Raw genomic sequence first — 144,179 nt, 5'->3', positions numbered from 1 at the left:
ACAATATAGGGTCTGGGATTATAAATCCCATTTCAGTCTTTGCAGATGACACCAAGCTGTGCAGTGGAATAACGTCCTTACAGGATGTCTCCAATTTACAAGCTGACCTCAATACACTGTTTAATTGGGCAACTATGTGGCAAATGAGGTTTAATGTTGATAAATGTAAGGTTCTGCACTTGGGGGCTAAGAATATGCATGCATCATACATACTAGGGGGGGTACAACTGTGGGAATCAATGGTGGAGAAGGATCTGGGGGTTCTGGTAGATCACAAGCTTAATAATGGCATGCAATGCCAAGCTGCAGTTTCTAAAGCGAGCAAAATCCTCTCTTGTATTAAAAAGAGGTATAGACTCCAGAGAGAGAGATATCATGTTACCCCTGTACTAATCATTAGTAATACCTCATCTGGAATATGCAGTTCAATTTTGGGCACCAATTCACAAAAAGAACATTGGGGAACTGGAGAAAGTGCAGAGAAAGGCAACCAAACTGATAAGAGGCATGAAGGAGCTCAGCTATGAGAAAAGATTAGAGGAACTGAATTTATTCTCTCTTGAGAAGAGGAGATTAAGTGGGGATATGATCAACATGTATAAATGCATCAGTGGTTCATATAGTGAACTCGGTGTAGAGCTATTCATTTTGAGGTCATCACAGAGGACAAGGGGGCACTCTTTATGTCTGGAGGAAAAGAAATGTAATCTCCAAACATGGAAAGGTTTCTTCACAGTAAGAGCTGTGGAATAGACTCCCTCAAGAGTTGGTTCTGGCCAGTTCAGTGGATTGCTTTAAAAAAGTCCTGGATTGTTTCTTAGATACACAGAATATAACTGGATACTAACATTTATAGGTAAAGTTGATCCAGGGAATATCCGATTACCTCTCGAGGGATCAGGAAGGAATTTTTTTCCCTGCAGGAGGAAATTGGATAATGCTTTGCTGGCCTTTTTGTGCCTTCCTCTGGATCAACTGTGGGTATAGGATTATAACTTTTTTATTTTTTTATTTTAATCGTTGAACTGGATGAACGTTTGACTTTTTTTCAGCCAGACTATGTAACTATGATTTTATTTAATGTTACTGAAAGTGTGTGTGAAATTGCCAAAAACCCGCAGCTCCAAGTCAGGAGTAGTACATAGCCATGACAACAACAGTGAGGACAGGCTGAGGATGAAAGGTCACACACAGTGGAAAATACAACATTAAAAGTGGAAGTAAAGCCATTTTGGTATCTTGTGCTTACAGGTAGGTCTATAATAAGGCTTATCTGTAGGTAAGATTAATATCTCCTAACCGTGCACCGTTTAGGAGACATTTACTATAGAAGCGCAAGCAATGTTAGCAGCGCATGCGCACTCCGCTTTCCATGGATGGCGTGCCGTCCATTGAGAGAGTCATGACCGAAACTCCCACGCATACGCTCGAGAGTGAAGAGATCGTGGCTCGGCCAATAAGATGGCCGAAGCTCACAGACCCGCAAGGAAGAACGTGTGAAGATGGAAGCCTCGGGGAGTCGAGACAGCGCTCCACTGAAGGGCTTCATTTTCAGGTAAGTCTCTCAAAATGTGCTAGTATGCGATACATATGAGCACATTATATGCTCATAGCTTGCAGAGAGAAGATTTTAATTTTTTGGGGCAGTTCACTACTACTAATGGAAAACTGACCTTCCTGACCTCACTGATGACTGGGATGACTGCATAGGTCCCTATGTTACCAACATGATCTCTGCTGGGGATAGATTTATACAGCTCAAATTTCTGCACAGGGTCTACTACACCCCACTGAGGTTGGCAGCTATCTATCCCTTGCTTAACCCCCTCTGTATCTGCTGTCTGTCCTCTCCTGGTGTACCCAGGTTGGTAATTAGAAACATCGGGATTGATTTACTAATGGGAAACAGACTGTGCACTCTGCAAGTGCTATTGCTCCAAAGCTCAGCAAATGAGCAGAGGCTCTGCTGACTTCCCTTATCCAATCACTTGCAAGCAAAAATGCATTTTTTTTTTAATTTTCCTTGCATGTGATTGGGTACTCTTTGCAAAGTGAAGCTTTACCTCATTTACTAAGCTCAGGAGCAAAGTGCACAGTCTACTTAGCTTTAGTAAATCAACCCCATTGCTTCATCATAGTAAGGTTTACAATGTAACCCTAACATGGCACTGGGAGCTGAAGATGAAAGTGTTTAGACATGGAGAAGGCCATTCCTGGAGGACCTCAATTGATTCAGAACACTGATGACATCTAGCAGTGGAAAGGAATTATTGCAGAGCACAACTCCACCAGACTGAAGGCAAGTATTGCAGCAAAGCTACATACTATTCTTACTTTTCCTGGACTACATATTTCTTCCATTTTAAAAACTGTTAGTTAGGTTTTAAGAGGAATTTGGGTATTTTGTAATGATTGGGGAGGCAAACATATCAGTCTGTGGCTATTCCCACTAATGAGAGATGCAGATGATCTTTCCTGTTCTGCCAAGACAGAGCCCTCTGTGACAAAGGTTGTCAGAATTTCTAGGCCAGCATAAACCCTGCTCTTGGATGGAAAGATCCATCTACACCCTGCCATGGTTTCTTGCCAGTCTGTTCCCCAACCTTAAAGACTTGTATAAAATATAATTTTGGTCCAGGACAGCAACTGTTACTGAGTAAAAATTATGGTCACCTTAACACAGCACTTAAAATTCTGGTCAAAAGAATTATAGAACTATAAAAAAAACAGACAATGCCTTTCAAAATAGATTTTGTAGCTGCCAAAACCACTACTCTACTTTCAGACTGCCAGTCAAATCTTTGGTGCTTTTGCCATGCAACATATTACTGCGAAAAAAATGCACCCCAGTGGCCATTCTAGGCTTCATGCACATGGGCGCATTGGGCGCTACGTGCTTCCTTTCCCAGGATGTCTTTGTGTTGCGTACAGCTTCCTGCAGACTTGTACACTACTTGCGTCAATTGGTGAATGTGCAAAATCATAGCGTGCCAAACACAGGTGGGTTTCAGTTCAGGAATGATTAAAGAATACAGTTTAGGATTTATAAACTAGTGTAGGATAAATAAATCCAGTGGTGTTTTTTTTTTTTAGAAAACACCTAATCAGAGAGGTTAGAGGACAACGAACAAATTTGTGTTGAGAGGAATTGCTCAAATAACTGCTTTGACAAGAATGTTTTGTAGGAGACTTTGTGAGAATTACCTTGTTATTGAGAGTAATCAGAGGACAATGGCCAAATGTGAACATGGTGAGAGGAAGTGCACCAATAACCACACTTTACAAGGGGTTTGCAGCAGAACCTCTCTAAGTGCAGATTATGTCTAACTTAGAAGAGCAGGGGTTACAGCAGAAGGCCTGTTTCAGCTGGTGCCAGGGAAGATGAGACTCCTGTGGGCAATGGATCACAGAACTGCAGAAGAAAGTAACTCCTGCTGTTCTGTGACATGCATTATGAAGAGGGAAAGGATTATTATTTTTATTATACAGTATTTATATAGCGCTAAAAGGTTTGCTCAGCGCTGTACATTATAGTGGGGGACAGAACATGAGACAATACAGTACAATACAATACACGGGGGGGTTCAAGGGCCCTGCTCTTTCGAGCTTACAATCTAGGAGGGAGGGGAAAGTGGTACAGGAGGAAGTGGCTGTGAGGGATTGAGTGGTAGGAGGATTGGAGGAGATCGGCTGTTAGGTGAGGGTGGGGTAGGCTTCCCTGAAGAGATGGGTTTTCAGGGTGCGCCTAAAGGTGAGGAGGGTAGGTGAAAGTCTGATGGATTGGGGTAGTGAGTTCCAGAGGATGGGGGGGAAGTCCTGGAGAAGCCCTGCAGTCAGGCGTGGGAGGTGGAGACCAGGGAGCTAGAAAGTAGGAGGTCTTGTGAGGAGCGAAGAGTACGGGTAGGGTGGTATTTGGGTATCAGGTCGGTGAGGTAGTTTGGGGCAGCATTATGAATGGCTTTGTATGTCTCTGTTAGTAGTTTGAATTTAATGCGTTGGGCAATCGGGAGCCAGTGGGGCGAATGACAGAGGGGGGTGGCAGAAGCGGAGCGGTTGGTAAGGTGGATGAGTCTGGCCGCTGAGTTCAGGATAGACTAAAGCGGGGATAGTCTGTGATGAGGTAGGCCGGTGAGAAGGTTATGATACACAGGGTGCCATCATCCCTGAAGAATACAAAAGGGGAGTCCTCTTTTTGCTGAGACTTTACAAGCACAATTCTATTTTCTAATAAACAGTTCAAAAAAGATTTTAAAAGATGTGCAGTTTTATTTTTACAATCTTAAAAAACAGACATAAAGCTACAATACAGATTACAGTCGGTGTCATCAAAGATGGTATTTCGAATATAGAAATGGGTCAAGCATAAATCGCACTTGACACGTTTTCGAGACCAACAGCAATCTCTTCCTCAGAAGTGCTCAAGAAAGCATGACGCATGATCCCATGTGGGGTGAGAACAGCCAAAGAATTAAAAATGTATTTTTCATGAACACATCCAAGGACTCCTCATATCGCAGGAATAATAGAACAAGAAATGAAGAAAAAAAAAAAAAAGGGGGTACTTTTTTTCATTTTTAAAGCTGTTTTTTTTTCTGAAAAATTGAGGAAAAAATAAGCATGGAATGTTATTTTACAATAAAAAGTAATACTGTATATCTATGACATGCTATTCAAACTATTTAATATGGAGCCCTTAATGAAAGATTTGAGACTTTATATGTAAAGTCTACAAGGTCTCTCAGCTGAAGACAGGCTAATCCTGGAATGCAATTCAGGTAACACTGATAATGCTGTTCTAAAACAAGAGAAATATGCATTTCTGCCACTAGGGGGTAAGGCAGAGGAAAGGCTCCAGTTTAGTTTGCTTGTGGGCTCCATCTTGTAACCTCCTACAGCTGGGTGATTGTTGGGATACAGTAGATGATAGTTTCTGTCCTACTCTCAGGCCTAAATTGACAGGTAAGAGGGGAAATTTCTTTGACAAATTAGTTATCTTTTTTTGTCCTTTAAATGATTCCAATTAATATTTCCCACCACCACAGCATAATGTTTACCTAACATTTGGTCAGTAATTCTTTACTTTTCCTCCTCTCAGTTAAATGGTGAGACAAACATCTAGTGCAGGGGTCTCCAAACATTTTAAACAAAGGGCCAGTATACTATCCAAATGCGATATCTCCTGCACTCCGGGACCCAGACCGGTGGTGAGTAGATGAAATCAAACTCCAAAAAAGCAACCACTGGCATAGACAAGGTCGTGCAGCTCCAAACCAAGGCTGGGGAAGCCCGAACAGAACTGTGAAGTAGAACAACAAAAAGAAGCGCACCAACCTTGCGCATTACCTCAGTAACCAAAATTTATTTAGTAAAAGAATGGTACTCACAAACAGCGAATAAAAACAGGCATGTAAGTCCTCAAAGGGACTTTAAAGGCAAGATGCCAGTGCGAATCCCATCATGGAGGTAGCCACTCAGTACAGTTGACGCGTTTCGAAGGTCATGCCTTCTTCCTCAGAGCTGACTGGACTGAGAGTGTATGTTCCCATTTATGCCTCCAGACTGTATACTATCCTTCAGACCTTAGGGGAGCCGGATTGTGGCCAGTGGGGGTAGAAAATATCCTGTGCCCAGCATCAGTGAGAACAAACATGGCCACAGGATTTATAGTCAGAGGAGGAATAGTGCCCCATCATTGGTGTCAGTGGGAGGAATAGTGCCCCATCATTGGTGTCAGTGGGAGGAATAGTGGCCCATCATTGGTGTCAGTAGAATGAATAGTGCCCCATCATTGTTGTCAGTGGGAGGAATGGTGCTCCATCATTGACATCAGTGGGAAAAATAATGTCCCATCATTGGCGTCAGTGGAAGGAATAGTGGCTCATCGTCGGTATTAATGGAAGGAATAGTGCCCCATCATTAATGGCAGTGTGAGGGAAAGTGTCCCATCCCTGATGTCAGTAGAAGGAATAGCGCCTCAGCATTGGTATTAGTTGGAGGAATAGTGCCTTATCATCAGTGTCAGTGGGAGGAATAGTGTCCCATCATTGATGTCAGTGGGAAGAATAGTGCCCCATCATTGGTGTCAGTGGGAGGAATAGTGCCTTATCATCGGTGTCAGTGGGAGGAATAGTGCCCCATCATTGGTGTAAGTAGAAGGAATAGTGCCCCATCATTGGTGTTAGTGGGAGGAATAACATCCCAAAATTAGTGTCAGTGGGAGGAATAGTGCCCCAAGGGCCAGATAAAGACCCTTGGGCCGCAGTTTGGAGACCCCTGATCTAGAGTTTGGAAACATTTCCACAATGCAATTTCTGCTGAGATCAAAGCTGCAATTTACAAATATTGTAAGAAGAAATATTCTTTGGCATGCCAGAATACTTTATGGAATAAAATGAGGAGGGCCAGAATGAAAGTGCAAGTAGCTTTTCCCTTTAGAGTTCGTATTGCAGAAACACTCTTTCTGCTGCTTCTGGATCATCACACAGTGTTTCTTCACCAACAGCATATTCAAGTAAAAATGTGTGGCAAACCACAGCCTCCCAAAAATACACAATACCTTCACTATGGAAATAAACGACACCTTAAAATCAGGAGAACATTGATTAAGTTCTTCATAGAGCAATATATGCTTCTGGATCAGCATTGTCAATAACTGAAACTGCAAATTGGCAGGAAGCGTTTAAATTGTTTTTTTTTAGGGAAAGGGGAGTGGTTACCTGTTCTCATGTATAGTTGAAATGTTCCTAACATATACAGTCCTTCTCATTGTAATTAGAGATGAGCGAAGTATTCAAAAATTCGATTCGGCTGATTCGGCGAATTCGAGGAATAAATTTGATTCGATGCGAATATATTCGCTGCGATTTTAACTTATAAAAGGGTGTTTCTAGGCTTCAGAGAGCCTTTATATTAGTGCAGAACACTGTACCTTTAATTTAAATGCCCTTGGAGTCTGCTGGGGAAGAGAAATAATACTGTCAGTCAGTATGACATGCAGATGAGTGCCGTCGATCTTAGAATCACCGCACACTTCACCCATTTGGGCAGTCACGGGGCCAAAACCAGAGTGTGGAGCCACAGTGCGGCGGTGGAGGCAGCAGCAATGGGAGGCCATACAGCACCCTATGACAAAAATGGAACCCACCAGCAGTGTGAGGAGACCTGAAAGTGGCACATGGCAGAGTGTGGCGATGGAGACAGCAGCAATGGGAGGCCGTACAGGGACCCATGACACACTCTGGACCTGGCAGCAGCATTAGGAGGCAGTACAGGGGCCCAAGGCAGATTACGGGCCTGGCAGCAGCAATGGGAGGCCCGTAATCTGCCAGCACCCTATGACAAAATGGAACACACCAGCAGTGTGAGGAGACCTGAAAGTGGCACATGGCAGAGTGTGGCGATGGAGACAGCAGCAATGGGAGGCCGTACAGGGACCCATGAGAGACTCTGGACCTGGCAGCAGCATGAGGAGGCGGTACAGGGGCCCATGGCAGATTACGGGCCTGGCAGCAGCAATGGGAGGCCCGTAATCTGACAGCACCCTATGACAAAATGGAACCCACCAGCAGTGTGAGGAGACCTGAAAGTGGCACATGTTTGGGGCATGATTCATGGCGGATTTAGTCAGTTGTGTCAGGAACTGGTGGTTTGAAATCCAGACTAATCCACGCCTGATTCATTTTCACAAACATGAGTCTCTCCACACTTTGGGTGCACAGTCGTGTCCTCTGCGGAGTTACAATACCTCCTGCCGCACTAAACACGCGCTCCGATGCCACGCTACTGGCCGGGCATGACAGCCTTTCAAGGGCAAATTCAGCTAGTTGGGGCCAAAGGTCAAGTTTCGTTGCCCAGTAGTCAAGGGGATTGTCTACCTCGGTTAGCAGGGTTCTGTCCAAGTAGGCCCAAGCCTGTTGTTTGAGGTCCTGCTCCAGGTCCACCTGATGCTGCTGCTGCTGCTGCGGCTGGTTAGTAGTTTCCTCACTGCGCTGGTGAAGAAAGCTACTCATCATCGACTGCAGACTGAGGCAGCCGCTGCTGGTGGAGCTGCCACTGCTCCTACCACCCCACCCCTCCCCTGCTGCCATGGCAGCGGAACGCGAGCGCACAGGGCCCACAGTGTCTGAGGATGGACGTTGGCGCAGAAAGGCAGAGACCAGCTGACTATATAGGTGGTTTTTATAGTACTTTATTTTGGCCTCCCTCTCAGCAGGTGTGAAAAAGGCCACCATTTTTGAACGGTAGCGAGGGTCCAACAAGGTGGACAGCCAAAAGTCATCCCTCTGTCTGATGGTTATTATTCGGCTGTCGCTACGCAAGCAACCGAGCATGCTATGGGCCATTTGTGCCAAGGAATGCGAGGGACTCCCTGCCTCCATCTCCACAGCATACTGCCACGGTGCGTCTGGGTCCTCTGTCTCCTCCTCCTCCTCCTCTACCAGATGCTCCTGCTCCTCCACTCCTGTCCGCTGAGTGGAAAAACCACCCATTTCACTCAATAATTCCTGAGCACAAATGTCCTCCTCTTCTTCCTGTCCTGCCCCCACAGGGGTCATGTGGCGTTGAGATCTGTGCGCCACGTCTACCGCACCCTGACCAGCCATTGTTAACAGCATTTGTTCCAGGACGTGCAACAGAGGAATGACGTCGTTCATCCCATAGTCCTGCCGACTCACGAATAGCGTGGCCTCCTCAAAGGGCCTGAGCAAGCGGCAGGTGTCACGCATGAGCTGCCAATGGCTGACATCGAAGTTACACAGGGGAGTACCTTTATCCGCTTGTAACATCAGGAAATCGGTGATGGCCTTTCGCTGTTCGTAAAGGCGGTCTAACATGTGTAGGGTTGAATTCCACCTTGTTGCAACGTCGCAGATCAGGCGATGCTGTGGAATTCCGTTCTGCCGCTGCAGCTCAAGGAGGGTGTGCTTTGCGGTGTAGGAATGGCTGAAATGCATGCAAAGTTTACGTGACATTTTAAGGATGTCTTGCAGTGGGATGGTGGATTTTAGGAACCGCTTGACAACCAGATTGAACACGTGAGCCATGCATGGCGCATGGCACAACCTTTCTTGACGCAGAGCAGACACCATGTTCTTTCCGTTGTCGGTCAACATGGTTCCGATTTTCAGTTTGCGCGGAGACAGCCATCTGTCGATTTCTCTGTTCATTACACTCAGAAGTTCCTCCCCTGTGTGACTACATCTTTTGTGGACCAAGGACGTGCAAACGTGGAGGCAAAAGCGGCGTGACCTGTCCAAGTTGCTGGTGCGGCTGTGCCGGCACCACGTTCACCCAGTGGGCCATAAATGACATGTACTGTCCCTGACCGTAGTTACAGCTCCACACGTCGGCACTGCCGTGCACTTTGGCAGAGACCGACATGCTCAAAGACTGGCCCACCATCTCTTCTACATGTGAATGCAGGGCTGGCACTGCCTTTTTGGCGAAGAAATGACGGCTTGGCACTCTCCACCGCGGCGCGGCACAAGCCATCATTTCTCGGAAAGGTGCCGAGTCCACCCCTTGGAAAGGGAGGGACTGCAGCACCAGCAACTTGGACAGGAGGACGTTCAGCTTTTGCACCGTCGGGTGCGTGCTCGCAAACTGTTGTCTCTTGGAAACGGATTCCAAGAAAGACTGCTGACGGAATCCATGAAGAGGAGTAGCAGGAGAAGGAGCATCTGAACGAGCGGAAGATGCCAACGAGCGACAACTCCCCTCAGCAGAGGTGTTGGAGCCTTGACTGGCTGATAGAGGGCGATTGACGTCGGGTGACGGAGCAAGTAACGGAGCGGGTGATGGAGCGGGGGCTGGGGCAGGCAGAACCGCCGTATCTTTATCACTGTTTTCCCAGGCCACCAAATGGCGACGCTGCATATGCTGATGCAACGCTGTAGTCCCAACATGGGCCCCCTGGCCACGCTTGACTTTCTGGCCACATAGTCCACATAGTCGACATACGGCTACGTTTACTTCCTCGGGCGGCTTGACGAAAAATTGCCACACCGCCGAGTAGGAAACTTTGCCCCCGATACTCCTCATTGGCTGACTGCTACTTCCTCCGTGCACACCGGCACCACTACTGGCCGTGGTGGTAGGCTGCAGTGGAGCTGGTGCTTTACTCCGTGGCCGTTTGCCTCCACTGACACTGCTGCGACCCTGCTGCCTCCTGGGCAACCCACCGACTGTTTTGCTCGCTGCCAAGCTGCCACCCTCTTCTCCTGATGATGCGGAAGCAATAGCCTGATGACGACGAGGCTGCCAAGTGCGATCAGCCTCATCATCATCAATTAGGGTCTCCGCCTCACTACTAGCCCCCTTGGCTGCGTGTGGGTCAGGAGACAGACCTGTCTCTAGACCGGCTACCGAGCCACTCTCCTCGCCACTACTTCTTCGCCTGGCTGCTGAAGAGGCGGATGTCTCCCCCCGTTCCTGACCGCCCTCTGTTAGCTCTTCCTCACTGTACAGTGGGGCTGAGCCCACAGCATGCGATACTTCGCTTGGTGAGGGAACACCAAAGGACAGGGGCAGGTAGAGGACACGTGATTTCAGTGGGCTTGCTCCCGGGCCATGCCAACTAACGGTTGTGTCTGACGTACCCACCGACCGTTGGCTGTAGGTGTCAGAGGTGACCTGGGAAGAGGAAGACGACCGAGCCAACCAATCGATGACGGCAGGGTTGTCGGTGGAGACACGACCGCTGGATGACACCGGGAGCAATGGCCTCTGGCTGCAACTAGTGCTGCCTCGACCCCTTCCTCTGCTGCCACGTCTGCTCGCTCCTAAAACATTGCCTCCTCTGCCACTCCTCTGCATGTTGTCTGACATACTCTTTAATTAAACGATTATGTGTCCCTGAGTAACAATTCTGTGTCCCTCAGTAACACTTCTGTGTCCCTCAGTAACACTTCTGTGTCCCTCAGTAACACTTCTGTGTCCCTCAGTAACAATTCTGTGTCCCTCAGTAACAATTCTGTGTCTGTCCCTCAGTAACAATTCTGTGTCTGTCCCTCAGTAACAATTCTGTGTCTGTCCCTCAGTAACAATTCTGTGTCTGTCCCTCAGTAACAATTCTGTGTCTGTCCCTCAGTAACAATTCTGTGTCTGTCCCTCAGTAACAATTCTGTGTCTGTCCCTCAGTAACAATTCTGTGTCTGTCCCTCAGTAACAATTCTGTGTCTGTCCCTCAGTAACAATTCTGTGTCTGTCCCTCAGTAACAATTCTGTGTCTGTCCCTCAGTAACAATTCTGTGTCTGTCCCTCAGTAACAATTCTGTGTCTGTCCCTCAGTAACAATTCTGTGTCTGTCCCTCAGTAACAATTCTGTGTCTGTCCCTCAGTAACAATTCTGTGTCTGTCCCTGAGTAACAATTCTGTGTCTGTCCCTCAGTAACAATTCTGTGTCTGTCCCTCAGTAACAATTCTGTGTCTGTCCCTCAGTAACAATTCTGTGTCTGTCCCTCAGTAACAATTCTGTGTCTGTCCCTCAGTAACAATTCTGTGTCTGTCCCTCAGTAACAATTCTGTGTCTGTCCCTCAGTAACAATTCTGTGTCCCTCAGTAACAATTCTGTGTCCCTCAGTAACAATTCTGTGTCCCTCAGTAACAATTCTGTGTCCCTCAGTAACAATTCTGTGTCTGTCCATCAGTAACAATTCTGTGTCTGTCCCTCAGTAACAATTCTGTGTCCCTCAGTAACAATTCTGTGTCCCTCAGTAACAATTCTGTGTCCCTCAGTAACAATTCTGTGTCTGTCCCTCAGTAACAATTCTGTGTCTGTCCCTCAGTAACAATTCTGTGTCCCTCAGTAACAATTCTGTGTCCCTCAGTAACAATTCTGTGTCTGTCCCCCAGTAACAATTCTGTGTCTGTCCCCCAGTAACAATTCTGTGTCTGTCCCCCAGTAACAATTCTGTGTCTGTCCCTCAGTAACAATTCTGTGTCTGTCCCTCAGTAACAATTCTGTGTCTGTCCCTCAGTAACAATTCTGTGTCTGTCCCTCAGTAACAATTCTGTGTCTGTCCCTCAGTAACAATTCTGTGTCTGTCCCTCAGTAACAATTCTGTGTCTGTCCCTCAGTAACAATTCTGTGTCTGTCCCTCAGTAACAATTCTGTGTCTGTCCCTCAGTAACAATTCTGTGTCTGTCCCTCAGTAACAATTCTGTGTCTGTCCCTCAGTAACAATTCTGTGTCTGTCCCTCAGTAACAATTCTGTGTCTGTCCCTCAGTAACAATTCTGTGTCTGTCCCTGAGTAACAATTCTGTGTCTGTCCCTGAGTAACAATTCTGTGTCTGTCCCTGAGTAACAATTCTGTCTGTCCCTCAGTAACAATTCTGTGTCCCTCAGTAACAATTCAGTGTCTGTCCCTCAGTAACAATTCAGTGTCTGTCCCTCAGTAACAATTCTGTGTCTGTCCCTGAGTAACAATTCTGTGTCTGTCCCTGAGTAACAATTCAGTGTCTGTCCCTGAGTAACAATTCAGTGTCTGTCCCTGAGTAACAATTCAGTGTCTGTCCCTGAGTAACAATTCTGTGTCCCTAAGTAACGTTTCTGTGTCCCCAAGTAACGTTTCTGTGGCCCTAAGTAACGTTTCTGTGGCCCTAAGTAACGTTTCTGTGGCCCTAAGTAACGTTTCTGTGGCCCTAAGTAACGATTCTGTGGCCCTAAGTAACGTTTCTGTGGCCCTAAGTAACGTTTCTGTGGCCCTAAGTAACGTTTCTGTGGCCCTAAGTAACGATTCTGTGGCCATAAGTAACGTTTCTGTGGCCCTAAGTAACGATTCTGTGGCCCTAAGTAACGTTTCTGTGGCCCTAAGTAACGTTTCTGTGGCCCTAAGTAACGTTTTTGTGTCCCTAAGTAACGATTCTGTGGCCCTAAGTAACGTTTCTGTGGCCCTAAGTAACGTTTCTGTGTCCCTAAGTAACGTTTCTCTGGCCCTAAGTAACGTTTCTGTGTCCCTAACTCTCTCCCTCAATACAGACAGCTCTGCCTCTCTTGAATGACTGGAGGCAAATGGAGAATTCTAAAATGGCCGCCATTTATAGCTCGACCATTACACAGTGCTGGCTGGCTGGCTGCTGATTGGCTAATGCAATCACATGTCATGAATGAATGCATTATGGGTCAGCGCGCCTTGTCTGCGCGCCTTCCCAGACATCCCTGCTCCGTCGCCGCACATGTCGCCGCCATTTTAGGAAAAATTTCGAAATTTTCCTAATATTCAAAACGAATTCCACTTCGCCTACTTCGATTCGCTCATCTCTAATTGTAATAAATACATTAAAACAAATGTAAAAAGCAAGTTTAGTTTATGTTTTAGTAAGCTGTACTATTCTTTCAAGCAGAATACCTTTATATACACTGCAGTTTGTGTTCCAAATGTAACACATTTGGAACACAAATGTTACATTTGGAACACAAATGTAACATTTGTAGTTAGGGGCCATTCACAACACGGCCCCTAACTACCTCACCGACCTGATTCCCAGGTACCACCCTACCCGTACCCTTCGCTCTTCACAGGACCTCCTTCTATCTTGCTCCCTGGTCTCCTCCTCCCACGCACGACTGCAAGACTTCTCCAGGTCCTCCCCCATCCTCTGGAACTCACTACCCCAATCCATCAGACTGTCACCTTCCCTCCTCACCTTCAGGCGCTCCCTGAAAACCCACCTCTTCAGGGAAGCCTACCCCACCCTCACCTAACAGCCGCTGCCCTTCCCTCCTCCTACCACTCCATCCCCCACAGCCATTTCCTCCTGCACCTCCACCCCCTCCCTCCTAGATTGTAAGCTCGAAAGAGTAGGGCCCTCTTACCCCTTGTGTGCTGTTTGATGTTACTGTACTGTTTCATGTATTGTCCCCCCTCTATTGTACAGCGCTGAGCAAACCCTTTGGCGCTATATAAACTCGATAAATAAATAATAAATAATAATGTAACAAAATGACTTTCAATTTGTAAAACTTCTCAACACTGCTTTATTTTTAAATTTTTCAGAACATTTCCATTTTTCCAGAAAAAACAAAAAATTTTTTTCCTCATGGCTTCAAAATTTCAGGAAATTTACATCTCTAGATGGGACCAGTGTCCCTCAGTGGGCTCCATGAAAAGAATTGTATATAATGTACAAAAAAACTGGGGGGTGGGCAACATTGCAAACAAAAAAACAACAGGCTCAAGATAACAACAGACTAAGGACTGCCTGCAGCTCAAAGGATCACCTAATAGACCCTTAGCTGGAATCAGATGAGGCTGCAACGTCTACCTGGTAGAACGTAGAGAAGGTGAGAACAGAAGAACAGGTGACAGCTTTTTAAATCTGGGAAACAGTTGCTTGACGCTGAAAAGCCCAAGGACGACTCCCTAACCTAGTACAGTGCGCCTCGATAGGAAAGGGTGGAACGCATTCCCAGAGCCCATAAACATAAGTGGTGCTCTGCCTGAGCCATCATCTCATCTAAGATGGTGAAAATGAGAAGCTGCTGCACCCTTAGGGCTAATTCACACTATGTGTGTTGATGGATGGTTTACTGCACTGTAACAGGTTTGTCACCACAGGAACACACACGGTTTCCTATGCGCCCCATTCAAACTGCAATGCAGCACATCCTGTTGCTGTACAAGGTCATGAATGAAGTGTACGTTTTGTAAACTTTACAAAGTTTGTGCAAAACAAAAAAAGGGAGCCATGTCATGCGCTGAATGGCACAACACACTGCCATCTACCACAGCCGGCAATGGAGAGCTGCCAGGGCCATCATACTTCCTCTAGAGCAAGGGTCTCAAATGCAATCTCACATCAGCAATATAGTTACCCCCAAAGGGATGCTTGTACCTGTTAAGACTAGATGTTCAGAGCCCCCTCCCTCCCTTCTTACAAACGGATGTCAAGAGCCCCCACCCTTCTTACAATCGGATGTCAAGAGCCCCCACCCTTCTTACATCGGATGTCAAGAGCCCCCACCCTTCTTACATCGGATGTCAAGAGCCCCCACCCTTCTTACATCGGATGTCAAGAGCCCCCACCCATCTTACATCAAATGTCAAGAGCCCCCACCCATCTTACATCAAATGTCAAGAGCCCCCACCCATCTTACATCGGATGTCAAAAGCCCCCACTCTTCCTACATCGGATGTCAAGAGCCCCCACCCTTCTTACATCAGATGTCAAGAGCCCCCACCCTTCTTACATCAGATGTCAAGAGCCCCCACCCTTCTTACATCGACTGTTGAGCCCCCATCCTTCTTACATCAGATGTCAAGAGCCCCCACCCTTCTTTACATCAAAATGCACCCCCCCATTTTATCTTGTGCTGCTGCTGGGAAGAAGCTGGGGGCAGAACTGGGAAGCAGAAAGTTGTAGGACCAGAGGAGTACTGGAGTCAGCTGCCGGAGTCTGCCGAATGCTGACACCAGGGAAGGCAGACAGGAGGGGGTGCTGCGGCTGAACAGAGAGGCACAGGATCTGTAGGAGGAGTTCTGTCCTCCTCTTTGCCGCCAATTGCCAATGCGCATGCGCGAGCGGAACAAGCCAGGAGGAGGGATGTTACGTAACCCTGCTCTCCGGGCGCAACGCTGTGCACGCGTGTGGATAAAACAAGCCAGGAGGAGAGATGCAACGTCACCAGTTCTCCGGGCACAATACAAACATTACACAGCCGCCAAAAATCCTCAAATGTCATGATATAAAAACAAGAAACCGCTGAAGCGGTTTAAGAGTGTGTATAAATCAGAGTCCCAAGGGGTATACATAGTGTAAAAACGATTGGTCAAAACATATTATTGCCAAATCACAAAAAACGGCATCCATTGTTCTGGAGACCAATTATCAGCTGCAAATATAAAAGTATTTGTCATGGACTATAAAGTATCAGTCCATATTTTAAAACAAATTAAAACATAAAAATGCATCCAATTATGCATATAATTAAAACATTTTAAAGGGGATTTTTTTGGCGACTGGATATATGTATAAATATAAAAAATAAAAATAGCATTATCAAAATATAAAATCAGAAATAGCTACCAATATATCAATATTATAAAATAGTATAAAAAATAAATGTATATACAGTATAATTAAACATAGCAGATTTAAAAATTTGATCTAAAATGAAGTGATTTAGAAAAACATAGGCTATATAAAATGATGCATGTGGCAAGGCATGACATAAAAAAATCAAAATAAAAGAATATAAAAGAAGTATATAGGATAAGACCAAAATATAGAGGGTAATGGTCAACTATTGTCGATAAAACAATTTCTATCTAAATCAATGTTGAGGCCGTATGGAAACAAGGATTTTAATTCAATAATCCAATGTGTTTCCAATTGTGATACAGCCCTCCTTTTGTGACCCCCTCTCCATTGTGGTTTAATGAGATCAATTCCTGAAATTTCAAGAAGGTAGGGTCTCTACCATGATAGTCTCGAAAGTGTTTGGAGAGCGAATGTTCTTTATATCCTTTTCTGATATTGTAATAATGCTCTCTGAGTCTATCTCTAACTCTCCTGGTAGTTCTAGCTACATACTATTTGTTACAAGGACATTCCAGTAGATACACTACATGAGTACTATTGCACGTAATAAGTGGGTTGATCTTATAGGTCTTACCCGTAATATTCGATTTAAAATATAACTTTTTTCTTCAGAGAACTGTTATATTGACAGGCTAGACACCTATTAAATGGAAAGAAACCATTCAATCCGAATGATGATGAAAGGTTACTCGGCGGGTCCACCACGTTAGGTGCCAGTGTATTCCTCAGAGAGGGAGCCTTACGGAAAGTAATTTCTGGGCGTTCGGGTAAAACTTTACCTAGAATTGGATCATTCTTGGATTGCCGAGTTTTTTTTGATAATTTTTGCTACATCTTTATATTGGGTAGAAAAATTAGTAATGAATGGACAGACCCGTTCAGACCTAATTTTCTTCTCAGACGTGAGTAAATTAATTCCATTTAAGGCTCCAACCTCTTCAATAGTATTGTTGAGAGAATTTAGGCTATAGCCTTTTTTCAAAAACCTAGTTTTAAGGATACCTGCTTGATGGCGATAGTCAGTTACATTAGAACAATTCCTCCGTAATCTAAGGAATTGTCCCTTCGGAATATTATTTAGCCACACCGGATGGTGGCAACTCTCTATGGGCAAGAAACTGTTCCTATCAGTGCTTTTAAAGTAAGTTTTGGTATTATTAGCACCATCATTAATTAAAACCAGGTCAAAAAAGTTGATCTCTTTAAAATCATACTGAAAAGATAATTTAATATTAAGATCATTAACATTAAGAGTAGTAAAAAAGTTTAATAATGAAAATTCATCACCTTGCCATAAAAGAAAAATGTCATCTATGTACTGGTGGTAAAATATAAGGGAGGGCCAGTCTCGAGAATATATGAGGTCCTCCTCCCACCTTGACATAAATAAATTAGCCAAGCTGGGAGCGAATTTAGCTCCCATCGCAAAACCGGTAATCTGAAGATAAAAGGCGTGGTCAAACCAGTAGTTGCGATGAATGGTAAAAATTAAGCAATTCTAAAATCAACATCTTTTGTTGCTGAGGTATATCAATAGCCATGTCAAGATAAAATTTCACTGCCTCCATGCCGTCCTCATGTTTTATATTACTATAAAGGGCATAAACATCTGCCGTTACCAGATATGTCTTATTAGTAGTCTTAAAGTCTTTCAGGTCAGTAAGTATTTGTTTTGTATCTCTTAAATATGCAGGTGTTGAAATGACCAGTGGTTGTAAGAAAGTCGATATATTCTCCGATGCGAGAACAAAGCGAACCAATGCCACTAATAATTCGTCCCCTGGGAGGACAGACAGGATCCTTATGGATCTTGGGGAGGCAGTATAAGACCGGCAATCTTGGAGCTGCTGGACACAAAAAGGCCTTTTCTTTTTTTATTTAGCAACCCTTCATCAAATCCTTTTTTAATCATTTTTTTTAGTTCTTTTTTATATGGGATTAGGTTTTTTTTTTTAAAGTGGTTTGTACGTATCTGTATCATCTAAAATTTTATGGACCTGAATCATATAGTCCTTTTTGTCCATAAACACAACCCCTTCTCCTTTGTCCGCAGGGCGGATAACCAGGTCTTTATTAGACAAAAGTGATTTGATGCCTTTATTAATCAGATGTTGATTATTCCAATTTCTAACTGTTATCTTCTCTAAATCATTTAAACCATATTTTTAAAAATATTGATATGTGAATGTACAGGGGGATTGAACAGTGAAGCGGTCTTTAAATTGGAGACTTTGATACCTCCATTAGTACCATTACTCAAATCGCGTGTAAGAGGAGTGTTGAGAAAATATCTCTTAAGGGCTAATTTACGAGTGTACTTATGTACATCGATATACATATGGAATTTATCAAGTTTTTTTATTTGGAGCAAATTTTAATCCTTTGTTCAATAAATTTAATTCGTTATCAGTAAGAGATGCCTTACTACGATTAAAGATCCCATTCTTATCTAGAGCCTTCTCTTTTTGGGGTCCATTAATCCTTCCCCCCCCCCCTCATTTTCCTCTATACGGGTGCTTCACTTCCTTGCTGAACCTACCCCTAAAAAATTATTCTGTTGGGGGCCTGATAAATCCGACATATAGTCAGGATTGGGATTAGAATTTGATTGTCTGTAATAACCTCCTCTATTATTATAGTAATTATTCTTAGTGCCTTTATCATGTCCATATTGTTGTTGTGAGAAGATCTTCCTGACTGGTGATGGAAGTCATTAGTCCCTTGGTTTGAAAATTTACGGTAGGTACGATAAGGTCTGTTATTACTCCTCCTGGTTTTATTAGGAAAATGAGAATGATTAGGGTAATAATCTTAATCATTCCTAGGGTTTTTCCATGAGACCCTCCTAGGTCTAAAATTACTTGGTCTCTCAGAGAAATTGTTATTAGATCTCATGTTAAACCCCCTATCTGAATTGGGACGATATGCAATTGGGCGTGTTCTCATATCACGTATTCCCACATCAGTGTCTTCGTTATCATAAAAACTTTCAAATCTGTGGTGATGTTAAACCCATAAGTATCCTCTCTAGATATGTTGGCAAGTCGCTTGGAGCGTGGTGTTCCCCTAATTGGGGTATTCCAACCTTTGGATGTACCCGATTGTCCATAATTGTCATTTTTATTTATGGAAGTTGGGTGTAAATTTGAAATGTCATTACTGTTAATTTTCTTTGAAATTTGCCATTTAAAGACCTAATTTTCTTTATAGTCCCTAAGGTCTCTAGCATATTTCCTCCTTTTCTTATTTTTCTGTTCCTTCTCAGTTTTGTCCAGAAGGTTTTTCAACCTATCTGATTCGTTTTTGTATGCATCTTTATCCATGTAAGGGGTGTGTTTTTCCCGAGTTTTGTTAATCTCATTATTTAAATGAATTAATTTCTTCTTCCTAAGAATTAGGAATTTAAGCAAATCTAAACCCATGTTATTAAAATACAGATACCACTCTGCTTCACTATTTATATCCTCATTCTCAGGTGGTATGTCCCACCTCAAGGACCTGGGCACCATACCCTCCTTCACATACTTTTTGAGGAAGGAAATATCCCAAAGGGTCCTTTTTTCAGATCTGGCATGATTAGATAAGTGCAGAAAGATACCATGAAGGTTATTAACTTCCTCATCTTGTACAAAGACATCCTCTGTTATAAAAGACCTCTTGATTCTAAGTTCAAATACATCCATTACAACTTGAGTGGTAATAATAAATGCAGCTCAGCAAAAGAGGTAGAAAAGTACAATAAAATGTATGGGTAATTGCGAGCGCAAGTGTAAAATAAGCAGCTAGCATAAAAAGGTTAAACCTTTACACCTCTAAAATGTAAATAAATATATGCAGCGCTAAAAGTGATAAGAACATATAAAACAAATCATATATTGTAGTGAGTGCTACTGAGGCCCATATTTAGTGGTGAGGTGACATTACGTCTAATGATGACGTATCAAAATACAAGAAGATATAATAATGTGATAGGAGTGAAATAGTTCGTTCAGATCAATCTATTGCAGGTCCAGGAGAGATAATAATCTGTGTTCCATGACGGTGAACTTCAGTGACGAGGACCAGTAAACTTATGCACTTACCAAAAGCGCATTAATATTGCGCATATATGCGATATATCCTGTAGGGGGTCATCCGGATCTGGGCAGGGGCTGCGGGGTCATCAAGCATAACATGGACACTCAGGATGGTACTGCTATCACACGGGTCCTACTCTGCTCATATCACCTCCAAAAACAGCTCCAAGACAAACGCCAGTGATGGTTCCAGATGTAGGGGTTTCCATCTTTAGGGGGATGTGGTTTGGGTAAAATAAAGATGGCCGCTGGCCTTCCCCGTGGCCGTGTGCGGCATGACGTCACTCTGGTAGGCTCCTCCCTGACGCGTTTCGTGCACCAGCAGATTCTCAAAGGGATGAACCTACCCAGAGGACGCCAGAACTTAAATAGCCACGAGTGCGCGTCATCACGGGCCAATGAGCATGTGCGAGTGGAACAAGCCAGGAGGAGGGACGCTACGTAACCCTGCTTTCCGGGCGCAATGCTGTGCGCGTGCGTGGATAGAACAAGCCGTGAGGAGCGACGCTACATCACCAGTTCTCTGGGCGCAATACAAACATTATACAGCCACCAAAAATCCTCAAATGTCATGATATAAAAACAAGAAACCGCTGAAGCGGTTTAAGAGTTGGTATACATCAGAGTCCCAAAGGGTATACATAGTATAAAAACGATTGGTCAAAACATAGTCCAGAACACAATCTATGGGGATAATAGACCATTAGCCACCATATTACTGAAGACCAGCAGTGTTATAATAACTGACCTATATTATTGCCAAATCACAAAAAACGGCATCCATTGTTCTGGAGAGCAATTATGAGCTGCAAACTGAAGTATTTGTCATGGACTAAAAAGTATCAGTTCATATTTTAAAACAAATTAAAACATAAAAATGCATCTAATTATGCATATAATTAAAAGTAGCGCTCACTACAATATATGATTTGTTTTATATGTTCTTATTATCAATTTTAGCGCTGCATATATTATATTATATTTTACGCTCCTGTTGTGAGCTTTTTGGGAGTGCCAAATCTTTAGCTATTTCAATGGGATCCAAGACTCTTCAGGGTGTTTCCAGTTCATCTCACAGGATCATTCAAATAGCATGTGTAGCAGAAAAAGTCTTTGGCGTTTTAAGAAGTCTAAAAGGCCCAAAGCTCCATTCACACTTGAGCGTAGCATTTTTTTTTTAGCGTTTTTCGTGCATTTCTTCATGCATATTTTACCGCTAGCATTTTTAGCCATTTTTGAGCTTTGGCGTTTTTTTTTTTAATTAGCCAATAGAGAAAAATATCATCTGTTGCATAATTTGTTGGTAGGTTTTTCTGCTTCAGCTTTTCTACCAGATTTTATTTCTATTATTATTAATTTATTATTTTTTATTGTTAGTAGGGTGATAAGAAATGAATGTTAAATACACAAGTAAATAAAAATAATCATAAATACTACGTAATAATAAATAATTAACCCCTAACTTTAACCCCCTAACCCTTAAAAAGATATAACAATTATATTATTATTAATAATAAAAAAAATTAACACCTAAACCCAAACAAAAAAAATCGTTAATAAATGAATATAAAATACACAAATAAAAATCATAAATACTTGTAATAATAAATTCATAATTAACCCATAACCATAACCCCTAACACCTAAAAAAGTTATAAAATATTAATAATGTATTTTTGTTCGGCTGTTTATTAATAATTTATTTTAAAGTTAGGGGTTATTATTTATAATTTTTTATTTAAATGAAAAATAAATACACATTTATTCATATATTACTATTTTTTTAAAAACACATTTTCATTTGAGCAGAAAGTCGCACAAAACAAGCATTAAAACACGCAAAAACACACCAATCGCGCATTTCTATTTTTTTCTATGAGAATAAAAATATGCCAAAAATATACAAATCTGCCCAATTTGAGCTGCAAAAGTAACTCCTTTTTGAGCTTCTGGTATTCTGCTTCTGGCAACTTGGAGTGGAGATGTCAACCATCTCCATAGAGTAATACTGATATTTTTTCCCTCCTGAGCATTTTGGAGGTTTGAGCTACAAAACACTCAGGAGTGAATGGGAGCTAAGACCTGGAACAACAGAATGATACACCAGATGCAGGGTAATATGCTCTACATCAGTAAGATTTGAAACTCTGTAAATCTGACTCATTGGCTAGAGCCTGCACTGACTCAGAAACTACAGAGATGGGACTGTTGGGACCCTGTACTGACTGCCATTTTCAAGGCTGTGGATCTTTTCAGATTCTTTTCCATCTTTATAAAGTTCCTTTACCTTGTTACAGATCTTTTATATAGTCTGGTGGAAAAAACAAACAAAATAAATAAATAAATAAATAAAACACGAGTCCATCTAGTTCAACCAATAAAAAGGAAAATAAATTGTACACAATCCTATACCCACAGTTGAAAAAAAGAGCAGCAAAGCATGATCCAAAAAAATCCCTTCCAATTCCCCCAAGAGGCAATCGGATATTCCCTGGATCAATTTTACCTATAAATGTTCGTATCCAGTTATATTCTGCGTATCTAAGAAAGAATCCAGGCCTTTTTTAAAGCAATCCACTGAGCTGGCCAGAACCAACTCTTGAGGGAGTCTATTCCACATTTTCACAGCTCTCACTGTGAAGAAACCTTTCCGTATTAGAAGATTAAATCTCTTTTCCTCCAGACATAAAGAGTGCCCCCTTGTCCTCTGTGATGACCCTAAAATGAATAACGCTACACCAAGTTCACTATATAGACCAGCTATTTATTATACATGTTGATCATATCCCCCCTAATCTCTTCTCAAGAGAATACATTCAGTTCCTCTAATCTTTCCTCATAGCTGATCTCCTCCATGCCTCTTATCAGTTTGGTTGCCCTTCTCTGCACTTCCTCCAGTTCCCCAATATTATTTTTTTTGCCCAAAACTGAACTGCATATTCCAGATGAGGTCTTACTAATGATTTGTACCGGGGTAATATGATATCTCTCTCTGGAGTCTATACCTCTTTTAATACAAGAGAGGATTTTGCTCACTTTAGAAACCGCAGCTTGGCATTGCATGCCATTATTAAGCTTGTGATCTACCAGAACCCCCAGATCCTTCTCCACCATTGATTCCCCCAGTTGTACCCCCCCCCCCTAGTATGTATGATGCATGCATATTCTTAGCCCCAAATGCATCATCTTACATTTATCAACATTAAACCTCATTTGCCACATAGTTGCCCAATTAAACAGTGCATTGAGGTCGGCTTGTAAGTTGGAGACATTCTGTAAGGACGTTATTCCACTGCACAGCTTGGTGTCATCTGCAAAGACTGAAATGGGATTTGTAATCCCAGACCCCATATTGTTTATAAATATATTAAAAAGTAAGGGTCCCAACACTGAACCTTGGGGTACACCACTGATGACCCCAGACCATTCAGAGTATGAATCATTAACCACTACTCTCCAAATACCATCCTTTAGCCAGTTTTCTATCCATTTACATATGGATTTTTCCAAGTCTGTGGACATTACCTTATACGTTAGCCTTGTGTGGGGAACTCTTACCAAATCCAAGTATGCCACAGCCACTCCTTTGTGTATGTTTTTGCTTACCTCCTAATAAAAAGAAATCAGATTTGACAACTTCTGTCTTTCATGAATCTATGCTGTCTGTTGCTTGACATAAGCTACACATGTAGGAAATTAGCCTTTACAGTGATGTTAAAGGCAATTTAAAAAAAAATAAAATGTCAGACTTAACTGCTCTGTGTAGTGGCTTTGCATACAGCAGCCCCGATCCTCCTCTTCTCAGGTCCCCTGACGGTACTCCTGGCCCCTCCCTTCTGCCCCCACAGCAAACCACTTGCTATGGGGCACCCAAGCAGGCCCACTCCCGAGCCGCTGATCTACAGTTGCAAGAAAAAGTATGTGAACCCCTTGGGATTACGTGGAGTTTTGCATGAATTGGGCATAAAATGTGAAGTTTGCAAAAGAGCACCTGGATGTTCCACAGCACTACTGGCAAAATATACTGTGGACAGATGAAACCAAGATTGAGTTGTTTGGGAAGAACACACAACACTATGTGTGGAGAAAAAAAGGCACAGCACACCAACATCAAAACCTCATCCCCACTGTAAAACATGGTGGAGGGAGCATCATGGTTTGGGGCTGCTTTGCTGCCTCAGGGCCTGGACGGATTGTTGTCATTGATGGGAAAATGAATTCCAGAGTTTATCAAGACCTTTTGCAGGAAAACGTACGACCATCTGTCCGCCAACTGAAGCTCCGCAGAGGATGGGTGATGCAACAGGACAATGACCCAAAGCATACAAGTAATTCAACAAAACAATGGCTGCAACAGCACAGAATACGCCTTCTGGAGTGGCCCAGTCAAACCCGATTGAAATGCTGTGGCATGACCTTAAGAGAGCGATTCACACCAGACATCCCAAGAATATTGCTACACTGAAACAGTTTTGTGAAGAGGAGTGGTCCAAAATTACTCCAGATCGTTGTGCAGGTCTGATCTGCAACTACAGGAAACGTTTGGTTGAGGTTATTGCTGCCAAAGGAGGGTCAACCAGTTATTAAGTCCAAAGGTTCACATACTATTTCCTCCCTGCACTGTGAATGTTCACATTATGTGCAATTAAACCATGGCAACATCTAATGTTTGTGTAGTATTATGTTCAGCAGACTGTGTTCTTCTATTGTTGTGACTTAGATGACGTTCAGAGTACATTTTATGCCCAATTCATGCAAAACTCCACATAATCCCAAGGGGTTCACAAACTTTTTCTTGCAACTGTATATATCCACACAGAGCCACAGATCACCGCCCCCCCCTCTCCTCATTTGCTCACTAGCTGTGACTGAATGTCTCAGCCAATGAGGTGGGAAAGTACCCAGAGAACCGAGGCTCTCATGCACATTGCTGGATCACGATGGGGCTGCTATACACAAGGTTTTTTACCTTCATGCATGAAGGCTAAAAACCTTGTAAGCCTTTACAACCACTTTAATGTGAATTTTAGTCTGTCTGTCCCAAAGCCAAACATTCCAGGGTATGTAAACTTTTGATCAGGGTCATTTAGGTGACTTCTGTAATTACGATTTAAAAAAAAAAGAGCCAAACAACTATGTGATAATAAATAGCTTCCGCTTTACGAATGGCACCAAACTACATCTGAGCACTACAAACCAAAAATGCCATTTTTATTATTCAAAAACTCTCCCATTCATTCATGTCTCCATGCTTTAATTTGCTGAGAAATTGCCTTGAAAAACATCCCCTAGCATTTCAGGGCATGGCCATCTTGAGTAAGGGCAGATGATTAATGTAGCATGTATTCCTTGAATCCATCTGCCCTTAGCTCAGGCAGACAGGACAGTGTTCTTATTTGAAAAAATCCCTTCTGAAGGCTCCTGTGATGTATGACATCATTTGCCTAGGCATGCAATCCAGGAAATAACTGGAGAAATGTAAAAATAAATGCAAAACAAATATAATATACTTCCCTATCTATTTACTAATGCTAACAATATAAGGATAATAAATAGTAAATGTTGATTGAGAGTAAAGATCCACTTTAAATAAAAGCCAGGTTTTTTTTGGCACGATCAATATCAATACCATAATTTCACAAGTTAGAATATGCAAACTTTTGAGCACAGCTTATATATATATATATATATATATATATATATATATATATATATATATATATAGCTAGCAACTAGTGCCAGAAGCTGCCTTGTTATCGGTATCTTGTACAGCAGAGCTCAGAATAAGAGAAGCAGCATAAATATTAGTTGTGCGTTAGTGATCATGTACTAACAAAGGACATGCTGATAGCATAATCTGTCACACGGCTTCTTTTTCCAGTCACAAGCGGGGAGAGGCACAAGACCTGTATATGTTACTGACCTGCAGCAGAGAAAAATTAGATATTGAGACCCGCCAGACAGGACTTTTCTGCTTCTGTCTTTCCTGGCCTGAGATTTGCAAACCTTTGGCAGGTAAAACTGGCCATAAAACTATACAATAGGATTGTACAATCTCCCTTAGATTTATAAAAACTATGTAATATGGAGGACAAACCTAAATAATCCATTTAATGTGTATCAAATCGGACAGGCCCTTGCACTACATTAAGGATGGCAGATCTAAAGGAAATATTAACATATATAGTGTGAGGTCAGTCTAAACTGTATTTCATCTGTGTATTTAGCCATATGTCTGGGGTTCAGCAGTATGTCTATGCTCCAGGTTTGTGGTAGATTAATGTGGGGAAGGTTTCTTTAGACCCGTATATTCAACGGAGCATCCCATGCATGCCATGCGAGAGCCATACTCTGCCAGGAGAGAAATGAAATCTGCACACGCCACCTACTGGTAAGACACAGAACAGAACACAAGTTTATAGGAAGAAAAACCCAACTCACGAGTCTTGTTAATAAATATTTTTCTGCAGGAATGAAATAAAAAATATACAGGGCAGTTATCCAAATTTCTCCCAGCTATGTACAGAAGGGGCATCAGGAATTTCAACATCTGCTATGGTGATCTGGCATAGATTTAAAAAAAGGCAGCCCTTTACAAAAGAGCATGGTCCAGAGGTAATGAGCATCAATGATCCCAGTGCTTGCCAGGTTTACACAGAATGCTTCCAGAAACGTTGACACAAGAAATGAATGAGAAGAGGTCTCTGGCAATTATGAGGTTAACTGATGTTAGGCAGCAAGGGCAGGTCCGCCATTCAAGTAAACAATGTGTTAAGAGTGGATAATTCCTGGTCAATGAGTGAGAGATTGGTCTATTAGCTTCAGAGCTCCCCCCACCAGGTGAAGGCTCCCAGTGATGAGGATCTGGATGTGGGCAGCTTCTCTTAGTAGTATGGCACCAGAGCTAGCCACTGGGTGGTGGTGGAGCAAGTTGTTGTCCAGGCAAGGGAAGTCAGGGTCCCGCCCCTGAGTGGCCCACTGCAGGGCATGGGAAATACAGGGGAACACTAGTGAATTACAGTTTAAGAGTCTATCTGAAGAAGGGGCGAGGAGCAAGGGAGAACTGCGGGGGCTGTCCTTAATCAGGGTGTCAACAGGCAGCGGGGAGGCCCAGGGATCAGAACAGCTTCTCTCCTCCATTAACATGTTCCACTTCTTCTGGTTCTCTAGACATCGGGTCAGAACATTCTCCAGCGTCACATTGTAATTCTGCTGATCTGTGAAAAAAAAATAAAAATGCTGTTTTCTTTTACTGTAGCAGCAACAGGATGTTAGGTGGTAAGAGTAAGTTGCATATGCACAAATATGTAATAGCAACAGGAGAAAAGTGCAAAGCAAGATCTTGCACCTGATTTTAGTATTCTCCCTTCAGTTTTATTCTGTACCCTCTTTTTTTCAGCTCCAAACATTACTGCAAGTGATACCTAACTCTACCAGGCAACATGCACTGCTAAAACCCAGAGAGAGCACTGGCATTGTGAAGACTTTAAATGCAATGTGCTAGGAGCCTTCAGTTTAAGTAGTTCTGCCTCCTTTCCATTCCTCTCTTGTAGCCTATATTCCACAGCATGCTGGCTAGCTGACATTTCAAGAGTCATGCCCTTTCCTCACGGTCATCCTCCAGCATGCGTCTTCTTCTAAACAAGCCAATCAAGGGCAACCAAAGCACCACTACATATAAAGTTACCCATCTCTCCACAGTATGATATCTTTAATCTGGTTTTAAAATACATTTCAACATAAGAGGATTTCTGTACTCACCATAGCTACTGCTAACAGGCTTGAAAAATAAAGGGGATTGCCTACAACTCGAGACACAATCGGAAAGGCCAAAGCCTAAATGCGACAAAGGATGAAGCTAAACCTTCTGCCTGATAGGGAAACCTACCAACAAGACTAAAAAGAAGATGTAGAGAATTAACCTGATATCCCAAAACAAAGAAAAAAAAAAAGGTCACCAACCAGAACAAGGGTGGAATTCAACAAGGACAGGCGTAACGAACCTTGGATCAACCAAGAAGCTCGTCAATGTGAACTCACCATAGTTATATAGTTAGTCTGGCTGAGAAAAGACAAATGTTCATCCAGTTCAATTAAAAAAAAAAGTTATAATCCTATACCCACAGTTGATCCAGAGGAAGGCAAAGAAAACCAGCAACGCATGATCCAATTTGCTCCTGCAGGGGGAAAAAATTCCTTCCTGATCCCCCGAGAGGCAAATCAGATATTCCCTGGATCAACTAATCACCAATAAGGGTGAAACTAATTCCCGTTAGGGAAAACAAAACCCTCAACCTGAAAAGACAAGGAAAAGAATCAAGCTCTTAATAGGAACAGGCACCAGACAGTGAACGTAGAAAAATGTCCTTGTGAAAGGAAGCCCAGATGGTCAAAGCAGGAAGGTCTAAGCCTCAACGTCAAGAAACAAGGAACTCTGTACCTAGAGAAATTGTCAGGGCCGACAACAGCTTCATCAAGGTGAGAATTACCAGAGAAAACCCGTAATACTGACTTGAAACAACAACCTGCAAAAGGGAGCGAAGTGACCCCAGCGTACAACCAGAGATGCCAGGATATGATCCCATGAAGTAAACATTATCAAAAGAGATGGGATGTACATGAAGCACCCTAACAAGGGAAGGCAGGAGATGGAAGAAAAGGTGAGACAGATAACCCTGGCTGTTCACGCTAGACACACACTCACCAGTACACAGGAGACACCACTGGGGGTGAGAGAAAATAGGGATCCTGATAAAAGATAAAAAAAAAAAAACAAGTCTGCCTATCCTTGACCTTAAAGAGTCACAGGACTAAGAATGCTCCTGACTCTCCAGATCCAATGAATCAGCAGCCTCTATGGAACAAGTGACAGGAATCTTATCAGGATAACAAGAGTATATTCACCCAAGTGAATCCAAAACAGGGAAAAGGACTGAGAAAATTTTCACAAGTATGAAGCAGCCAAGGAATTTGGGCCTAACTCCAGGTGGACAAGTCCCAAAAAGTCATTAGGGCATTCCCTGTTCCTGTCAGAGGATACTTGAATCAGAAGACTAGTCTGTGTCTGCAGACAGCCCAGGGTAACACAGGGCCCTCACTTGACATTTACCTGCAACGCAGTGTTTGAGATGCACCTTGGTGAGTGACCCTCATCTCCATTTCCAGAATCCAACAGCTGATATGAATGGGATCAGAGCAGCCAAAACTAAATCCCATGGTACCAATCAGCTCACGAATCAAACAACCTCTCCTGATGCAGAAGGACTCCTGTTTCTTCTCGCTGAACACACACCAGTACCTAAATGATGTCCAGCAAGGTATCCCACAATGTAGAAGGAACCACCTCTTTTGGAAGTAGAAAATGTTGTCCCAGAGACCATAATTCACCCATGAGAGGAATACCCTGCTCTGGAGATGGGGAAAGAAGTTCTTAACAGCTGCCTAATGGGGAAGCTGAGCAATCAGGACAGTAGCTACCTCTTACAGGCACACATCCATGCTAAAGTCTTCTCTACAGGCTTGGTAGGTTTCTTGCCATCAGTCTTGCAGGCTGCTAGAGAACAAGCATTTGAAGGTGTGGGTGTGCCTACCCACAAAAGGGGTCCCATTGTGGTGGTAGAGAGACCTCTTGAGACATGTACCCCGTTCTGCCACAGTCTAACAGACGAAAGTCACAGCCAGGACAAAGAGAAGAGCAGGGCCCACCAACAAAAACTGGGTGTTGAGGTATTCTAAAAATAAATAAATAAAATCTGGTCCTCCTGGCTATCATCTCCTTCATTAGCCTGCTCTTCCACCTCTTCTCAAGATTATTCAATTAAACAGTCTAATCTGTTACACCAACTGCTGGTGAGAACTGCTCATGTCCATTGTCAGGCCTGTATTTCTGTACTCTTTGGGTCACCTTCAAATCTTACTTGTTATGCTAAGTACTTCATAACTTTCTGCACATTTTATTGCACACTGTGATACGTAGGTGTTCCTGTGATATCTCTGAACATTTCTGATCAATACAAGGGATGGAATGCCACCTTGACTTTATGCTGTACACTAGAAAGATACAGGTGCTCTTAGTTTTACAGCAATGTACAATACATTTTCCAGGCCTCCACTCTCACCTACCTGGAAGGCCCTCTATGCCCAATTTACAGAGTGACAAAGTGCCAAAGCAACAAGACAACATAAAATTCCTAGAGCTATTTGACCTTCATCTAAGTGGGGGGAACATTTCTCAACTACCATGTTAAAGCATTTGATCCGTTACACAGGAAAGTCTATAGTTTTGCCAAGCGTCTGATCCACTTCCTAACTGTCGGACCAGACAAAGCGTAGCCGTTTCCTGTTCCAAAATAACCTCACCATGCACCGGCAACTCTGGAATGTCCATTAAATACCTGGTTGAAATTAAAGGGAAACCTCTCTTTAGTATATCTGTTAGGAGTAAGTGTGATGCAAATCATTTTATTTGTATGTTACCAATTCAAAAGGGTTTTGGTTACATAGTTTATGAGGGTGAAAAAAAAAAAAGAAAAAGAAAAAAAGACACCAGGTCCACCCAAATCAACTTGTGTGTGTGTGTGGTTGAGTGATTTTTATTCTCCAACATTTCCTAAGCCCTGTGTATTCTGCTTCCCAAGGAAGACATCTAAAAGTTACTTAAAGTTGTCAACACTCTCAGCTAGTGCCGCTTCCTGGGGGAGGGAGTTCCACATTTTACGGCTTTAACCACTTCAAGTCCGGACACTTTTACCCCCTTCCTGTCCAGGCCAATTTTCAGCTTTCAGTGCCATCACACTTTGAATGACAATTGCGTGGTCGTGCAACACTGTACCCATATTAATTTTTTTACTTTTTTTGAGACAGATAAAACTTTATTTTGGTGGTATTTATTCATCACTGGGATTTTTTTTTTTTTTGCTATATAAATGAAAAAGTCCGTTTTGAAAAAAAAAGTGTTTTTCTTATAAAATTTTGTAAATAAATAATTTCTTCATAAATCTTGGCCAAAATTTATTCAGTTTTCTTTTTAGTAAAAAGAAAGAAAAAAAAACCCATATTAGTTTATAACCACAATTTATAATTTTTCAAAATTAGTTTTTTACATTGTTATTTTATTTTTTTATATTATTTATGGGGTTTTTTTTAACATACCGTCACCATAGAGACACTGTACTACCTGTGGGGGGTGATGAATTAGTTTAACACCAAAAATTTTAATTTTTTATATTTATTTTTTTTTTACATACTGTCATCCTAGCAGTACAGTGTCACCATAGTGACACTGTACTATTTGTGAGGGGTGATGAAGATTTTTTTTTTTTTTTTTTACACGGATTGCTTTTACACCCATAAAAGCTATAAAAGCAATCATTTCTTCTTCTCTCTGGCTGCATTTTTGCAGCCATTGAGAAATACTGTGAGAGCTGTGATTGGTCACAGCTTGTCACATGGTACAAGGCTGTTGTGAATAGCTTTGTACCATGTGACCTCTGTTACCAGTCACAGATTTCACTAGTAGTAAGCAATGATGTCAGCAAGTGACATCTTGCTTACTACTATTCATGTGATCACTGATTGGCCAATCAGTAATCACATGATCGGGACCATCAGTGTTCCAGATCCAGAGGACACAGCGGGCACCGGATTGTGGTGCACGTGCCCCTAGGTAGCGTGCACAGGTAGGGAATGCGGGAGGGACGTTTATAAATGGCCACCTGCTCCTGCACTGCTCCCGTCCGGCCATTTATGTACATGGGCTGGAAGGGAAGTGGTTAACCCCTTTACGCCGGCCGCGCACAAATGTGCGGCCTCCCGGCGTCTGGGCCTAGACGCCGAGCGGCCGCACATTTGTGTTCATGTAAGAAAAAACATATGTGCTGAGATGTACTCACGGAAAGGTCCCGGTCTGCTCTTTCGATCGGGACCTTTCCCGATCACGTGATGAGTCACGGCGATCACAATCTCTAAACCACACCCCACCCGCCCCGCCTCCCGGCATCTGAAACTCTTAAAGGGCCAGCGGGAAGGGGTTAAATGGGCTATGTACATTGCAGCACTTTTTGCATAAAGAAGTTTTTGAAGTTAAAAAGAGAAATATCCTAAGCAAAATGTTTTTTTAAGGGGCACTGAGTGAGATACTGGGGAAGCATGACCAATAAATGCCGCACTGGCTGGTAAAACTGCTTGTTCACAAAGGACTATTTAAATTTATGTTAAGATGTGTTAATATTCATGAAGGTAAAAAAAAAAAAAAAAATCACCTTTATTTCCTTACCCATGCAAAAGCTAAATCTAATTTTCTGCTAGGAAAAACATGGTGCTTCCAGACAACTTTTGAGGCAGAGTGAAGAACACTCACCTGCAATCCCCACTCCGGACATCTCACTGATGTTAGGACAGAAGACAGCATAGTCAAAATGGCAGGGCTGCAAAATAAGACACAGATTAATTGTAAATCTAAGTTCACACCTATGCGTTTTCCGTTGTGTTTTGCAGAAACACACAGCAGCCCATTTAACATGATTTCCTATGGGATAGGTTCACATCTCCACGTTTTCACCCAGTGTGTTTTTTGGAAAGGGTCAGGGACTTTTTTTTTTTTTTTTTTAAAACCAAAACATTACGTTTTTGGTTCTATAGACTTCAATGGAGACAGAAAAGCATGTAGTATGGTTTTGATGCTTTTTGATGTGTTTTGCATTTTAATCTACCCAGCAACAAGTTGGAAAAAAAAAAAAAAAAAAAAAACGCAAAACGCATCAAAAACTGCATGTGCAAAAACACAACACATCACAAAAAGCACTGCAGATCCGGATCAAAAAAGCAAACTGCATAGGTGTGAACCTAGCCTAAAGAACATCCATTTTGCTGAGCTGTTCTTACTCATGCCAATCTGGTTCTCTGACTGTATCTAAACCACTAGATTTTTAAAAAATCTCTTCCCTCTTACTGGTTGGGCACCATTTTAAAACCTAATAAATAATTCTCATAAAGGTTGCTGCTATACATATCATCTTCCCTATATTTCAGCCTTATGACAATGGACAAAAAAGTAGATATGACGCTACGGTTACTCATTTTTGGGAAATCATTTAGGAAGAAATTCAAGAACTCCTGCCTGGAATAGTATGCATTAAACTCACCTGAAGAAGTTTTAACAATGCGGCTGTGTCCCTCTCACCCGTGGCATTAAAAAGCATGACCCGGACCACAGACCCCCTGCAATGACAGTGCACCAACATTACAACACACAGCCCTGTCATCATTAAAGTCGACCCACTTCTTACAAAGTCCTTGACATTTTAAGTTATAGAAAGAATAGTCACTTCCACACAAATCTGGTAATTGTATGTATGCAAAAAAACAAATTAGTTTTGGACTGAGGGTGCAAGGGTTAGATCCTCTGATCAGGTTTATAGTGGTCTGTGTCCTCAGCACATATTTTTTATCCTATTTGCCCATATGACTTCTTACAGGTACAACAATTAATGGGAAATCAAATTTTTATAGTTGTCACTAGAAATGCTAACATTCTTAACCCTTTTGTTGCCAGGTCTATACATTGTAAGAATGTAGAGGGTTTTTTTTGTTAATATGCATTGGGAAGTGTGTATATATCTGACAATCCAACTCCTGCCTGTCAGATGGAATCCTTCTGGTGGCTGCGCCACCACCCTATTGCTTCAACACAACTTCGGTAACATGAGCCCCCGCCATGAATCCTAGGATTGGCATAGTGGGTGCCATTGGGTAGAGGGGAGGAAGCAGAGCGGACACACATGTGCTCTGCTCCCCTTCTCGTTGCTGACCCCCACATATACGCACGTAGGAACATAAATGCGCACGTCAGGGAAGCCAATGCAATGTCGTTTGCAATACACGTTATATATCGCCATGCACATTATTACATTACATTACATTACATTGAGTTTATATAGCGCCAAAGGGTTTGCTCAGCGCTGTACAATAGAGGGGGGGACAGTACATGAAACATTACAGCAGCTACAAACAGCACACGAGGGGTAAGAGGGCCCTACTCTTTCGAGCTTACAATCTGGGAGGGAGGGGGTAGTGGTACAGGAGGAAGTGGCTGTGGGGGATGGAGTGGTAGGAGGAATGAAGGAGAGCAGCAGTTAGGTGAGGGTGGGGTAGGCTTCCCTGAAGAGGTGGGTTTTCAGGGAGCGCCTGAAGGTGAGAAGGGAAGGTGACAGTCTGATGGATTGGGGTAGTGAGTTCCAGAGGATGGGGGAGGACCTGGAGAAGTCTTGCAGACGTGCGTGTGAGGAGGAGACCAGGGAGCAAGATAGAAGGAGGTCCTGTGAAGAGCGAAGGGTACGGGTAGGGTGGTACTTGGGAATCAGGTCGGTGAGGTAGTTAGGGGCAGTGTTGTGAATGGCTTTGTAGGTCAGAGTGAGTAGTTTGAATTTGATGCGTTGGGCGATAGGGAGCCAGTGGAGGGAGAGGCAGAGGGGGGTGGCAGAGGTGGAGCGGCTGGTGAGGTGGATGAGTCTGGCAGCTGAGTTCAGGATGGTCTGAAGCGGGGAGAGTTTGCACTGGGGTAGGCCGGTGAGGAGGGAGTTGCAGTAGTCAAGGCGTGAGATAATCAGGGAGTGCACAAGTAGTTTAGCGGTGTCTGGGGTAAGGAAGATGCACGCCGAAGTGAGAGCAAAATGGCGGCCGCGATAATCGTAAGCGCCATTTTCAAACATAAATAGGAGCTACAGGACGTCTTACACTGCAAGCCCAGCACCCTATGATGATGCGCATAGCACGAAACGCGTCAGCGGGGCAGCAGTTACTGGACAGCTAGCCACCGCTGGTGGCCATCCTGAATTTTATATGGTCAGTTTTTTCCTTATTACGTATTTATTTGCCTGTATACACCCATTTGATGAATAAATCCTCTACGGTATCACACTATGTGGTGTCCCTTATTGGGCTCTCTTCACTGATAGCCTCCATCCGCAGAACCTGCTTTTTAAAGGGACCCCTGATGGTGGTACGTTTGAAGGTCTTCTGAGCACCCTGCCCTAGACGTGATCAGAAGGTGTACAGGATCCTGGCCCTATTTGGAAGCAGATATACCTGAGCTATACCTGATGAGACAGGCTATCTCAAATGCGTGTATTTACGCACTTCTGGTGAGTGCGCAATTCATTCATTTATCACTCGTCATCTGCCACTCCGGATCAGTTCCCCACGCACTTACATTAGGATCTCATCGGATCCCCACGAGATATATATATATATATATATATATATATATATATATATATATTTTTTTTTTTTTTTTTTTTTTTCTCTCCTCTATGGGACATTATTCTCATTGATTTGTTCACTTATATTCATAGCATATTTGTTATGCTATATTTTAGATTATATATTATGCTGCACTTATTACTTATATACAATATTATTAACATCAGACTTCCTCTAACTCTCAACTGATGACCTATAGGTGGCTTTAACGTGTTACCTATGGAAAATATAGGGTACTGACGTTTGCCGCCATTTAATGAGCGCTTGCAAATTTAGGTTTTGACATGTTGGGTAACCGTATTTGGTGCAACCTCTTTTATATTTTACAAAAAAACAAATGGGTAATAAACTGTGATTGTGTGCCCTAAATTTAAAGTTAGTGTATTTTTTACTAAAATTTTGAGTTTCCTAGACCTTTGCGGTAATATTTTTCTAGGATGCCTGCTTTCAGAAAATATACAAATGTTCTTGGGGTTTTATGAAATCCTCATGCCTAAAATTATTTGTTATAACGTGTGCAAAAACAGCTCCGACAGTGAAAGGGTTAAAAGTCAGAACATAGGCAAGTGCCAACCACCACCCCATGTCAATACTCCAGCATTTGCATGGGATGTTTGGAGAAGGTTGGGGGTGTGCTGTAAAGAGCATAAGGGCATTTATTAAAATAAAAATATGATCATGCCAAAGCTGGATTTTTAAAGGTGCAGGCTGTGGGCCAGCTATATTGATCTTGGCTTCTCTTATGGGTCACTGACTTAAAACACGCATGTACAGTCAGGTCCATAAATATTGGGACATCGACACAATTCTAACATTTTTGGCTCTATACACCACCACAATGGATTTGAAATGAAACGAACAAGATGTGCTTTACCTGCAGACTGTCAGCTTTAATTTGAGGGTATTTACATCCAAATCAGATGAACGGTGTAGGAATTTCAACAGTTTGCATATGTGCCTCCCACTTGTTAAGGGACCAAAAGTAATGGGACAATTGGCTTCTCAGCTGTTCCATGGCCAGGTGTGTGTTATTCCCTCATCCCAATTACAATGAGCAGATAACAGGTCCAGAGTTCATTTCAAGTGTGCTATTTGCATTTGGAATCTGTTGCTGTCAACTCTCAAGATGAGATCCAAAGAGCTGTCACTATCAGTGAAGCAAGCCATCATTAGGCTGAAAAAACAAAACAAACCCATCAGAGAGATAGCAAAAACATTAGGCGTGGCCAAAACAACTGTCTGGAACATTCTTAAAAAGAAGGAACGCACCGGTGAGCTCAGCAACACCAAAAGACCCGGAAGACCACGGAAAACAACTGTGGTGGATGACCAAAGAATTCTTTCCCTGGTGAAGAAAACACCCTTCACAACAGTTGGCCAGATCAAGAACACTCTCCAGGAGGTAGGTGTATGTGTGTCAAAGTCAACAATCAAGAGAAGACTTCACCAGAGTGAATACAGAGGGTTCACCACAAGATGTAAACCATTGGTGAGCCTCAAAAACAGGAAGGCCAGATTAGAATTTGCCAAACGACATCTAAAAAAGCCTTCACAGTTCTGGAACAACATCCTATGGACAGATGAGACCGAGATCAACTTGTACCAGAGTGATGGGAAGAGAAGAGTATGGAGAAGGAAAGGAACTCCTCATGATCCTAAGCATACCACCTCATCAGTGAAGCATGGTGGTGGTAGTGTCATGGCGTGGGCATGTATGGCTGCCAATGGAACTGGTTCTCTTGTATTTATTGATGATGTGACTGCTGACAAAAGCAGCAGGATGAATTCTGAAGTGTTTCGGGCAATATTATCTGCTCATATTCAGCCAAATACTTCACAACTCATTGGACGCCTCTTCACAGTGCAGATGGACAATGACCCAAAGCATACTGCAAAAGCAACCAAAGAGTTTTTTAAGGGAAAGAAGTGGAATGTTATGCAATGGCCAAGTCAATCACCTGACCTGAATCCGATTGAGCATGCATTTCACTTGCTGAAGACAAAACTGAAGGGAAAATGCCCCAAGAACAAGCAGGAACTGAAGACAGTTGCAGTAGAGGCCTGGCAGAGCATCACCAGGGATGAAACCCAGCGTCTGGTGATGTCTATGTGTTCCAGACTTCAGGCTGTAATTGACTGCAAAGGATTTGCAACCAAGTATTAAAAAGTGAAAGTTTGATTTATGATTATTATTCTGTCCCATTACTTTTGGTCCCTTAACAAGTGGGAGGCACATATGCAAACTGTTGTAATTCCTACACCGTTCACCTGACTTGGATGTAAATACCCTCAAATTAAAGCTGACAGTCTGCAGTTAAAGCACATCTTGTTCGTTTCATTTCAAATCGGGGGATGATCTGATGGAGGTGGGGATGATCTGATGGGGCTGCGGGGGATGATCTGATGGAGGTGGCTCAAGTACAGTTCTTAGGTGGAGGTGGGGTAGGCTCCCCTGAATAAGACTACGTTCACATCTGTGCGGGTGGTGCCGCTGTGGATCCTCACAAAATTCCGTGCAGCCGCACCACCCGCACAGAGAAATGCAGACCCGAAGGCGGGTGCCATTCGTTCTAATAGCACGCCACCTGCACTAGAAAACGCAACCGTACTTTGAAGCAAGGTTCCCGTTTGGGCTGCGTTTTCGGAAGAAGTGCAGGGACTGCCCTGCGTGTCACGGGGCACAGGAGTCCATTCAAATGAATGGGCTCTCATTCATTCATCCCCCCCTCCCCAAACGTGGCCTGCATGAACACATGTGTGTACCGTGGCTAAGTGAGTTTTCAATGATTGTCTAAAGGCTGACAGGGTGGGGGCTGACCGGACATACTGCAGTAGGGAGTTCCAGAGGATGGGAGAGGCTCTGGAGAAGAAGGCGAGCGTGGAAGGAGGTGACGAGGGAGCTAGAGAGCAAGATGTCCTGGGAGGAGTGGAGTGGGTGATTTGGGCATTATCTGCGAATGAGGTTGGCGATATAGCTAGGGGCAGTGTTGTGGATGGCTTTGTATGCTGTGGTTAGCATTTTGAATTTTATACGTTGGGTTGAGAGCTACAATTCTGAGACATACTTGGTCAATTTTCAAGATTACTACTTATGCAAGTAAGGCTTTATACTATTAGTTTTCACATTTACCTGTGAAACAGCCTGATAACATAAGAGAACAAGCCTGAGCTACTGCCATGATCAGGCAGGAATGTGCACCGATGATACTGGAATTCGGTGTGATTTGTATGTTTCTAATACACTTACGCTCCAGCTTTCTCCTCATTGAGCGCCACGTCTTGGAACCATCTGACGCAGGCCTTAACACTGCTGTTTGTGTGAGCACCATCAATGTAATAAGATATAGGACCGCGCTGCAGCACCTGCGTTCGCCCCAACCATAATGTGTCCTGTAAACCTACAAAACAACAAAAACACCATTTTAAACACGAGCAGCAATAACTGTGCGGCAAGATAGCTAAAAGTAAATACATTGGAAAAACACTATTCTGAATGCTGACACTGCCCCCTGGTGGCCACTGGGCATTATTACCAATTCTAATGTGTGAATACACAAGAGGGAAGATTCAAAACCTTTTATGGTTTAACTACTTCCCTTCCACCTATAGCAGACATAGTGCTACAGGGCGGCAGGGGTGCGCAAAATCACGCATATATACAAACATGATTTTGCAGTTCCATCCCACCATTTGTGGCCTTGGCTGTCAATCACCAGGTCCCAGCCAGTGATTACGGGCCGGCACCCAGTGACCGAGTATCTATGACGGTGGAAGAGACCTGTATGTAAACAACACAGATCTCTCCCCTGTCCGCTCCTGCACACTGCTTTGTATGTCTCTGCATAGCAGAGCCACACAAAGCAGTGTGCTCACAGTGAAACACAGACACAACCCAGGTAGTAAAACAGAACAGTTAACCCTTTGATCGTCCAACATGTTAACTCCTTCCTGCCCAGTGCCATTAGTACAGTGTCAGTGCTTTTTATTAGCACTGATCACTGCATTGGTGTCACTGGGGATGTCAGTGACACCAAATCAATTCCCCCCAATGTCAGAATGCCCATCGCAGTCCTGCTATAAGTCGCAGATCACCGCCATTACTATTAAAAAAAAATATATATATATTTAAAATTCTAATATCTATACCACCAGTTGTAAAAGCTTTAACTTTCACGTAAACCAATTAATTTACACGTATTGGGATTTTTTTTTTTTTAGCAAAGACATATCACAGAATACATTTTGGCCTAAATTTATGACAAAATTAGACTTTTTACATTATTTTTACTGGACGTGTTTAACAGCAAAAAGTCAAATATTGTTTTCTCCTCAAAATGGTCGGTCTTTCTTTGTTTATAGCACAAAAAATTAAAAACTGCACAGGTGATCAAATACCACTGAAAGAAAGCTCTATTTGTGGGGGGGAAAAAAAGGACGTAAATTTCATTGGGTGCAGCGTTGCATGACCGCACAATTGTCAGTTAAAAGTAACGCAGTGCCGTATCGCGAAAAATGGCCTGGTCAGGAAGGGGGTAAATCCTCTGGAGGGCAAGTGGTTAAGCATGATTAGCAATGGATTTTTCAGGTAGTACACCCACAAGTCCATCTTTGAGTTTTAAACTGATAACTTCCTTCATCCCTGAATGATGATGAACCTGTTTATGACTTTAAGTGGAACTCGTGTTCCATTATTGCATACTGTGAGCAGCCAGGCTTTTTATTGCAGAAGAGACATGCAATGTCTGTTCTACAATAAAGTACATCTATCTACCTGCTTGTTCACAACGATCCTAATACTGTAAACTGAGCTGTCTATACGTAGCTCCACTTACAGAGGCTGGCTGATCCCTGTGTGCCAGAATGACCAGCTCCTACACATGTGCAGGAGTAACGTCATCCAGCGCCGGCCAATGAAGATGGCCGAAACCCGGCATACAGGAGAAGATGCTGCTAAGGGACTGTTGGAGTATTAAGCCTGTAGTTCCTCTTTAATGTCGCTTAAAGTACATTTTTTTTTGGCTAAGTCTCCACAAGTTTCTCTTCCTTCAGGCTTGGGCAAATGAAGAGCAAATGCACAATGAGAGGCTTTCACCTGGTTAGTCTTTGGCTGTCCCGTTTAACAGAACGTGCACAAATTACGGAAATCAAATCTTCATTCCATAGATTAACTTTCAGCAGAAAAACATTTTTTTTAAATTTTTTGAATAAAAAAAAAAAATTACTGGTATATACACCTTGTCCTCTCATTGCAAGGATACCAAAATATAAACAGCTGAGAATGAATAAATAAAAGTGACAAGGAGGTAGACTTGAGAAAAGCCATCAATGTTTATTTTTCATCCACTAAGGGTCTCAGGATGTCCAACTTTCAGGTTCTACTGCAGCCTACAGGAAGATTGGACACCAAGAAACAAAAAAACAAAAAAAAGAAAAATATCATAGGCCAGCCCAGGATAACCCCTCCCATTACCAGCTTTTTGCTAGTGTCCTAGGAGGATGGACATCTTGGCTACAGCAGTGCAGTGTTAGTATACGTAGTAATTAAGAACTTTACTACCGCTTTAAAGCTAAATTTTTTTACTAGAATTTTTTCTTACGTTTTTTTTCCCTTTAATCTGCTTTAGTTTACTTTTCTGGTAAAAGCAGTTGCAGAGCACATTTCAGGCCTTGAGCCATGGAAATTGCTTTAGTGCTTGCCATGTTTCTACACAGCGATTGAGTATGCCGGTTGGGCAGAGTACTGAGAGCTACCTCCATTATTTGGGTCACTGGGCACCTATAATCCCTATTCCCTCCAGTATTGCCATGGAACGAATTAGTATTGTGGGCTGAGCACTGACATCATCCACTTGCAGCCAGGGCTGGATCTAGTCTATTAGATCTGGGGGTACATATATCAACACAACAGTAATGGTGTTATCATCCCATCTTTAAGTCAGTTCTACTCTTTTAGGCCCCTACAGGGTGGTAGGGCCTTTTCTATTGTGAGGTATTTACCACCTTCATGCAAGACTTTATGGCTCAAATTACCAGTTATTTGCCAACTCTGATAGCAGAGGCGACAAATTGATCTCATGCCTTTTCTAGCAGATTCTACATCTGATTTGCCATTGGCTTTAGCAGCTTCAAAGCCATTGGTTGCAGGAACTGTCTAATTCTGAATTACTATAGACTTTGCCTGATGGGCTTGTCATTGACAAGTCAGATTCTGTCATAAACCCCCCCCCCCCATTCCCTACCAATTAAGAGAGACTGTTTCAGCTTTTGATGCAGTGGGCACTACTCTAAAATAAGAAGATTGCTTCTACCAAAAACGGTTTCCAGTCAAGAGTCATTTAAAACTCCTCAAACCATAAAAACAACTGTTTGCACCCACTTTTCCAACTATTTCTCCAAGGACATCAGAAAAATCCTGGCAATGCATCTGCTCCACCTAAATTGACTTTGTATCTGCTTAGTGATGATTTTGTGCAGAAGTGGGCAACTTCCACTGTGGTTCCGACAGTATACTGCCTTAACAGGGCACTTACCATTTCAGGAGAAGATGCACCTGTATATAGAACCCAAGCTCTTTTCTGATATGTACACCCTGCTCTTCATCAGATTTTAGCTGTGACCCGGTATGAATGTAAGGGATTTTTAATTACCTCTGTTATTCTTATTCTGTTATAATTGCCCCATTACCTGTGGCAGAACGTTTCTCAGTGTTTTATTCCAACCTGTCCACAGTTTCCAAGCCCACAAAGTGGCATTCTCCCTACTCAGGATCTCAAAGCTCCAAATATCTTTATTCAAATCCAAAAATTCTGTATGGAGGCTACCAAAAAGGTCATCTACTCCCTTCGCCAGGAGTTTGTGGACTGAGTTAGTGGATTTCAAAAATGCTTTCTTACATGTCCTCATTTTTCAGTCACAATTGCTCTGCTTTTCCATGGGGCCCTCCCATTACCAGTTTGTGTCCCTGCCCTTCAGCATTATTGCGGGATACTTAGACACCCACCTATTGGGGGAACCGTTGGTGTGGAATCTTTCGGACAACGTGACATTAACAAAATCTTACAGCTATGCTGATGGATCCTGAATATTCATAAACCATCTTTGGAACCATCTTATTGCTTCAAGTATCTTGGTCTAGTCATGGACACAACTTGGGCCAGTATTCATTTCACAGAAGTGACTTCAGATGCTCTAATATTTTTTTTTCTTTCTTTCGAGACCGCATCATTTGCAGTTTCACTCCAGACCTCTACCAAACATCACCAAAGTTCCAGGTTGTCCTTGGCCCAGTGGCTTAGGAATCTGGCTCTAAAATCCAGGAAATCTTTCCTTCCTATCCTTTGGAGAAACCTCACAATGGAAGCAAGCTTGTCGGACTGGGGAGGATTCCTGTGCACCTTATCAGTGCAGGTGGTCATTTAAATTCTGTCTCTCAATCTGGAAATCTATTTCTCCATGTGGAAGAATTTGAATTAGATGACCTTCCAGTACGATGTTGGATTGTGGCAGTCAACATTATGGCAGTGCCATACATCAATCATCAAGGAGGAACCACAAGTTTCGCCATAGCAAAAGGTAGACTTTCCTGGTCCTGTCCTAGGCAAAACTTCACCTTACAGCCTTGCCAGCCAAGTACATTCCAGGCACAGATAAATGGCAGGCAGACTCCCTCAGCCAATAGCACCTGGACCTAGTGCAGTGATCCCTAACCCTGGAAGTGTTCCAGGATCTCTGTTGCAGATAGGGAAGGTGCCAGATGGGATCATGATGAAGGGCATTACTCAAGTCGCGCTGCATCAGACTGGCTCAGGACGTTGTATGCCGACCTGGTCAGTCTCCTAGCACTTTGTGGGCTTTACCGATTGCCAGAATCTTTTGTCCCAAGGACAAATTTGCCATCCTACTTCAAGATCGCTTGCTTTAATGGGTGTTGAAGTCCTGGTTCTGAGGGACAAGGGATTAGAGTCTGATTCCCACAATACTTGCAGCTAGAAAAACTGCTTCTCGCAAGGCCTACCATTGGCCACAGACATACAGTATCTCACAGAAGTGAGTACATCACTCACACTTTTGTAACTATTTTATTATATCTTTTCATGTGACAATAATGAAGAAATGACATTTTGCTACAATGTAAAGTAGTGAGTGTACAGCTTGGATAACAGTGTAAATTTGCTGTCCCCTCCAAATAACAACACACAGCCATTAATGTGTAAACTGCTGGCAACAAAAGTGAGTACAGTACACCTCTAAGTGACAATGTCCAAATTGGACCCAATTAGCCATTTTCCCTCCACGGTGTCATGTGACGTGTTAGTGGTACAAGATTTCAGGTGTCAATGAGGAGCAGGTGTGTTAAATTTGGTGTTAATCGATCTCACTCTCTCATACTGGTCACTTGAAGTTCAACATGGCACCTCATGGCAAACAACTCTCCGAGGATCTGAAAAAAAGAATTGTTGCTCTACATAAAGATGGCCTAGGCTATAAGACCCTCAAACTGAGCTGCAGCACGGTGGCCAAGACCACACAGTGGTTTAACAGGACAGGTTCCACTCAGAACAGGCCTCGCCATGGTTGACCAAAGAAGTTGAGTGCACATGCTCAGCGTTCTATCCAGAGGTTGTCTTTGGGAAATAGACGTATGAGTGCTGCCAGCATTGCTGCAGAGGTTGAAGTGGTGGGGGGGTCAGCCTGTTTGTGCTCAGACCATATGCCGCACACTACATCCAATTGGTCTGCATTGCTGTCGTCCCAGAATGAAGCCTCTTCTAAAGATGATGCACAAGAAAGTCCGCAAACAGTTTGCTGAAGACAAGCAGACTAAAGACATTGATTACTGGAACCATGTCCTGTGGTCTGATGAGACCAAGATAAACTTATTTGGTTCAGATGGAGTCAGGCGTGTGTAGCAGCAACCAGGTGAGGAGTACAAAGACAAGTGCGTCTTGTCTACAATCAAGCATGGTGTGGGAGTGTCATGGTCTGGGGCTGCATGAGTGCTGCTGGCGCTGGGGAGCTACAGTTCATTGAGGGAACCATGAATGCCAATATGTATTGTGACATACTGAAGCAGAGCATGATCCCCTCCCTTCAGAGACTGGGCCGCAGGGCAGTATTCCAACATAACGACCCCAAACACATCTCCAAGACCACCACTGCCTTGTTAAAGAAGCGGAGGGTAAAGGTGATGGACTGGCCAAGCATGTCTCCAGACCTAAACCCTATTGAACATCTATGAGGCATCCTCAAAACGAAAAGGTGGAGAAGCGCCAGGTCTCGAATAACCACCAGCTCCGTGATGTCGTCATGGAGGAGTGAACTCCATGCCCAGGAGGGTTAAGGCCCTGGAAGGTGCTGGAAAATAATGGTGGCCACACAAAATATTGACACTTCGGGCCCAATTTTGACATTGTCACTTAGGGGTGTACTCACTTTTGTTGCCAGCGGTTTAGACATTAATGGCTGTGTGTTGAGTTATTTGGAGGGGACAGCAAATTTACATGTTATACAAGCTGTACACTCACTACGTCACATTGTAGCAAAGTGTCATTTCTTCAGTGTTGTCACATGAAAAGATAGAATAAAATGGTTACAAAAATGTGAGGGGTGGACTCACTTCTGAGATACTGTAAATACATAGCAGAGTCATGGTTGCTCATTATGTTATCTTACATGTCTTACCTTTAACCATTGGAAGACTAGGACGGAAAGCGGATGCCAAGGAAAGTGGCCACTTTACTAAAGGAAGCATCTGATTGGGAAGTTTTGGGTCTCCAAACCCTAAAAGAAACATTATACAAAATGGTTTTATATCAGTCAGGGCTTAACCCCTTCGCTACCTGACCACTTTTTTTTTTCTATACAAGTTAAAATATGCATTTTTGGCCCGAATAATATTAATACCTAAATCATTTTATATTTACGGAAAGCAGGGAACCTGTAAAATAAAAAGGTAGTTGCACATTTTTTTATGTCACGATAGTTGAAAGGTTTCTCAAAGCTATACTTTCAGTACAGTAAAATTTATTTTAGTGCACACACACTCAAAATAATCCATTTTCTTGTAAACTTTAAAAAATAAGTTTGAGTTGGGTAAATAAATGCCAATTGTGTCAGATCTGTGAGCACATGCAAAGCAGCAACACAGAGTGATACTCTTACATAGCCAACACTTTAAACATTTCTATAGCTCATCAGGGTTAATGGTAAATTATGGCCCTAGAGTTATTCCTCACAGTCAGACATGGTGATACTTAATATGTTGCAAATCGGCATTTACCAGGATAGATGTGCTCTAGGTGCATTTTTCACTTGCCAGTATTGCTATCAAAAGGGGGCTTATCAGCATTAGTACAGGTGGCAGGTCCTCTTTTCAGAGACATCAGGGGTCTATTAGACCTAAAATGTCTCTCCTGCACTTTTAAAGGCCAACTCCCATATTTATAGTGCAACATGTAGCCAAACAAACCCCCCTTCCTGACAGTGTGTGGGGATTCCATTCCCCTGCTGCAGCTGTCAGATTTAGAATCAGGAAATCTGGACACAGGGATACCTGTGCTGGGATGAGTTATACCAACATGGAGAATTCCTTCCTTTTTTGAGCCAGTGTCCATTTACCTGATAGTGGTAGGATAATCAAAGTAGAAATGAAGTGCCCTGTCATGTAGATTAGGAAACACCGCTTTTTAAATAACTTAGGGAGAAATTTTACTCATAATGACAATTATTAAATAATTTTTTTAAGAACCTATAATCAATACATTCTTTGCCCCTCTGGATCAATGTGAAGTACTCATTGTTTGCTGCACATTTTAATGCATTTACCTTTGCATCCCCTTTGCTGGAGCCACATCTGTGCCAACTGTAGAGCCAGGGATGCATTTGATTTCTGATGATCTCCAGCCAGACCCAGATGAAGAGACTTCCCCTCCTCCTCATATTCAGCCATGTCTGGACACATGTATAAAGGACACTGGAAGAAAAACAGCATTAGGAGGCAACTGTGCAAATCCGGCCAAATCAGAATTTACAGAACAAGAACTTACTCCAATCTCCTGTGCTCTACCAATCAGCACCTGAAGAGGACTGGCAGGCTGAGGGACAGTAAACGCTGGAACACCAGGCTGAAAGACACAACGAACCAGGTTACAAAAGAGTTCCTGTCTTAAAAAAAAAAAAAAAAATTTCTCTATAAAATTTGGAAGACATAAAAACTAGAGGAGAAACTCTCTCCCCTTTAGGCCCCTTTCACACAGACGGTCCGATTGGGTCCACATGTCAGTTTTTCAGGCAGACCTGATCAGACCATTCATAGTCCGTTTCCATCCGATGCCCCATAGAAAACAGCGGGCTGTGTCTGCCCGCTCTAAAGCACCAGAGCGGACACAGACCTGTCATCCACATGCTCAGCAGGGATCAGCGGAGAGATCCTCCACCGAACAAGCGGATCCGCCCCGTCTGAAAGGGGCCTTAACCAGCATGTCTCTAAAGATAAGTACTGAGAAGTTACTCGCAAACAAAAAACACAAGCTTTTTTTTTTTTTTTTTTAAAAGACTATTTTAAGTGACACTAAATGGTATCCTTAAGCTGGCCATAGATGGATCAAAATTCAACCGATTCAGCAGGGATCAACCAAATTTCAATCCATCTGTGGCGGTTCCCTTTCTTGTGAAGTCGATTTAATGTTCGACGTCTCACAAACAAGCTTGTTGGAAAAGTTAGCCAATTGGCTGCAGTGCTGATCAGTGTATTCTGACAATGGAGTACTGCTGTCAGAACACAACATCATCATCATCATCAACAACACAAGAACATCAAGGATTCTCCCATCCACTTCGCTTTTAGGGGTAGGAAAATCCATTCTTTTTCTGATCTGTGGGCTAATTTAAAAAAAAAAAAAAAAAAAGTAAAAAATGTTAGGCCAGCTCTAATCCCTCAAAATATTTCACACACATCCACTACTTAATGGCCCTGTAATCTATTTTTCATGAAATCACTTCTTATTGCGTTTCTCTGCCTCCTTGTAATACCCTTCCATGAGCACCCAAATGTATCCTCTTCCCCCTCGCTTGTTTGTATGAGGTCTGTCTGATGCTGCTCTTTTGATACTCAATCACAGGCTGTGAAGCAGCTTATCTGTATTGCAGTACTGCAGTAGAGAAGAATCAGGCCACCAACCTAGATGTGCTGTATGGCAGAAATACAAATATTTTCACAAGCCAGTTTTCATATATGTATTTCATCCATTTCCCTTCAGCTGCAAGTGGACATATTAACTTCACACTTTGAATAAGCTTCCATTCATTGTCTTTTTCTGATAACACTAGATGCCTGGCTGTGATTGACTTAAGCACTTTTGAGAAATAAACCTGAGCAAGCATGCAGTAAAGGTGCAGAATTCATTATTTTGATCAAATTTTGAAATACCCTGCTTCACAGGCATCAAGGCAAACTGCATCCTTTTCAGCTTTGTGTATAACCAAAACGGTAATATAAGTGAAGGTACAGGATGAACCAAACAAAGCACACTGCGAAGAGCATATAAAGCAACTGTTAAGTGATAAAATTGGAATAAAAAGGTACTTACAAAGTGATGATCTATCAGGGCACATAACTAGATAAGACAACTATCAGACTGGGACACAATTACAAGAGCAGAAATATCGCTTGACAAATCCAGCAGAAGGAGAGATGGGATGCAGTGGTAAATTACATGTTACAGGGCCCTGCCCCTTCATCAGGACGTTGAAGCATTATCAGTGGAGGTACTTTGCACACAGACTGTCAGCTTGGTCCCCACTCAGTGACTATCAATCTGAATAAGTTGTGGCATTTCACTCTCTGTCTCCTTGGCATCTATTTCAGCACATTTACCATTGCATCATCCCCCTCCCTCTACTGGATTATGTGTAGAGATTCCTTGCGCTTGTAACTTTGACCCGAAATCTGATAAGAGTTGTATTGCCTGGTTATATGCCCTGATCTAGCTGTCACTTTGCAAGTGCATTTTTATGCCAATGTTATTTACTAAAAATTATTTATCTGCACTATTCGGTGCACTTTGTTTTCTTTATCATTATTGCTATACTTGTACCAACTCAGCAGCAGAATTAAAGACAAAGCATCAGCATACATTCTCAAAAAGGAGAGATCAGCCTTGCAGCCAGGAAAAAGGAAAAAGAAAGAAAAGCCCTTTCTTTTTTGCTCCTGAACCACATCACTCTACTCTCTCCTCCTGTGAGCAAATGCATCAGAAAGAACTACACCCAACTGGCTGCTGTACAGGAGAGTACAGTAGACCTCTACATGTGGAGAAAAACAACCAAATATATATCAATTCCCAAACCTTAAATATGCCCCCTTTTTGCCAGGCAATTTTCTCAATAGTGTCTCCCAGGATGGCTGTGTGGTCAATACCAAGAGAGGAAATTCCACAAACAATGGGTTTCCTAGAGGAAAGAAAAATGAGGAAAATTTAAATATTGAAATTTATAGTTGTTTGGGTAAAGTAAAATTCTGGCTTATATCACGTCGTAGTTATCAAAACAGACAGAATCCATGACATGCCAGCTCAAGCTACCCATTCACTGCTGGCTGAGGAAAGCCAAAGGAGATAACTAATTCATGCTAAATGAAGACATGAAACCTTAAGCTGGCCATAGATGGATGAATGAATCTCGGCTGGTTTAGCAGGGACCAACCAAGATTCGATCCATCCATCTATGGGCAGGCTGGCAGTACCCAAGTGGAATGGATCGACTAGGTACAACCAGCCTGTCGGATTTTTTTCATGCAATTAATGCCAGTGGCCATAGCTGCTAGCACTCATGTTTTACCGGCCCAGGAAGGCTCCCTGCCTGTAGAGCACAATAGCACTGCGGGACGGATTCTGAATTTCTATTGACTGAATGTGTTGGAGAAATCGAGCCATGGTGGAAGGAAAAAAAAAAAACTGCATGATCTATGGCCTGCTTTATGCTTGCAAAAATTACACTTTGATCTTTTAACCATCAAGGAGCTAAAAAGAGAACTAGAAGTCATTAGCCAAAGTGAAAGCCCCTTAAGTTTAAGGTCCAAACAGTTGTGCAGCAGTAGAAGTAGTGACATCAGAGTGATTAGGAGGAAGGTTTTCAGTTCACATATGCTTTGTCACCCAACCCGCACTGAAAATACAAACAGCAGGTAAAATAAGTATTGAGCCCCTCCAATCACCTGACTTGAATCCAATAGAAAATCTATGGAAAGAAATAAAGATCAGAGTTCATAGCAGAGGCCCATGGAACCTTCAAGATTTGAAAACTGTGTGGAAGAATGAGCCAAAATCAAACCTGAGCAATGCATGCGACTAGTTTCTCCATACTGGAGGCGTCCCGAAGCTGTCCAACAAACCAACAAAGAATTTAGTATGAAGTATTAAATAAATTTCAATTAACGTGTTCAATACTTTTTCGCTGTGTCATTCCATTTTATTAAGTGTTCTTGCATGGCAAGACCACTTACTGTTATCTCACATATATATTCTTATTATTATAGCCAAATTTACCACCCTAACTCCTCCCACAGTTTTTACACTACATAGACAGTAATATACCGAAACGTGCGGATTGTTCCCGGTTGGTGTGCTATTACTTTGTGGAACGTTTTGCCGAATGGTTCACGAAATATCGTCTTTTTTTGGTGAAATTGGTCCCATAGGAATGAATGGCGGAATGTTCAAAACTAGGGTGGGAGCTGACAAAAGCTAGAGTGTGAGCTGAAAAATCAGGACATGATTTCTAAACTGCCATCACTCCCTCATTTTCAAGCCCACCTACACAAATCTCATATGAAAACGTTCAGCTATCCCTGCTGCCACTAAAAATGTCCATGGCTAAGCCATAGTCCTGATAGTTTTCACAATATGACCATTTGTTTGCAACTCACGCCGCCCATTGACATTCATTGAAACTCTACTCTAGCCACCTCAAATTTGAAGGACAATTTCTAAACTGCGACTGCCTTCATTTTTAATATTTCAGAGATATACTATGCATCAAAATGCAGGTCTGGGTCTTGTGATTCTCACAATATAAAGCTCTTCGCTGTAGAATTTATAGTTTTTAAAACTACGACCATTTGAAGACACCAGTGAAGTGAGCAATTTGGAGCAGTTTGTTTTTAACCGCTCTTCTCTGCCCTATTTGAAATCTAATTTTGAATTCGTGACAGTTTGGCCGGCTTCTGGTTAAAGGTTTGGAAATAAGTTTTCTACAGTAGAGAGTATTTGAGGTGATAATGCTGCTAATGTTTTTATAAATGTATGTTTTAATGGAACTGTGAAGCACTTGCAATTAAATGTGCTATATACAGTCAGGTCCATAAATATTGGGACATCTACACAATTCTAACATTTTTGGCTCTATACACCACCACAATGGATTTGAAATGAAACGAACAAGATGTGCTTTAACTGCAGACTGTCAGCTTTAATTTGAGGGTATTTACATCCAAATCAGGTGAACGGTGTAGGAATTACAACAGTTTGCATATGTGCCTCCCACTTGTTAAGGGACCAAAAGTAATGGGACAATTGGCTTCTCAGCTGTTCCATGGCCAGGTGTGTGTTATTCCCTCATTATCCCAATTACAATGAGCAGATAAAAGGTCCAGAGTTCATTTCAAGTGTGCTATTTGCATTTGGAATCTGTTGCTGTCAACTCTCAAGATGAGATCCAAAGAGCTGTCACTATCAGTGAAGCAAGCCATCATTAGGCTGAAAAAACAAAACAAACCCATCAGAGAGATAGCAAAAACATTAGGCGTGGCCAAAACAACTGTCTGGAACATTCTTAAAAAGAAGGAACGCACCGGTGAGCTCAGCAACACCAAAAGACCCGGAAGACCACGAAAAACAACTGTGGTGGATGACCAAAGAATTCTTTCCCTGGTGAAGAAAACACCCTTCACAACAGTTGGCCAGATCAAGAACACTCTCCGGGAGGTAGGTGTATGTGTGTCAAAGTCAACAATCAAGAGAAGACTTCACCAGAGTGAATACAGAGGGTTCACCACAAGATGTAAACCATTGGTGAGCCTCAAAAAAAAAAAAAAAAAAAAGGAAGGCCAGATTAGAGTTTGCCAAACGACATCTAAAAAAGCCTTCACAGTTCTGGAACAACATCCTATGGACAGATGAGACCAAGATCAACTTGTCCCTTAGCAAGTGGGAGGCACATATGCAAACTATTGTAATTCCTACACCGTTCACCTGATTTGGATGTAAATACCCTCAAATTAAAGCTGACAGTCTGCAGTTAAAGCACATCTTATTCTTTTCATTTCAAATCCAATGTGGTGGTGTATAGAGCCAAAAATGTTAGAATTGTGTTGATGTCCCAATATTTATGGACCTGACTGTAAATAATTAAAAGTTGAAATGCAGTTCTCACTTTATCAAGCTTGCCATGTGCACTTTTTAAACTTTGATCAATCAATTGGTTTAGTGTAATGTTTACTATCTTTACTCAGTCCAAACAGTTACTCTGCCCAGTCCAACTTTTTCACAGTTACTCCAGCCACTCTGACCACACAACAGTTACTCAAGCCACTCCACCCAGTTACTCCGCCCACTCCAGTTGTAGACTACTGGTGGATGCAAGAACACTTCACACAATTTCCCCAGAAATTGTAGCTTTTCTAGTTATACTTAACTTCATTTCTGAACTTAATTGTTTCCTTTGTATGTATGGACTGCATGGGTTGTTACCATCATGTGGTAAAATTTCCCTGTCAATAGCACCTTTAGAAATATATTTATTAAGAAAAATGGGGATGTGTTCAATACTTATTTTACCCATTGTATGATGTCTGAGAGGGATAAAGAGTAATACAAGGTTTAAATCTCTAAAAGAAAATACTGCCCCAGTCTCCCTTCAATGCTGCACATTCGGTCATGGGATTTCTGTTGGAAGTTCTGAAATCCTTCAGAAGAGATCATCAACCTATTGCCTGTTCTTCTCGTCATATGACAAGCATTGGCAAAACTTTAAGTGTCGGCAAGGATAATTATTTTTCAGCTTTTTAGGCCTCATTCTCATTTTACTTGCTTGCCCCATGCAGGTTCGGGTTTTGTTGGCAAGGGGATGCGCAGGTATTCCATACATCACTGTGTCAGCAGTCCCAGATGTCTATTGGGACAAACAGCTACAAGGACACAGTCACAGTGTCCCTGTGAGATGTCCATGAGCATGCATAACCCTGACCACACCCAAAGAGAGTTGAGACACAGATGTCATATTGGGACACAGCAGCTGTGTCTGCGCAGTCGCATGTCCCAAAAGACATCTATGGGGATGCATGCCCTGCACAGGGCTTGCAAGTAATTTCCTCGAGTGAATGGGGCCTTACTCTCCATTATTTCCTCCAAGATTGCCAATAGAGATTTATATAAAACATTTGAGTATAAGTCAGGGTTTTTCAGCACAGATAATCCATTTATGTCATTGAAGTGGTTTCAAAATGTTACAGGACTATTGTTTATCAATAATCCATTTTCAGTGAATGCTGTACCCATAGTTAAATTAGGACTAAAGGCAAAATTAAAAATGACATCTGATGCAGTCTGCCACCAACAAAGCGGTCTGTTTTTGAGTCCCCCTGTGACTGCTATTATTTTTCAACTTCAATTAAAGTGCAGCAAAAGTTAGAGGGTTGAGACAACCCATTTAGGATAAACAAGAGTGCTTACAATGGTCAGCTTTTATTCATTTAGCCAAAACCTTCTTTAAATAGAATACAAAACCTGTTGCTGTAACGGCTTAAAAAGGCATTTGCTGAAGTATGGCTTTAACCACTTCCAGTCCGGACACTTTTACCACCTTCCTGACCAGGGCAATTTTCAGCGCCATCACACTTTGAATGACTACTGTGCGGTCATGCAACACTGTACCCATATGAATTTACCATTTTTTTGAGACAGATAAAACTTTATTTTGGTGGTATTTATTCACCGCTGGGATTTTTATTTTTTTTGCTATGTAAATGAAAATGTCCAAAAAAATTTTAAAAAAGTGTTTTTCTTATAAAATGTTGCAAATAAATAATAGTTCATCATAAATCTTGGCCAAAATTTATTCCGTTATCTTTTTAGTAAATAAAAAAAAAAAGCCAAAATTAGTTTATAACCAAAAATTATAATTTTTAAACATTTTTTTTTCATATTATTTATTTTATTTTTTTTTACATACTGTCACCTTAGCAGTACAGTGTCACCATGGTGACACTGTACTACTTTTGGGTGGTGATGATTTTTTTTTTTTTTTTTTTTTTACACTGATTGCTTTTACACCCAAATAGGATGCAAAAGCAATCATTTCTCTCTGTCTGCATTCTTGCAGCCATTGAGAACTACTGAGTGAGCTGTGATTGGTCATAGCTTGTCACATGGTACAAGGCTGTTGTGAATAGCCTTGTATCATGTGACCTCTGATCACTCACAGATTTCACACGTAGTAAGCAATGATGTCAGAAGTGACATCTTGCTTACTACTTTGCATGTGATCACTGATTGGCCAATCAGTGATCACATGATCAAGACCTCGTACAGAGGTCCTGTCCGACGATCGGTGTTTCACTGTGTCTGGAGGACACAGCGGGCACCGTATCGAGGTGCTGCGCACTCCCGGGGAGCGTGTACAAGCGGGCCATTTGACCCTGCAGTGCCACTGTCCAGCCGTTTATATACAACAGCCAGTCGGGAAGTGGTTAAATCTGTTTATCACGTAGGTAAAGTGCATCTAAATCTACTTGTCCATCTTACTACTACCCTCTGCAGACAGTACTGCTGTCCACGGGTAACTATGTTGCTCCTCCACAGATAGAAGAGTTACCCTAAGACAGGAAGTGTTTCACTGGCCAGATGACCAGGTGAAAAAAAAAAAAAAAAAAAAAAAAAAAAAAACAGAAAATGAATGCAGCCACCACATCCAAGCATTAGCCAACTGCATCAGATTCCTTTTTGTTTATGGGTTTAGATGCACTTTAAGGCTCCATGCACACTAGCATTTTCTTAAGCTCCTAGAAGCATATCTTTTTCTGCTCCTAGAAGCTAAAATAGTGTTCTCCTATGTGTCCATGCACACTACTTTAAGCTATTAGCATTTTTTGAGCTTCTGCATCTAGGAGCTGAAAAAAAAATGTCTTTGTAGAGTTTTTTGAAGCATTTTTCCAGCATTTTTCCCTCTACAATGCAGTTTTTTAAGCTCCTAGAAGCTGTTATTAGCATTTTTCCTGCTGCTAGAAGCTAAACCGTGTTATCCTATGTGTCCATGCACACTACTTAAGGCTATTAACTTTTTTTCTGCTCCTAGACACTGAACCTAAAAAGCACAAATATGCATGCATCATACATACTAGGGAGAGTACAACTGGGGGAATCAATGGTGGGGAAGGATCTGGGGGTTCTGGTAGATCACAAGCTTAATAATGGCATGTAATGCCAAGCTGCGGTTTCTAAAGCGACCAAATCCTCTCTTGTATAAAAGAGGTATAGACTCGAGAGAGAGAGAGAGAGAGAGAGAGAGAGAGAGAGAGAGAGAGAGAGAGATATTACCCCTGTACTAATCATAAGTAAGACCTCATCTGGAATATGCAGTTCAGTTTTGGGCACTAATTCACAAAAAGAACATTGGGGAACTGGAGAAAGTACAGAGAAGGGCAACCAAACTGATACGAGGCATGGAGGAGCTCAGCTATGAGGAAAGATTAGAGGAACTGAATTTATTCTCTCTTGAGAAGAGGAGATTAAGGGGAGATATGATCAACATGTATAAATACAACAGTGGTTCATATAGTGAACTCGGTGTAGAGCTATTCACCCTGAGGTCATCACAGAGTACAAGGGGGCACTCTTTACATCTGGAGGAAAAGAAATTTAATTTCCAAACACGGAAAGGTTTCTTCACAGTGAGAGCTGTGAAAATGTGGAATGGACTCCCTCAAGAGTTGGTTCTGGCCAGCTCAGTTGATTGCTTTAAAAAAGTCCTGGATTGTTTCCTAAATACACAGAATACAACTGGATACTAACATTTATAGGTAAAGATGATCCAGGGAATATCCGATTGCCTCTCAGGGGATCAGGAAGGAATGTTTTTCCCCTGCAGGAGCAAATTGGATCATGCTTTGCTGGGGTTTTTTGCCCTTTTTTTTTTGTTAATGATTGAACTGGATGGACTTTTGTCTTTTTTCAGCCAGACTATGTAATTAAAAGCATGCATGAAGTGGCCAAATGTGTGGATGTCTACTGTCATAACCCATCACCTCTCCTATTGAGAAGAAATAGAGGTGATCCTGCATACTTTGTAATATCTGTGGACTTAATGCATGAAGTGTCAGTAAATGTTACTTACCGGATAATATTTGTGCAGTCATATGCTCCACCAATTCCCACCTCCAGCACAGCCAGATCTACCTGTGATATAGAAGGGGGGAAAAAAAAAGCAGCTCAGGAGAAGGTTGCAGGCTCACAATGATTTGCATCTCTGTAAGTTTAATTTACAAACCTTCTCCTGAAGGAACACATGGAATGCCATAATGGTCAGGAAGCGGAAGTAAGCGGGCATGGAGCAGTAGTCATCAGTCTGGAGGGGAAGAAGATTCTGATATGGTTACTGTTCTGTACAGGAAGGTCATACTGAATCATGGTCTTAGAGGTAAAGTAGAATGGCTTGTGGTTCATATTATTTACAGGTATTGTTGTTTATAAACTGATGGTTTAGTTTGTGCTCTTTAATAAATTCTTATGCTATCTTTAGTTCACAAAACATTTAAACTTCAGGCAGACATCATAAACCATAGAGGCTCACTTTGAAGATTTTTTTTTTTTTTTTAGCTTTTCCTTCAATAACTTTCCTTTAAAAAAGTATATAAATAAGCATTTTAAATGAACCCAGTCTCTGTGACGAAACAAATCTGCAGATCAGGAAAATCAAAGTACTAAAGCCAGCAGTTCAGCATAATAGCCAGTAAATTAGCATTTTCTAAAGATCGTAAACAATTGTAGGGTTGAAGGAAATCTGTAACCTGCAGAATGGGGAGCCTGCCTTTGCTGAAGTCCCCCAATGCAAATGCCAATTGCCTGATATTCACACGGATACAATATTTTCTGAGTTGCTGGATAAAGAACAAGTATGCAGAGTTCTGGCTTTACTCTGACTTTCTAATCTACATGCTTGTCCCAGGTCAGTAACTCAGAAAATACTGAACCCACAGAAAGCCAGGCAGCCATTATTCTTAGAAGAAGCTGAACCATGCCTGCCCTGTATTTTTCTAGCACACCTTCTTGCCGACTTATACATTGCAGTCAGAATCTAGAGAGCACCTGGCAGGGCCGCTGGAAGTGGATTTTCTGGGGTCTGCTTTATTTCACTTCCAGTTCTCCACTGCTGCAAAACACCTGGCAGGGTTTTTGGGAGTATTTATTTAAACTGGATCTGTGATCTTTTGCTCTCTCTATCTTTTTATCTTTAATCACATCTAAACTTTTAAAGCCAGTTTCAGGCCTCATGTACACTGGACATTATAAAACCGCCAGTAGCGTTACCTGTAGAATGCTATGTTAAAAACATGAGTTTTGTCACGTTTTTTACATTAGCGTTGTTAGTGTTTTTCAGCATTTGCATTCTTTTTTTGCAATACTATACTCCCACAAAACCTTGAGGCTCAAAAATGCTCAAACGCCATATAGCAGCGTTTTTCGGTGTTAGAGCGTTTTTGCAAAACTCCTCTGACACCTTCCTGCCAGGCTTATAGCAGAGGTGAGACGCTTCTCCTGATAGGACGTCATATGACATCCTGTCAGAAGGTGCCGCACGATCTGTCACCAGATCACTACACAGGCCCCTTGCCAGTGTCACATGACCAATCACAGCTGATCACATGAGAATTGTACACAATAGATGGCTTCCTTTCATGCCATCCATTGTATACAAGTGTGTTGTTAGCTGGGATTTGTCAAAACAGTCACATGGTACAGACAGGGCCAATCACAGCCCATCTGTATCATGTGATGAGCTTTGCCCAATCACAGCTATATCACAACAAAAGACTGAATGAATCAGCTTCATTCAGTAACAATGGTTGCAAATATCAATGAAATACAGCAATGTGTAAAAAAAAAAAAACCGGTAACACTGTATTGCTCTGGTCACAGTGTGTTAACCACTTGACCTCCAGAGGATTTACCCCCCTTAATGACCAGGCCTCTTTTTGCTACTCGGCGCTGCACTAATTCAACTGATAATTGCGCGGTCATGCAATGCTGCACCCACACGAAATTTACGTCCTTTTTTTCACACAAATAGAGCTTTCTTTCGGTGGCATTTGATCCCCTCTGCGCTTTTTATTTTTCACGCTATAAACAAAAAAAGGCCAAAAATTTTGAAGAAAAACAATATTTTTTACTTTCAGGTATAAAAAATATATAGTAAACTCAAAGTTGGTTATAAATTTAGGCCAAAATGTATTCTGCTACATGTTTTTGGTAAAAAAAAAATCCCAATAAGTCTATATTGATTGCTTTGTGTGAAAGTTATAGCGTCTACAAACTATGGTATAGATACTGCAATTTACGCCATTTTTTTGCTATACAGCGCTGCGCTAGTTTAACGGACAATTGCGCGGTCATGCAATACAGTACATAAATTAAATTTACATCCTTTTTTTTCCCCACAAATTGAGCTTTCTTTCGATGGTATTTGATCGCCTGTGCGGTTTTTATTTTTTGCGCTATAAAAAAAAAGGCTGACAATTTTGAGGAAAAAAAAAACAATATTTTGGACTTTTTGCTATAAAACATGTCCAGTAAAAAAAAATTTAAAAATCAAATTTAGTCATAAATTTCTGCCAAAATGCATTCTGCGACATGTCTTTGCTAAAAAAAAAAACAAAAAAAAAAACCCAATACGTGTAAATTAATTGGTTTACGTGAAAGTTATAGCGTTTACAAATGGCGGGAAAGATACTGGGATTTTTAGGTTTTTTTTATACTAATTATGGCGGCGATCAGTGAGTTATGGCGAGACTACGGCGGACATTCTGACATTGGGGGGTACTGACTTGGGGTCACTGACATTCCCAGTGACACCAATACAGTGATCAGTGCAAAAAAAAAAAAAAAACACTGACACTGTAATAATGGCACAGGGGAGGAAGGGGTTAAGTTTATTTTGCAGGGAAGGGTTATCTGTGTGAGGGGGAGTGTTTTACTAGGAGGCGGGGGTGTGTACTGGATGGCGACAGGCTGATCGGGAGAGAGAAACTCTTCTGTGCCGATCAGCTTGTCCTCGAGCTGTCAGGGAAGTGACAGAAAGCACAGCTACTGCAGCTGTGCTCTCTGTCACTGATTGCCACCGATCGCCGGGAGATAGCCGGTAAGGACCGGCTGTGACCCGGCGACTGACATCTGCGGCTGTGATCGGCTGGACAGGTAGGGCGGCGGCGCGTCCCCTACCTGTTTACAAAACACACGTTTTAAAAGTGGTTTTGCCTGCCCCTGCCGCCGTATTTATACAGTGGCTGGGTGGCATGTGGTTAAAGGAAAAAAAAAATAAAAAATATAATAAATGAAGTTTAACAAAAAATTACAACTTAAAAAAAACTCACTCTTACTAAAAACCTTGGACTGTCCATTTTCCAAAAATGGGTCATTTGGGGGGTATTTGTACTAATCCTGGCATTTTCGGGCTTCAAGAAATGAGATTGCCCGTCAGAACATTAATTGATCGATGGTCAGATATATATACACCATGGTTTGTGGACTCTAACTTTCCTACAGACTAAATAATATAAACCAATTTGGGGTATTTTCACCAAAGAAATGTAGCAGAGTACATTTTGACCTACATTTATGACTTAAGGTTATTTGCAAAATTTTATAACAGAAACGAAGAAAACGCAGTTATTTACCTGTTACCTGTATTTTCAGGAATCTTCCAGGACAGCTTCACAATGAGAGATAGGCTCCTCCCAGGAAACACCTGATCCACTTTTTTCCTATAAGTAGCCTCTCTCAGTAGGGGGCCCTCAGTACAGGAATATGACCGAAGGCCTAGGATAAAGCATTAAGATAACAGTAGGAAAAATATATGTCCAGTTCATTGAAAGACAGAATTTCAGAGTATATAGCTCTACAGTAATTGGGAGGGAGCTACGCTGTCCTGGAAGATTCCTGGAAATGCAGTTAACAGGTAAATAACTGCGTTTTCCCGGGTCATCTTCCAGGACAGCTTCACAATGAGAGGATTGAATAGGAATATGTACGTTAGGGCGGGGCTGCTGCTTGCAGGACCTTCCTGCCAAACACCTGGTCCTTTTTGGCAATCAGGTCCAACAGGCAGTGCCTGGTAGAGGTGCTCAAGCTGGACCATGTTGCAGCCCTGCAGATCTGTCCGGGAAAGGCGCCAGCTGTCTGCCCAGGTAGCTGCGGTGGCCCTAGTCGAGTGCGCTTTCAAGCCAGATGGTGGAGTGACATGGTTTTGAACACCTCTGAGATGGCTTCTCTTATCCATCTTGCGATGGTGCCTTTGGAGGCATTGTATCCCTTCCTTGCTCCTTGGAATAAGATGAAGAAGCTGGATGAGCGTCTCCATGCTTTGGTGCGCTCGATGTATGCGATTAGGCATCTTTTTACGTCAATTTTGTTGTAGCCTCTTTCTTCGGTGTTGCTCGGGTTCCCACAGAAGGATGGTATTATGATTTCTTGTGATCTATGGAAGTGTGATGCGACCTTTGATAGGAATGCCAGGTCCGTATGGAGGATAATCCTATCCAACAGGATTGTGCAGTAAGGCTCTATTACTGACAGAGTTTGCAGTTCGGTGACTCTGGGGGCAGAGACTAGGGCTATCAAAAGGGTGGTCTTGAAGGTCAAATGCCTGAGAGACCATTCCTCCAAGGGTACGAAGGGTTTCTGTTGGAAACTTTTTAAGACTGTACCCAGATCCCAGAGGGGGTATTTTGGCATGGGTGGTATTGTCCATGGGTCCCTTAGGTTCAGTTTTTTCAGGAAGGATAACCATGACCTTTTGAGCCAGAATGGAGTGATCAGGATGATTCTGGCCTGGGACGACTATCTTCTGTACCACTCTTGGTAGTAGTCTGAATGGTGGAAAAGCGTAAAGGAGGTCCCCCTCCCATGGCTGGGCCAGTGCATCTGTCCCCACACTCTGGGGGTCCCTTTGAAGGAAGAAGTATTTTCCTAGTTTTGCATTTCTTTGGCTGGCGAAGAGGTCTATGGAGGGAGTGCCTCATTTGCTACAGATTTGGGCAAACCCTGTGTGGCTGAGGCACCATTCTGACTGATTTCCGCTCGGCTTAGCTGGTCCGCAAGCATATTTAGGTCTCCCTTCAGATGGACCCCCGTGATTGATTTCTGGTTTCTTTCTGCCCAGCTCAAGAGGGTTTCCGCCAGTCCCATCAGTTTTGGGGACCTCGTGCCTCCTTGCCTGTTCAAGTATGCAACGGCCGTCATGTTGACGGACAGGATCTGAATCTCTTTTCCTTCTATTTTCTCCTGGAAGGTCGTAAGTGCTCTGCAAATTGCCAATACTTCCCTGAAGTTTGATGATCTTTTTGCGGTTTCCGAGTCACACTTGCCCTGGGTCAGACAACCCTCCATGTGTGCGCCCCACCCCCGCATACTTTGCGTCAGTGGTGATTTTTGATGGATTGGATTGTTTCCATTTCCTCCTGGCTTCCAGCGTGTGAATGTTTTCCCACCACTCCAATGACTCTCTCACTTTCTGCGTGAGGTGGATGCTGGAATCTAGAGGCACTTATCTGCCGTCCTAGAGGGAGAGGATGTGATTCTGAATCGTTCTGGAGTATAGTTGTGCCCATTGTGCCCCCGGTATGGCTGCTGTCATGTGGCCGACGAGCTTCATGGCGCTTCTGATTGTGCAAGTTGCCGTCCCCTGGAGGGTCCTTGAGTCTTGTTGTAGTTTGAGTGCTTTTTCTGGAGTCAGGTATAAGCAAGCATTCGTGGAATCCAGAATATATCCAAAATATGGGATTCTGTTGGAAGGGACTAACTGCGATTTCTAAGTATTTATTAGCCACCGTAGGTTTTCCTAGAAGGATATTGCATGCTCCACGTGGCATTTCAGAGCACTTTCAGTGTCTGCGAACAAGAGTACATCGTCAAGGCTTGCAGAGGTTCCGCTAGGATTTTCGTAAATATCCTTGGTGCTGAAGATAGACCGAAAGGGAGTGCACTGAATTGGAACAAGATCATTGTTCTTGTCCTTTAGCGTGAACCTTAGAAACATCCTCGACTCCTCTCTTATCGGGATGTTAAGGTATGCATCATTTAGGCCTATTGATGCCATGAATACCCCAGGCGGAAGGATTTCTTTCGTCATGTAGATCGTCTTCATACGGAGTTTTTTGGGTTTTACGAACTCGTTCACTTTCTTTTGGTTGAGCAACATTCTGTATTTCCCAGACGTCTTCCTTCTTAGAAAAAAATGGGAGTAGAATCCTCTTCCCATCACTTCCTCCTCCAACTGACTGACCACGTTCTGTTGGAGCGTTTCTTCCAGGAGGTTCACGAGTGCATCTGCCTTACCCTCCTCCCTTAGCAGTAGAGTCGGGAAAAACCTGTGAGGGGGGAGTTGTGAAAATTCTATCCAGTAGCCATTTTAAATGGTATCTAAGATGAATGGGCAGCCATTGCATGTGGAAGTGTCCCTTCACCAGGCTCCAGCAGTCACTTGGACTGAGTTTTTGCCTTGTCCTGGTTGGGGTTGAAAGGAAGCCACCCTTCTCCCTTCCTCTTTGAGCCTCAGCCCTTCTTCTGTCCCTGAAACCTGGCCTCTGTCGTTGCGTTCTGCCTGTTAGAGCAAAAAATGTGTCCCGTTTGCCTGCTGGGGACTGGAAATCCCTTCCTTTTGTCGGCCGACCTCTCTAGGACCAAAGTTAGTTCAGGCCCAAAGAGGAGTTTTCCCTCGAAGGAGGCGATGTCCCCCTGCCAGGATTTTGGCCAGATGGCTCTTCGGGCTGAGTTTATGAGCGAAGTCGATCTTGCTGTATATTTGATGGTCTTAGCCGATGCTTCTGTGATGAAGGCCACTGCTTTTTCTAAGACCGGTAGTAATTTAAGGATTTCCTCAGCCAGTGTACTTGTATAAGGTGAGAGCGGAGCTGCCCTAGCCATACATCTAGGGTTCTGGAAACGCAGGTTGTTGCTATTGCTGATTTAAAGTTTACTGCAGATGCTTCCCACGCTCTTAAGAAATGTGTCTGCCTTGCGGTCCATTGGGTATTTTAGGGAACCTCCGTCTTCAAAGGATAGATCTTTGGATTTCAAGATCTTCGAAAGGGGGGCATCAGGTTTCGGGCAGGATTCCCATATGGACGCATCTTCCTCCTTAAACGGAAAATGCCTTTGAAAGATTTTTAGGAAAGAAAGCTTTCCTTTCCGGCTCTTCCCATTCCCTTTTTATGGTAGACCATAGGGTGGAGTAGAGCGGGAACATGCGGCCGCTTCTCTTTTGTAGTCCTGCATATAGCTGGTCGTGCAGAGAGAGAGATCCGATTGTTCCTCTTCTAAATCCAGAGTATCGTAGATTACCTGCAAGAGGCCTTCTGTATCTTCTACTAGAAAAAGGAACCTTTGCGATCTGTGATCCTGGTCTTCCGTCTCACCTTCCTCAGTCGGAAGTGCCAGAAGGCTCCTCTTCTCGAACCACAACGGCACCCGGGTCCTGTTTCCTTTTCTTATCCGGCGGGGGAATGCCTGAAGTGCCGGGTTGAGGTTCGTCCGGGACTGGTTCCTACATCTGTTTCGTAAAGTTTTGAAAGGTTTTAGACATCTCCTGCATCATATTTTGTAGAAAATCTTTAAAGAGGGATCCCAACTCTTTCTTGATCAGCTTAAGCCGAGGGCCCTGGGGGACTTCCCTAATGTGCACCCACTGGCACCTGAAATCCCCGAGGTGATGGAGAGAGAAGAGGGACCCCGTACCCCCTTGGGCCCCCCAACCCCCGAGACCCCAGGCTAGGAAGAACATAAGAGGCGGGGGGGGGTTGGTGGGGTTTGCATAGCAGCCAACAGGCTCCTACTTTGCTGCTGGCCTCCCCCAGCTCGGACAGATCTGCCTCCATTCTGCCACCCCACAAGGCCCCTGCCTTGCTGAGAAAAAGAGGAAGGGGGGCCCCAGCCAGGAGGCCTCTGTACCCCGCCAGACAGCAAAAGAAAAAAACAAAAAAACAAAAAACAAACGGGATTAGCGTCCGGGGCTTGTTCCTGGCTGGAGAAAGCACTAATACTGAGGGCCCCCTACGGAGAGAGGATAATTATAGGCAAAAAGTGGCTCGGGTGTTTCCTGGGAGGAGCCTCTCATTGTGAAGCTGTCCTGGAAGGTGACCAGGGAAAAACGCATTTTTTTTTTCAAAAGTTTCAGGTTCTTTTGTTTATTTAGCAAAAAAGCTCAGTGGTGATTACATACCACCAAAAGAAAGCTCTATTTGTATGAAAAAAAATATTAAAAATGTTTGTACAGTGTGCATGACCACACAATTGTCATTCAAAGCGCGACAACACTCAAAGCTGAAAATTGGCCTGGGCAGGAAGGTGATAAAAGTGCCCGTTACTGAAATGGTTAAAGGTAGTAGTTCTGGTTTTTTTTTTTCAGCCTGAAAATGCCCCTGCCAAAAAATGCTGATAAAAGCCTATGTGTGCATGGACACATAGAATAACATGCAGGGGAGTTTACTGACTGTAGAAAAAAAAAAAAAAAAAGGAAAAAAAAAGCGCCTGACGCTCAAAACAACAGCTGTAAAAATGCCCAGTGTGCATAAATGCTTTATGTGACTGGTGATTACGGGAAACTTCTTTGTGCTTTAGAATGTGCAACACAGCAAGAAGCCTGCAGAGGATGTCTTTTGGGAATAGCTTTCCAAAATTATAAACAGGGGTTCCCAGATTACTGAAAAAGAGTGATAGAAAGAAGCAATAGAGAAATGCCTGGGAGTTAAAAAAAAAAAAAAAAAAAAAACAAACAAAAAAAAAAAAAAAAGCTGAAGCACTGACCAGATACTCTGTGCTCCCTGAATGTACATTTTGATCAGAGTGTACCTCATGAGCTTCTTATGTATGCTAAGACCCAAATATAGATAAATATCTTACCACGTTGCAGCATAATTGTACTCTTGCAAATCGGCAGGGGCACAAAACTTCCTAGTCTTTCATTCAGACATCCCACACAAATGGAAATCATACTTTAGGTCAGCTCAGGTCATGGTAGGAGTGCCATGGCCAATAGCCAGGCAAAAGTCTTTTCCCATAATATACAATTCACTTTCAAAGGAATTCCACATTACGCACAATTCTTTCCCATGTGACTTCTTAAGTTCATTAAGTAATCACCACTTGTGTAGCAGCTGAGTTTTAAAATTACACACAGCTTTATTGCTGCTCCTCAGTACAGTTTTTGTCATTGGAAGTTTTTTCTTCTGCATGTAAAGTAACCCAGTCACACTACAAAGCTATCCTTGCAAAAGATATAAAAAATATTTACCTATCCCCCTGCCTAAGCTTTTGAATGCTTCTGTACTCAAGAATATTCTTCTGAACTCTGAGAAACCCACACTTCCATGGCTGTCTATATCCCTATAGTGGTTTCTCCCACCAACTTCCACATCGCAATGTGCTGTACTGATGCAGGGGTCAGTAGGATAAACCGTCAAGTATTTTAGGGTGTGTGCCATAAGCCCTAGAGCCTCAAGTGGATAAATTCAAGCACAGCAATTTTTCTGAAACATTCAGCTTCCTGTGAACCTTTCTACAGACGCACTCAGACTAGGAGAAGGAGAGATGCCAGAGTTAAGCTTTAGCAACATCCTGCAACCTTAAGACTCACCTTGGACTCTTCCAGACGATTGTAAATTTGCCAGAAATATTTGCTAAACAGTTCCTTGCTTATTGGCTGCCCATTGATCCGGATCCTCTCTCTCACTTGTACCAGGTGGGGAGAGCTGCAATCGGGATTCAAAACAGCAAAGATTACATTTTTCACATGCAAAGTCTACAATTACTTAGACAAAGACCATAAAGGATGTAAAAGTCATTAGGGGTAGTGGAAAGCAGGCTACAAGACCCACTTGTATAATATATCTGCAGTACAGAAACGTCAGGTCTTCAGGTTTGCTGTGTAAATATCTGGACAGGATGCACAAACACATACCCTGGCAAAGTAAAACAGCTCTCATATTTCATCCATCAATCTGGATGTTTGCCAGGGATTCAGCTTTAAAGCCAGCTTAAATAAGAGTCACAACAATGCAATGGGGAGATTTACTAAAACTGGAGAACGCAAAATCTGCTGCAGCCGTGCATGGTAGGCAATCAGCTTTTAACTTCAGCTTGTTAAATCAAGTTTGACAAAACCCAGAAGCAGATAGGTTTCTGGACGAAAAACAAGGTACCCGCACCCCCCCCCCCCCCCCCCCTAAAAAGATTGCCAAGCGAGAAAGAGGAGGGGGGGGGAGCAGACCTTAAAGCAGAACTTCCCCATTTGGGTGGAGTTCCGCTTTAAGGGGACATTTACATGCTTTTATACTGCAGTGCAGCGGATTAGTGCACAGCCACACGCAAGTGTAATTTCAAGTTTTTTAGGGTTTTTTTTAAAGCGAACTAAATTGCATCTGAGCGCTAGAAGCCAAAACCGCTATTTGAGTCATCAACCACTTCAGCTCCGGAAGATTTACCCCCCTTCCTGACCAGGCCATTTTTTGCGATACGTTGCTGCATTACTTTAACTGACAATTGTGCAGTCATGCAACGCTGTACCCAAATGAAATTTATGTCTTTTTCCCACAAATAGAGCTTTCTTTTGGTGGTATTTGATCACCTCTGCATTTTTTTACTTTTTGCATTACAAACTAAAAATGTCAACTTTGAGGGAAAAAATTTTTTCTCTACAATAAAACATAGCCAATACATTTTTTTTTTAATTATTTTTTTTTTGTAAAATTTAAACCAAAAATGTATTCTGCTACATATTTTTTGGTAAAAAAAAAAAAATCCTAATAAGCGTTTACTAATTTGTTTGCGCAAAAAGTTAGTGTCTAATATATATATATATATATATATATATACACATACACACATACATACATATACATACATATACACACACACACACACACACACACATACATTACACACATACACACACACTGGAAACTTATTTATTTATTCTTTTTTATACTAGTAATGGTGGCAATCAGCAACTTATAGTATGACTGTGATATTACAGCGGACATTTTTACTCTGACACTTTGTGGGAACTAGTGATACAGTGATCAGTGCTAAAAACATACATCGATTACTGTACCTGGTTGGGAAGGGGTTAACATCTAGGATGATCACAGGGTGAAGTGTGTGCCTAGCTATGTGTTTGTACACTAGGTGGTGCTGGAACAAGAGGAAGTGATGGATGTTTCCAGTTTACAAGTAGCTTTCTGGTGAATGCACATCCATAGAAGGTGGTGGATTCCCATGTTGGATCATGAGCACTCTCAAGCATCCCAGATGGTATTGCTGCACCTTGTAGTTCCACGAACACCGGGCATTGCTGTGATCTGTAGTGCCACAGACTATGTATATCACCATTATTGCTAAATATGAACACATATCACTTGGTACTTCTGTGACCTGCAGTGCCACAGACTATCCACTATTTATATTCAGAATTTTAGAGTTTTTTTTATGATTCTATGTGATCTGAGACGTTTTAATTGATTTATTTCACTGGAATTTTGTATGAACACTTCTATTCACATAAGCAATTTATGATTGCATTTGTCACTTATGCTGTAGTGCTGCACTTACATTTGAATTAATTCCTGTGTCCTGTTGAATTAAGATGAGGCACATCCATTGTTATTTATTAGAAAATGTACAAAGGGAAAGGTAAGATGCAACGAGAAGCAAAATTTAAAAAAGGTGGGTTATTGCACTGACTTTCCTTCTACTTTTTGACACAGGAAACCTATCTATCCACTTTGCTACCATGCACTTCCTAACATCCAGAACAACAGGAGGTATAGTTAGGACAAGGCATTACCCATACATTGCTACTCTTAACCCTAGGTTCACATATGTGCGGGTGGTGCCGCTGCGGATCCGCACGAAAACCTGTGCAGCTGCACCACCTGCACAGAAAAAATGCGGACCCGTGGGCGGGGGCCATTAGTTCTAATGGCACGCCGCCTGCACTGGAAAACGCAACCGTACTGGGAACAGAGGTTCCTATGCGGGCTGCATTTTCCAAAGAAGCGCAGGGACTTCTTCCCTGCGTGTCATGGGCATGGGAGTCCTTTCAAATGAATGGGTTCTCGTGTCCGTGGAAAACGCGGCCCGCACGGCCGCATATATGTGAACCAGGGGTAAAGGGACAGAAGACACATAATGGCAGGGAAAATCAAGCACAGGTTGTAGTCTGTACCATCAGCCAAGAACTTTGAACTAATCAGTTTTCCACATTAGCTCTCATTTGACAGGAACTCAGCAATTAGCCTGTCTGTCATGTGAAGGGATAACTTCTCCACTGGCCTCCCTGGGCTACAAAACACATGCATAACAAATCTGCGTAGTTAGTTGTTGGTCACCCATAGCTCAACTGACAAGTTCTCGTCATTCCCCTCACACATGCAAAACCTCCATCAAACTGATAGTTACCTATAAAATCCAGTCTTTAGGCCACAGTTCCGCAGAATCTGCTCGGTGAAGGCACATGTGGACCCCTGAAAACACAAAACACAAAGATCAGCCATTGGCCACACAAGCAATAATAGCAATATATAGAAAAAACTATTTCACAAAAAAATTCATACTCCTGTTAACATTTCTGCATAAAGTTAAGAGTAACATTTCTGTCATTTTGTATATTTCGGTCTGTGACCACACTGAAAAGATGCAGCAAACACATACTGCCATTTTGTTGGTTATCCAGCATCTTGGTATCAGATGGTTGTTTGCGCTTTCCCCGCTGTGAATGGCCACAAAGTCTGGTATGTCTAGCCCTATAGCTTAACATCATACAAAATGCAGCGGTTGTTTGGAATTGACCACATAGTTTATTGTATATTACAGTGGACTCAACCATAAACCATGGCATGGTGAGTGATCTTCTTATGCATATGTTATTACGTTTTGTGCAGCTGGTCATCTCAGACTTTGGTGGGCTACAATGATGGACTAATGTCATTTCACCATAGACACCAGTGGTTTTGTTAGCAGCACATAGTCCTTTTGGGCTTTGTATTTACAATGGCTAGAGGGTTTTTAGAGCTGTGGTAGAGACTTCTTTTGCTGCCTACCTTCTGAAAATGCTAGCTGCCTGCCTATCTCAGAACAGGTACTTGCAATCAGCAACTATATTCAGAATGCCCTCGGAATCTCCTGACTTGACCTTGGTCAGCAAGTCAAAGTACCGAAGCCAAGGGGTCCATCAAGAATCCAGGGAACTAGAAATTCTTCATAGAGGGCAACCTCCACACCTCTCATGTCAAAATTAATTTAAACATTTTGGAGCAGAATCTGAGGAAGGGCAGCTTAGCTGGTCCCTATATGTGTGCTGCGGAGGAATTTCCCAACATTCTTCATAAAGATGGAAAAAAAATGAAAGCATTTTCCTTGCAGCGTACATCACCATTACTACTGGGTTCTAAATTGAACATTAACACTAAAAGAGTTCTAAAACTATGTCATCTATCAAGGTGTGTAATGCTGGAGAATAGTTCAAGATGTTTATCATTCTCTCATATCATGTGTTCAGTGGCAAAGAACACTGAACTATAAAGCTTGTCAACACAAACTGGAGGAAAGGAGACTCATATGCAAGCTTTAATGTTTAACCTTTGCTATAACAATTATGGCTGGAAATGTATTGCTATGGGGAACACATGCAAATGATTTCTCCCTTTGCAGCTGCAGTCTGAGGTGAAAAGATCCAAAGAAAAATATGTACCAACTCGTACAGTTTAACCTCTTCGCGCCGGCCAGCCCTCTAAGAGTTTCAGAAGCCGGGAGGGGTTTTAGGGTCATGTGACTGACGTGATTCGCCATTACATGATCTGAAAAGGTCCCGATCAAAAGGGGAGATTGGGACCTTTCTGTGAGTCACGGACATACGTGCTGGGAGCGCGCAGGGCGCACGCTCAGCACAAATGTATTTTCTAATTGCATGCAAATATGCAGCCGCTTGGCGTCAAAGCCCAGAAGCCGAGAGGCAGCATATTTGCGTGTGCTCGGCGTCAAGGGGTTAAAGTTGTTCTAAAGGCCAAAGGTTTTTACCTTCATGCATTCTGTGCATGAAGGTAAAAAACCTATGCGTAGCTTCCCCCCCCCCAGACCCCCTTATACTTACCGATCTCGATCCAGTGATTTGCACTAGAGAGCATCGGTCCAGTTTTCTCTAATCTAATTGGCTCAGAAACAGAAGTGGGAGCCATTGGTTCCCGCTGCTGTCAATCACAGCTAGTGAGGAGGGAACGGGGGCAGGGCTGAGCCGACCCACGCTCTGTGTGTCTACAGACAGATAGAAGAACAGGGTTCGGGAGCAAGCACACATGAATGCCCCCACAGCAAACAGGTTGCTACGGGGCACTCAGAAGGGTAAGGAGCCAGGAGGGCAGTAGGGGAACTGGGAAGAAGATGATTGGGGCTGCTCTCTGCAAAATAATTGCATGGAGCAAGCAAGTAAAACTTGTTTGTGATTTAAAAAAAATAAAAAATACCTTTAGTATCACTTTATTTGGGTAAGTTAAGTTTTACAAAAACACTCCCCTACCCCACCCACTTACCCTCCTCTTAAGATTAAATGTAGTGACAAACTTTAGATGACAGCAACCCTCCATTCTCATCGCACAAACAGCCTTGACAATTTGGACAGGCTCTTTTTTCTAGGGCCTGGCTGGAACAAGGTGTCCAGGGCACAGCTGTAGCCCCATAGGCTGCAAAGTATGCCTGCCAGGAGCAAGTTGAACCATTAACAGGGAATGAAGGGAGGCATACCTGCCTTTAACATCTGTAAATACATGCAAGATTTTAATGAGAACAAGGGAGGGTAAGATGAATAGATTTTTTTAACACTACACATAACTTTGTATATAATTATATTTTAAAAGGTATTTTAATTTGGGATGGTGTGGGAAATAGTTAAAACCTCAGTCTGCATCTCTTGTGGGCATACACTTGCCATTTTGACTTAATTTCACTGGAATTCTTAAACAAACCCACTGCATGCACACACTGTAGCCATCATGTCACATTTCGCCAACAGTGACACGTCATAAACAGATGTCACCCTTTAACTCGGGGGGTCAGCAACCAGTAGATCACGGCCAGGTAACTGGTAAATCGTGGTCTGGGCTTGCTGACCCGCCATCCCAGAGCAGCAAACAGAATGCAATGCAGAGGGACTACTTGTAAAGTTAGAGCTGAATTAGGGAGCAAGAGCTGCCTAAGCCTATGCCTCCTCAGTAGTGCTGGCTCCTGTCCCATGCAGAGTGATACCAACTGCACTCCACCTCTTATCTCGGCTAGCGACTTTCAGAATGATGGCAGCAGCAGGAAAGAAGAGATTTTCAGATCAGTGTGCAGCAATACACTGGGTATAATAGCATAGGGCTGCTTTCACACTGATGTGCTGCGGTCTACCCATACCACGGGTGCAGTGCACTGTACCTACAGCTTTCCTGCGGGTTTGCTGCACTTAGCCATAGACTTCTATTATATCCTGCAGGTGTGGTGCACTTTCTGAAAGTGCACCAAAACTTGTGAACGTAGGAGTTTTGGCGAACTTGCAGAAAGCGCACCACACCTGCAGGATATAATAGAAGCCTATGGCAAAGCACCGTTAACCCAGGAAAGTCGCAGATGTACTGTGCTGCACCTTTGGTTCATGTAAACCACAGCACATCAGAATGAAAGCAACCTTATATGGGGCTCAGCACAGTAAAGGTTCATTTGCATTTGGGGGGGGGGGGGGTGTAAAACCCCATAGTTAAGACATGTTTTTATCAACCCTGACCCAACCACACCCCATTTAGCTGCAGTGGCCAGGGGTGTACACATCGCAGCTGGAGTTATACGCTCCCTCATTGTTGGTGGGTGTAGCACCTGGCAAGCATGACCCATACAAGTGAATAAGGCCGCTCTGCAAGTGCCCTGCAACCTTGTGCAGTACAGCAAACAAGGGGTTAAGCAGGCAGCGTTATGTTGCTTTCTCACCACATGCTTTAACCCCTTGGACACCGCAGAAGCATGCAGTCGTGGGGCGCTTGCAGAGTGGCCCCATTTACTTGAATGGGTTGCAATTGGCAGGCAGTAGCACGTACCAAAAGCAACAGAAGGTCTAATTCCTGCTGTGGCATGTGTACACCTTTGGTTGCTGCCCCAGCAGTTACGGGGGGGGGGGGGGGGGGTAAGGATTTTGGACGGTAAAACTGCAACTCAACCGCAGGTTGTGTGTTTGACTGCTAGTAAGAAGCGATATTGCCTCCTCATCACCCAATTTAAACCAATGATTGCCATGCACTGCACATGAAAGCAATGTTGTAGTACAGCAATTAGTGGTTTTAATCAGGTGTGAGAAGTCGACACTGTGCCTGGTGATCTTTGACTTCTCCCATGTTGTTCCGGTAGAGATCCACCTCTTTAAGGTTGCCTACCCCTGCTGTAAATAGGCTGCCAGTTGTTTACTGCAGTCAGAGCACAAAACTGAGTGTGCTTTTCCAAAATAAGGCCGCTGGGAGATTTCATGTGTTCAGCAACAGCGAGGCTCTGACAATGAACTGAACGTTACATAACTTATCCTCTGAATTCTGTTCTCCTCCTCTGCAACTCACCTTGCCCTTTGTTCCAGTCACATGAATTATATTTAGCTGATCCAAGTCTTCCACCTGAACACACAAAACAAAACAAACAGTCAGTACGAGAGATCAGAACATAATAGTGTTAGCTGCTAGGACTGTGCACAAAGATTACATATAGAAATCCTCTGCAACATCTTATAAAGCAGATCTGGGAAAACCCTGCAAGCTACATGGTCAATGTGTATATATAAGTAGGGTTTGGCCACTTGTGTTCCCCTTCTCTGCAGCTGATAAAAGCACTTTCCCCTGGCTGTCCAAGATTGCCTTGGGGCTCGTGATTTCACACTAGTTCCTGTAGTCACGGTCATTGTTCAACCCCAATTATTACAGAATGTGTTCAACTAGAAAAGCAGACATCTATATTTACAGGACAGAGGCCTGAAGGATTCCTTCTGCTAGGCTGGGATCAAACAATGCAACCCTTTTGTGTGAAATGATCACTTTCAAACAAATCACTGGACCGTTCGGGGAAGAATGGTGTCAGACAACTTGACAATCAAAATTACATTTTCATTCTTTAACTGCCACTTTTCAGCACAGGACTCAAAGTGATTGGCTGTTTTTCTCTTCATTAGAATAAATTATGTTTTATGAGCGCAATCACAAAAGGCAGAGGCATGAACAGCGTGCAAGAGTTTGTTTCTCGTGCAGTGTGAAGCTGTGTACAGGCAGCCTGTGTTCGTGAATTTAGGCGCAATGGCTGCATGGTCTCAACTGTACATCTGAGTATGACAAGAGTGCAGGGAAAGGCTCACGGCCCAAACACACATGGCTTGTCAAGCCCAGATATGCCCCAAAAGCTGGGAGACCTGAAAGAATTACAGCTGAACTGCAGGCAGATATAAAAGACATAAATGAATGCAACACTGCATTTGTTGCTATATCATTCTGCATTTACTAATATATCATTAAAGAATATCCAAAAGGCAAAAACTTGCCCCCCCCCCCCCCCTTCCTCATTTTGGACAGAGTAGAGAATGTTAAAATTAAGTCATTTTTTTGTTTGCAAACTGTGTCCCCATTAGAGAGATTTCCCTTTACTACCTGTCCTGTATACTAAACAGGAATTGAGCAGATATCTTTCCAATGTGAAGAAAATCCCCTCTTACATGACTGCCACTGGAAAATTTTCCCTCTCTTCCTGTCCTGGCGGCAACTCAAAATGTAAGCTCAATCTACGTCCCGGTGACATCGGTCATCAGGACTAATGAACAAATCTCCCTAATGAAGATACAGAGAGCAATAAACACCTGACAGTGGTTCTAACTCCTCAGGACTCTTCCTTTTGTTATCCTTTATATATAAACCTTTTTTTGCCACTAGTGCAGGAACCTAAATTTGACTGAGGGCCAGTTCACACTATAGAAACGCAGTCCAGATGCGTTCCGGATGAGTTTCTGCATGTGTGTTTTTGATGCATTCCAGTGCGTTTGACACGTTCCAGTTCATTGCCCCCCCCCCCCCTTCTTCCATTTAGCTAGGGACGTGTGTTCCAGCACATGTTTGATGCGTTTTACTGCTTATCAGTACAGTTCTGTGCAGGAAAAATGCAGCTTGTTCTACTTTTTGTTTTGAAACCACAACACACTGGAACTGCAAGCACTGATGTGACCTTATGACATTGCATCCAAAACACACAGAAAGTAGGTTATATGGTTGTCAGAGAAAAGGCACACTGAAACACATGTAGTATAAACTGGGCCTAAATCAGTCTATCAATCCCTGTACTGCAGAGCCCTGGCTGAGAGAGGTTGGCAAGCCAATTAGTTGCACTGTAGTGCTGATATGATAAGAAAAAAAAAAAAAATGATAAAAGCTGGTAAGAGTGACTACGAGGTAAATCTGTGGGTCTGCTGCTTCTCCACTATAAAATCACAAGCTGGAGGAAGGACAAGACCTCTAAGTGTAAACTAACTACAGTGGAGAAAAAAAATTAGGTCTCCTCCTGCCTTGCCGGACAGAGCTCTGTGACTTGTGTAAATCTCAAGACTATATAGACAAAAAAATTAAACACTTTGGCACCTAAAACAGTTCTCATACTGCAAATATTTCTGTATTCTGTACCAATGTGGTGCCAATATTTAAAAAGAGGTCAAAATCTTTACCAAGTAATTATAGACCTGTTAGTTTAACTTCTATAGTTTGGAAGATACTGGAGAGTTTAACTACCTGCCGACCGCAGATAGCCGAATGACAGCTGCACTGCGGCCGGCCAGTTCTGAGTGGACGTCATATGACGTCCTCCCAGAACGCGCTCTCCTGCGCGCCCCAGGGGGCGCGCACCCGGCGATCTCCGTGATCGCTGTGTCCTACGGACACAGCTGATCACGTGATGTGGTAAAAGGCCAATCACAGCGGCCTTTTACCACCTGATCAGCGGTGTCCAATGACACGCTGATCAGAGGGAAATGCAAGTGCCGGTTCTCGGCTGCACTTTCCTCACGCTGTCAGATCGTGAGGAAAGTACTGCCGAGAACCGGCAGTTGTCAGAGCGGGGATCGGCACCGATCATCAGGGCACTTATGATCAGTGCCCTGATGATTGGTGCCCAGCAGTGCCACCTGCAAGTTCCGCCCACCTGTGCCCAGCAGTGCGCCCACTAGCTTCACCCACCTGGTCCCAGCAGTGCACCCACCTGTGCCCAGCAGTGCACCCACCTGTGCCACTCTGCAGTGTTACACACCTGTGCCCAGAAGTGCCACCTACCTGTGCCCAGCAGTGCCACCCACCTGTGCCCACCCACCTGTGACCACCTGTGCCCACCCACCAGTGCTGCCCACCAGTGCAGCCCTGCAGTGCTGCCAGTCAGTGCCACCAGTCAGTGCCCAGGGGTTGTGCCAGTCAGTGCCGCCAGTCAGTGCCCAGCAGTGATGCCAGTCAGTGCCGTCTATCAGTACCCATCATCAGTGTCACCTATCAGTGCCACCTATCAGTGCTGCATATTAGTGCCGCCTATCCGTGCCACCTCATTAGTACTGCCTATCAGTGCCCTTTAGTGCTGCCTATCAGTGCCGCCTATCAGTGCCCATCAGTGCTGCCTCATTAACGCACATCAGTGAAGGAGAAAAAATGCCTGTTTGAAAAATTTTATAATAGAAACAAAGAAACATTTTTTTTTTCAAATTTTTTGCACTTTTTTATTTATAGCACAAAAAGTAAAGCGCCCAGTGGCGATTAAATACCACCAAAAGAAAGCTCCATTTGTGAGAAAAAAATGATCAAAATTTCATATGGGTACAATGTTGCATGACCGCGCAAATGTCAATCAAAGTGCGGCAGCGCTGAAAGCTGAAAATTGGCCTGGTAAATAAGGGGGTATAAGTGCCTGGTAGGCAAGTGGTTAATAAAAGACCACACAGATGAGTTCTTGCTGGAAAAAAAATATTTTAAGCAACAGACAGCATGGATTCATGAAAGACAGAAATTGTCAAACAAATCTGATTTCTTTTTATGAGGAGGTGAGCAAAACCTTGGACAGAGGGGTGGCGGTGGACGTGGTATACTGGGACAGAGGGGTGGCGGTGGACATGGTATATTTGGATTTTGCAAAAGTGTTTGACACAGTTCCCCACACACGGCTAATGTGTAATGCAAAGTCTACAGACTTGGAAAAATCTGTATGTAAATAGATAGAAAACTTGCTAAAAGATCGTATTCAGAGAGTAGTGGTTAATGATTCACACTCTGAATGGTCTAGGGTCATCAGTGGTGTACCCCAAGGTTCAGTGTTGGGACCCTTACTTAATATATTTATAAACGATATACGGTCTGAGATTATAAATCCCATTTCAGTCTTTGCAGATGACACCAAGCTGTGCAGTGGAATAACGTCCTTACAGGATGTCTCCAATTTACAAGCTGACCTCAATGCTCTGTTTAATTGGGCAACTATGTGGCAAATGAGGTTTAATGTTAATAAATGTAAGGTGATGCACTTGGGGGCTAAGAATATGCATGCATCATACATACTAGGGGGAGTACAACTGGGGGAATCAATGGTGGAGAAGGATCTGGGGGTTCTGGTAGATCACAAGCTTAATAATGGCATGCAATGCCAAGCTGCCACTTCTAAAGTGAGCAAAATCATCTCTTGTATTAAAAGAGGTATAGACTCCAGAGAGAGAGATATCATATTACCCCGGTACAAATCATTAGTAACACCTCATCTGGAATATGCAGTTCAGTTTTGAGCACCAATTCACAAAAAGAACATTGGGGAACTGGAGAAAGTACAGAGAAGGGCAACCAAACTGATACGAGGCATGGAGGAGCTCAGCTATGAGGAAAAATTAGAGGAACTGAACTTATTCTCTCAAAATGAGAAGATTAAGGGGGGATATGATCAACATGTATAAATACATCAGTGGTTCATATAGTGAACTTGGTGTAGCGTTATTCACCCTGAGATCATCACAGAGGACAAGAGGGCACTCTTTACATCTGGAGGAAAAGAAATTTAATCTCCAAGCACAGAAAGGTTTCTTCACAGTAAGAGCTGTGAAAATGTCAAATAGACTCCCTCAAGAGTTGGTTCTGGCCAGCTCAGTGGATTGCTTTAAAAAAGTCCTGGATTCTTAGATACACAGAATATAACTGGATACTAACATTTATAGGTAAAGTTGATCCAGGGAATATCCGATTGCCTCTCGGGGGATCAGGAAGGAATTTTTTTCCCAGCAGAAGCAAACTGGATCATGCTTTGCTGGGGGTTTTATTTGCCTTCCTCTAGATCAGTGGTTCTCAACCTTTCTAATGCCGCGACCCCTTAATACAGTTCCTCATGTTGTGGTGACCCCCAACCATAAAATTATTTTCGTTGCTACTTCATAACTGTAATTTTGCAGTGGGGGGAGGTATAGTGCCCCATCGTTGGTGTCAGTGGGGGGGGAGGTATAGTGCCCCATCGTTGGTGTCAGTGGGGGGGGAGGTATAGTGCCCCATCGTTGGTGTCAGTGGGGGGGGAGGTATAGTGCCCCATCGTTGGTGTCAGTGGGGGGGGAGGTATAGTGCCCCATCGTTGGTGTCAGTGGGGGGGGAGGTATAGTGCCCCATCGTTGGTGTCAGTGGGGGGGGAGGTATAGTGCCCCATCGTTGGTGTCAGTGGGGGGGGAGGTATAGTGCCCCATCGTTGGTGTCAGTGGGGGGGGAGGTATAGTGCCCCATCGTTGGTGTCAGTGGGGGGGGAGGTATAGTGCCCCATCGTTGGTGTCAGTGGGGGGGGAGGTATAGTGCCCCATCGTTGGTGTCAGTGGGGGGGGAGGTATAGTGCCCCATCGTTGGTGTCAGTGGGGGGGGAGGTATAGTGCCCCATCGTTGGTGTCAGTGGGGGGGGAGGTATAGTGCCCCATCGTTGGTGTCAGTGGGGGGGGAGGTATAGTGCCCCATCGTTGGTGTCAGTGGGGGGGGAGGTATAGTGCCCCATCGTTGGTGTCAGTGGGGGGGGAGGTATAGTGCCCCATCGTTGGTGTCAGTGGGGGGGGAGGTATAGTGCCCCATCGTTGGTGTCAGTGGGGGGGGAGGTATAGTGCCCCATCGTTGGTGTCAGTGGGGGGGGAGGTATAGTGCCCCATCGTTGGTGTCAGTGGGGGGGAGGTATAGTGCCCCATCGTTGGTGTCAGTGGGGGGGAGGTATAGTGCCCCATCGTTGGTGTCAGTGGGGGGGAGGTATAGTGCCCCATCGTTGGTGTCAGTGGGGGGGAGGTATAGTGCCCCATCGTTGGTGTCAGTGGGGGGGAGGTATAGTGCCCCATCGTTGGTGTCAGTGGGGGGGAGGTATAGTGCCCCATCGTTGGTGTCAGTGGGGGGGAGGTATAGTGCCCCATCGTTGGTGTCAGTGGGGGGGAGGTATAGTGCCCCATCGTTGGTGTCAGTGGGGGGGAGGTATAGTGCCCCATCGTTGGTGTCAGTGGGGGGGAGGTATAGTGCCCCATCGTTGGTGTCAGTGGGGGGGAGGTATAGTGCCCCATCGTTGGTGTCAGTGGGGGGGAGGTATAGTGCCCCATCGTTGGTGTCAGTGGGGGGGAGGTATAGTGCCCCATCGTTGGTGTCAGTGGGGGGGAGGTATAGTGCCCCATCGTTGGTGTCAGTGGGGGGGAGGTATAGTGCCCCATCGTTGGTGTCAGTGGGGGGGAGGTATAGTGCCCCATCGTTGGTGTCAGTGGGGGGGAGGTATAGTGCCCCATCGTTGGTGTCAGTGGGGGGGAGGTATAGTGCCCCATCGTTGGTGTCAGTGGGGGGGAGGTATAGTGCCCCATCGTTGGTGTCAGTGGGGGGGAGGTATAGTGCCCCATCGTTGGTGTCAGTGGGGGGGAGGTATAGTGCCCCATCGTTGGTGTCAGTGGGGGGGAGGTATAGTGCCCCATCGTTGGTGTCAGTGGGGGGGAGGTATAGTGCCCCATCGTTGGTGTCAGTGGGGGGGAGGTATAGTGCCCCATCGTTGGTGTCAGTGGGGGGGAGGTATAGTGCCCCATCGTTGGTGTCAGTGGGGGGGAGGTATAGTGCCCCATCGTTGGTGTCAGTGGGGGGGAGGTATAGTGCCCCATCGTTGGTGTCAGTGGGGGGGAGGTATAGTGCCCCATCGTTGGTGTCAGTGGGGGGGAGGTATAGTGCCCCATCGTTGGTGTCAGTGGGGGGGAGGTATAGTGCCCCATCGTTGGTGTCAGTGGGGGGGAGGTATAGTGCCCCATCGTTGGTGTCAGTGGGGGGGAGGTATAGTGCCCCATCGTTGGTGTCAGTGGGGGGGAGGTATAGTGCCCCATCGTTGGTGTCAGTGGGGGGGAGGTATAGTGCCCCATCGTTGGTGTCAGTGGGGGGGAGGTATAGTGCCCCATCGTTGGTGTCAGTGGGGGGGAGGTATAGTGCCCCATCGTTGGTGTCAGTGGGGGGGAGGTATAGTGCCCCATCGTTGGTGTCAGTGGGGGGGAGGTATAGTGCCCCATCGTTGGTGTCAGTGGGGGGGAGGTATAGTGCCCCATCGTTGGTGTCAGTGGGGGGGAGGTATAGTGCCCCATCGTTGGTGTCAGTGGGGGGGAGGTATAGTGCCCCATCGTTGGTGTCAGTGGGGGGAGGTATAGTGCCCCATCGTTGGTGTCAGTGGGGGGGAGGTATAGTGCCCCATCGTTGGTGTCAGTGGGGGGGAGGTATAGTGCCCCATCGTTGGTGTCAGTGGGGGAGGTATAGTGCCCCATCGTTGGTGTCAGTGGGGGGAGGTATAGTGCCCCATCGTTGGTGTCAGTGGGGGGAGGTATAGTGCCCCATCGTTGGTGTCAGTGGGGGGAGGTATAGTGCCCCATCGTTGGTGTCAGTGGGGGGAGGTATAGTGCCCCATCGTTGGTGTCAGTGGGGGGAGGTATAGTGCCCCATCGTTGGTGTCAGTGGGGGGAGGTATAGTGCCCCCTTCCTTGGTGTCAGTGGGGGGAGGTATAGTGCCCCATCGTTGGTGTCAGTGGGGGGAGGTATAGTGCCCCATCGTTGGTGTCAGTGGGGGGAGGTATAGTGCCCCATCGTTGGTGTCAGTGGGGGGAGGTATAGTGCCCCATCGTTGGTGTCAGTGGGGGGAGGTATAGTGCCCCATCGTTGGTGTCAGTGGGGGGAGGAATAGTGCCCCATCGTTGGTGTCAGTGGGGGGAGGAAAAGTGCCCCATCGTTGGTGTCAGTGGGGGGAGGAATAGTGCCCCATCGTTGGTGTCAGTGGGGGGAGGAATAGTGCCCCATCATTGGTATTAGTGACACCAATGATTGGGCACTATTCCTCCCACTGACACCAATGATACTTACCTTGCTGACCCCTGCTCCAGCCTGGGCTCGCTCGCTCCCTCCCTCTCCCATGGTACAGACACTTACCGGTCAGATGTCTTCCTTCTCCGGCCGCTCTCCTCCTCTTCACTCGCTCGATCTTCGCGGTGCCACTCGGCTCCTCCTTTCCAAGCTCCACCTCCTCGCCGGTGATTGGCCGCCTGTGTGCCTCTCCTGAGCTACAGTTCCGGCGGCCAATCACCGACGAGGAAGGATTGATCCCGGGGGTGTGTCCAGATGACAGGGACGGCATGTCATCCCGCCCACACCTGGAGACGGATCAAGGAGCGGTGTCTCGGTTCCTAAGGCCATCGGAAATATGTGTTTTCCGATGGTCTTAGGCGACCCCTGGGAAAGTGTCGTTCGAATGTTAATAATAACTCAAAAACAGTTTGCAAAACACAGTAAGATTGACTGAATCAAATCGCTTCTGGGAAAAAAAAAAGATCCAACACCTTGTGCAGTGTGCGATTTAAGACATACAAAATGAATGGCTAAAATCGCACCGCAAAAGAATTGCATGTGATCTGAACAAGAATGCAGTGCTATTCCTGTCCAAATCACATGCGTTTTCCCGCACCCAATCAATGTGAACGGGCCTTTAAGGTGTTTCTTTGCAGGCAGCCCTTAAGTTTTCATTCTAGCAATAGTAGAGTCACTTTAAGGCTCGGTTCACACTGATGCGATGCAGCAAAGGCACAGGAATCTCTGTGTTCATACAAACTGCTACGGGTGTCAATTAAAAGTTAACGACAATGCAAAACAGGTCACATAACTCAGTGCATTTGCCTAAATGGGATTGCATAGGTATGACCACCCATGTTATCCGATTCCAGTGCAGAAAAGAAGAAAAAGAAAATGTGCCTGTATCTTTTTTTTTTTCTTTCTTTAGAGGATGCAGTGTGACTTGAACCATACAAAAATGATTGGCTCAAACTGTACGGCACAGAACTGCACGAGATTTACACAGGCTGCTTAGCTGTGTCTGCAGCTTGTTTTAGGATAAGCTATTTGGCAGAAAAACTAATAATCGCTATTAAGTCACTTCCAACTTTCTCACTCCTAATAGTTAGCTTTGAAGAACTGTGAGTAATCTACAATCCCAGCACATTGTGGAGTTCCTTGGGAGAACATGTACACAGCACAAAACATATCACCTTCATTCAGATCCATGTGATGTTACTTACTGTCAGTCCGCTTCTCTCCAAGAAGCCCTTCATAGCAGCAAGCTGAATCTGAGGATCACTCCTCTGCCTCTTCACCTGGTCCAGGTAACTGGCATTGGTCTGCAGCGTGTTCAGTGTACGGATCGCATCCTGAGCAAAAGAAGAACACAATTAGAGTCAAAAACTGGGAACTACCTGTGGTGACATCTGGTGTGGTGCATCTTGAAGCAAAATGGGTCTGAACCTCAGTTCTCCCGTTCTTCATCAGCTCTCCTGCCAATCAGCATTGTGCCATAGTGCACTGGACACAGATTGTAGTTGGTCAGGTCCCAGATTACTTAAAGTGGAATTCAAGCCTAAAACCTACTATTCTTAAAAATGCTCCCTCCCCCCACCTGTCTTGCTTACCCAGTGTAACAGCTTCTGGAAATCAAAGCCATTGGCAAGCGCTCACAAATGTGAATTAAATGTCTGGACCAGACTGAAAATAGCTAAGTAAACAGATTTTGTATTTTTTTTTTCTTTTTGTGGAAAAAGGGACATAAATTTCATTTGGGTGCAGTGTTGCATGACTGCGCAATTGTCAGTTAAAGTAAAGCAGCACTGTATCGCAAAAAATGGCCTGGTCAGGAAGGGGGGGAAATCCTCTGGAGGGCGAGTGATTAACCACTACACATTTATGGATAGCAGAGTGGCAGGCAGTTGCTCTACTCATCATTAGGACAGCTGAAGACACAAACAAGGTGTACCAAGCTAGTCCAAAAGGCCTGTACCATGTGGCTGAGAATATGTAGCGGCACACACACACTGAACTGGTTGGTCCTGTGTCTTTATTCAACCTCTATGAATGGGAAATGGATCAGCAGTGTCCTCCTGTGTATGAGCTGGATGCGCTGTAGCCAGTGCACTGTTACCAAGCTTTAGATATCAGACCTTTAATACATCACATCTCCTCATTGCCAAAAATACCACGAGACCACCTTGGGGTGTCTACTTTCCAAAAAGGGGTCATTGTGGGGGTTTTCATTCTGTCCTGACAATTTTGTTTTATAACAAAGTAAGGGAAACCGGTTTTAATTTAAAATTTTTGGTATCTTCCTTTTTCAAGTAAAAAAATAAAATGAACGTTATTGATTTAGTTAAAGTAATACAGACGTTATTAAAAGGAGAACAGCAGCTAAAGCTCTGCAGTCCTGTGACCAGTTTTCAGCCCACAGCAGGCTGAAGCCCACTGTTGGTGATGTCACTCAACCGATCTAGGCTGGGGAAAGATCCCGACTTTAAGATCGAGATCCACCCCAGAGTCTGGAGCAGCACCTGGCTTGGCCTCCACTGAGCGTGAGGGGGATGGGGGGACAGCAGACAGCGGTGACCGACAGTCACCACTCTCTGCTCAGAGCGGCTGTGAGAACTCAGGGCAGTCATGTGATCTCCGAGTTCTCACATTTAAAGCCGGCGGGGGACAGATGCAGCATCCACCTAGGTAAGTATAAGGGGTTAAAAAAAAAAAAGTCTACACTTCTCTTTTAAATACCAAAAGAAAGCTCAGTCTAAAAAAAAATAAAAAGTTATCTTTAATACATTTTGGTACAGTAGTGCACAAACTATTACAGCACTGAAAACTGAAAGGGAGTCAAAAGGAGGTTAAGTTAACTGGTTATCTATTCTAGTTTCATCTGCAACTCAATAAAACACCATCCTGTTCTGCTCTACAGTCACCAAAGTATATCTGAGTATAGACATATAATCATTGGAGAGCAGGCTGAGTTGCCAGCACAGCTATAGAACTGACCATGCTGTGCCCTTCTGCCTAGTGTAGTCAGTTTTTAAAAGGAAGGTAGAGGGACTGGCAGGAACACCAGGGATGTCACACAAAGGAAGCAATACAAGGAACAGGATATTTTTTAAACAAGTACATGGAACAGCAGGCACATATCAGGAATATGAAATGTTGGGGTGACATTCTTTAATGCTGGATTTCACTCTGGTGTTTTCTAATAAAATAATAATTGCAGACATAGCTGGAAGGGGCTACACCAAATACTGGAAAATGTGTTGGCAGCTCAGAACATATCCACATACAGTTGATAAATTATTACAGAAGCAACACAGAAGGCAAGAATACAAATCCCAGCCATGATAAAAGACAATGAGCCACCAGCGTCTGCCCTCTGGGGGGTGTCTGACAAATCTGGAGGCCCAAGTGTTTGTAGCAGAAAGACGACCAAAGTAGCCTGGCTACAAATCCACAAAGATATGAGATACAGAGCCTGTTCTTACAGACCTGTCACTAGATACACCGTGTCCTGCGTTGGGTCCAATAAATAGTGTACCTTATACTCCGCTCTGTGAACTGAAGTGACTCTGGTAAATCCTTACACAACATGCCTGGCATGGTATAAATATTGGAAGACTTCCAGCATCAACACAAGAACCATCAGCAGGGCGATTCCTTAACCTCTTGCCGACCGCGCATAGCCGAATGACGGCTTCACCGCGGCCAGCCAGTTCTGAGTGGACGTCATATGACGTCCTCCCAGAACGCGCTCTCCTGTCCTACGGACACAGCTGATCACGTGATGTGGTGAAAGGCCGATCCCACCGGCCTTTTACCACGTGATCAGCGGTGTCCAATGACACGCTGATCACAGGGAAATGCAAGTGCCGGTTCTCGGCTGCACTTTCCTCACGCTGTCAGATCGTGATGAAAGTACTGCCGAGAACCGGCAGTTGTCAGAGCGGGGATCGGCACCGATCATCAGGGCACTGATGATCAGTGCCCTGATGATCGGTGCCCAGCAGTGACACCCGCAAGTTCCGCCCAGCAGTGCGCCCACTAGCCCCGCCCACCCGTTCCCAGCAGTGCCCCCACCTGTGCCCAGCAGTGCACCCACCTGTGCCACTCTGCAGTGCCACCTACCTGTGCCCAGAAGTGCCACCTACATGTGCCCAGCAGTGCCACCCACCTGTGCTCACCCACCTGTGCCCACCAGTGCCACCCACCTGTGCCCACCAGTGCCACCCACCTGTGCCCACCCACCAGTGCTGCCCACCAGTGCCACCCACCAGTGCAGCCCAGCAGTGCTGCCAGTCAGTGCCACCAGTCAGTGCCCAGGGGTTGTGCCAGCCAGTGCCGCCAGTCAGTGCCCAGAAGTGATGCCAGTCAGTGCCGTCTATCAGTACCCATCATCAGTGTCACCTATCAGTGCCGCCTATCAGTGCTGCATATCAGTGCTGCATATCAGTGCCGCCTATCCGTGACCTCTAATTAGTGCTGTCTATCAGTGCCGCCTATCCGTGCCACCTCATTAGTACTGCCTATCAGTGCCCTTTAGTGCTGCCTATCAGTGCCCATCAGTGCCGCCTATCAGTGCCCATCAGTGCCACCTCATCAACGCAAATCAGTGAAGGAGAAAAAATACCTGTTTGAAAAATTTTATAAAAGAAACAAATAAACTTTTTTTTTTTTTTCCAAATTTTTTGCACTTTTTTTAATTTATAGCGCAAAAAGTAAAGCGCCCAGTGGCGATTAAATACCACCAAAAGAAAGCTCTGTTTGTGAGAAAAAAATGATCAAAATTTCATATGGGTACAATGTTGCATGACCGCGCAATTGTCAATCAAAGTGCGGCAGCGCTGAAAGCTGAAAATTGGCCTGGTAAGGAAGGGGGTATAAGTGCCTGGTAGGCAAGTGGTTAAGAGTGCACGGAAAAATAATAGGTGTCTGAAAGGGGAGCCATGTTTCTGTGCAAAGGAAGAATGAAGGCAGAATTTCCCAGACTGCTAAGAACAACTCATTAAATGTGCCAATAAAAAAAAAAATCCCATAAAAATCAACCAGAGCACTTAAAGGGTCAGTCCACTAAAATGGGCTAGTTTTTAATATAGTCCAAGCTGGCGAGAGGAGCCAGCCCCTGGCTTCTTGTGTGTCTGGCATTATACAACCGAGTCCTCCCTACCACAATTCCCAAATCTTCCCCTGCCCACCCGGGAGTTCCAGGTGTTCTTTCCCACCGTTGTGTGGCCCAGCTCTTATGGCTTTTGGTTTCTTCATAATAAATAAAAATTCCAGAAAGAAGACCAGAACTTCTAATCCTAACCGCAGGTATGCAGAGGTGGGAACCCAACAAGGACATCTCACCAATAAAGTGTCTGACAAAAGAGCCTGCCGGATGATTTTTCCATTAACTCCTAAAAACGGAGATATCACGTTTGGGTGGGCCATTCCAAAACAGTGCAAGTCTTATTCAGCTGCATTTGAGTGGCTTTTCTGCCCCCCAGCTGCGGGCTGGAGGAGGGAGCGTGAGGCCCGGCGGCCGGTAGAGGGAGCGCGAGGCCCGGGGGCCGGTAGAGGGAGCGCGAGGCCCGGGGGCCGGTAGAGGGAGCGCGAGGCCCGGGGGCCGGAAGAGGGAGCGCGAGGCCCGGGGGCCGGAAGAGGGAGCGCGAGGCCCGGGGGCCGGAAGAGGGAGCGCGAGGCCCGGGGGCCGGAAGAGGGAGCGCGAGGCCCGGGGGCCGGAAGAGGGAGCGCGAGGCCCGGGGGCCGGAAGAGGGAGCGCGAGGCCCGGGGGCCGGAAGAGGGAGCGCGAGGCCCGGGGGCCGGAAGAGGGAGCGCGAGGCCCGGGGGCCGGAAGAGGGAGCGCGAGGCCCGGGGGCTGCGGGCCAGAAGAGGAAGAGAGTGAGGCCCGGAGGCTGCAGGCCGGAAGAGGAAGCGTGAAGCCAGGAGCTGCAGGCCGGAAGAGGAAGCGTGAAGCCAGGAGCTGCAGGCCGGAAGAGGAAGCGTGAAGCCAGGAGCTGCAGGCCGGAAGAGGAAGCGTGAAGCCAGGAGCTGCAGGCCGGAAGAGGAAGCGTGAAGCCAGGAGCTGCAGGCCGGAAGAGGAAGCGTGAAGCCAGGAGCTGCAGGCCGGAAGCTGTCATGGTTTGTTTATACAGCATGAAGTGTGTGAAACAACAGCAGCAAAACCAAATATTTTGGCAAATAGGTGAATTACAACATATTTAGCTGTTTGGCAGGAGCTTACCCAAATAAAAACATTATGTTCAGGCCTGGCTGCTGGCTGACAGCGCATTGGGGGAGGTGAGTATTAGTCGGGGGGGGGGGGGGGGGTAGACTTAATTTGCCTACTGGCTGCGAAGTAATAGTCTCTTTAAATTCCAACCATTGATACTCACCTTCCCTGCTGATCTGTCAGAACCAGACGTGAACACTGTCATACGAGAACATCAACTAGTGTAAGCTCTGACAGCAGCCGACATAGAGCTTACACATGGTTAGGACATCAGAGGATCAGAGGAGCACAGCAGTGGGATGAGTGGAGGAAGAGTGTGCTTAAGGCAGCTTCTAGATTATGCAATTTTCTTTCCATCCACCATGGGTGAAAGGAAAGAAAGGTTGCTTGTTTCCTCCATCAAAACATTCAGTGTTGATGGAGGGTATTGTGTTCTGTCGGCAGGGAGCCTTCCCGATTGGAAGAACACAATGCTTACTGCTAGTGGCTACAACAGTAACTACATGTAAAAATCCAACAGGCTGGTTTGTACCCAAGTTGATAGATGGGTAGACTTGGCTATAACCAGCTGAACTGGCTGAGATTCGATCCATCTATGGCTGGCTTATATGTGTTGGGCTTTAAAGAGACTTTCCCTTTCCGGAGGTCTCTGATATCAGCCATCACCTATGTACACGTTTCCTGGGAGTCCCACTCTACATTTCAGCACACATATGAGAATACGTGTGAAAGGGTAATTATAGGACTTATCTAACCACACGTGATCCTTCTACAAACATGAGGACACAGCATAGTAAAAGTCTACAAGCCAAAGATAAATATATCACCCGCAGCCCTCCCCCTCCACGGAGATCGATTACCTGCACCTGATGAGCTCTGGAGGGATTTCATGTACAGTGCTGGACAAAAAGCCGTCCATGGCCGACAACAGTCAGCCGGATATGAAAGATCAAAAACAAAGGCTGTGTGTCCTCAGACCCCAGCAAGACCAACTGAAAAAACAACCCACTCAGTGAATGGGAACAAGCAGACAGGGTGGAAGCTCTCACACTTCACTGGCTGCATGCTTGTTCCACTTCAATGACTCACTAAAGTGCAAAGTCAAGACTACAACGGCAGCCCTTGAACCTTTACCTTCCACAAGTGACACTTCTCTCCTCCTGGATTCACTCTGAGGATTTTTTTTCATGGCTTTTTATTCTCATTGACTCACATGGAGAAATGTACAAGTGCAGGTTATATTAAATGGCACATCCCACCTGTCCGGAAAAACAAACCAGACAGGCTATTTGTGAACAATTCAATGGACCGGTCAACTTGTGTACAACCAGCCAGTCCATAGATGGATCCGGTCCCTGCTGAACTGGATGGATTTCGATCCATGTATGGCCTGCACAAGGGAAGTAGGTGTGGGGCAGAGGACTACAGCAGATCCTAGAATGTGTGAAGTCCCTGTTTGTCTGGGTAGTTTTAGGTAAGTGATGCCACAGAGCCGCCCGTTTCCGTCATCCGCCACGGCACACAGCCGCCCGTTTCCGTCATCCGCCACGGCACACAGCCGCCCGTTTCCGTCATCCGCCACGGCACACAGCCGCCCGTTTCCGTCATCCGCCACGGCACACAGCCGCCCGTTTCCGTCATCCGCCACGGCACACAGCCGCCCGTTTCCGTCATCCGCCACGGCACACAGCCGCCCGTTTCCGTCATCCGCCACGGCACACAGCCGCCCGTTTCCGCCATCCGTCACGGCACAGAGCTGCCCGTTTCCGTCATCCGTCACGGCACAGAGCCGCCCGTTTCCGTCCATTTCCGTCATCCGCCACGGCACAGAGCCGCCCATTTCCGTCATCCGCCACGGCACAGCATTCACCATCTGATATTTATCAATGTGGAGGGGGGGACATGCATGTAGAACCCCCCCTGCATGAACTATTGTCATGACACAAGGGATGATGAAGATGACTAGCAGGGGGCAGGTAGGTGACCAGTCATTACACGAGCTCAGATCCCATCAGTCATTGGCCTGATGTTACACACCCAGCCCAGCATTCCAGAACCTTCCACACTGTAAACTGGGAATAGACTAAGTATAGGTTGAACCCCAATCTGATTTTTCCACTCTATCGCCTATGAGGGAAATTTCCTTTCATTTCCTCCCTCAGTGACAACGGGAAGTGTGTGGCTATCTATGGTTCGTACACACAAGTGGCCAGGGTATGGTAAAACCAGGCAGCAGAGCTGCGGGTTTACTGACCCTCGACCACCTGTCTGAACACACTCAGGGATGTACACACACAACAGCAAAAATTAAACAGCTTGTCGCATGTGGTGAGTATTTTGCCAACTAAATACAAGTCTATGGGGCTGCCTCTAACTGCCCTACAACTATGTGCAATGCATGTGATTGCAATGGTGGTCTGGCATCTACAGGGTTACAGAGACATCACAACCATCACCTAGACGCCTGCAACAAGTTCTCCACCACAAGTCACTCTTCAGAGGAGTGGCAAGGACTGCTGCACAGGAACAAACCCTTAAAGTGGACCTCCAACCCCAATGCTGTCCATGTTTGAGGTGTCACTGAAGTGGTTGTAAAGGCTCAAGGTTTTCTTTTTACCTTAACCACTTCCTGTCCGGACACTTTTACCCCCTCCAGGCCAATTTTCAGCTTTCAGTGCTATCACACTTTGAATGACAATTGCACGGTCATGCAACACTGTGCCCATATTAATTTAGCTTTTTTTTTTTTTAGACAGATAAAGCTTTATTTTGGTGGTATTTATTCACCACTGGGAGTTTTTTTTTGTTTGCTATAATTTTGAAAAAAAAAGTGTTTTTCTTATAATATTTTGCAATAAATATTTCATCATAAATCTTGGCCAAAATTTATTCAGTTATATTTTTAGTAAAAAAAACCCAAAAAATTAGTTTATAACCAAAAATTATAATTAAAAAAAAAATCACTTTTTTTATATTATTTATGTTTTTGTTTTTTTATTACATACTGTCACCCAAGCAGTACAGTGTCACCATGGTGACACTGTGCTACTTGTGGGGGGTGATGAAGATTTTTTTTACACCGATTGCTTTTACAGCCTTTATGGGTGTAAAAGCAATAATTTCTCCTTCCCTCTGGCTGCATTCTTGCAGCCATTGAGAACTACTGCGTGAGCTGTGATTGGTCACAGCTTGTCACATGGTACAAGGCTGGTGTGAATAGCCTTGTACCATGTGACCGCTGTGATCATTCACAGATTTCACACTTAGTAAACAATGATATCAGAAAGTGACACATTGCTTACTACTCTGCATGCGATCACTAATTGGCCAATCAGTGATCACATGATCGGGACCTCGCAGAGAGGTCGCGTACGACGATCGGTGTTCCACTGTGTCCGGAGGACACAGCGGGCACCGGATCACGGTGCTGCTTGCTCCCAGTGAGCATGCACAGTCCAAAATGGCAGGCACCGTTTATGAACGGCAACCTGCCCCTGGACTACCAAACCTCAGACATCAAATATGAACAAAGCATATCCCTTTATAGTGTGTACTTGTCTCAATCCAGAGCACAAAGTGTCATTTCTGCCTGCTGCTTTGTTCCTCTGCTATCATCATGAGCCACTTCTGATGAGTGTTCCTGACATCAAGAGAAAAAATGGTGACAGGGGAGGGCACAGTCTGTGATTGACTGCCTCAGCTCTGTTCCTGTGTGAAGGGGATGTGTCCCTTCCTTCCAACCAGCTCTCCTCATTGATGTAACAAATTCTCCCTGACCCCTGCTTTTCAGAGTTGAGAGATCATGTGTAAATTCTGCATTTTGACCCCCAGCCCTTCTCACCAACTTGTGACCGAAGGACTAGCCATTCTAAAACCACACTGTCACATGCGTAACAATGCCACACCCAGCTGCACCCTCCACAAAGATTTTCCAGCTAATGGACCACAATCTATGTGCCGCAGCCTGGGAGCGATTGTTACTAGGTCAGGTTAATTACGCAATTAACCCTTCACACTGCCGCCACCACCACCTTTTTTACAGAAAAAGAGGAAACTCACCAATCTTAGCAGTAACACTATGATGTTTGAATAAACGTCTGTATACACACTGTCACCGCAGGAAGATGTATGCAGAAGTTTAAAACACACAGTAGCGCTCTTCTGAGACAGGGATTCTTAGTTTGCATTAAAGAGCTTTGGAAACAGTTAAACACTTTTCAGAAAATAGGATTTATTACTAAAAAGGTCAAAATGGTGCTATAAAATATATATATATATATATATATATATATATATATACACATATATACAGTCAGGTCCATAAATATTGGGACATTGACACAATTCTAACATTTTTGGCTCTATACACCACCACAATGGATTTGAAATAAAACGAACAAGATGTCCTTTAACTGCAGGCTGTCAGCTTTAATTTGAGGGTATTTACATCCAAATCAGGTGAACGGTGTAGGAATTATAACAGTTTGCATATGTGCCTCCCACTTGTTAAGGAACCAAAAGTAATGGGACAATTGGCTTCTCAGCTGTTCCATGGCCAGGTGTGTGTTATTCCCTCTTTATCCCAATTACAATGAGCAGATAAAAGGTCCAGAGTTAATTTCAAGTGTGGTATTTGCATTTGGAATCTGTTGCTGTCAACTCTCAAGATGAGATCCAAAAAGCTGTCACTATCAGTGAAGCAAGCCATCATTAGGCTGAAAAAACAAAACAAACCCATCAGAGAGATAGCAAAAACATTAGGCGTGGCCAAAACAACTGTTTGGAACATTCTTAAAAAGAAGGAACGCACTGGTGAGCTCAGCAACACCAAAAGACCCCGGAAGACCACGGAAAACAACTGTGGTGGATGACCGAAGAATTCTTTCCCTGGTGAAGAAAACACCCTTCACAACAGTTGGCCAGATCAAGAACACTCTCCAGGAGGTAGGTGTATGTGTGTCAAAGTCAACAATCAAGAGAAGACTTCACCAGAGTGAATACAGAGGGTTCACTACAAGATGTAAAGCATTGGTGAGCCTCAAAAACAGGAAGGCCAGATTAGAGTTTGCCAAACGACATCTAAAAAAGCCTTCACAGTTCTGGAACAACATCCTATGGACAGATGAGACCGAGATCAACTTGTACCAGAGTGATGGGAAGAGAAGAGTATGGAGAAGGAAAGGAACTGCTGATGATCCTAAGCATACCACCTCATCAGTGAAGCATGGTGGTGGTAGTGTCATGGCGTGGGCATGTATGGCTGCCAATGGAACTGGTTCTCTTGTATTTATTGGTGATGTGACTGCTGACAAAAGCAGCAGGATGAATTGTGAAGTGTTTCGGGCAATATTATCTGCTCATATTCAGCCAAATGCTTCAGAACTCATTGGACGCCGCTTCACAGTGCAGATGGACAATGACCCAAAGCATACTGCAAAAGCAACCAAAGAGTTTTTTAAGGGAAAGTGGAATGTTCTGCAATGGCCAAGTCAATCACCTGACCTGAATCCGATTGAGCATGCATTTCACTTGCTGAAGACAAAACTGAAGGGAAAATTCCCCAAGAACAAGCAGGAACTGAAGACAGTTGCAGTAGAGGCCTGGCAGAGCATCACCAGGGATGAAACCCAGCGTCTGGTGATGTCTATGCGTTCCAGACTTCAGGCTGTAATTGACTGCAAAGGATTTGCAACCAAGTATTAAAAAGTGAAAGTTTGATTTATGATTATTATTCTGTCCCATTACTTTTGGTCCCTTAACAAGTGGGAGGCACATATGCAAACTGTTGTAATTCCTACACCGTTCACCTGATTTGGATGTAAATACCCTCAAATTAAAGCTGACATTCTGCAGTTAAAGCACATCTTGTTCATTTCATTTCATATCCATTGTGGTGGTGTATAGAGCCAAAAATGTTAGAATTGTGTCGATGTCCCAATATTTATGGACCTGACTGTATATCTATATATACATACAGAGAGCAATACCACAACAGGGAGATAACAGAAAGAAGTTTAGAGAGGTAGATTCTTGCCAAAAGTCCTGGGTTATGCAGATCAAGTGTCCTGAACAAAAGGATACCATTTCTCCCAAGTTGGTTCCTTATGTTAAAAAGGGAGAATCTCTCATCTTACCTCTCTCCAGGCATGACAGCTTTTTGTAGGGTCCCAGCAGGGGGGGGGGGGGGGTGTCTCTGAAGCCAAGGGCCAATCGCCTCATGTGGGGAGGGGGTGTAGGCGGAGACCCCGGCTAGGACCAAACTCCCTCCCAAGTTTTACCATGGTCAATAACCTTCCTTAGGTACATGTAGCATCCTATCCACTGGTTGGACGTTCAGAATATCATTCTGCATATTATCCTAATACCAGATATGACATATCCGCTTGGGACGGTTAAGGAGACATCCTGATGAAGCTACGAGGGGCGTGGCGTAACACGTAGACGTGACATAGCAACGTGGTGACGCACTTCGGCGCCATCTTAGTGCACCAGAGGATTATCAGTACACCCATTTGGGATGACATCCAAACGCTTTGTATTTTCTGCCCAAACGTGATGTTCACTTGGCGGTTTTATATATTTAATAAACAAGTCATACAGGTTTACACCATGGAGGATTTTCTGTGTTCTCATTCCATGGCTTCATGAATGTATATGTGTATACTGGTACTGGCTCGTGGAGGATAAGTGGAAGGTGGAGGCGATATTGTAGGAACCTGTGGTGTATTCTCTAGGCTGGAGAGAGTTGTGAAGTAACCATTAGCCTGGAGAGAGCAAGCAGGATCCGGGGTGATCCGCAAGGCATTTTGGCCCCTGGGGGCTGCAGGGGGAAGGTGAGTAGACACGCTAGCCATTTTGGATTCTCACCCATCACCTACACTGGCGAAAGGAACATGTTTTGATTAGTGTTTGTGGTGTGCCTAACACTACGTTTATGGACAATATCATCATGCATTTGTGTGCCTTGTACACTGTTTTTTATTGATATATTGCACTTTAAATATCACGCACTTATATCCCTTTATAGGGAATCACTAATTGCCACGATATTGTCACTATCATTTATCTATTTTAGCACATTATGTATATATGATATCTGTTTGGCACATAGAGCCATATTTGTTCATGCTATACCTGGTATATGTATGTAGCGCTACACCATTTATAACAATAAGGAGATATCGCTTTCTGCTCTCGGGTAGACGTAATCTAGGGGTGTAAGGTATCAGGTGACTCGCATTAAACTGACCTGAGTATATGTTTTATTTTACTGTAGGTATTTCCTGCGAGAAGGTATGAAAGTGTATGAAAAAGTGGTTTCCAAATGAGATGAATGTTTTACTACTATTCTGGAATGCTTTCAAGTCCAGTGACTGGCGGGTTTATAGCTTTACGAGCAGCACAGAGCAAGAGTCGGACAGACACCATGGCATCAGCTAATTGGGTTTACAACCATGAAGTGTATCCAGCTGTGCCCGATGCACTCCTGAACTCAGCACACACCAGATCACCTGCCATTCAAAAGAAAGGGAGGGGGGACTGATTTGGAGTGAGAATGACACAAGATGGAGGATCTTTAGCAAAATGGATGTTCGCGTCCATATTTGTACATACAATTGCTACACCAATGATGTGCCTGCTGAGAGCAGCATCTCCCTCCTCTCAAAGCAGATTGTCTGTGTCTATAGATGCAGGCAGCATGGCTCAGGAGTGAGCACATACACGAGTGCCACCATAGGAAGTGGCTTGGCACATATTAAAGAAGTGGAGCCAGCAATGCCAGTGGGGGACTTCAGAAGAGAAGGATTGGGACTGCTCTGTGCAAAACCATTACACAGAGCAGGTAAGTATAAACATGTTTGTTATTTAAATAAAAAATTGAAGTGTTACTAAACCCACAACAGTAAAAATCAGTCTATGTGCAGTAAAGCATGCTCACTGTGGAACCTCAGGGGTTAATTATCTGCATTGTGTAAAAAGGCTGTTTGATCCTGACCTATCTGATCCTCCCCTTCTCACACAGTTCCCAATCCATCTGCTGATAGAACAGAGCCTCGGGTGCACTCTGCACAAGCTCAGTTTGGTGTGTATTGAGGTTTTTTTTTTCCTTCTTCAGAGAGTGCATGTTATCAGCACAGGGCCAATCAGCACTGTCCAGACAGAGGGTCAGGGGTCCTGCAGCCTCATAGGAGAGAATGAAAACTCCTCCTACAAGCTTTAACCAGTGCTCTGCTGGACACTGACAGAAGTCAAAAGAATGCTCTGACTGCTGATGAGAAAAAGGTATTTAGCAGTTAATGTGTTCTTACTACTATGTAAAATTAATTTGGTCGCAGCGCTGCATGACTGTGCAATTGTAACGGTATCGCAAAAAAGCGGCCTGGTCAGGAAGGGGGGGGGCAATCCTCTGGAGGGCACCTGGTTACGGAATATTGGCACTGGAAGTGTGATGTGTTTCTGCAGAACATGAAGGTGTGAATGGGGCTGAATGGGCTTCCCTACAGGTGACAAAAACGCACCAAAGTCTCTCCTGCAGCTTGGCTGTCAGGGATCCTCGCACATCTTTGTACTGCGGGTTTTGTCACACCTCTGCTAGACACGCATGGGGCATCATGATGAAATAACAGCACTGCAAGCACAATGTGCGTTTTGCTGTATTTTCAAGAACATTTTTTGCATGCATTCCTGGACCTCAAAGGTGTGAAGGAGTCGGAATGGGCTGTCCTATGCGTAAAAAACGCAACAACGTAGCGGCCTGCATCTTATTGTGGTGGTGAGCCTTGCATAACCGCTAGCCGTGTTTAAGAATGAATGGAACCGCACACATGATGTGCGTTTTGGCGCATTCCTGGAAGGAGGAGGAGCCTCATGCCGGAGGTGTGTTACTGGCCAGATCACCAGGGGAAATCAGAGGGGGAAAGAAAAGTAATGCAGCCACCACAGCTAAGGGTTATAAGCTGCAAGATACGATATTTATGGTTTTAATAGCACTGTAAGTCACCGGTCAGACCGCTGCGATTTAAAATTGAGCAATTTGTGTGCGATTTCAGCACGATTTCTGAAGACTTTATTACTACTTGTGAAGGTTTTCAACAATTTCTTGCGATTTCCATTATATTCTATGTGAAATTGCAACAAACTGCAGAAAAAGTCATGCAAGAACTACTTTAGAAATCACGCAGCAGCAAATCACACGTGTTACCACACTGACATTCATTAGATGTGACTTTAGGTGCGATTTCAATTCCCAAACCGCACCGGTATGACTCAGCACTTAGGCTTAGTTCACACTGGATGCGATTTAAAATTGTGCGTTTTGTTTGAGTTTTCTGAAGATTTGTTTGCAACTTGTGAAGATTTCCCAACGATTTCTTACGTTTTCCATTTCGATTTCTATTGTAGTCTATGTATGTGAAATCGCAACAAACTGCAAAAAAAGTAATGCAAGAACTACTTTTGAAATCACACTACAGCAAATCACACGTGTTAAGACAAGGACATTCACATTCATTAGATCCGGTTTCATTTACAATTTCAAATCCCAAATCGCTTAGCCCCCAGTCACATCGGGCGCGATTTGGCGTACGGTTTGCATGCCAGGTGACTTGCAAATCGTATGCCAAGTCGCACCCTATTGTCCGCTATTAGAGTGGTCATACCGGTTCTGACTTGGTCGGAGCCGCACTGATTTCTAAAGTAGTACATGCTCTACTCTTGGTGTGATTTGCATAGACATCTGTATCAGATGTCTTGCAAACCGCACCTGAAATCGGCAAGTCACCCGACTTTGAAATCGCGCGACTTCACTGTAAGTCGCACAATTTCAAAATCGGCTTTGATGTGACCGGGGGATAAATCACTGGTCACTGCGAGTTAAAATTGAGTAATTTGTTCGCGATTTCTGAAGACTTTAGTGCCCGGCCACACCACTCCGATTTAAAAATCACACAATTTGCAATTTCAGTGCGCTTTCCGAAGACTTTGTGACTTAAGATTTTCAACAATTTTTTGCAATTTGCAGTGCGATTTCAACTATATTCTATGAATGTGAAATCACAATAAACTGCATAAACAGCCATGCAAGAACTACTATAGAAATCACACGATAAGACACTGACATTCACATTTATTAGATGTGCTTTCACGTGTGAATTCAATTCCCAAATTGCACTGATATGACCGGGCACTCACGCCCCGCCATGACCGGGCACTCACGCCCCGGTCACACCAAACCCGACTGAAATTGTGCGACTTCACTGTAAGTTGCACGATTTCAACATAGTGTTTGATGTGACCGGGGTGGCGAAGTCGCACAGTCTCAGTCGGGTGCGATGTGACCGGGGTGGCGAAGTCGCACAGTCTCAGTCGGGTGCGATGTGACCGGGGTGGCGAAGTCGCACACTCTCAGTCGGGTGCGATGTGACCGGGGTGGCGAAGTCGCACACTCTCAGTCGGGTGCGATGTGACCGGGGTGGCGAAGTCGCACACTCTCAGTCGGGTGCGATGTGACCGGGGTGGCGAAGTCGCACACTCTCAGTCGGGTGCGATGTGACCGGGGTGGCGAAGTCGCACACTCTCAGTCGGGTGCGATGTGACCGGGGTGGCGAAGTCGCACACTCTCAGTCGGGTGCGATGTGACCGGGGTGGCGAAGTCGCACACTCTCAGTCGGGTGCGATGTGACCGGGGTGGCGAAGTCGCACACTCTCAGTCGGGTGCGATGTGACCGGGGTGGCGAAGTCGCACACTCGCAGTCGGGTGCGATGTGACCGGGGTGGCGAAGTCGCACACTCGCAGTCGGGTGCGATGTGACCGGGGTGGCGAAGTCGCACACTCTCAGTCGGGTGCGATGTGACCGGGGTGGCGAAGTCGCACAGTCTCAGTCGGGTGCGATGTGACCGGGGTGGCGAAGTCGCACAGTCTCAGTCGGGTGCGATGTGACCGGGGTGGCGAAGTCGCACAGTCTCAGTCGGGTGCGATGTGACCGGGGTGGCGAAGTCGCACACTCTCAGTCGGGTGCGATGTGACCGGGGTGGCGAAGTCGCACACTCTCAGTCGGGTGCGATGTGACCGGGGTGGCGAAGTCGCACACTCTCAGTCTGCAGATGTTTATACAAGTCGCACCTGAAGTAGATATCAGTGTGGCTCCCACCAAGTCCAAATCGCACCGATAATATGATCGCTGTAATGGCAGACAATAGGGTGAGACTTGGCACTGCATCCAGGGTTACCCGGAGCGAAGATAGCAGCACGTGTGCAATTCTGCAACCACCACCTCAGCCAGGTGCCCCCCAGGAAGACTGTCCTCTCTTCCACAGACACGTGTGGGGTGAAGAAGAAACCCTCTTGACCCCCCTATACATGTTCCCTCTACACAGGACACGTGCTCACAGCTCAGGCCGCCCTGAGGCATGCTGGGACTTGTAGTCCTCAGCAGCACAGCCACGTTTCAGTCTCCCGTCTCTCAGCCCGGAATATGGTGCAGTGAGTGCCCCCCGCAACCCCGCTCACCTGGTACTCCATCCTGACGGCGGGGACGGCCTGCACGCTGAATCCTCGGTACAGACACGAGCCACACTCGTAAGGCAGCAGCCGGAGCAGCGCGTGGAAAGGCCGGTACCGTAGAGCCATGCTAGGGACACCAAACACGCCCCCCTGACCCCGCCACGACCCAGAAAGCGGCGTGTCACCGGCGCCATCTTGTGTGTGGCAGGAATATGACAGCCGGCGAACCTGGGCGACAGCAACGGGACACGCCCACTGCGGAGCCAGGGCAAAGGCGCGGGGCTGGGGCACTCAAAGTGTTCCTAAACCCAAGACCCGCGTCCGCTATAGCAGCTCTCCCTGGACCCTGCATTCACTATACCCGCTCTCGCCGGACTCCGCGTCCACTATAGCCGGTCTCCCCCCGGACCCCGCATTCACTATATCCGGTCTCCCCGGACCCTGCATTCACTATAGCTGGTCTCCCCGGACCCTGCATTCACTATATCTGGTCTCCCCGGACCCTGCATTCACTATACCCGCTCTCCCCGGACCCTGCATTCACTATACCCGCTCTCCCCGGACCCTGCATTCACTATACCCGCTCTCCCCGGACCCTGCATTCACTATACCCGCTCTCCCCGGACTCCGCGTCCACTATAGCCGGTCTCCCCGGACCCCGCATTCACTATATCCGGTCTCCCCGGACCCTGCATTCACTATACCCGCTCTCCCCGGACTCCGCGTCCACTATAGCCGGTCTCCCCGGACTCCGCATTCACTATATCCGGTCTCCCCGGACCCTGCATTCACTATAGCCGGTCTCCCCGGACTCCGCATTCACTATATCCGGTCTCCCCGGACCCTGCATTCACTATAGCCGGTCTCCCCGGACTCCGCGTCCACTATAGCCGGTCTCCCCGGACCCCGCGTTCACTATAGCCGGTCTCCCCGGACTCCGCGTCCACTATAGCCGGTCTCCCCGGACCCCGCATTCACTATAGCCGGTCTCCCCGGACCCCGCATTCACTGTACCCGCTCTCCCCGGACCCCGCGTTCACTATGTCTGGTCTCCCACTGTATACAGAACATGGAAGTGTAATTGTAAATATAAACTGCTAAATACCTTTTCTCATCAGCAGTTAGAGCAGTCTTGTGACTTCTATCAGTGTCCAGCAGAACACTGGTTAAAGCTTGTAGGAGGAGTTTTCATTCTACTCTAGGAGGATGCAGGACCCCTGACCTCTGTCTGGACAGTGCTGATTGGCCCTGTGCTGATCACATGCATTCTCCCAAGAAAAGAAAAAAAAAGTCTAGCAATACACATATAGTGATCTATTGCTGATTGATTGCACCCCAGTCCAGCTGCTGCCCACCGCAGCAAGTCCCTGCTATGGTGATCTGTTGCTGGCTGAGTGCACCCCAGTCCAGCTGCTGTCCACCGTAGCAAGTCCCTGCTATGGTGATCTATTGCTGGCCAAGTGCACTCCAAGTCCAGCCACTGCCCACCGCAGCAGGTCCCTGCTCTGGTGATCTATTGCTGGCTGATTGCACCCCAGAGATCTGTAATACAGACAACCACCAGTAGCTCAGTCTGTCTCCTCCACCCCCTCACCTCTCCTGGTAGAACAACCAGAAATCTTGTCCCTCTGGATGCCCACATTCTCTCTGCAGCCAGCAGGTAGTAATAACCGGACCCTCCTCCGGACTCCCGGCAGTGACATCCTCTGCACTCTCCATGTGATTGGTGCAGTGACCCCGGGCAGAACGAACTCTCAGACCCTGGCTAATACTATTTTTTGGAACATGAAATCCTAGTGGAAGGACATTTCATCTGCCACGTCTCTGGGTTTCATAATTAATTGCCTTTTATTTAAATTCAATCCTTGTTTGTTTTTACCCTTAGCTGCATCTCAGTGTTGCTGATCTCCTGTAGACTTTTTGCAGCCACTTGCTGAGGACATGCATGTCATTTCTCAGGGCGGGTTTCCTGATGGTGACAACAGTGGATCATGTTTGAAAAAAAGTGTCTTGGAACAGCTGCTTGTCTCCATCAGGGTGACAATGCAGGAGCACACCTGAGAGACCAGGACACAGCGTTGTCACCACAGCTTTCTTTCTCAGAGAATAGGTGCAGGTACATTTGAGTCACCCCTTGTCTCTGCCCCCAATCCACCTCCAAGCACCATCCCGTGGTTCCACTCCAGCAACAATAGATCCTCTGAGCAACAATATATCCCCCAGCAACAAAAGATCCTCCCTCACAACAAAATTCACCCCAGTAACAACAATAGATCCACCCCAACAACAATAGAACACTGCCAGCAACAATAGATCTCTCAGCAGCCAGCAACAATAGATTCCCCTAGCAACAATAGAACCCCACCAGCAACAATAGATCTCTCAGCAGCCAGCAACAATAGACCCCCCTAGCAACAATAGATCCCCCTGTAACAAGAGATCCTTCCTCACAACAACATTCACCACAGTAACACAATAGATCCACCCCAACAACAATAGAGCACCACCAGCAACAATAGATCTCTCAGCAGCCAGTAACAATAGATTCCCCTAGCAACAATATGCCCCCTGCAACAAGAGATCCTCCCTCACAACAAAATTCACCCCAGTAACAACAATAGACCCACCCCAACAACAATAGAACCCCACCAGCAACAATAGATCTCTCAGTAGCCAGCAACACTAGATCACCCTAGCAATAATAGATCCCCCAGCAACAAGAGATCCTCCCTCACACCAACATTCAACCCAGTAACAACAATAGATCCGCCCCAACAATATAACCCCCACCAGCAACAATAGATCTCTCAGCAGCCAACAACAATAGACCCCCTAGCAACAATATTTCCCCCAGCAACAAGAGATCCTATCTCACAACAAAATTCACCCCAGTAACAACAATAGACCCACCCAACAACAGTAGAACCCCACTTGCAACAATAGATTTCTCTGCAGCCAGCAACAATAGACCCTCCAGCAGGCAATAACAATAGACCACTCCCTCAACAGTAGATCCCTCCCAGCAATAATTGACCCCACGGCAACAATAGACCTCCCCAGCAACATTAGACCCTCCGGCACACCCCATCACATATATTCAGTGCTGGAGGTTCCCCTGCATTTGTGCTATAATAAAGCCCTGGTTGTCACCCTATAGCAGGAAGTGTCTCAACATGGACCTTCATAATAAATCAGCGGTATTATTTGAATGCAAGCTGCAGATTTGGGAATATTGTGCTAGGTGTGTGATCCTGAACTGACATCTGCTTTCTTCCTGAGCTCCATGTCTAGCAATATGCTGTATGTACAGGACACGGACTTCTACGAAGAGACGTGGGAGGATCGGTGGTATCCTGGGAAAGGGGGTCTGTTTCTACAGACAGAAGGCACCATGCTCTATCAGCCAAGGACATGCTGTATGTCAGAGAAATGTGCAAATATTAGCCCGGGGTTAATGTGTGACCTTGACATTTACACTACCTGTATGATGGAGGATTCTTTACATTATATTAAAAATTAACGAACCCAAGAGAAGGCAGTGCATTCAGTAACAAGTATGTGTTTGTTTGACCTGAAGAAGATGTGCAAACTAGGGGTGAACCATAGTCAAGGCTTTACGTCTGTTTTCTGATTATTGGTACTACTTAGTGACATGATTAAAGCCTATCTAGAACAAAAAATATCACGTATTGCAGCTTACTAGTCCCTTGGTGGCTGCATTCGTATTCTAAAAGGTTGAGAACATTTTCAGCAAGTGTAGAAAATGTCTAATCTTGCCAAAAATGCTTCATGTCCCCTGCCATGTTTTCTTGTGAACAAAGGTGTAAAACCCGCAGCTATCTACAGAAGACTTCAAACACAGTGCAGTGATGAGACGCTCAGCTGCAGTAAGACATCTGAATGGTGTAAATGTTTCAAAGATGGCCGTACGTCCATCAGTGACCATCCCAGCCATGGTGGTTCTCAGCCCACAGCAGTCATTCCTCTGAACAATCAGCGTGTGGAACACCTGATCCTGGATAAAAAAGGGATGCTAGTGTGTTACTACATGCAGTAGTATGTGGCAAGTATTACTGATAGGTGGCACACATGTTGGGGGCCAATCTAGAGACCGTTGATCAAGATGGCAGACAACAGTGTTAATGCGTGTATGGAACAGCGTGTGGTGATGACGTGTCTTGTGAACGAAGGCGTAAAACCGGCGGATATCTACAGAAGACTTCAAGCATGGTACAATGATGAGACGATCAGCCACAGTAAGACATGTGATTGGTGTAAATGTTTCAAAGATGGCCGTATGTCCATCAGTGACCATCCCAGCCATGGTGGTTCCCAGCCCACAGCAGTCATTCCTCTGAACATTCACCGTGTGGAACACCTGATCCTGGATAAAAAAAAGAGTTAAAAAAGGATGATAGTATGTTACTACATGCAGTAGTAAGTGGCAAGTATGTCCTATTACTGATAGGCAGAGCACATGTTGGGGGCCAGTCCAGAGACCGTTGATCAAGATGGCAGACAACAGTGTTAATGCATGCATGGAACAGCGTGTGGTGATGACGTTTCATGTGAACGAAGGCGTAAAACCCGCAGATATCTACAGAAGACTTCGAACATGGTACAACGATGAAACGCTCAGCCGCAGTAAGACGTGAATGGTGTAAATGTTTCAAAGATGGCTGTACGTCCATCAGTGACTATCCCAGCCATGTTGGTTCCCAGCCCACAGCAGTCATTCCTCTGAACAATCAGCATTTGGAACACCTGATCCTGGATAAAAAAAGGATGCTAGTGTGTTACTACATGCAGTAGTATGTGGCAAGTATTACTGATAGGTGGCGCACATGTTGGGGGCCAATCCAGAGACCGTTGATCAAGATGGCAGACAACAGTGTTAATGTGTGCATGGAACTGCGTGTGGGGATGACGTGTCTTGTGAACGAAGGCGTAAAACCCGCAGATATCTACAGAAGACTTCAAGCATGGTACAACGATGAAACGCTCAGCCACAGTAAGACATGTGAATGGTGTAAATGTTTCAAAGATGGCCGTACGTCCATCAGTGACCATCCCAGCCATGGTGGTTCCCAGCCCACAGCAGTCATTCCTCTGAACATTCACCGTGTGGAACACCTGATCCTGGATAAAAAAAAGAGTTAAAAAAGGATGCTAGTGTGTTACTACATGCAGTAGCAAGTGGCAAGTATGTCCTATTACTGATAGGCAGAGCACATGTTGGGGGCCAGTCCAGAGACTGTTGATCAAGATGTCAGACAACAGTGTTAATGCGTGCATGGAACAGCGTGTGGTGATGACGTTTCTTGTGAACGAAGGCGTAAAACCCGCAAATATCTACAGAAGACTGCAAGCATGGTACAACGATGAAATGCTCAGCCACAGTAAGACATGTGAATGGTGTAAATGTTTCAAAGATGGACGTACGTCCATCAGTGACCATCCCAGCCATGGTGGTTCCCAGCCCACAGCAGTCATTCCTCTGAACGTTCACCACGTGGAACACCTGATCCTGGATAATCAACGCATAACCTGTCGTGAAATTGCACAAGAGACAAATTTCAGCACTCATGACGAAGTGAAACAGGCTGTCCTAGGATGATTCAGGCTTACTGAGAAATCTGCTGAAGCTTTCCAGGCATTTGGTAAATGTGTGTAAATGTAGCAGGGGAGTATGTCGAAAAATAAATGCAGTTTCCACTCCTTGAAAGTTGTTCTATTATTATATAAACTCAAAAGTCCCGATTTGACTTGAATGCCCCTCTTACTCATGCATCCAGTCAATCCAACATTGTCCTGATGCAGTCCACCACAGTACGCCTAGTTCCGCCATTTTTTCTACTTAGGGAGCCACCGTTTCTTTTAGTTTTTGCAGCCAGTTCCCTGACGATGCACATGTGCCACATTATATCATCAGGGGGATGACTGCAAGAACTACCAAGAGACAGCACCCCCCTAATGATGTACAGCAGCACAAGCACTGTAGAGTACCCTACCCCAGATCTCCTGGGATGAACAACACCAGGAGGCTATGGGCCTCACTTGGGACATCATTGTCACTAAGGCAAGAATCCCAGGAGTGGCAGGAAGGGACAAGAAACAAAGGTATTGAAAAATAAATAGGAGTGCAGTGAAGAAAGGTGGTTGGGGAAGGTGAGGGTCTGCTTTAATGAAAACCTTTGTTTGCAATACTATATTGGTGACTGGGTCACGTTAAAGCCCATTGGACACTTACCACCAAAAACCACCGAACAAAAAATCCCCTTTATTTTGTCCTTCTTATTATCTCCAATGGGTTTACCAAAGTGGGGACATTTTGCTAGTCTTGTTTTTTTGCCAAATATTTTTCCCCTGCTAGAGTTATTCACCCTGGGGTCATCACAGAGGACAAGGGGGCACTCTTTACGTCTGGAGGAAAAGAAATGTATTCTCCAAATAAAGAAAGGTTTCTTTCCGTAACACTACATTTTGCCACAAGCTACCCATTTTATTCATTTTTTACATGTTATTTTACTTCGTAAACTGCTCTCAGCTAATGATGGGCCAAAGGTTGGCTGGATGTGAGTCAAATCTCTCGTACCAGTGACAGTAGGAAGTCAACAAGAGCCAACTGCCAATCAGGATCAGTCATGCTGGGGGTGTGTGAATGCTTTGATAAGGCAGACGAGCTGTAAACATTTACAACCGGGACAAAAAAACATTTCCTGATTATCTTTAACCAACCAATTCCAGACATTTGTTTTCATTCTGTGCCAAGAAAAAAAAACACCTTAAATAACATAAAGGGGGCTTCTACTGCTTTTAAACACTTTAAATCGGGTTTGAATTCTCATTTTAAATAGTATTTTTGTTAAATCTACTTTAAAATAAACAGTTTATAAAACTATGAAATGTATACAGAGTATCATAAAAAACAAAAACCAGAGGTTACCTTAAATGAAGAAAGAATGCCAAAACAAGCTGTAGATCCAAAGATGCAGGCGGCTGACATTATATATAGATCATAGGTTTACCTTAAAAAAGGTAAGCCTGGCCCTTCCCCCAATCCACCTCCAGAGACTCTGTACTAGGCTGCATTCACACCTAGCAGAAGAGTAGTACCTAGAGTATTCCTTATGGTTTTCAAGTGTTTTTTTCTTTCAGGCGTATCACGTGCATTATTCAGGCATGGGCATAGTGGGCAGCACAGTGGCTAAATGGTTATCACTTCCACCTGGCAGTACTAGGGTCGTTGGTTCAAATCCTAGCCATGGCACCGCCTGCCTGGAGTTTGCATGTTCTCCCTGTGCCTGCGTGGGTTTCCTCTTGGTACTCCAGTTTCCTCACACATTCCAAAGACATGCTTGTAGGTTAATTGGCTCCTGTCTAAATTGGCCCTAGTATATGTATGTATGAATGTGAGTTAGGGACCTTAGAATGTATGCCCCTTGAGGGTTAGGGACTGATGTGAATGTACAATATATATGTAAAGTGCTGAGTAAATTGATGGCATTATATAAGTACCTGTAATAAATTCAGGCATTTTTGCATGTTTCAAGCTTCAGGAGTTTGTTTCCTGGACAGGGAAAGGGGAGGAGAGCAGTTCTATAGGAGGAGAAGAATAAATGCAAAAACGTACATATCACGTCTTTACAGATGCTACCATTAAAGTTTATTCGACCAAAAACCAAAAAAAGTATGTACTTTTTGAAAGCAGAGCAAATGAGCGCAGGAGAGTGAACAGGAACAATTGGAAAGAATAGGATTCTGCATAGTCAAGTGTAGTAAGGCGTAGTTGGGCATAGTAAAGTGTAGTCAGGCGTAGTTGGGCATATTAAAGTGTAGTCTGGCGTAGTTGGGCATATTAAAGTGTAGTCTGGCGTAGTTGGGCATAGTAAAGTGTAGTCAGGCGTAGTTATTATTATTATTATTATTATTATACAGTATTTATAAAGCGCCAATAGTTCACTCAGCACTGTACATTACAAAGGGGGACAGAACATGTGACAGAACAATACCAATACAATGCAAAACATGAGGGGATCGAGGGCCCTGCTCTTTCGAGCTTACAATCTAGAAGTTGGGCATATTAAAGTGTAGTCAGGCGTAGTTGGGCATAGTAAAGTGTAGTCTGGCGTAGTGGGGCATATTAAAGTGTAGTCAGGCGTAGTTGGGCATAGTAAAGTGTAGTCAGGCGTAGTTGGGCATATTAAAGTGTAGTCTGGCGTAGTTGGGCATAGTAAAGTGTAGTCTGGCGTAGTTGGGCATAGTAAAGTGTAGTCAGGCGTAGTTGGGCATATTAAAGTGTAGTCAGGCGTAGTTGGGCATATTAAAGTGTAGTCAGGCGTAGTTGGGCATAGTAAAGTGTAGTAAGGCGTAGTTGGGCATAGTAAAGTGTAGTCAGGCGTAGTTGGGCATAGTAAAATGTAGTCAGGCGTAGTTGGGCATAGTAAAGTGTAGTAAGGCGTAGTTGGGCATAGTAAAGTGTAGTAAGGCGTAGTTGGGCATAGTAAAGTGTAGTCAGGCGTAGTTGGGCATAGTAAAGTGTAGTCAGGCGTAGTTGGGCATAGAAAAAGTTTAGTCAGGGGTAGTTGGGCATAGTAAAGTGTAGTCAGGTGTAGTTGGGCATAGTAAAGTGTAGTAAGGTGTAGTTGGGCATAGTAAAGTGCAGTAAGGCGTAGTTGGGCATAGTAAAGTGTAGTCAGGTGTAGTTGGGCATATTAAAGTGCAGTCAGGTGTAGTTGGGCATAGTAAAGTGTAGTCAGGTGTAGTTAGGCATAGTAAAGTGTAGTCAGGTATAGTTGGGCATAGTAAAGTGTAGTCAGGTGTAGTTGGGCATAGTAAAGTGTAGTAAGGTGTAGTTGGGCATAGTAAAGTGTAGTAAGGTGTAGTTGGGTATAGTAAAGTGTAGTTGGGCATAGTAAAGTGTAGTAAGGCGTAGTTGGGAATAGTAAATGTAGTAAGGCGTAGTTGGGCATAGTAAAGTGTAGTCAGGTGTAGTTGGGCATAGTAAAGTGTAGTAAGGCGTAGTTGAGCATAGTAAAGTGTAGTCAGGTGTAGTTGGGCATAGTAAGGCGTAGTTGGGCATAGTAAAGTTTAGTAAGGCGTAGTTGGGCATAGTAAAGTGTAGTCAGGTGTAGTTGGGCATAGTAAAGTGTAGTAAGGCGTAGCTGGGCATAGTAAAGTGAAGTCAGGTGTAGTTGGGCATAGTAAGGCGTAGTTGGGCATAGTAAAGTGTAGTCAGGTGTAGTTGGGCATAGTAAAGTGTAGTCAGGTGTAGTTGGGCATAGTAAAGCGTAGTTGGGCATAGTAAAGTGTAGTAAGGCATAGTTGGGCATAGTAAGGCGGCGTAGTTGGGCATAGTAAAGTTTAGTCAGGTGTAGTTTGGCATAGTAAAGTGTAGTAAGGCATAGTTGGGCATAGTAAAGTGTAGTCAGGTGTAGTTGGGCATAGTAAAGTTTAGTCAGGTGTAGTTGGGCATAGTAAAGTGTAGTAAGGCATAGTTGGGCATAGTAAAGTGTAGTTAGGTGTAGTTGGGCATAGTAAAGTGCAGTAAGGCGTAGTTGGGCATAGTAAAGTGTAGTCAGGTGTAGTAAACAAGCAGAAAAACACTCAAGCATAAACGTTGGATTGTTTTGACGTGTTTTTTATTTTTTGCTTAAACTTAACTTTAAAACAAGAGTTTACTTACCACTGTAGCTGCAGGCACTGTGAAGCAATCTATCCTTGGCATTCACATCAATTCAGTAAATTTACTGAATTATTATTCTAGGCAGCTTAGTCCCCCTTCCAAGCAGTGACTCGGCAGCCTTCCATACTACAGTATAATGTCATTGCAGAGCAGAAGCTCTAAGAGGGCAAGAGGAAGAGTAGAATGGACTGAACTTCGAAGAGAAAAAAAATAGACAACTTCATTGCCTCTGCTGTGAACTTTGAGAATGAAATTCTCCACAATGGCTGCAGCTACAGAGGTCAACGAGGGCTTGTTGTAAAGCTCATCAACTGCTTGTTAAACGCTTCCTGACCGCCTTATAGCAGACGTACTGCTACAGGGTGGCAGGGATGTGCAAAATCATAGATATATATATACATATATACTGTATCTATGATTTTGTTTTCCCGGGTAGGGGGCACGCATGCACTCCTTACCCGTGCCACTATTGGCTCCTTGGCATGTCAATTCTCTGACAGGGGTGAGGTCTGTATGTGAACAACACAGGTCTCTCCCCTGTCAGCACGAACAGGCTGCTTTGTATTGCAATGCACAGCAGAACAATACAAAGCAGCTTGTTTCCCTAGTAAAACACACACAGCACACTGTTAATCCTTTGATTGCCCCAGATATTAACCCCTTCCTGCTCAATGTCATTAGCACAGTGTCAGTGCTTTCTATCAGCACTGATCACTGTACTGGTGTCACTGGGGATGTCAGTGGTAGTTAGCCAGTTCCCCCCCTGTGTCAGAATGCCGGCCGCAGTCCCGCTATAAGTCACTGTTTGCCGCCATTACTAGTAAAAATAAATACAAATTCCAGTATCCATACCGCCATTTGTAAATGCTATAACTTTCACATAAACCAATAAATTTACACGTATTGGGATTTTTTTTAGCAAAAACATGTAGCAGAATACATTTTGGCCGAAATTGATGAAGAAATGTTATTTTTGAAATTTTTTCTGGATATGTTTTATAACAAAAAGTAAAAAATGTTTGTTTTTTTTTTCAAAATTGTCGATCTGTTTTTGTTTATAGTGCAAAAAATAACGCACAGGTGATCAAATACCACTGAAAGCTCCATTTGTGAGGGAAAAAGGGCATAAATTTAATTTATGCACAATGTTGCATGACCGCGCAATTTTAAGTTAAAGTAACGCAGTGCCGTGTCACAAAAAACGACCTGGTCAGAAAGGGGGGTAAGTGGTTCATTCTTACACATCAATTGCCTTTGCACAGCTTCACTTTAGTATGCTTAGTTTCAGCCTGGGTTCACACTGATGCGGTGCAGAATTCACAGCGTTTTCTGTGCGAATTCCGCACAAAATCAGAATCACACCCCGTTCATGCGAACCACTGTGGGTGTGCATGTTAAGTTAACAACACCCCAAAATCGTCGCGCAAAACACGATGCAATATGCAGAATCGGATCCCATAGGTGTGAACACCCATGCAATCCGATTCTAGCGCGGACCAAAAAAAGGGTCTTGCACCTTTTTGGTGTGAATGCGGTGCGATTGGAGCCATACAAAATGCACCACACACAATTCGCATGTGATTTCCAGAGGAATGCGGTGCGGTTTCTGTACGAATCACTTGCGACATACTGCACCGCATGAGTGTAAACCCAGCCTAAATGTTTAATATATGGTTATATTGTTCAGTTTTTTGTTGTTTTTAGGTGCTTTTCTGTGATGAGTTTAGTACATAAACACCTAACCTGTGACTCGGCACAACATAAAAATACAAAACCAGGTAGATAAAAAGTGCAGCATGCCTTAGCTTTAAAATCAGAGACGCCCCCAAAATAATAATGCTAATAACATTTGCATGGACAACATTAGGGTAATTAGACATGCATAGCATTCATAGTTTCCATCCTTCTTTTAGTAAACATAAAAAAAGAAACCTGAAATTGAAGATGGCATACATTGATTGGGCCTCGCCGAGTGCTACGCATACCCTGTTAATATAGTTAAAGTGGTTGTAAAGGCTCAAGGTTTTTTACCTTCATACATTCAATGAATGAAAGTAAAAAACCTACAGTGTGCAACAGTGCCCCCAGCCCCCTAATACTTACCTGAGCCCAATCGAGATCCAGCGATGTGCATGACAGCCTCGGCTGTCCTGGGTCTCTGCCTCCTCATTGGCAGAGACAGCAAACGGGAGCCGTTGTCATTCACAGCCAGTTAGCCAATGAGAAGAGAGAGGGGCGGTGTCAAGCCGTGGCTCCATGTGTGAATGGACACATGGAGCAGCGCGTGCCCCATAGCAAGCTGCTATGGGGGCACCCGACAGAAAGGAGGAGTCAGGAGAGCCTGCGGGGGACCCGAGAAGAGGAGGATTCAGGCTGCTCTGTGCAAAACCACTGCACACAGAAGGTACGTATAGACATGTTTGTTATTTTACAAAAAAAAAAAATAAACCTTTAGAATCACTCTAACTCTACTTATGTAGTTGTTTCTTGTTTCTGATGCAGTTCAGATTTTATCACCCGTTCACAAAAATGATATGGGAGAACTGGAGAAAGTGCAGAGAAGGGCAACCAAACTGATAAGAGGCATGGAGGAGCTCAGCTATGAGGAAAGATTAGAGGAACTGAATATATTCTCTCTTGAGGAGATTAAGGGGGGATATGATCAACATGTACAGTGCTATGAAAAATTATTTGCCCCCTTTTAATAAAATGTTTTATTTTTTTTGCATATTTGTCCCACTTAATGATTCAGATCATCAAACTAATTTTAATATTACACAAAGATAACCCGAATAAATACAAAATGCAATTTTAAATGATGATTCATTTATTAAGGGAAAAAAATCTGTCCAAACCTGCCTGGCCCTATGTGAAAGAGTTATGCCCCCCCCCCCCCACCACCACCACCACCTTTGCTAAATCATGAATGAACTGTGATTAATCACATTTTTAGGAAAGTTGAGTTACATTTCACTTGCCACACCCAAGCATGATTACTGCTAGATCTGTTGAATCAAGAAGTCACTTTAATAGAAGTTGTCTGACAAAGTGAAGCACACTAAAATATCTAAAAAAAAGCAACATATCATGCCTTGATCTAAAGAAATTCGAGAACAGATGAGAAACAATAGTAATTGGTATGTATCTGTTTAGAAAGGGTTACAAAGCCATTTCTAAGGCTTTGAGACTCCAACGAACCACAGAGAGAGCCTATATCCACAAACGAAAACTTGGAACAGTGGTGAGCCTTCCCAGGAGTGGTGAGCCTTCCCAGGAGTGGTGAGCCTTCCCAGGAGTGGTGAGCCTTCCCAGGAGTGGCCAGGCTACCCAACTTACTCCAAACTTACTCCAAGAGCACAATGACTCATCCAGGAGGTCATAAAAGAACCCTGAACAACATCTAAAGAACAGCAGGCCTCACTTGCCTCAGTTAAGGTCAGTGCTCATGTGTCACGTACCTGATTGGGGAGCCTGACGTGGAGAGGAGGCGTCCTCTTACTACTCCCGCTCGGAGCCCCTGATGGTGGGAACAGAGGGCGCAGAGCCAGGAGTGGCACGAGTGCCGGGTGGGTCTGGAGCTGGTGGCTGGCAGGTGAAGAACCAGGAGATCCGGATGCAGGGCAGGTGCGGATGCAGGAACGTAGGTACAGCAGCAGGCAGGTATGGCAGTAACCAGGATGCAGGCCAGGTGAAGGACCGTGGGTGCCGCAGCAGGTAAGTATGGCAGCAATCAGGAAACAGGCCAGGTGCAGATACAGGTAAGTAGGTGCAGCAGAGTTAGACAAGCCGGGTCAGGATCAAACGAGCAAATCAAGTACAAGGGAGCAGGCAAGCGGATAGTCAGGGATAAGCCTAGGTCGGTGCAGGCTGAGTTCTTTCTTAGTCAGGGTCAGATCAGATACAGGCAACAGAATCAGGTTATGGATTGCAGAACCTTATAGACCAGAAGGCATTGACTAAACTGTATTGGAGGTTTAAATAGCCTGCCCTGTGGTGACGTGTACGCTAATGCACATGCGCGCACTCGCACCGCCGTGGCCAGCACCGTACGGCAGCACGGAGGAGGGATCCCTGACATCATGATTCAACAATAAGAAACAGAGAGACAGGGAAAAAATGGCCACTGCTGACCAGAAAGAACATAAAGGCTCGCCTCACGTTTGCCAACAACCATCTTGGACTGATAAGACAAAGGTTGAACTTTATAGAAGGTGTGCGTCCCATTACATCTGGAAAAAAACTAACACAGCATTTCATAAAAAGAACATCATACCAACAGTCAAACATGGTGGTGGTAGTGTGATAGTCTGGGGCTTTGCAGCTTCAGGACCTGGACGACCCACCATAATTGATGGAACTATGAATTCTGCGCTCTACCAGTAAATCCTGAAGGAGAATGTCCAGACATCAGTTTGTGACCTCAAGCTCAAGTGCATTTGGGTTATGCAGCAGGACAATGATCCAAAACACAACAGCAAGTCCACCACTGAATGGCTCAAAAAACAAAATGAAGGTTTTGGAGTGACCTAGTCAAAGTCCAGACTTAAATCCGATTGACCTGCTGTGGCATGACCTTATACAGACTATGAAAACCTGCAATGTGGCTGAATTAAAGCAATTTTGCAAAGAAGAGTGGGACAAAATTTCTCCACAGTGATGTGAAAGACTCATTGCCAGTTATCTCAAATGCTTGATTGCAGTTGTGGCTGCCAAGGGCCTGGCAGGTTTGGACAGCTTTTTTCCCTTAATAAATGAAATCATCATTTAGAAACTGCATTTTGTATTTAATTGGGTTACCTTTGTGTAATTGTAAAATTTGCTTCATGATGTGAACCATTTAAGTGTGACAAGTATGCAAACTAAATCAGGAAGGGGCAAATACTTTTTCACAGCACTATATAAATACATAAGTGGTCCATATAGTGAACTCTGTGTAGAGTTATTTACTTTAAGGACATCAGAGAGGACAAGGGGGCACTCTTTATGTCTGGAGGAAAAGAGTTTGCATCTCTAAGTACGGAAAGGCTTCTTTATAGTAAGAGCTGTGAAAAAGTGGAATAGACTACCTCAAGAGCTGGTTCTGGCCAGCTCAGTAATTTTTTTTTTTTAAAAGTGTTGGACACATTCCTAAATGCACAAAATATAACTGGATATTAACAATATGAACAAGTAACAACACCAGAGACTGTTGGTCAATGGAATGTCCAGTTGCTTTCTGGGGGATCAGGAAGGGGCAATTTGGACCACGCTGGAATCAGACCTATCGCTTTATGGGGTTTTGTTGCCTTCCTCTAGGTCAACTGTAGGTATAGTGTTCTGTATATGGAGATTTTCTACTTATTTTTAATTTTTATTTTGGTTGAACTAGATGAATTTGTGTCTTTTTTCATTATCAAAAGATTTTATTGAAAAAATAAGACAAGGGCATTTAGTATGAGCGAGCGTAAGAGCTCTGGATGCAGTCATACTGCATTAGTGCATAGTACAAATGAGCTTATAACATTGAAATGGTCATCATAAACATAAATATAAACAAATCATACGCAATCAAGGTGCCTGAGGTGCAAAAAGCCAAGAATCAGCTATGGACAGGCTGATTGTACCCAATTTGATTATTGTATGAATTGGGTACAACCAGCCTGTCAGATTTTTCATGTTATTTTTGCCAGCTTCTATAGCGGCTAGCAATAATGGCTATGTTCTTCTTGCAGAGACAGCTCTCCACGCCTTACCCACAGGAAGAACACAATAGCTCTGTGGGAGGGATTCCCCCATCAACACAGTCAGTGTGAGTGTGTCAGCGTCAGGAAATCGAGCGTTTTTCTTTCCTGCCACCCATGGTGGCAGGAAAGAGAATTGCATTATCTATGGCCTGCCTAACTCTGACTATCTTGTTACAATGGCATCTGAACATTGTTGGATATATTAGGAAGCAAGTAAACTTGTTCTCCCTGAAGCTGATGTGTTGAAAACAGAAAAAATGGGTATCACAGTTTGTTGTGTAAGTTGCTTCGTTGCAGACTAGTTAGGATGCTCATGTTGACCTGTGTCCACAACCAAAAGTGCCTACAATTGGCATGTGACCATTAGAACTAGACTAGAAGAAGGTGACCTGGTCTGATGAATCACGTATTCGGTGCGTGTGGAAAGAGAAGGCATCAGGATGCAGTATAGGAAGAAAGCAAGCCAACAGAGGCAGTGTGATGCTTTAGGCAATGTTCTGCTGGAAATTCTTGGGTCCTGCTATTCATATGGAGGTTATTTGACACTTTCCACCTACTTAAACATTGTTGCTGATCAAGTACACCCCATTATGAAAACGGTATTCCATGATGGTAGAGGCCTCTTTTAGCAGGATAATGTGCCCTGCTAACTGCAAAAATGGTTCAAGAATAGTTTGAGGAACACGACAAAGGGTTAAAGGTGTTAACTTGGCCTCCAAATTCCCCAGATCTTAATCCATCAAGCATCTGTGGGATGTGCTGGAAAACCAAATCCAATCCATGAAGGCTCAACCTCACAACTAAGAGGACTTAAAGGATCTGCTACAGACGTGTTGGTACTACAGCATACCTGCAGAGGTCTAATGGTGTCTATGCCTTGATGGGTCAGAACTGTTTTGGTGGAGGGGCCTGAACATGGCGCCAGGAGGCTGCTGACAGCGGGAGCTCCTAACACTGAAAAACTGCTAAAGCTGGACCCCCAAGAATCTACCTGAGACCCTACCTACCTTACCCTGCTGGCGGCTCTGGCTGGGCTCTGTGGTGTGCTCGAGTGGGTGCAGAGACTATGCGGCGGCCGATGGTGGCGGTGAGCCCAGGAGAAGGATCGGGCTGCTGCAGACCAGGGCTCAGATCCTAGAGCTCCATAGGGATCGGCGCTAGCTGACAGAGGCTGTCCCTGGAGCGCAGTGGAGCGCTGAAAAAAGCGGAAGGCAGAGTAGCTAGAGGGGACCCCAGAAGGGAATGTTCATATGGGGCTGTGCCAATCTAATGGCTGGATGCCCTAATGGTCTGGGAGGAAGGAGCGCACACTGGAGACTCTGGACCTGGAGACAACTGAAGCTGAGGACACCCTGCGTACCCGCCCAGACCCCACTCAGGAGACCCTGCACACCAGGATTTGAGATCCAATTCGGGACAGAGGAGCATACAGAGACGGGACAACCCAGAACCCTAGGCTGGGAGGGTGATAGTGAGTTTCCGTGGACAACGGTTGGAGAACTAAGTTATTACTGTCTCTGTTGCTAGTAAATGTATACCTGAGTGGTGAGCTGAGCGGTTAGAAGACCAAGGAGTGGGGGGATCCCAGAGGCCAAGTGCTATTGCATCTAAATGTGAAAGTGTCCCAAAGTTATATTGGTCTGCAAAAGCTATTGGAGAAGAACAAGTAGGAGGAACTTTTTCTAGGTGTAATAATAATGTTTTTGATCATTGAGTAGAAATTAGCAGCTAAGCCTAGTCAATATGAAGAACAGACCCGCCAAAAGTGGGGGTATAAAAACCCCGCAACCTAATACAAACACCAGCAAAATAAAGAAATATATGCCATTACAAGAAAAAAGTCCAGAGACACAACGGATGAAAAGACAACAGGAAGGAAGTAGAAAATATGACGGGGAGCAGTCCAAATTGTCAATCGGAACACGGGAAGTGAATGAGAACAATGAATCTATAAACGTGGATAGCATAAAAGATCAAAGAGGCCTCAGAACAATAGAGAGGAATATCACAGATGCCTACAAAGATAGAGATGGCGGAAATGTTTGAAAAATTGGAACTTTCAATGAAAAATGAAATGGCGGTGATTCATAAGGATCTTGGACGAATGTTAACAAGAGTAGAAGAAATAGAGGAGAAAATGGAGACACAAGCCCAGCAGATAACTAACTTGGAGATGCAGTTGGAGGAGATGCGAACAGAACAGAAGAAGCTCTCATTTAAATCTGAAGACCAGGAAAATAGAGAGAGAAGAAATAATCTAAGGGTTAGGGCCTGCCAGAAAATTCGCATGAAGAGGACCTCTGGGAAAAAATAAAGAATGTTCAACCAAATGATAGGTAGACTAGCCACAGATCCTCTGAAGATTGAGAGAATACATAGGTAAAGACATCCACCAGGAGTAACAGCAGACATCCCTAGAGACGTGATTGTTAGATTCCACCATTAAGAGGACAGAGAAAGGATATGGAAAAAATTGCGGGAGATCCCAGAAATAAAATTTGGAGAAACGAAATTGCAACTTTTTGCAGACATTGCATTGGAGCCAGAAGAAGATTGTTGAAATCCTTATTGGATCAGATGAGGGAGAAAAGAATTCGATATAATTGGGGATTTCATTTTCATTTATTATATAATTGGGCTTGTCTGATTGGGTGGAAAGATGGCAAATCAGTGAGGCTAAGATTCCCAGAAGAACTTAGTGACTTTTGTGAAAAATTAGAATTGCGGAATGTGGACATTGTAGGGTGGTCAGAGGGGTCTAATGAAAGTGAAAGGGTAAAGTCGAAAAAAGAGAGCTGTGGGGGCGGGTGGAGAGGAGGAGGTGCTTAATACTGGCCCCTCCCTCATACCTGGTGGATGGATTCCCCCCCCATTGTGTTTTTTTGTTTTTTTTTCCCTGGGTTTGATGTGGAGGAGAAACTGGTGGATCCAGAGGGCCGGTTTTTATGTCTAAGAGGGAAAATGCACGGTCAAAACTTTACATTGGCTAATATTTATTGCCTGAATCAAAATCCAGAAGTATTTTTATATGGAGTGTTGGGAAAAATTATGGACTTTACAAGGGGAAGTCTGGTCTTGGCAGGAGATTTAAATTTTTGTCTTGATCCAGGGATGGATGCGTCTTCAAATGTGCAGAGAGGAGGAGGTAAAAAATTAAGAATGTTGAAAAGGAGGTTACATCAAAGTCAGTTAATAGATACAGGGTGAAACATCCCAGAGAAAGAGATTATACCTTCTTCTCTCTAGCGCATAGATCGTGTTCACAGTTGGATTATATAATGGTAGAGCATAGACAACTGGATTTATTGGTTAAATCCAATATAGAGGTTATGTCTATCTCGGACCATGCTCCTGTCACGGCGAGACTAGAAGTAGGAGAAGTAGAAGAATGGAACAAAAGGGCCATCTGGAGATTAAATGAGACTCTTATACAGGACCCTGACGTGGAGAGAAGGTTAAGGGAGGAAATAGAGCAATTTTTTCTGTTAAATGAAACTGTGAAAGTCTCTGTCGCTACTATTTGGGAGGCACATAAGGCATACATCAGGGGAATTTTGATAGCCACAGGGACCAAAAAAAAAAAAAGAAAGACCACGAGAGAAAAATAAAGGAGGTGACAGAGGAATGTATAGATTAGAATAGGCACATAAAAAGAGACAGGATACAGAGGTATATTCGAAGATTATACTTAAAAGAGAAGAGCTAAAAGATCTTTTGGAACAGGAATCAAGGAAGATTTTTAATAGGGTTTCAAAGGAAAGATATCAGTGGGGGAATAGGCCAGGAAAATACCAGATGAAAAGACTTAAGGAAAAGAAATCGAAGAACTATATTGAAAGAATTAAAGATGAAAAAGGAAAACTGGTACACTCCACCACTGATATCGCTAAAATGTTCCAAACATATTATAGCAGGCTGTATGATGTGAATTCTAAGAACCAGAAAGTTACAGAGGAAGCAAAGGGGGAAAAGGCAGGATTATTTAAAGGCCTGCCAAAAATACCCGAATAAAAATTAGTATCTCTAGAACAAGCAATCTCCCAGGAGGAAATTAATATGGCCCTGAAGAATACAGCTGGAGGGAAGAGCCCAGGAGCTGATGGGTATACGGTGGGGTATTATAAGAATTGTAAAGAATTATTGGTCCCTAAACTTTGCACATATATGAATGCCTTAGGAGAGGGACTGGGAACAAGAGAAGAGTCGCTGTAAGCGAATATAACAATTATTCTAAAAGGAGGAAAGGATAGTTTATTTATCTTATTTTTTTATTTATTTCAGGTACTTACAGCATATAGAGCTGTCAATTTACGCAGCACTTTTACATATATATTGTACATTCACATCAGTCCCTAACCCTCAAGGGGCGTACAATCTAAGGTCCCTAACTTACATTCATACATATACATACTAGGGCCAATTTAGACAGGAGCCAGTTAACCTACCAGGATGTCTTTGGAGTGTGGAAGGAAACCGGAGTAACTGGAGGAAACCCACATAGGCACAGGGAGAACATGCAAATCCAGGTAGGAGGTGCCGTGGTTAGGATTCAAACCAACGACCCTAGTACTGCCAGGTGGAACTACAAACCATTTAGCCACTGTGCTGCCCCGCACTGAGCCTCACAATGCGCAAGCTATAGACCTATATCATTACTAAATACAGACACAAAACTGTTTGCGCAAGTGCTAGCTAATAGGTTAAAAGAGCTGATGCCGGAATGGATACCGTCATGTATTTGGGTAGTGAGCCTGACGTGAAGAGGCAGACCTCTCGTACAACCCCAGCTCGGGAACTGCTGAGAGTGGGACAGCGGTCGCAGGAGCTCAGTGGGGTAAGAGGGCCTGGGATCTGTCCAGTGAGAGCGGTTGGATCCGTGCAGGATGGATGGATGCGGGTGCACCGTGTAGCGAGAAGCAAAGTCAGACAAGCCGGGTTTAGTATTGGAGGAGACGGATCAGACATAAACAGCAGGCAGGAGAGTAGTCGGGTCACAGGCCAGGTTCAGCAGCAGGAGGTCAATCAATCAGGAGCAGGCAGAAGAGTAATCCAAAGACAGGCCAGTGGTCAGAGCAGGAGACGATCAAGCAGTAGTCAGGAACAGGCTGGATTCGGCAACAGAATCACAGAAGTCAGGAAACACAAGCAGGGGAAAAGACCATACGGCAACTAGATAACCGGAGCAGCCAGTTTAAACAGCCCCCTTGGCGCCAGCATTAGTGACAGGCGCGCACCCGTGTGTGCAAGTGCGCATGCGCGGGCGCAAGCGCAGCCGCGCGCTCTGTCCAGGCGCCCGCACATCTGTTTGTCTTGCCAGAATCCTGCGCATGCGCATATTCGTGCGCCGTGGCGCTCTTCTTGTACCATTGGCAGGCCTTTCCTGACAGATACACTTAGACCAAGTGGGTTTTGTTCCAGGTAGAGAAGGGAGGGATAATGGTCCAAGAAAATTGATCCCTATACAAAAGGCAAAGAGAGAAAAGCTACCGACAATGATATTGTCGATCGATGCCGAAAAATATTTTCACAGGGTAGACTGGGGGTTCATGATAAATACCCTAGAGGCCTTAGGAATAGGGACTAAAATGTTAAGGTGGATAAAGGAGCTTTATAACAGTCAATCAGCGGCGGTTAAGGTAGATGGGTCCCTTTCAGGGTTTTTAAAATGTACAGTTGTACTAGACAGGGATGTCCATTATCCCCGTTGTTATTTGTTATATCCCTGGAACCCCTGTTGGCGACGGTAAGAAAGGGTGTAGACATTAGAGGAATTAAAATAGGAGAGATAGATCATAAAGTAGTGGCATATGCAGATGACATGCTGTTTTATATTGTGAACCCTGGATTAACATTGCCCAATTTAATGGGATGGCTAAAACGGTATGGAGAGCTCTCAAATCTGAAAATAAACCCCTCAAAATCAGAGATCTTGAATATTAATGTTCCAAAGAAAGAGATACAGATCCTGCAAAAAGACTTCCCATTCACATGGAGGGAGAAGGAATTAGGTTATCTAGGAATAAAGCTAACCCCTTCTATAAAGAACATATACCAGGTAAATTATATTTCATTAATAAATGAAATATAGAATGAATTGAGAAGACTCTCAAGGGGCAGGGTCTCTTGGATTTGGTGTATAAATTTGGTTAAGATGGTGATAGTCCCAAAAATCTTGTATAAATTCCATATTCTCCCAGTCCATATTCCAGGATCCTTTTTGGGATAATAAAAAAACTAATACTTCCATATATATGGGCTAATGAGAGTTAGGTATGACGTTCTGTGTAATAATAAAGAGAAAGAGGGACTAAATCTGCCCAATATTAGGAATTATTATATCGTGGAGATACTGTCACGAGTTGTAGATTGGACACATAATTCACAGCGGATAAATTGGGTTAAAATAGAAGGTATTTTAAGTAATACATGATTAGAGAAGATTATTTGGATACCAAGAAGGTTAGGTATTATGGATGAGATAAGTAGCACATTGACACAGGAGGTATTAAAAGTATGGGATGGAATGCACAAGCAAATGGGTTGGAAGTATAATTCACTGTTGATGCCCCTGGTGGGCACTGAGTTTTTTCCACCAGGGAAAGACAACATTTCGGAAAATGGTTTAAAGAAGTAGATGCACGTTTAAGGGATATAGTAGTTAATTGGAAGCTGCGCACTTTTCAGGATTTCAAGAGTAAAAAAGAGTTATTTGATGTATTAGATGAACTGAGATATTGTCAATTAAGACATTATTTTTCAAAGTTGCCACAACCACTGAGGGTAAAAGAGGACATGCTCCCATTTGAAAAATGCTGGGTTGTGATATAGCTCCGAAACATGTTACTTCAAGGATATATAAAATTCTAATTGAATTGAAGGAGGTGGGTCCTCCGTCATTCTTATAGAAATGGGAAAGGAAACTGGGAACAAAAATGAATGAACAACATAAAAATAAAATGTTTAAATTAACACATGAGGTGATGAACATGAACACAGTTGAAAATTAATTATAAATGTTTCACGAGATGGTATCTGACATCAAGTGTTGCACATAGACAACGAGTAGAAATCTCACCGCTATGTTGGAGGGGATGTGGATTTAAGGGAACAATGGCACATATATGGTGGGATTGTCCAAAAATACAGGGGTTTTGGCAAGATGAAATCCAATTTATACAAGAGATATTGGGGACCACAGAACGATCTGTGGGTGTGTCTATTTTACAGGTCAGATATATCAGTGAAAGAGTCTAAAAATAGTGCATTATACCATCTAATTAGCGCGGCTAAGAGACTTATTCCCAAATTCTGGCAGGTACAGGAGCCTCCAACAATGAGGGACTGGATAGACTTGGTTGAATATATAAATAAGATGGAGGAGTTATATCATAAAGATGAAGATAAAATGGGAAAATTTAGAAAGGAATGGGGTAGATGGCATGACTTTAAGGCATCTAAAAAATATATGGAAGTAGTGGGAGTCCCAGGTGGTTGGAGGCAGGAGAATTGAATGGAACGTCTGGAGAGCTGTAGCAATAGGAAAAGGGAAAAGAAAGGTTGGAGAGAAAGAAAAAATGGAAAGAAGAGGAAGCATAGGGAAAGATGATCAATGAGAAGGAATATGGACATGGACTGGAATGATGGAAAGAGAAAGGAAGAGTTATATGGACTGGAGTAGGTTGAGGGGTGGTTGGATGAGGATGGGGGGGGGGAGGGGTTGAAAAATTCAGATGAAATGTTTGTATTTTGAATGAATATGATAAATTGTTGAGTTTTGTAATGAAAAATGTAGTAAAAGATATAATAATTAAAAAAAAGAACTGTTTTGGTGGCAAAAGGAGGACCTAATCAATATTAGGTGGGTGGTCATAGAGTTATGGCTGGTTGGTGTATATATTTCATTTGTAAGAAAAATGTTCCAAGAAAATTTGGAGGCTGCCATTATTAAAGCCTAAGTGAAGCCAAAATCAGTAGAGTGGAGTGGAACAGTGCAGTTGGCAGCAAACTGTCTTGCATCATAGAGCCGGAAAAGGAGGGGGCATTGCATGAGCAGCGCTGGAGGGAGTGGGATTCTAATGAACAAAGCAGACGTGCACCAAGGGAGTGGGGTTCTAATGAAAAGAGCAGAGAGGTGCACCGAGGGAGTGGGGTTCTAATGAAGAGAGCAGAGAGGTGCACAGAGGGAGTGGGGTTTTAATGAAGAGAGCAGAGAGGTGCACCGAGGAAGTGGGGTTCTAATGAAGAGAGCAGAGAGATGCACCGAGGGAGTGGGGTTTTAATGAAGAGAGCAGAGAGGTGCACCGAGGGAGTGGGGTTCTAATGAAGAGAGCAGAGAGATGCACCGAGGGAGTGGGGTTCTACTGAAGAGAGCAGAGAGATGCACCGAAAGAGTGGGGTTTTAATGAAGAGAGCAGAGAGGTGCTCCGAGGGAGTGGGGTTCTAATGAAGAGAGCAGAGAGATGCACAGAGGGAGTGGGGTTTTAATGAAGAGAGCAGAGAGGTGCACAGAGGGAGTGGGGTTTTAATGAAGAGAGCAGAGAGGTGCACCGAGGAAGTGGGGTTCTAATGAAGAGAGCAGAGAGATGCACCGAGGGAGTGGGGTTTTAATGAAGAGAGCAGAGAGGTGCACCGAGGGAGTGGGGTTCTAATGAAGAGAGCAGAGAGATGCACCGAGGGAGTGGGGTTCTACTGAAGAGAGCAGAGAGATGCACCGAAAGAGTGGGGTTTTAATGAAGAGAGCAGAGAGGTGCTCCGAGGGAGTGGGGTTCTAATGAAGAGAGCAGAGAGATGCACAGAGGGAGTGGGGTTTTAATGAAGAGAGCAGAGAGGTGCACCGAGGGAGTGGGGTTCTAATGAAGAGAGCAGAGAGATGCACCGAGGGAGTGGGGTTCTAATGAAAAGAGCAGAGAGGTGCACCGAGGAAGTGGGGTTCTAATGAAGAGAGCAGAGAGGTGCACCGAGGGAGTGGCGTTCCAATGAAGAAAGCAGAGAGGAGCACCAAGGGAGTGGGACTCTAATGTAGAGAGCAGAGGGGTGCACCAAGGGAGTGGGGTTCTAATGAGAGCAGAGGGTTGCACCAAGGGAGTGGTGTTCTAATGAAGAGAGCAGAGGGGTGCACCAAGGGCGTGGGGTTCTAATGAAGAGAGCAGAGAGGTGCACCAAGGGAGTGGGACTCTAATGAAGAGAGCAGAGGGGTGCACCAAGAGAGTTGGGTTCTAATGAAGAGAGCAGAGAGGTGCACCGAGGGAGTGGCGTTTTAATGAAAAGAGCAGAGAGGTGCACAGAGGGAGTGGCGTTCTAATGAAGAGAGCAGAGAGGTGCACAGAGGGAGTGGGGTTCTAATGAAGAGAGCAGAGAGGTGATTGTGTGCCTGACCCCACCACACCCACCCCAGTAGTATTGACAGGAAATGACCCATTTATCTTTTAAATAATTATGATCATAATGTTGTACTAATAACAAAACATTTTCCATGTGTATAACATTTTTACATATAATTTTTTTTTAATTACAATAACAGCACCAATAGTTAGCAAATGGCAGTCTGCCAAGTCCCCCTGGTGGAGAACACCAATAAAATGCTTTTAAAATGAAGCCATGAATGAGAACCACATTACCATCAAACCAGTGCGCAGTCTATCAGTGTGATCATCTGCTATCTACTGGCCTGCAGGAAGGGAAGGGATGTGGGTGTTAGGAATGCCAAGGAAGACATCTTTCCAACACCCTGTCTCTCTTCCCGTCCTTTCCTTTGCATTCACTTTACCTGCAATCAGCCGCTCCCTAGAAGGCCTGAGAATACTGACGCTGACTTTAGGAATGCCAGTTGCTGGAACGGTTTAACCGGGTTTTTCAAGCAACCCACTTCTTGACTTTTTTGTCATTGGAGTTGCATTAATTCTTAAAGTGTATCTAAATACAAAAACAAAAATTCATATAATGCAACTTACCAGTCCTTACATGTGGTGGCTGCATTTGTTTTCTTTTCACAGCTTTTTTTTCACCTGGTTAGCTGGCTAGTAACAAATGTCCTGTCTTAAGGTGAGTACAACACCATTTGTATTAAGGTGAGTACACTCATTTCTCTGCTCTGTCTAGGGAGGAACAACATACCCAACCTTGGACAGCAACATGGTCAACCTGTGGAGAGGACAGTAATAAATAAAGGGACAGTTTATTCTTCTTCACATTTTAGGGCAGACAATGTACTCGCTTCAGTGGGAGTAAACCTTGCCCTGTTGTTGGTGTCAGTGGGAGGAATAGTGCCCCATTGTTTTTGTCAGTGGGAGAAAACGTGCCCCATCGTTGGTGTCAGTGAGAGGAATAGTGCCCCATGGTTGGTGTCAATGGGAGAAATAGTGTCTATTGTCGGTGTCAGTGGGAGATAACGTGCCCCATTGTTGCTGTCAGTGAAAGGAATAGTGCCCCATCATTGATGTCATTGGGAGGAATAATGCCCCATCGTTGATGTCAGAGATATCAGTAATAGTGCCCCATGTTTGGTGTCAATGGGAGAAATAGTGCCATTGTTGGTGTCAGTGCTATCAGGAATAGTGCCCCATCATTGATGTCAATGGGAGGAATTGTTCCCAATCATTGGTGTCAGTGCTATCAGGAATAGTGCCCCATCACTGATGTCAATGGGATGAATAGTGCCTATAGTTGATGTCAAAGGGAGGAATAGTGGTACGTCGTTGGTATCAGTGGGAGGAATAGTGCCTATTGTTGGTGTCCATGGGAGGAATAGTGCTACGTCGTTGGTATCAGTGAGAGGAATAGTGCCCGATTGTTGCTGTTAATGGGAGGAATAATGCCCCATTATTGGTGTCAGTGCAATCAGGAATACTGCCCCATGGTTGGTGTCAATGGGAGGAATAGTGCCTATTGTTGGTGTCAGTGGGAGGAAAAGTGGTACATCATTGGTATCAGTGGGAGGAATAGTGATTATTGTTGGTGTCAATGGGAGGAATAGTGCTACGTCGTTGGTATCAGTGAGAGGAATAGTGTCCGATTGTTGGTGTTAATGGGAGGAATAATGCCCCATCACTGGTGTCAGTGCAATCAGGAATACTGCCCCATGGTTGGTGTCAATGGGAGGAACAGTGCCTATTGTTGGTGTCAGTGGGAGGAAAAGTGGTACATCATTGGTATCAGTGAGAGGAATAGTACCTCATTGTAGGTGTCAATAGAAGGAATAGTGCTTTATTGTTGATATCAGTGGGAGGAATAGTGCCCCATTATTGATGTCAGTGGGAGGAATAGTGCCCCATCATTGGTGTCAGTGGTATCAGGAATAGTGCCCCATCATTGGTGTCAGTGGGAGGAATAGTGCCTATTGTTGGTGTCAATGGGAGGAATAATGCTCCATTATTGGCGTCAGTGGGAAGAATAGTGGTACATCATTGGTATCAGTGGGAGGAATAGTGCCCCATCATTGGTGTCAGTGGGAGGAATAATGGTACATCATTGGTATCAGTGGGAAGTATAGTGCCCCATCATTGGTGTCAGTGGGAGGAATAGTGCCCCAACATTGGTGTCAGTGGGAGGAATAGTGCCCCATCATTGGTGTCAGTGGGAGGAATAGTGGTACATCATTGGTATCAGTGGGAGGAATAGTGCCCCATCATTGGTGTCAGTGGGAGGAATAATGCCCCAACATTCGTGTCAGTGGAATAGTGGTACATCATTTGTATCAGTGGGAGGAATAGTAGTACATCATTGGTATCAGTGGGAGGAATAGTGGGAGGAATAGTGTCCCAATGTTGGTGTCAGTGGGAGGGATAGTGCCCCATCATCAGTGTCAGTGGGAGAGATAGTGCCCCAATGTTGGTGTCAGTGGGAGGAATAGTGCCCCATCATTGGTGTCAGTGGGAGGAGTAGTGCCCCAATGTCGGTGTCAGTGGGAGGGATAGTGCCCCATCATCTGTGTCAGTGGGAGGAGTAGTGACCCAATGTCGATGTCAGTGGGAGGGATAGTGCTACAGAAAATATAAGCAGAAACACATAGCAACAAATGATGTAACAGATGATAGTTTTCCCTATTGGATGGTACAAAAGTACCAAAGCTCCAAAATGTTGCTGTACAAAGACGCACATACAAACACATGACAAAACACCCAGAAAAAACTTCCAAAAACTTGGTGTGAATGCAGCCTCCGAGTCAAAGTGGAAGTCTTAGTAAATCTAGGAAGGCTATTTACTGGAACAGTGCATTCTGTCACAATCTGCAGCATGAAAGGCCACCGGTGAGCTCTTCAGAAGTTCCTGCTAATGAAAACGTGGCTTGCCTTAGCCGGCACAGACTTGTCTGTGGTGACAACACAGCTCACACCATGAAAACCAGATTTGGAGCAATGGTTTCCCAACATGTTCTGACACATCGGACCATTTTCAAGTTGTACTTTTATGTGTAATATGTGAATAGAAGAAATGTTAACATGTCCCAGGCCCCTTTCACACTGATCTGCTGCGGTTTCACCTCCTGATCTAATGGAAGTCTATGGAAAAGTGCAAAAACCACGCATACACTGCGCTGCACCCACACTGCGAGGAAACCGCAGCATGCCTTAGTTCATGGGTGCTAAACCTGTGGCCCTCCAGCTGTTGTGGAACTACAAGTCCCATCATGACGCTGCCTTTGGGAGTCAGTAACTGTCTTTGGCTTGCAATGCCTCATGGGAATTGTAGTTCCAGCACAGCTGGAGGGCCACGGGTTGAGCACCCATGTCTTAGTTGTAATTCTTGGATACCTTTAAAGTCCATTGATCAAAAGTTCTTTTTAGGTTTCCCAACTTTATCCAATCATTATACTGTTCAGTGAAATATTGAAGTGTAGACAGGAGCTCTAAAATGTTACAGTTCCTACTAAAAGGGACTAGGGAAGAAATCTACCAATGAGGACAATTGTTTAGGTCAGTGGTCTCCAAACTGCGGCCCTGGGGGCAAGATGTGGCCCTTTGGCTACCTCTGTCTGGCCCTTGGGACACTATTCCATCCACAACTGACACCAATGATGGGCTGCTATTCCTCCCACTGACACCAATGATGGGGCACTATTCCTCCCACTGATACCAATGATGGGCTGCTATTCCTCCCACTGACACCAATGATGGGGCACTATTCTTCCTACAGACACCAATCATGGGGTACCATTCCTCCCCCAGACAACAATCATGGGGTAATATTACTCACCTCACACTGACACCAATGATGGGGCTCCATTCCACCCACAGACACCAATGATGGGGCTCCATTCCACCCACAGACAGCAATGATGGGGCACTATTTCACCCACTGAAACCAATGATGGGGCTCCATTCCTCCCACTGACACCAATGATGGGGCTCCATTCCTCCCACTGACACCAATGATGGGGCTCCATTCCACCCACAGACACCAATGATGGGGCTCCATTCCTCCCACTGACACCAATGATGGGGCTCCATTCCACCCACAGACACCAATGATGGGGCACTATTCCTCCCACTGACACCAAAGATGGGGCACCAGCCCTCCCACTGATACAAAGATGGGGCATCATTCCTCCCACTAACACCAATGATGGAGCACAATTCCTCCCAAAGACACCAATGACGGGGTGCTATTCCTCCCACGGACACCAATGATGGGGCTCCATACCTCCCACAGACACCAATGATGGGGTTCTATTCCTCCCACTGACACCATTGATGGGACTCCATTCTTCCCACAGACATCAATGATGGGGCACCATTCCTCCCACTGACATCAATGATGGAGCGCCATTTCTCCTACAGACACCAATGACGGGGTGCTATTCCACCCACCTAAACAAATGAAGGGGCACTGTTTACTTCCACTGATAGTGGGGCATTTTCTACCCCCACTGGCCATTCAGGCCCCCATAGAGTCTGAAGGACAGTAAACTGGCCCTTTGTTTACAAAGTTTGGAGACCCCTGGTTTAGGTGATAGCTGTCAGAGGTGGGATTTCCCCTCACTTTATGGAGATGTCACTCACTTCCTATTGTGTCCACAGGACAGGAAGGGAAAATGTTATTCATGGGGACATGAACCTGACAGAGGTTTAATATGTCCACACTCTATCCAAGACTATTAAAAAAAAAGTTTTGTCTGGGGTACCCCCTTTCAGAGATGTGAGCCAATAACAGGTAATAGATCCCAGCTAATATCAACTCCTTATCAAGATTTTGGACTTGGAATTATTTATGGTAATATTCACTGGTCTGATTTGGAGATCATGCAGATGTTCCGTGAGCCAGTGCAATTTTATTCTTAGGAAAGCCCCACCAATTCTACCATTCAGTGGAATAGTAAAGTCAACCGGCTAAGACATGAAAACAAATGACAGTTAAGAGGTGAAATCTACCTTACCTCCATTACCCTGGTTATATGAGCCCAAGAAGACTACAGATCACACGGATGGCCCTGAACCCTCCAGTAATAAGAGAGCCCTGGCTGAATGCCTAGAAAGATCTCAACAATAGGACTCAGCAGGTAGGAAATAACCAGAGTACCCAAACCTCCATTTACCAATCTTACTGTTCAAATCTTCATTCTGATGTTTGCAGCGCCATCTAATGGGTTATAGTGAAACTGCATACGACAAGGGTCCCCTTCACCATAGTGTTCTGAACTAGTCTGGTCTCTTTGCCTATTATCAGATGAACAGTGCCTTGAAAAAGTATTCATACCCCTTGAATTTTCCACATTTTGTCATGTTACAACCAAAAACGTAAATTTATTTTATTGGGATTTTATGTGATAGACCAACACAAAGTGGCACATAATTGTGAAGTGGAAGGAAAATGATAAATGGTTTTCAAAATTTTTTACAAATAAATATCTGAAAAGTGTGGCATTTGTATTCAGCCCCCTTTACTCGGATACCCCTAAATAAAATCTAGTGGAACTGATTGCCTTCAGAAGTCCTCCTGTGTGTAATTTAATCTCAGTATAAATACAGCTGTTCTGTTAAGCCCTCAGAGGTTTGTAAAAGAATATTAGTGAACAAACAGCATCATGAAGGCCAAGGAACAAACCAAACAGGTCAGGGATAACGTTGTGGAGAGTACAGTGGCTAAATGTTTAGCACTTCCGCCTGGCAGTACTAGGTTCGTTGGTTCAAATCCCAACCACGGCACCACCTGCCTGGAGTTTGCATGTTCTCCCTGTGCTTGCATGGGTTTCCTCCAGGTACTCTGTTTCCTCCCACCCTCCAAAGACATGCTGGTAGGTGAATTGGCTCCTGTCTAAATTGGCCTTAGTATGTGTATGTATGAATGTGAGTTAGGGACCTTAGATTCTACGCTCCTTGAGGGTTAGGGACTGATGTGAATGTACTATATATGTGTAAATCGATGGCGCTATATAAGTACCTAAAATAAATATGTTTAAAGCAGGGTTAGGTTATAAAAAAAATATATCCCAAGCTTTGAACATCTCACAGAGCACTGTTCATTCCATAATCCGAAAATGGAAAGAGTATGGCACAACTGCAAACCTACCAAGACATGGCCGTCCACCTAAACTGACAGGCCGGGCAAGGAGAGCATTAATCAGAGAAGCAGCCAAGAGGACCATGGTAAGTCTGGAGGAGCTGCAGAGATTCACAGCTCAGGTGGGAGAATCTGTCCACAGGACAACTATTAGTTGTGCACTCCACAAATCTGGCCTTTATGGAAAAGTGGCAAGGAAAAAGCCATTGTTGGAAGAAAGCCATAAGAAGTCCCATTTGCAGTTTGCAACAAGTCATGTGGGGGACACAGCAAACATGTGGAAGAAGGTGCTCTGGTCAGATGAGACCAAAATTGAACTTGTTGACCTAAAAGCAAAATGCCATGTGTGGTGGAAAACGAACACTGCACATCACCCTGAACACACCATCCCAACTGTGAAACATGGTGGTGGCAGTATCATGTTGTGGGAATGCCCTTCTTCAGGAGCAACAGGGAAGCTGGTCGGAGTTGATGGGAAGATGGATGGAGTCAAATACAGGGCAATCTTAGAAGAAAACCTGTTAGAGTCTGCAAAAGACTTGAGACTTGGATGGAGGTACACCTTCCAACAGGACAACGACCCTAAACATACAGCCAGAGCTACAATGTAATGGTTTATATCAAAGCATATTCATGTGTTAGAATGGCCCAGGCAAAGTCCAGATCTAAAGCCAATTGAGAATATGTGGCAAGACATGAAAAGTGCTCACCATCCAATCTGACAGAGCTTGAGCTATTCTGCAAAGAAGAATGGGCAGAAATGTCCCTCTCTAGATGTGCAAAGCTGGCAAGAAGACTTGCAGCTGTAAAAAATTTTGAAAACCATTTATCATTTTCCTTCCACTTCACAATTATGCACCACTTTGTGTTGGTCTATCGCATAAAATCCAAATAAAATACATTTACATTTTTGGTTGTAACATGACAAAATGTGGAAAAGGGGTATGAATACTTTTTCAAGACACTGTATTGCTAAATGAAATTCTTTGGTTTCTATAGGTATATTCCTATACATTACACATGTTGCCCTTTGTGGCCCCATTCAACACATGTAATTCCTCAACACTGCAAACCAGTTTAATGTTAAACGTTATCTTTCCATATGAGCCTGCAGTGATATGGAAAGGTAACACTTGGTTTGATCATGTGATTAAAGAGGAACTACACTGTATCTGAGAACCACAAACCCAACATGCTATTTAATTCATTTTTAATATTCAAAGCCAACTCATCCATCCATCTATGTCTCTGTGCTTTATTTTGCTGAGAATCACTTCGAAAACCCCCTAGCTGTGGCCATCTTGAGTGAGAGAAGATGATTCATGTAGCATTTACTTCCTGGAATTCAACTGCCCTTAGCGCAGGCATGCAGGTGGGTGTGCTTATCTAAGAAAGCACTTCCAGGGATGTATGACATCATTTGCCTAGGCTTGGAAACCAGGAAGTAACTGAAGAAATGTTTAAAAAAATGTTTAAAACAAGTAAATATGATATACTTTCCTACCTACAGTGGATATAAAAAGTCTACACACCCGTTAAAAGTCAGGTTTCTGTGATGTAAAAAAATGAGACAAAGATAAATAATTTCGGAACTTTTTCCACCTTTAATGTGACCTATAAACTGTACAACTCAGTTAAACAAACTGAAATATTTTAGGTGGAGGGAAGTAAAAATAAAAAATTAAAATAATATGGTTGCATAAGTGTGCACACCCTTAAACTAATCCTTTGTTGAAGCACCTTTTGATTTGATTCCAGCACTCAGTCTTTTTGGGTATGAGTCTATCAGCATGGCACATCTTGGCTTGGCAATATTTGCCCACTCTCCCTTCCAAACCACTCCAAATCTGTCAGATTGAGAGTGTATTTCCTGTGCACAGCCCTCTTCAGATCACCCCACAGATTTTCGATCAGATTCAGGTCTGGGCTCTGGCTGGGCCATTCCAAAACTTTAATCTTCTTCTGGTGAAGCCATTCCTTTGTTGATTTGGACGTATGCTTTTTGGGTCGTTGTCATGCTGAAGTTCCTCTTCATGTTCAGCTTTCTAGAAGCCTGAAGGTTGTGTGCCAATATTGACTGGTATTTGGAACTGTTAATAATTCCCTCTACCTTGACAAAGGCCCCAGTTCTAGCTGAAGAAAAAACAGCCCCAAAGCATGATACTGCCACCACCATGCTTCACTGTGGGTATGGTGTTCTTTTGGTGATGTGCAGTGTTGTTTTAAAATCAAACATATCTTTTGAAATTACTGTATAGTCAAAAAGGTCAATCTTGGTTTCATCAGACGATAACACATTTTCCCACATGATTTTGGGAGACTTCAGATGTGTTTTTGCAAAATCTACCCGGGCTTGGATGTTTTACTTCATAAGAAAAGGCTTCAGTCTTGCCCCTCTACCCCACAGCCCAGACACATGAAGAATACGGGAGATTGTTGTCACGTTCCACACAGCCAGTACTTGGTCAGATTCTTCTGCAGCTCCTTTAATGTTGTTGTAGGCTTCTGTGAAGCCTCCCAGACCAGTTTTCTTCTCCTCTTTTCATCAATTTTGGAGGGACGTCCAGTTCTTGGTAATGTCACTGTTGTGCCATATTTTCTCCACTTGATGATGACCGTCTTCATTGTATTCCATGATATATCTAATGCCTTGGTAATTCTTTTGTACCCTTCTCCTGACTGATACCTTTTAACAATGAGATCCCTCTGATGCAGTGGAAGCTCTCTGCGGACCATGGCTTTTGCTGTAGGATGTGACTAAGAAAATGTCAGGAAAGTCCTACTAGAACAGCTGAATTTATTTGGGGTTAATCAAAGGCATTTTAATGATGGCAGGTGTGTACTGACTCCTATTTAACATGATTTTGAATGTGATTGCTTAATTCTGAACATAGATACATCCCCAGTTAGAAGAGGGTGTGCACACTTATGCAACTACATTATTTTAGTTTTTTAGGTTTACTCCCCACCCAGAAGAAAAATATTTCAGTTTGTTTTTAAATTGAGTTGTACAGTTTATAGGTCACATTAAAAAGGTGGAAAACGTTCTGAAATTATTGATGTGAAATTTTACCAGGGGTGTGTAGACTTTTTATATCCACTGTCTTTACTAATGCTAGCAGCATGACGATTAAAAACAGTCAATGTTGAATGAGAAAGTGAAGTTCCCCTTTAAAGTAAGCAGACGCTCCTACTTAATCTATGGTTAACCCCTTGAGGTTGACCGCACGCAAATTAGCAGTCTCACAGAACTGGGCGTTTCTCCATGGAGCCGCTAATTTGCATACTTGCCTTTCTGCTGGGAGTCACACTGCACGCTTCCAGCACAAAGACTGGGGTGTCACTGAGAACCTCAGGTCCCGTTCTAACGATTTGGACCCAGAACTCCAGATTCCAGGGCACCTGATCACTGTGATAGCCTCCGACTAGCTATTGCAGTGATCAGTCACTGTGACGTTCACCCCCCTTGTTTTCTCTCTCTGAATGGAGGAGATACACTGTATCTTTCTCTGTCCTTTCAGAGAGAAAAAAAACAAACAAGTGTAATAAATAAATAAAAATAAAAAAATATTTAGATCAAGGTCTGTGCCAGAGTTAGTGTTTGGGTAAAGTTTGTTTTTTAAATCAGTATCAGTTAGTGACAGGATAAAACAAAAAAACAAATTGCGCACTATTGCTTCTATGCTGTACTACGGGTACAAACAACGACTAACATACACATATGTGGTATTGCTGCGATCATCAGAAGAAATTATTTTGGGTTGTTCTTTGGTGGCAGGTTATGGTAGTAGCAAGAAATATATAGCTAAATTTAAAAAAAAAGTTTTGTTTCGTTATTTTACTATTTTGGGCCAGTTTTCCTTTAGTAATTATAAAAAAAAAAAAATCTGGAGATATCCATTACCATTTACCAAGTGACAAAATCCTTATCGTTTCTGGCTTCATTCATCACAGAGATGATTAGGGAATGAATGTTCCTCCACCTCCTCTGTTGGCTGCCATATCAAAAAATATCCATTATCATTTACTACCAAATGAAACCCTAGTTACATAGTTAATCTGGCTGAAAAAAGACAAAAGTCTATCCAGTTCAACCATTACATTAAAAAAAAAAAGTTATAATCCTATACCCACAGTTGATCCAGAGGAAGGCAAAAAAAACCAGCAAAGCACGATCCAACGTGCTCCTGCTGGGGAAAAAATTCCTCCCTGATCCCCCAAGAGGCAATCGGATATTCCCTGGATCAACTCCATTTATATTCTGTGTATCTAAGAAAGAATCCAGGCCTTTTTTGAAGCAATCCACTGAGCTGGCCAGAACCAACTCTTGAGGGAGTTTATTCCACATTTTCACAGCTGTTACTGTAAAGAAACCTTTCCGTGTTTGGAGATTACATTTCTTTTCCTCCAGACATAGAGTGCCCCTTGTCCTCTGTGATGACCTCAGGGTGAATAGCTCTACACCGAGTTCACTATATGAACCACTGATGTATTTATACATGTTGATCATATCCCCCCTTAATCTCCTCTTCTCAAGAAAGAATAAATTCAGTTCCTCTAATCTTTCCTCATAGCTGATCTCCTCCATGCCTCTTATCAGTTTGGTTGCCCTTCTCTGTACTTTCTCCAGTTCCCCAATGTTCTTTTTGTGAATTGGTGCCCAAAATTGAACTGCATATTCCAGATGAGGTGTTACTAATGATTTGTACCGGGGTAATATATCTCTCTCTGGAGTCTATACCTCTTTTAATACAAGAGAGGATTTTGCTCGTTTTAGAAGCCGCAGCTTGGCATTGCATGCTATTATTAAGCTTGTGATCTACCAGAACCCCCAGATCCTTCTCCACCATTGATTCCCCCAGTTGTACCCCCCCTGGTATGTATGATGCGTGCATATTCTTAGCCCCCAAGTGCATCACCTTACATTTATCAACATTAAACCTCATTTGCCACATAGTTGCCCAATTAAACAGTGCATTGAGGTCGGCTTGTAATGGATGATATGCAAATTTTTGCTAACATGTCAAAGTTGCAAAACTGTGCTTTGCTGTTAAGATCTGTTTTTCCCTTAGGCACGAAGGGGTTAAATAAACTTTTTTTTCGAATGTCCCTAAAGACACATGGCCATGATTTAGGTTTAGAAGAAAGTTGATTACAGTCACTGCTGCAGCATGGAGGTGAGTATGTTTCTTTTATTCTTCCCCTTTAACTACTTGCCCTCCAGAGGATTTCCCCCTCTTCCTGACCAGGCCATTTTTTTCAATCCAGTGCTGCTTTACTTTAACTGACAATTGTGCGGTCATGCAAGGCTGCACCCAAATGAAATTTAAGTCCTTGTTTTCCCCACAAATAGAGCTTTCTTTCAGTGGTATTTGATCGCTTCTGCGGTTTATATTTAAAAACAAAAAACGATATTTTTGACTTTTTGCTATAAAACATCCATAAAAAATTTTTTAAAAATCTAATTTTGTCATAAATTTAGGCCATAATGTATTGTGCTATGTCTTTGCTAAACAAAATCCCAATACGTGTAAATTAATTGGTTTGAGTGAAAGTTATAACATCTGCATATAGCGTATATATATTCTGGATATATTTTTTATTTTTATACTAGTAATGGCGGCGATCAACTTATAGCAGGACTGCGGAGGGCGTTCTGACACTGGGGGGGGGGACGACGACTGACGAACTGCCACTGACATCCCCAGTGACATTAAAACAGTGATCAGTGCTAATAAAACGCACTGACTCTGTACTAATGACACTGGGCAGGAAGGGGTTAACATCTGGGGTGATCAAAGGGTTGACGGTGTGCTGTTTTACTATGTAAGTATGCTGCTTTGTATTGCTGTGCTACGCACAGCAAAACAAAGCAGCATGCTGGAGCTGACAGGGGAGAGGTCTGTATTGTTTACATACACACCCCTACATCCCCGTCAGTGTCCATGGATGATCGACAGATGTGGGTGGGGAAGCTCCAGCCAGGACCCAGTGATCAACATCTCTAGCCGCCAATGGCGGTGCAGGTATGGCAGCGTGCGTGAACCCTACCAGGAAATACAAAATCACATATTGTATGCAGCCCTGCAGCAGTACTTCTGCTATAGGGTGGTCGGGAAGCGGTTAAAGCTGAACTCTGGGGAATAGATCAAATCTCCCCTTGCAGTGGGGGGCCTCAAAAACTGCAAGGATCAAATGCTCCTTTAGTCCAGCGGTGCAGGGATAAGGTGTATTACTTACCTTACCCCACAGTCCAGCAGGCTCCAGGACTTGGTATCTTTTTGCCCCCAAAGCTCCAAGTGGTTCCTTAGCCTCATCACTTACAGTGCAGGGCTATTAAGTCTGCACTGTACATGGAGAAGATGGGCATGCAACTGGAGCTGGAAGTGCCTTAGAGAGGCAGCAGTGCTGGACCGCTCACATAGATGGAGAAGAATGCTGGAGCGAGGAATACGGCAAACATTACACCCTAACCCGTTCTTTACTTCTAGCCCAGCGCAGCATTTCAACACATCCATCAACTATAAATCTCACACAGCAGAAATACACAGAAATAAGAGAATCACATTTTGTTTTCAATATAAAAATATATTTATCAGGAAATGTAGAACTTTTCAATCTTTTTTTTTTTTTTTTTTTTTTTTTTTTAGATAAACCGGTAACAGTGACTAGATGGATGTAAATACTCTCAACAGATTAGCAGCAATATTTGCTCATTACAACAGAAGGATTCTGCTTTGCAGTGCTACACCAGTGGTTACTCTTTACTGCTCCTCCTCACAATGCAAGTCAATGGGCTTGATTTGGGTACAGGCTGTTTGCTTAGAAAAGTGCATTTTCACCTCGAAAAAAAAAAGTTCGTAAAACAGTGAAGATAAGTTCACTCTAAAGCAGTATTATACCCTAAAGCAAACATTTATTCTGTTGCAGCTTACCTATTATTTGGTGTGGTGGCTGCATTAGTTTTCATTTTTAGGCTCTTTAATTTTTACCTGGTGATCTATTAAGTCTGCTGTGCTTGGACACAGCAGAAGTCAATCAACTGGTGCTAGCCAATAGATGACTGTTGATCGCGGAGGACTGGGACATAACACAGCTCTGACTGTTAACAAAGCAGGGCTGTGTTATGTTAACAGCAAACTGTTAGATTTTATTCAGAAAATAAAATCTAGCTTTGCCTAGTATAAACAATGCACACAAAAACAGGCTAGGCACCCTTCCCAGCCATTGTCACTACTGACAGTGTATATTTTTAGCACTGATCACCGTATTAGTGTCACTGGTTCCCACAAAGTGTCAGTTAGTGTAAAACATGTCCGCCGCAATACCGCAGTCCTGCCATTACTAGTATTTAAAAAAAAAAAATTCCAGTCATTTGCAGATGCTATACATTTTTGCGAAAATCAAATATACACTTACTGGGATTTTTGTAACAAAAATATGTAGCAGAATAAATTTTGGCCTCAATTTATGAAGAAATTGATTTTTAATTTTTTTTTTAAATGTTTTGTTTTATAGCAGGAAGTAAAAAATATTGTTTTTCTTAAAAAAAAACAATGTTTTTCATTTATAGTGCAAAAAAAAAACCCCCACAGAGGTGATCAAATACCACTAAAAGAAAGCTCTATTTGTGGGAAAAAAAGACAAACTTTTATATATGTACAGCGTTGCATGATCGTGCAATTGTTAGTTAACGTAACGCAGCGCTGTAACGCAAAAAATGGCCTGGTCAGGAAGGGGAGTAAATCTTCAGGAGGGCAAGTGGTTAAGAGAGGGACAGTAAATGTACTAGGAGCTCCATTTGTGTCTAATAATCTCTATATTTAAAAGAAGTATGGGGTAAGGGAAAAAAAACCCCAAACAGTCATACTCACCTAGGTGGATACAGCATCGACCTGATGCTGCATCTGCACCCCACTGGATTCTAAGATTGAGAACCGAGCAATCAAGTGCTGCTGAATCGCTCAGTTCTCAGTCTTCAGTGAGCAGAGAGCCACGACGATCAGTCACTGACTCTCTGCTCCTCTAGCACTCACTGGCTGTGGAGGCGGTTGGAGCAGCTGGCTCAGGCTCTCAGCGGCTCAATAAGAGGCTAAGCCAGCTGCCATTCCCAGCATCGGAGTAGATCCTGACTTTAAAGTCATGATCTCTCCAGAGCTTGGACCTGCTCAGTGATGTCAGTCGACAGTGAACGTTAGCCTGCTGACGGCTGAAATTGGATTGCAGAAAGAAGAATACTGTGATGCCCGAGAAAAGTAAAGCCAAAAGAGCTTCAGCCCTACTTATTTAATAGAGCAAAAATATGGTACAGAAAACTTGGAAAAACGGATATTAAAATTACTGTTAATACTGGGCATTTTAACTAAAAATATAAGTACACTTACTGAAAATATGCTAACATCACTTAAAAAAAAACAATAAAAAACGCCAGAAACAAAGCTTCCTGGTTCTGCGGCGTCCTGGCTATGGGTTCCAGTACAAGAGTTTTTATTGAATTTTTAACAAGTACAGAGAGAGAAGGGTTTCGGTTCTAAGTAAAGATGATCCCATACAATAGATGGTTGTATTCCACTGGAGATATGGCTCCAGCTTTTAGCAAATTCTGCAATTCCCAAAACAGAGGCAAATGGTCTTCCAAATTGGAGGTGTGTGTCCTACTGAGGACATGGGTTTTTAATCCTGGGTACAAAGCTGCAATTCCAGGACAAGATGGGGGTTTCTATAATAAATTAAATGCTTACATTCTCTCGAAAACATCTTGTGCATTGCACGGTATATGTAAGCTCCAGTCCCTAAATTCAAACCTGGTGGTTTTCTTTCACGCAACAAGCTCAGATCTTACAGGCAAATGCGATTTATCAACATTGTCACACTATGTTCCTCTGTACAACTCAAATGATTGGCAAAGTGAACATAACTTGTGACCATATCCTGTAAAATTTATAATCTGGTTTGTTTTGTCTAAGATTTGAAATTAGTATACAGTGTTTAACGAGCGCTAGATCAAGAAAGCAGCTATTGCACTTAAAAGGAAACACCATATGCCTTCAAGAGAATAAATAAGATAACAGTGCAGCGCTAGAGGTAATATAAACATAAATATGCAAATGCTGCACTATTATTTTATTTAAGATTTGAATTTAATTCAACTTCTGACAGTCGGGACACAAGTACATCATACAGAGCACTGCAGCCTTAGAAGACTCGATCGAATTCGGACTGATTTGTTGCAGGGTTCCTGCCCTGGTTAGCTGGCTGCTGTGGCATGTGACCTCCCCGTCGTCTGGGAGGAGCAAGGTATTCAAACATGGACTGGTTGTGAGTTGAAAGCATGTTCTTGAGGTCAGAAGGCATTGGGTCAGACCAGAAGAAATCGTGATTAAGGGCATCGTCGCTGTCAATTCTCTGTGCTGGATCCAGGACAAGTAATTTGTCGATAAGATCAAGGGCGTAAGCATCCTTCACATAAGCCTTTAGTCTTTCCTTAACCTTCCGTTTTTGGCCTTTGGGCAGTTCCAATTTCTGATAAAGTTCATACTTGTCCACATTGGGCCACACCTAACAATGTAAAAGAAAAAATATTAGCAAGGCTTTAGTTCATAAGTTTTGGAAGCAGGACATTATCTGACACATGCTTCATTTCTTACTACACGACAAGGGTATGGGCACGATTCGTTTTTCTGAACAGCAAAAATCAAAAGATTTTCATTCATGAAATATAAATACCAATCACTGCTTTACAGCTGCTAAACTGTGGGTAGTATCAGCCGCTGAAAAGAGAGTTATCAGTGTAGCAATTGTGCATTCAGAGATGGACACGGTCATCCACCTTGCTAAAGGATCCTCCATCTTGTATCTTTCTCTCTCTCCTCCAAATCCCCCCTCCCTCTCTGTTGAGTGACACGTGGTCCCTGGATGCTGAGTTCAAAAGACATCAAGGCCCAGCGGGAGAGCTCATGGTTATAAACCCCAATTAGCCTGGCCCCTGTATGTCTGCGAGACTCTTGCTTGGAAAAGGATCAAAAAGCCATAAACCAAGTCCTTCACTGAGCTTCAAAGACATTCCAGATAAACCGTAAAACAGACATCACATTCAAAATCCATTTTCCCCTATGATTTCATATCTTGGAATATGGAAGACTTACAAGGAGACCAGGCATATATTCAGATCGGTCACTTTAATACAAGTCGCCTGATTTATTACACCCCCTAGCTGACATCTACAGGAGAGCAGAAAATGATATCTCCTTAACCGTCCCAGCAGGTATGTCATATTTTATATCTAGACGTTCAGCGGAAGCTTCTGCATATTAATCTACTAGTGGCTAGGCAGCTACATGCTCCGAGGGTAAGTTATGGACCATGATATAAACTGCGAGGGATTTTGGTTCTAGCTTGGGTCTCCGCCCCAACACCCTCCCCAAATGAGGCAATTGGTTCTCTGCTTCAAGGAGACACCCTGCTGAGTTCCTAGAAAAAGCTGTTATGCTTTAAATTAAGCTAAGCTGAGTTGAGTGAAGTTGAAGAATCCTCCCTTTTAACATCAGAACCAACTTTGGGAGAAAAGGCCCTTTTTCTCAGGAAACAATCTGCTTAACCCAGGACTTTTGGCAAGTACTTCACCTCTCTAAACTTCTGTTATCTCTTTGCTGTGTTATTGCTCTCTATATATTTCTATAAATATTTTTATTGCACCCTTTTGACCTTTTAGTAATAAAACTTACTTTCTGAAAGTGTTGAACTGTTTCTAAAGCTCTTTAATGCAAACTAAGAATCCCTGCCTCTGAAGAGCGCCACTGTGTTTTAAACGTCTGCATACATCTGTCTGCGGTGACATTGTGTATACAAACGATTATTCAAACATCATAGTGTTATTGCTAATATTGCCGAGTTTCCGCTTTCTCTGTACAAAAAGGAGGTGGTGGCAGTGTGAAGGGTTAATTGCATAATTAACCTGACCCAGTAACAATCGCTCCCAGGCTGCAAGTACACAGATTGTGGTCCATTAGCTGGAAAATCTTGTGCAGGGCGCAGCATTGTTACGCACGTGACAGCACGGTTTTAGGATTGGCTAGTCCTTCAGACACGAGTTTGGTGAGAAGGGCTGGGGTCTGACGCGATCCTCACAATCTCAGTGCAGGAGATGACCAGAGACTGCGGACACCGTGCAGGAGATGACCAGAGACTGCGGACACCGTGCAGGAGATGACCAGAGACTGTGGACCTTTGGGGAGCAGAAACCCGAATTTGACAGGTACCCGCTCCCACTTCCGCAGAGTTGTCCTCCCTCCCCCTCTTCTGGGACAGGTAACAGGTCTTTTGTTGCCAGCGGTTTAGACATTAATGGCTGTGTGTTGAGTTATTTTGAGAGGACAGCAAATTTACACTGTTATACAAGCTGTACACTCACTACGTCACATTGTAGCAAAGTGTCATTTCTTCAGTGTTGGCACATGAAAAGATATAATAAAATATCTACAAAAACGTGAGGGGTGGACTCACTTCTGTGAGAGATATATATATATATATATATATATATATATATATATATATATATATATATTTTAAGCTGTTTATTTCGTTTTTTGGCCAAGTGCACCCCCTGAATTTTCATTTTGGGACACCACTTTATAAATGCAGTCAACGCTCTGCTGGTGGATTTTGAGTCGTACTAAGTGCTATTAGAATTAAAAATAACATGGAATGGGGGGGGGGGGGGGTCTCTATTCCTCTCTCTGTTGTGCTCTGTAGAGGGAACTCAGTGGGACATTTCAGGCTGCACATGAATGAGCCACAAAACACAGCCCACCATGTGAAGTAACCTTGCCGACTATAATAAATAGCAATATCCACTCTCCATTATGAATGGGGCCCTAAGATTCCAGCACATAATACAGGGGTGAGGGAGGGGAGGGGTCCCAGATCACTGCACTACCTTATTTGAGTTAAGGTGGACACCTTCACATCACTAACTACTTCACTTGCCATATTAACCCCTTCCCACCAGCCCTGTCAACACTTCAAAAGGTTCCGAATGCCTGGGGACAGGAAGAATCCACAAACATTTGACTGTGGTTGACTGTCACAGTGATCACATAGCCGGTGGGACTGGCTCCCAGTTACCAATTATTAGTAGGGGCTGAGAACCATCTTTGACAGCTCAGTCTCTGTGCTGGGAGCACACACTAACCACCGAAACATCAACAATGCCAATGTGTGGTGTGTGGGTAAAGCCCACCGGACAGATGTGTTAACACAAGTGGCAACAAGTTAAGAAGCCATATTAAAACCCGCATTGTAGCCCTTTACTTAAACGTTACTGTAGTAACAACAAATAGAGCAGTCTTATAACATTTATTCACGGTAAAAATCAACAAATATGGTTTTCATGATGTGAAAGCATATGTACTGAAACCTTAAGAGGATTTCTCAGGGGTGGATGTATTCTTAGAATTGTACTGCCCTTCCTGTTTATTTCTGACACCTTATTTCCCCCTATCTACTGGATGACCTCTGTCAAAGAGCTTATACTCTTACTTGGTGTTGTCTCTGCTTTTTTTGTGTGTCTAGGACAAACCTTAACCATAAAAAAAAAGTATCTGAAGAAAAAAAAGACTTCTGAACATATGTGCAAACCCATTGTAAAGTGGATCGGGAGATTTGAAGCACAGGAAACCAATAACCGCACTGAGATACATACAGGGGCCCCAATGCTGACCTTCCCGTCTCTTATTTCAATACTTTTGAAGTCACTGACCCATAAAAAAAAAAAATGCAGGGAATGAAGTCAGAACCCCCAGATCTGTATGGCTCAGTGTCAGAAAGTAATGCTGTCTTTGGATCAGCAAGACAAACAAGGAACTAGGATTTTCAAATGACAAAATCAGTCAACACAAGCCAGTGTGCTTCTCTTAGAATAAGTTTTCCTTTAAAGTGAACCTGTCAGTCTGAAAAAAAAAAAAAGAAAGGAAAAAACAAACAAACATTCCCCCCATCAGTGAGAAGAAAGCATACACAAATATTAGAAGGGTGGTAGAAAATGTATGCAGAGGCACCAATACCAAAGCATCCCAGTAACTGCTTTCCTGGAGTGCTGCATTGGGCACCGATCACAAAGCTAAAACACCAGGATAAAAATCCTTGTTTTCATAAAAGTGAGATAGTCAATTCAATGAGATTTCAACACTTTAGTCCCAAGGCTAAAATGAAGATCCTTACTTATACTTGTGTTGAATCTTTGTAAACTGAGCCTATTGTCTTAAACTGCCTAAATAAGGAGTAACAATCTACGGTAAGTAAGGCAGTCCAAGCAAAAAAAGGTCACCAAGAAGCCACTGTACTCACTTCAGGGGTGATGGAACCACACAGCTGGCTGATCAGAGTTAGCTGGTGCTGTTCAGTGTTTCCTTGCATGATGGGACTCCGGGTCCACATTTCGGCCATTATACATCCAGCACCCCATAAGTCTATTGGAGGACCGTAATCACGCTCTCCTAAAAATAACAAACTGACGTTAGAATGTACAGTCAAGTTTTTAACCACAAACGTGTGAATTCTACATGGACAGGTTTAAGTAAACAATAGGAAATTTTACGGGACAGGTTTAAAGTAAACAATAGGAAATGCCATCAATAAATAAAGCTACTTTAGGCTAGCACAAATGCATGTTAAGAAGATCCCCGTTGGAGAGTTCTTTTCACCATCCTCCACATTATCTGAATGCTTTTATGGGACATTAAAGGATAAGTGTACATCAAAACAAAATTTAATTTGTCCTTTTCCCCTGAAATAAATTATTTCCCCCTCTCCATTCCACAGATACAGTTGCAAGAAAAAGTATGTGAACCCCTTGGGATTACGTGGAGTTTTGCATGAATTGGGCATAAAATGTGCTCTGAACGTCACCAAGTCACAATAGAAGAACACAGTCTGCTGAACATAATACTACACAAACATTAGATGGTGCCATGGTTTAATTGCACATAACATGTAAACAGTCACAGTGCAGGGAGGAAAAAGTATGTGAGGCCTAACTTAATGACTTCTCCCAGACCTAATTGGAGCTAGGAGTGAGCCAACCTTGACTCCAATCAGTGTGATGATATTGGATGTGTTGCTGACAGCTGTTCTGCCCTTAAAAAACACACACCTGTTTTGGGTTTACTGGTTTCAAGAAGCACTGTCTGATGTGAACCATGCCTCGCAGAAAAGAGCTCTCAGAAGACCTACAATCAAGAATTGTTGACTTGCATGAAGCTGGAAAGGGTTACAAAAAGTATCTCCAAAAGCCTTGATGTTCATGTGTCCACGGTAAGACAGACTGTCTACAAATGGAGAAAGTTTAGCACTGTTGCTACTCTCCCTAGGCGTGGTCATCCTGTAAAAATGACTGCAAGAGCACAGCGCAGAATGTTGCATGAGGTAAAGAACAACACTATGTGTGGAGAAAAAAAAGGCACAGCACACCAACATCAAAACCTCATCCCCACTGTAAAACATGGCGGAGGTAGAATCATGGTTTGGGGCTGCTTTGCTGCCTCAGGGCCTGGACGGATTGTTGTCATTGATGGAAAAATGAATTCCAGAGTTTATCAAGACATTTTGCAGGAAAACGTACGACCATCTATCCGCCAACTGAAGCTCCGCAGAGGATGGGTGATGCAACAGGACAATGACCCAAAGCATACAAGTAATTCAACAAAACAATGGCTGCAACAGCACAGAATACGCCTTCTGGAGTGGCCCAGTCAGAGCCCTGACCTCAACCCGATTGAAATGCTGTGGCATGACCTTAAGAGAGCGATTCACACCAGACATCCCAAGAATATTGCTACACTGAAACAGTTTTGTGAAGAGGAGTGGTCCAAAATTACTCCAGATCGTTGTGCAGGTCTGATCTGCAACTACAGGAAACGTTTGGTTGAGGTTATTGCTGCCAAAGGAGGGTCAACCAGTTATTAAGTCCAAAGGGTCACATACTTTTTCCTCCCTGCACTGTGAATGTTTACATGTTATGTGCAATTAAACCATGGCAAAATCTAATGTTTGTGTAGTATTATGTTCAGCAGACTGTGTTCTTCTATTGTTGTGACTTAGATGACGTTCAGAGCACATTTTATGCCCAATTCATGCAAAACTCCACGTAATCCCAAGTGGTTCACATACTTTTTCTTGCAACTGTACATGCTTATGCAGTTCAGCTGTCTGTTTACACCTTGCGCAAAAATTCTTCACTGTCCTGTCAGCGCCTGTACATTACAGCTCTATTAAATCCTATGGAAGGATATGAGGCACTATTCACAGTCGCACTCAGGACAGTGAAGACTCAGACTGATTAATGTAAACAAACAGCAGAACTGCAGTCACTGGATCTAGGCAAGGATGTATCTGTGGAGGTGCAAGCAGGGTTAGAGGAAGTGGCAAAAAGGATAAATGCACTCTGTTTTAAAGTACGCTTATCTTTTAATATAAATGACTATAGAATACTTTAATAAAAATCAGTGCCAGAAACTTAA

General features: G+C 44.0%; 2 protein-coding genes across 3 annotated transcripts in view; both read right to left on the bottom strand.

Annotated features, from left to right (window-relative positions):
* Positions 1-26,562: 26,562 nt before the first annotated feature.
* On the bottom strand, positions 26,563-97,922 carry FPGS (folylpolyglutamate synthase). 2 transcript variants are annotated; one of them, XM_089669002.1, is made up of 15 exons: positions 97,768-97,921; positions 81,274-81,402; positions 72,266-72,319; positions 68,094-68,158; positions 65,272-65,386; positions 55,915-55,992; positions 55,762-55,823; positions 48,723-48,825; positions 46,422-46,499; positions 46,201-46,348; positions 45,058-45,156; positions 38,624-38,774; positions 33,261-33,336; positions 32,477-32,543; positions 26,563-27,335 (listed from the first exon to the last, which is right to left on the bottom strand). In XM_089669002.1, the coding sequence occupies exons 1-15, from the start codon at positions 97,885-97,887 to the stop codon at positions 26,911-26,913; spliced, it is 1,770 nt and encodes a 589-aa protein (XP_089525128.1). In that variant the 5' UTR covers positions 97,888-97,921; the 3' UTR covers positions 26,563-26,910. The 2 variants fall into 2 exon arrangements, with proteins under 2 accessions (XP_089525128.1, XP_089525129.1); XM_089669003.1 differs by lacking the exon at positions 33,261-33,336 and having other exon boundaries at positions 27,177-27,335; positions 97,768-97,922.
* Positions 97,923-137,104: 39,182 nt separating this feature from the next.
* CDK9 (cyclin dependent kinase 9) overlaps positions 137,105-144,179 on the bottom strand; it is a 13,355-nt gene continuing 6,280 nt past the window's right edge. Inside the window, exons 6-7 of the mRNA XM_089669001.1 lie at positions 142,009-142,157; positions 137,105-138,222 (exon numbers count right to left, since the gene is read on the bottom strand). Of these exons, the coding sequence (XP_089525127.1) occupies positions 137,860-138,222; positions 142,009-142,157 (512 nt within the window). The 3' untranslated portion in view covers positions 137,105-137,859. The remainder of the gene's footprint in view (positions 138,223-142,008; positions 142,158-144,179) is intronic.

Source organism: Staurois parvus, unplaced genomic scaffold (assembly GCF_062004578.1).
Source record: "Staurois parvus isolate SC_StPar_1 unplaced genomic scaffold, SC_StPar_1.0 ptg000068l, whole genome shotgun sequence".
Lineage (NCBI taxonomy): Eukaryota > Metazoa > Chordata > Amphibia > Anura > Ranidae > Staurois > Staurois parvus.
The sequence above is the reverse complement of the archived record's forward strand: the minus strand, read 5'-3'. Positions and strand labels throughout refer to the sequence as shown.

Excerpts from the sequence above, each read along its gene's own strand:
- FPGS (XM_089669002.1), bottom strand. The coding sequence starts at position 97,887 with ATGGCTCTACGGTACCGGCCTTTCCACGCGCTGCTCCGGCTGCTGCCT. Across the intron at positions 55,824-55,914 it reads ATGTGTTCCTTCAGGAGAAG|GTAGATCTGGCTGTGCTGGA; the intron begins GTTTGTAAATTA and ends TCTATATCACAG. Across the intron at positions 27,336-32,476 it reads GTCCGGAGTGGGGATTGCAG|ATCAGCAGAATTACAATGTG; the intron begins GTGAGTGTTCTT and ends TTTTTTTCACAG.